General features: G+C 40.8%; 1 long non-coding RNA gene across 1 annotated transcript; it reads left to right on the top strand.

Moving 5' to 3' along the window:
- The first annotated feature begins 74,256 nt into the window (after positions 1-74,256).
- Positions 74,257-74,817, top strand: LOC131380868 (uncharacterized). Its single transcript, XR_009209112.1, has 2 exons — positions 74,257-74,378; positions 74,495-74,817. It is a non-coding gene; the product is annotated as an uncharacterized LOC131380868 (long non-coding RNA).
- The last annotated feature ends 69,362 nt before the right edge of the window (positions 74,818-144,179 follow it).

Here is a 144,179-nt window from a genome sequence, read left to right as displayed (position 1 = left end):
TTGGTGCCTGTGAGCAGGAAGCACCAGAAACGTGCAGGATGTGCTGCTTTTTCTCTCATGAAGATGGGCACTTGAGGATCCAATGCCCTTGTGCTTAATGACAGGAATCCCTCCTCATTGCTTAGTAGGCTAAAATATAAGGAAGCCTCCACTTTACGAAACACAGAGAACACCTTTTTAGATTGCCTATTTATTCTAGAACTACAAAATTTAATTCAAGAAAATATAGGTCCCATGAAAGACTTAAAAGTTCTATAAAACTAAAATCTAGTTTTTCCAGATAAATTGTACTTTAGGCAAAACCCTCCCAACGCTTCTAAAATAATACTAAAAGGGGCATCTGATTATACAAGAGCAATTTAAAAAATTAAATATTTATTTGAATAACAAGTTTAAGTTCAAGCTGCAATGTTGGCAATGCAGGTTTTTAACACAGATCACAAAAACCGTGCACAAAAAAGTACTGGCACAAAGGACAAAATAATGCTAAGAATTAGGCTAAATAGCTGCTGATTTTAACAAAAGGCCTGAAATCACTATACAAAATATAAAATGTGTTAAACACTACCATCCACAGAACAGTCTTTATTATTGATTATATTTAAAAATTATTTGCGTAATTATATATTGAATTGTAAATGAGTATTATACATGAACCTCCATTCGGAAGGCAATTCCTTGTAGCACTATAGAACATGTAATTACATTGCAAAAAGTATCCTTTTTTGCTATCGATAAAACAGTTAATGGTATTACTGTAAATATCAGGAAGGCTACAAAAAAAGAAATAAGATTTCTTTTTTGTCTTCAAAGTGTTTTCCATGCAGTGAAGCACTTGCTGTGTTAAACTGAATGCACTACTGGAGAATGTTCTGGGTCCGAGATGCTCTTGAGAGACAAGACTAGGCTTTTCAAATCAAACACTCAAAGGAATCATGCAACCCTCTTAGGACTGGGATACCGTCATGTGCCACTTACCAATGCTGTCTCTCCAGAAAACCATTCAAGACGCTTAAAAAAAAAATCAGACTTATGATAAATATACATAAAATGAAGACATCAACTGCTACTTGACACGACGACTGGTAATGTCTGTGCTATGTGAGAGCACCTTTAAAGAGAGCCTATGCGGCAAGAGCTAAGTGTCTAAAGATTCAAAATGAATCAACAGTATTGGATAACAATATAATTCTCAACTCAGAAGCTGCCTCAAGATTAGGTGCATCTTCAGTTAATGTAACAGGAAAAAAAGGCAATGGATTTTATTTTATTAATTGTATCCACTTACAAACCGACCTAAGGTCACCCCGATGTGTAGACACAATGAGATTTTTGTTGTTTATAGTCTTTAATTGAAGTGATAAGGGAAATAGATCTATTTAAAAACAATGGGCACATGCTATCCTGCCCATCATGTAAGGGTCGTCTACGATCGGGTAAATGTAATCTGTGGTTTGAACCAAGGAAAGCCCACCGTGCCTCAAAGGAATGACACAAGTATCCATTCCAATGCTAAGCCTTGGCATAACGGCTCCCAGAAACTGCTCATCTTCTTGGAAGTGGTTCTCCTGTAAAGATTCCAGCAATTTTTGCAGGACATCTTGGGGCCCTTTGCAGCCTGTGCCCTTCAGTTCAGTGAATCTGGTTAGCCGGAAGCTTTTGTCCAATTCGTAACTTTCCGGGTTAAAGGACTCCCGCGTAGACATGGTTCTTGGGCCCCGCTCTCCTCACAGCTCAGCCCCTCCCCTCCCTCTGCGGGTTGGCTGGGTTCTTTATGGATCCACCCGCTCGCTTTGCGCCCTCCGCCTCCTCCCGAAAACGGGCCGCGGGCCGCTCCCACAATGCACCGGGCGCGGCCGGGCTCCCTTAAACGTCGCCTGAATAAAAATGCCGCGCCCGGCGCGGCGGGGGGCCTGGGCGCCGCGGGGGCTCACCTGCCTCGGCGCGGCCCTGCGGGAGCCGGGCCGCCGCGCTCCACCCCTTCCCTGGTTCTTTTGAATTTTGGAAACTCTTTCAAATGGAAGATCTGCTGTAAGGAAAATGTAGCCTAGGCTACTATGCGTGTTTGTGTCTTAGTTTTCAATAGAAAGTTTAAAAACTAATAAAATTAAATAAAAATGCTTATAGAATAAGGATACAAAGAAAGAACATACTTTTGTACAGCTGTACAATATGGGTTTTAAGCTAAGTTTTATTAAAAAGAGTCTAAATGTTTTTAAAAAGTTTGTAAAGTAAATGATTGTGTAGTAAGTTATGGTTAACTTATCATTGAAGGCAAAATAAATAAACTTAATGTTGCCTAGGTGGACAGTGTTTGCAAAGTCTACAGTAGTATATTATAATGTCCTGGGCCTCACATTCACTCACCCCTCACTCACTGACACTCAGAACAACTTCCAGTCCTATAAGCTTCATTCATGGTTAGTGCCCCCCACATATGTATCGTTTTTTCTTTTATAACATATTATTACTGTACCTTTTCTATGTTTAGCTACACAAGTACTTACCATTATGTTGCAATCGCCCTCAGTATTCGGTACAATAACATGCTGCACAGACTTGTAGCCTAGGAGGGACAGACTATTCCATATAGCCTGGGTGTGTAGTGGGCTAGTCCGTCTAGGGTCTAGATTTGTGTAAGTATACTCTATAATGTCCACACAAAGATAAAATCTCCTAATGACAGATTTCTCACAATGCATCCCCATCATTAAACGATGCATCACTGTATACATATATAAATAAAATATTTCTTCATTTTCATATATTAATAATATATTTATATGATTATATATATTTTAATGTTTTCAGACATTGGACATTAAGCAGAGGAATTCTGTGATTCCCGTAAAAAGAGAGCCTGTGGTGAGTCTTACAATTGTTCCAGCTTTCTGCCCGGGTCGCTGGCCAGTGTGCAATGCAGAGAGGGTATTCCAAGTTTACAGTGCACGGTGGTTCCTGAGGCAGGGAGACAGAGATTGGTTTTGGGAGGCTGAACTATTTGAGCATCAGGTTATGGAGCTGGAGGAAGCAGCATCATAGGGGTCATGATCATCTGCTTTGGAATTTAAATTCTTGGATTGAAAACACAACCCTATGCGCTATTGCCTTAGTGACTCCAGGAAACATCCCCCACTTCTCATTGAACACTTCATACATGTTTAACAGTCAGGATTGGTACCCACCTTCTGTGGGTGAGTCCTAGATGGGCATGGCAGCAGCCCCTCAGCAGGTCATGACAGTACCGGTGGATCCACCCAGGCCTCACTTCAGAGCTTCCACTCTTCTTCTGCTCCCAAGGAAAAGCTGGTCTCAGAGGCCCTTAGAGTACATCTAGTCCATTCTCCTCATTTTTGTAGATGGTAAAACTGAGGTTCAGAGAATGGAAGTGAGTTGCTCAATCTTCCCAAGATAGTGGCAAAAAGAGAAAAAGATTGAAAGTCTCAGAATTCTTAGACCAGTGCCATTTCCATGCAAGCGGATGCGGTCCTAAACTGTACTTACTTTTAAGGCACTTTTTATACTGGTGAGCCAAAGTTGAATTATGTCTCCAACTCAGCATAAAGGCTTTAGAATAGCTACTTATTTTCAGCCTAACAAAGGCAAGATGCAGGGCCACCAAATACAGATGTGCAGGTCGCATACTGCACAACTGTAGAGGGCACATTTACATCATAATCCAGGTGAGTAACACTTCCCCAAGGTTTTTTTTTTTTTTTAAATGAGTCATACTCTGTATTGTACCCCAGAAAACTTAGACTAACTCAAGGATGCAAAAGTTTTTCTCGCGTTTTTTTCAAGAAGTTCAAGTTTTAGGTTTCACATTTATATTTGGGATCCATTTTGAGTTAATCTTTGCATATGGCATGAAATGTGGATCAAAGTTTATTTTTTGCATATGGCTATTACATTGTTCTAGTACTGTTTTTTTAAAAGAGTATTGTTTTTTAATTTAATTGCCATTGCAGCTTCGTCAAAAACTCCATATAAATGGCTTCCCATTTTAAATTATAGCCAGTGTCAAATATTCCAGAAAAAAATACACTAACTAAATAAAGCAAGAGCTATTATTGATTTTAACTTTACTCCAAAACCCATTACTGACAAAATACCCTTGATGCAGTTTGAAAATTCACCTTTTCCCATCTTTCATCTGCAAGAGTGGTTTCTAATAGCAAAGACTGCTAAAACTAAGGGGAAAAAAGACAAGTCTCAGACTGTGAAAAATAATTGAAAAATCACATATTTAATAAATGACTTGTATTCAGAATATATAAAGAACCCTCAAAACTTAAGAAAACAAACAACCCCCTTAAATATGAGCAAGTTATTTAAGAAAGCATTGTACTAAAGAAGACGTACAGAAGGTAAATTAAGCACATGGTTTAACATCATGAGATATTAAGAAAATGAGATATTAGGAAAATTAAACCCACAGTGAGATACCACTACACATCTATTAGAGTACCTAGAATGAAAATTGACCTTCCCAAGTGTTAGCCAGTATGTGCAGGCACTCCAGTTCTCAGACCCTGCTGGCGGGAATGTAAAATGGTATTTTACTCTGTAAAAACAGTTTGTCGGTTTCTTAAAATGCCAAACACAATGCAATCATAATGTTAAGGACATTGTTTTTATTTACAAGGATCTATGAAAAAATAAGAACAATGGACTGTCTTTACATACCCTCCATCAAAAGACCAAAGAAGAAAACAAAAGCCGAGACGTGGCTTCTGGCTGTGTCTTTACATGGTGGAAGGGACCAATGAGCTCCCTGGGGTCTCTTTTACCAGGGCACTAATTCCATTCACAAGGACTCTGCCTTCATGACCTAATCATCTCCTAAAATCCCCACTTTTTAATACTGTTGCATTGAGGGTTAGGTTTCAATATATGAATTTGGGGTGGGGGACACCAATATTCAGAACATGACGATATTTTACTGAGAAATAAAAAGAAGCTGAAGAAAGTGTTATCTCCCTTGGCTACATAATTCTGCTGAATTCTCTTTTGTAAGGGATAAGAGTGGTTAAGTGAGACAGAGAAAATATATACCATAAATCAGAATAATTGTATCACTTTTCTGTCTGCTTGGCTCAATTTTTTTCTGACAAACTTTAAAGATTAGGCTAGGATTGCTTTTGAGTTTGAAACTTTTTATAATTCATTCAGCCATCTCTAAGTGCAAGTAAAATATATAGTATTCTAAAAAAGAGGGATATAAATTTAAGTTTGAGTGAAAACACAGTGGGAGGTAAAGTGTTTAGGCCATTAAGACATAAATTATCATTAGCATGAAATAGGTGAGAGCTTGGTTCTAATAGAGCTGGTATTAAATCAGATTAAAGTTTCCTGGGTCTCATTATAAGTACCTAGGCATCCCCTTCTCAAATACCCTCAATATTCCATAAATTCCCATCCTTCCACCAATAAAAATGTGTGCGATGAGGAAGATTAGTTTTAAGGTATCCTACACAAATTATTTCTTTCCATTTTGATCGAGTCTCAACATAATACATAGAGTTAGTATAAATTTTCAGATTTGTTTATACAGAGTTATCTGCATGAGAAAGTCAAGTTTTAAATGACAGTGGTTCCTGGGAATAGATGTTCCAACTCGTAGTTAGCTTTCTGTATTAAATTATTTCATTATTGTTTGAAAAAGTAATTTTCTCATTCTTTTATACTACAAATCATATTTTTCCTTATTTTTTACACTTTTTGTTATCATTTTCTCTCCCCAAATATTAACCAAAATACATTTTGGTGTAACTACAGGATGCAGAGTAGATGACAGCATTACATGAGCAACTGATGTTGACTTCTCAACTTAAAAACCAGTGCTGAATTCTGTGACCACTTTTATCCCTGTAGGTGTACAGCAGTGGTAACATCAAAAGAGGCATCATGAAAGCCTCCTATGATACTGCAATGCTTCAGAGGGGTGCTGTTCAACAGAACCTTGTGCAACGATGTAAATGTTCTATACTCATGCTATCCAATATGGTAGCCAATAGTTACTTGTGACAACCAAACCACTGAAATGTGGCTGGTGCAACCAATTAACTAAATTTTTATTTTTAAAATTAATTTCAATTTAGATGGCCATATGGATATTGAAGCTAACACATGAAATAACACAGGTCTAGAGACATTTACATCTAACTTCCTGGTATGGAAGAGAAAAATAGTAATTCTTACCTTTACCAAGAAAGGTATAAGTAGCATACCTTCTGTCTTTCCTCTTAGTATAAAACTATTGGATGGAACATGCTATCTTTGGTGACTGTAGTTAATAAAGAAGACCATGTGTTAATTGATCATTGTGGCCCACAATATAACTTACTGTTTATAATCAAACTTTCTATGTCTATTATAGGTGTTGTTGGACATCAAGCTAGTATCTGGTCCATCTAACTATGTCTGGTTATCTGGTTACAGAACTACGGTTGACTGATTTGTTGGTTCCTTTGTCATTTGACTTACCATCTCCTTCCCCTAAAGTGGAGATATGTATGCAGGCCCCTTGAATTTGGGTTCAGTTTTCCTCCTTGCATTGCCCAACAGAATGAAGTGGTAGTATTGCTTTGCCCAGTCAAAGCCTAGGCTTTAGGAAGCCTTATGTGTTTTCACTTGCTTTTTGAGCTTCTGCCTGCTCTGTGAGAAGAACAAGGAAAGAATGGTCTAATGTCCCAGGAGGAGTATAAAAGACAAATGAAGCAGAGTGGTCCAGTCAAAGCCAACATAGATTAGTCAGCTTCCACCTTTCCAGACACTTGAGTAATAACGTTTTTTGCTGATTTTCTTAAGTAGTTTTTATTATAAAACAAACACGAGAAGGGGCAAGCAAAACACATAATAAAATAGTAAACCTAAATGTAATCTTCTCAACACTTACATAAAATCTGAATGATCTTAATTCACCAACCAAAAGATAGAGATCATAGGATGAATTCATGAAAGAACCAATTATACATGATCTATAAGAAACCACTTTACAATAATGACATAGATAGGCTAAAAGTAAAAGGCTAGCAAAAAATATACCTTGCAAGTACAGAGCAAAAGAAAGATGAGTTAATATCAGTAAGAGTAGGCTTTAGAACAAGGAAAATTATCAGGATTATAGAAGGGCAATACATTAGGATAAAATGGTCATTTCACCAAGGAGATATAACAGAAATAAATGTGTGCATCTATTAGCAGAGCTACAAAATACATGAAGAAAAGTGAATAGAATTGAAAGAGGAAATATGCAAGTCCACAACTACACTTGAAGACATCAGTACTCCTTTGTCAGTAATTTATGGAACAAGTGGGCTGAAAATTAACAAGGATATATAAAACCTATAAAACATTATAGATCACCTAGGCCTAATTGACATTTATGGAACCTTAACACCTGTTAAAGCTTGGTTAATTTAATTAATTTCTCTGAGCCTCATTTTCTTCTATAAAATCAGAAAATTTAGACAACCTACTGCAGGCTTTTATTGTAAAGGTTAGGGATAATGCCTACAATCTACCTGGGATATGATATTTATTATTCACCCATTCTTTCATTCAACTAGTAGTTGATTGCCATCTGAGTACCAGGCACAGAGACAGACATTAACAATACAACAGTACATACGGTAAAATTGTGCTTCAACAAGCAAGTAGTGAGAGCTGCACACATTATCCATATCATCACAAAAATGAAAAGCAATGAAAAATGCATTGCTCCAAGAGCCTGTAATAGGGAGATTTGGTGTGGTCAGGTCAAAGGGAACTGCCTGTGCAAAGGCTCAGTGGCTGGAAGGAGTTGGAGTTGGAGGACCTGAAAGCGGAAGTGTGTGGCTGGAGGTTTGTGGTGCACCAAGAGTGGTGGATCTGAGGCTGGGGCCGTAAGCAGGAGCTACTTGTGCTGTAGTTGTAGGATGGATTCAGGCACTTGGATTATATCTCAAGAGAAATAAGCAAAGGCCCTAAACAGACATTTCTTAAAAGAAGATGTAAAAATGACCAAAACATATATGAGAAGGTGCTCAACATCACTAATTATTAGGAAAACGCAAATCAAAACCGCAGTGAGATATGGCCTCACACCTGTTAGGATGGCTATTATCAAAAAGACAAAGGATAACAGATGTTGGCAAGGATGTGGAGAACAGGGAAGTCTTGCACACTGTTGGTGAAATGTAAAGTGGTACCACCATTATGGAAAACATTATGTAGTTTCCTCAAAAAAATTAAAATAGAACTATGCAATGATTCAGCAATCCCAATTCTGGGTATATATTCAAAGGATGGAAATCAATATGTTAAAGAGATATCTTCATTCTATGTTCATTTCAGTGTTATTCACAACTGCCTAGACAACCTAAATGTCTGTTGATAGACGACTGTTAAGAAAATCTTATATATACATACAGTATAACATTTTTCAGCCTTAGTACAGAAGGAAATCCTGACATTTGTGGCAGTATAGATGAATGTAGATGTTATGCTAAATGAATAAGCCAGACATAGACAAATACTAAGTGATTTCCCTTCTATGGAAATCTAAAATAGTCAAACCCATGGAAATAGAGTGTAAAATGGTGGTTGCCTAGAGCTGGAGAGTGGAGGAAATGGGAAAATATTGGTCAAGGATCACAGAGCTTCAGTCATGCAAGATAAATACATTCCAGACATAGAATACACAGTATGATGACTACAGTTAACAATTCTATCTTGTCTACATGAAATTTACTAAGAAGTTGGACCTTAAGTGTTCTCACCACACATAAAAATGCTACTTTTGTGAGGCGATGGGTGTATTAATTAGCTTAACTGTGATAATCATTTTACAGTATCTATGTATAACAAATGATCAAGTTGTACACCTTAAATATATACAACTTTTATGAAATTATCTCTCAGTAAAGCTGAAAAAGCAAAAGAACAATGGGAAGTCAGTGGAGGATTTCTTGTGTGGTGATGATATTTGCATTTTCCCCTGGCTGTTAGGTGGAGAGTAGCTGGGAGAAGGGAGATGGTCAGATCAGGGAGGCCATTTAGGAGATTTGGGCGATGTGCAGGTGAGAATTGATGATACTTGGAGTCAAAAATGGCTCATGCTCTCTTTCTTTTCTGCAGCTACTAACTAAGGTCATATCTTTCATGCATGTTGTCAATGGTGCTGGCGCTTAGGTCAGGAGGAAAGCTAAACTATGATTCTCTAAAATGAGCATCACAGGTGGCCCAGTGCTGTATTCTTCTTCTTCTTCTCTCTTTTTTTTTGGCAGAGTCTTGCTGTGTTGTTCAGGCTGGAATGCAGTGGCACCATCTCAGCTCACTGCAACCTCCACCTCCCGGGTTCAAGAGATTCTCGTGCCTCAGCCTCCCTAGTAGCTGGGATCACAGGCACCCACCACCACTCCTGGCTAATTTTTGTACTTTTAGTAGAGACAGGGTTTCGCCATGTTGGCCAGGATGGTCTCAAACTCCTGGCCTCGAATGATCCACTCATGTGGGCCACCATGCCCAGCCAGTGCTGTATTCTTAATGCTGCCTTTGAATCAGTTGCAAGATCGCAATGTACAATGTCTGCTAGTACCGGGGAGTGTCAGAAGCAAGCTTGCTCACTTGATTAGCTGTGGGTCCACTCATTCAGTAAAACACTTACTGAATTCCTGGCATCAGGAAGGCCAGTGGCTTACTTCAGAGCTGGTGAGAGCTTCTGGATTGGACCCTGGGTCATTGTATCTTTGAACGCGTTTTCTACATTCCAGTACTTTCTGTCTTGCAAACTGTGGAATTCAGTGAATCCCCAACTCTCCTCACCCTCAGCAGCAGATAATCAACATATAAAAAAACGTTTTAGAAACAGAGTTTCACCTTGTTGCCCAGGCTAGAGTGCAGTGGCGTGATCACAGCTCACTGGAGCCTGGAACTCCTGGGTTCAAGTGATCCTCCTGCTGCAGCAGTAATGTAGAGTTTGACCAGCATGACTCAGAAGAACAGCGTTTCTGGACTTTGAGAGTTGTGGATATTTTCAAGAATATAGCTCTCCGTTGGGTCTGGAAACCTATAGATGGTATAGGCATAAAACGCAGTGATTTTCCTTCTCTGGTGTTCTAGCCCTGCGCATTCTCTCATTTGGGCTTATCCGTTTAGTAAAGGAAGATGGCATTGGCATGACTAGACTTACTCCAGTAGTAATCTGAGAACTTCCGTCACGGTGCTCATCTTGGCTGGGGTCGTAGGAAAAACAGCCAAAATCTAAATCATATTTACATATGCTGCAAGAAGCTTTAGTTTGTCCTCTTGCAATCTTGAATTTTCTAATATTTGAAAAAAATTAAGTTGCACAAATAATGCTGATCTGATCACCCAATGTATGCCATCTAGTGACGGAAAAAAAAGAGGTGTTTCTCAATGTGACCTATCAGAACTGAATCTTAAATTCTGGTAGAATTTTTCCGAAGGTAGTGGATTTGAAAGTACCTTCAGACATATCTCCTCTTCGTCACTTTGGTGGCACAGATGAAGACCTTGGGGTCATCCTAGAATTCTCTCTCATTCCATATTCGCTCCATCAATAAATCCTGCCAGTGCTAATCCAATATCCAATTACCTCTTCCCCTCCACTGCTACTCCTGGTCCAAGTGCCCACAGTCTCTAACCTGGACCCCTGCCATATCCTCATCACTGGTTTATTTCTTCCTTTACCCCCAATAGTCTATGGACAATATACCAACCAGATTGATTCTATTAAATTCTCTAATGCCTCTCTTCTCACTCAGAGAAAGATCCAAAGTCCTATAAAAGTAAGGAGTCCTGTAAAACAAAGCCCTACAAAACTAAGAAACTAAGGAGACAGGACAACTAAATGCAATATGTGAATCTGAATTGGACCCTGTTCTAATATATCCATTTAGTTTGCTTTATTGCTTCCATGTATTTACTATGATCTAAAACTAGATGTTTGAACATACGTGTATTTTCTCCTTGTTCATCTTCCCTAAAATATGTAAATTTAATGAATGGTTCTCAAAGTCCTAAAAGGCTTATCTGTCCTTACCCTTCATTCCTCATTATCTCTGATTGCATCATTTACCAACACCCCACTTGGTGAAGCCAACTCCACCACAGACATCTGGACCTACTTGCTTTTTCTTATGTATTCTAGCCACATACCTCAGGGCCTTTGTACTTCCACTCCCGGTGCCTGGGATGCTCTTCCTCTGATATCTGCATGACTCCCTCCCTCACACTGACTCTGGAGTTGCCTCCTAGGTGAGGCCACACCATGCCCTATGCACCCCCCACCCCAACACTTCCTATTTTCCTTTCCAAGTTTTGCTTGTTTTCTGTTCCATTCATTCCAGCAATCCCACTACTGGGTATCTGCCCAAAGGAAAAGAAGTCATTATATGAAAAAGACACTTATGGCCGGGCGCGGTGGCTCACGCCTGTAATCCCAACACTTTGGGAGGCTGAGGTGGGCGGATCATCTGAAGTCAGAAGATCGAGACCATCCTGGCTAACACGGTGAAACCCCGTCTCTACTAAAAAAATAAAAAATAAAAATTAGCTGGGCGTGGTGGCAGGCACCTGTAGTCCCAGCTACTCGGGAGGCTGAGGCAGGAGAATGGCGTGAACCCAGGAGGTGGAGCTTGCAGTGAGCCAAGATTGTGCCACTGCATTCCAGCCTGGGCGACAGAGCAAGACTCCATCTCAAATAAATAAATAAATAATAAATAAAAAAGAAAAAGACACTTGCATGCACATGTTTATAGCAGCAAATTTACAATTGCAAAGATGTGGAACCAATCTAAGTGCCCAACAACCAACGAGTGGATAAAGAAAATGTGGTATGTCTACACCATGGAATACTAACTCAGCCATAAAACAGAAATAAAATAATGTCTTTTGCACCAACTTGGATGGAGCTGGAGGCCATTATTCTAAGTGAAGTAACTCAAGAATGGAAAACCAAACATCATACGTTCTCACTTATAAATGGGAGCTAAGCTATGAGGACACAAAGGCACGAGAATGATACAATGGACTTTGGGGACTCATGAGGGAAGGTTGGGAGGGAGGTGAGAAATAAAAGACTATGTATTGGGTACAACGTACACTCTCAGGTGACGGGTGCACTAAAATATCAGAAATTACCACTAAAACACTTACCTATGTGACCAAAAAACACCTGTACCCCAAAAACTATTGAAATAAGCAAAGCAATGTTTATTTATTTTTATTGTTTATTATTTATGCCCTGCTTCTGACTAGAATATAAGTTTGAAATAGTAGGTTTTATATTTTTTTCCCTGTTTTACTTACTTCTGTATTTACAGTGTCTATAACATTGGCTAACACATGCAGACACTCCAAAAATATTTGCTTTTTTGAAGGGAACAGGGGCATATCTATTTTATTTATTTATTTGAGATAGAGTCTCACTCTGCTGCCCAGGCTTGAGTGCCGTGGCACAGTATCGACTCACTGCAAACTATGCCTCCCAGGTTCAAGCAATTCTCCTGTCTCAGCCTCTGGAGTAGCTGAGATTACAGGCGCCTGCCATCACACCCAGCCAATTTTTGTATTTTCAGTAGAGTCAGGGTTTCGCCATGTTGGCCAGGCTGGCCTTGAACTCCTGACCTCAAGTGATCCGCATGCCTCTGCCTCCCAAAGTGCTGGGATTACAAGTGTGAGCCACCATGCCCAGCTCTATTATCTTTTAGCAAAAGACGACTTAACTCCGAATCATCTGCCCCAGTGCCTCCAGCCACTGAGGGTGATTCAGATGATTCTGAAACTGGGGGTGGAGGCACAGGGCCAGATGATTCTGGATTAAGTCCTCTTTTGAAGCTGGGCTGGTATGGTGATCTCTGTTTCCTGATGATGTCTTGTCATCATTAAGCATCATTAAGCAGCATGAAAGGCCTCAGTCGAAATGCCCAGACCCTTCACATGATGCCTGGAGCTGTGAAGTGGGAAGGAGTCCCTGCCCCTGTGTAATCTGAGATGAGCTCTGTTATGCAGAAGTGTGGGATGTGTTTAATGCCCCCAGTACTCAAAGCCTGTCGTGATGCACCTTGCTAAGAACATTGCAGGCTGTTCTACCTGGTCTTTGTAACAATTCTGTGATATGGTGAGTAAGAATATCCCTATCTGTTCTTAAAGATAATAAAACTGAGGTTGAATGAGGGTTAGTGTCTTATCTGAGGCCACACAGCACTTTCTGGCTCAATTGCATTAACCTGGAATGTAACTGTACATGTCAATACTCCTGTGATTACAAATGATAGAAAACCTGACTCTTAGTGGCTTATAAATAAAGATAATGATAGGTCACAGGCTAAAATGTCCAGGCACCCAAAGGAGGTGAAAATGTATGCCCGCAGCACAACCTGCACATGGATGTTGACAGCAGCTTTATTCATAATTGACAACACTTGGATGCAACCAAGATTCTCTTTGATGAATGAATGATAACTAAACTGCGATCTATCCAGACAATGAAATACTACTGAGTGCTAAAAATAAATGAGTTATAAAGTCATGAAAAAAAAACATGGAGGTTCCTTCAGTGCGTATTGCTAAGTGAAAGAAGCAAATCTGAAAAGGCTGCATACTGGATGATTCCAAATCTAGGACATTCTGCCAAAGGCAAAGCTATGGAGACAGGAAGAAAATCAGTGGTTGCCAGGGGTTAGTGAAACTATTCTGTATGGTCCACACGTCCTGGTACATTTGACAAAACCTGTAGGATGAACAACGTGAAAGAACCTGAATATAAACCATGGGCTTTGGGTGATAATGATGTGACTACGTGTGTTCATTGACTGCAGCAAGTGCACCACTATGGCATTGGCATGGGTTGTCAACAGTGGAGAGGCGGAGTGAAGTAGGGAGCATAAGTTGTATATGGGAAATCTCTGTATCTTCTCAATTTTGCCATGGACCTAAATCTGTCCTAAAAAATAAAGTCTATATTAAAACAAACAAATAAACAAAAACCAAGCATAACCAGATCCAGGGTCTTAAATGTTGACATCTAAGCCAACTCTTCCACCATCTCTTGACTCTGCCTCCTTCTGGGTTGGGTTTATTTTCAAGCAGACTCCAGTCATGGACCAACTCCTGGAAGTTCCAGGCTCTCAACTCTATAGCTTTAAATCCTAGAAGACAGAGGGGCTCTTCTACAATTCCTAAAAGATTCTTTTAACATCCTGCACATGAAGCTTTTCCACCATGGGGTGCCATGCCCATCTCTGCCTAGGTGGATGAAATGCTCTGGTCAGCTGAGTAGAAGCCATAGGCTCTCTTCTGTACCTGGAGAGGGGGGTCAGCTCCACCCGTACCATGTGGACTGAGAGCAGAGCTGTCATTAGAAGTATGTGGGAACCAACACATGCGCCCTGCAGTAACTGATGTGCCTAGTCCACCGTTTCACAATGCATATACTTCAAGTGTAGAGTAGATTCATTCCTAGTGCCTGGATCCAAGCTGAAAGCATTTGTCTCTGGGTGCTCAGGGACTGTTTGCTGAATATGAATGGGTCTAACCAGAGAGACCCTTGAGAGTTCTGTGGGAAGATTACAGGGGTGATATTTTATATGAATCTGGACAGATGCCTTGGAAGGAAAGTATCTCAATGATGCTGTCCATTGGAGGTTGTGCTTGCAATTAAAAATATGGTCTATGGTCTAAATGACTCATTTGCAATTTTTAAGCAATTTCTAAAATGTGATCTTGGAAAGAAAATAAAAGGCTTTGGTGGAAAGTCTGTTGCCAGGTTCTCTACCACATCATTCTGAATTCTCAAGAATCAGTGTATTTTAGTTAACCCCGTGGTAGGGAGACAGCCATTTCAACATGGCATAAGAAAGTGTCCTGGTCAGATGGCTGGGAAAATAATTAGGAGGACAATAAATATAAATTTCATTTAAATGAGGCTATTAAGAGCTGAGACTTGGCATTTCACTATTTAGCATTATTAGGTATACGTGTAACAAACCATTGCACTAAAAAAAATGAAGATAGACCATCTAGTGTAATTTAAAACATCCCATTTACTCTGTGTGTAGTTTGCAACTCTCCTCCCTTGCTAATAAGTCTGGTAAGCGTAATGGCCATTCTTGGCTGGTGGTGTTTAATCACATTTTGAATGTGGTTCTCAGCATGTATTAGAAATAAATGGCCTGACTTTTCAACAGAGAAATGACTGAGATTAGGCCATCTGCATGCAATGTCTTTTTATCCTGTGAGTAAAAAACCACCCTGGCTTATCTTGGGGTGGGGGAGCTCAGAGGGCACCAGTCAGGGTTCAGATGAGTTGAGATGGATTCTAGTTGGTAAGACTTAATTTCCTTAGGACAGACAGGAGTCCTGGGAGGTGGCTCATCATTGCTGAAGATCAAGGCTTGGAGGAGCTACTGGACTTGGAGGTGCAGTCCTGATGCCTGGAGTCCATTCTTGCTGAGAAGTCATTAGAGCACCACAGGCTTGTTGGCCAAGGTCCTGGAAAGGTGAATGCTACCATTTGCTTTAAGCTCCCCAAACTATATTGTTAATATATGGAGGCTTTCACATGTACCTCTTCCTTTTCTGGCTACTTTGGGTTAAGATTCCGTATAGTCTGTATGAGCAAAGGCAAATAAATCTATTAAGGCTTGAATTAGGTCATTTAGCTCCTGTATGTTTTATTTTTATTTGTCCACCCTCACGAGAACCAATGATAGAAAGAGAGTGAGATGGGAGCAGAATGGCTGGCTACCCAAAGAGATGGGAAGTCAAACTTACTTCATCCTGCAGTTCGGAAATGTCTTTATTTATTTAGAGATGGGGGTCTTGCTCTGTCTCCCAAGCTGGAGTGCAGTGGCACGATCATAGCTCATTTAGCTCACTGCAGCCTTGAACTCCTCGGCTCAAGCAATCCTCCCACCTCAGCTTCTCGAGTAGGAAAATGTCTTTAATGATAACTCTGTGACTCAATTGAACAGATGAACAGAATGGTCTAGGATGGAATTTAAGGCCAGGGTATTCTGGGTTGCCTTAGTGAGATTTATTAATTTTTTTCTTCCTTTTAGTTTGAACCCAGAAAACATAGATTAGTTTGGTGATACCTGAAGTATCACTCTGTCCAAAAGAGGACAATGGTACTTTTGAAATTTTAAAGCAAAGATGCAACAGTTTTCATCTACTCTTGAACGTTAGGAGTCTGAACACCTGAGGTTGGTTCCATCCGAGGGAAAGAAAGCAAATCACGTAGCGCTGTAAGTTACTGTGTATGGATGGAGGTTATGTCCGCTGTGTGTTAACCACCCTGCTTTTGAAGGGTGAGATAAATTGACTAGCTAATCACCTGCAGGTATGCAGAATCTCTAGTTTTCCGGCAGTGTCAGAAAAGCAAGCCTCAAACTGATTATGGTTCTAGCACAGAGGCAACGTCGAACAGTAGAAGTAACAAAGTTTTGAAGTCAGAATTACCTTGAATCCTGGTTCAGTTTCTTATGAATTGTGATAACTTGGGCGACTCACTTAACTTTTCCAAGCCTATTTCCTCGTGTCATTTGACAGTCATAAAGCTCCCTCAGAGGGTAATTTTGAGATGTAAATCAAAAAGGTATGTGGTCCAGGTACTTGAAAGATACTCAGGTGGATGCAATTTAAAGCACTAAGTCTCAGAACCGTGGTCAGAGTAGTAAACCACACCTGACTGGGAAAGCCCGCACTGCTCAGTTCTGTAGCTACTTAAGTACTTGAAGTGTATCTTGCTTTTAATATATGCTAATGGTCAATCAGATGGTGTTAAGTCTCCACAGCCAGGAAAGAACCAAAGTTGATACTGCTCTGTGGAAAACGCGGCCACAGTTTGGATTGGGAGATGTTTTACTAAAAGGACCTGTACCACTGATGGTGTGGATCTCCTGGATGCATGTTCATGGGGGCCACAGAGCAGCCCTTCGTCATCCCCACCTCCTGCTTGTCTCTCTCCATCTGTGTCTTTGTGTATGAATGTGCATGTGTATTGGTGTGATTGCATGTGTGCATGTGTGTGGAGAATGCTTGGACGTGAGAAGCTATTGCTACCTGAGGGTTTTGCTCTTGCAGTTCCCTTTTCGTTTTCTTTCTTTCTTTTTTTTTTTTTCTTCTCAGACAGAGTCTCACTGTGTTGCCCAGGCTGGAGTGCAGTGGCATGATCTCAGCTCACTGCAACCTCTGCATCCCAGGTTCAAGCAATTCTTATGCCTCAGCCTCCCAAATAGCTGGGATTACAGGTGTGCACCGGCACATCCCGCTAATTTTTGCATTTTTGTAGAGATGAGGTTTCACCATGTTGGCCAGGCTGGTCTTGAACCTCTGGCCTCGAGTGACCCACCCTCCTCGGCCTCCCAAAGTGCTGGGGTTACAGGCATGAGCCACCATGGCCAGCCTGTTTCCATTTTTTCAAACCCTGAGGTCACATCTCAAATTTTACACCCTCTGAGAAGCTCTCCTTTACACCCATATCTACAGCATCCTCTCATTTCACACTATCCCTCTTTTCCTTTATCTTAGCATTATCTCTGCAACATTCTAAACACACTAGTTTATGCTGAGGTGTCAAACAAGCTCACAACCTCAGTGATTATAAGCGGAGACTGTAAGCAGAAGCAGCCACCGGTTTGAGGGCCACTGGTCCTCGAGGGGTTTGTGCTGTAAAAAATAACCCATTCTACCAAAAAGACACATGCACTTGTGTGTTCATCACTACACTATTCATAATAGCAGAGATATGAAATCAACTCAGGTGCTCATCGATGGTAGATTGGATAAATAAAATGTGGTACATATATACCACAGAATACTACACAGCCATCAAAAAGAATAGGATCAGATCTTTTGCAGCAACATGGGTGGAGCTGGAGGCCATAATTCTAAGCAAATTAAGGAAGGAACAGAAAACCAAATACCACATGTTCTCAATTACAAGTGGGAGCTATATATATATATATATATTTTTTTTTTTTTTTGAGACAGTCTATTGCTTTGTTGCCCAGGCTGGAATGCAGTGGCACAATCTCAGCTCACTGCAACCTCGGCCTCCCAGGTTCAAGCAATTCTCATGCCTCAGCCTCCCAAACAGCTGGGATCACAGGTGTGCAACACCACAGCCGGCAATTTTTTTGTAATATTAGTAGAGACAGGGTTTCACTATGTTGGCTAGGCCGGTCTTGAACTCCTGGCCTCAAGCAACCTGCCTGCCTTTGCCTCCCAAAGGGTTGGGGTTACAGGCGTGAGCCACTGCTCCCGGCTGAGAGCTAAATATTGAGCACACATGGACATAAATATGAGAAGAACAGACACTGTGGACTACTAGAGGGTGGAGGGAGAGTGGTGGATTAAAAAAAAACTACCGTCCTCCAAACCTCGGCTTCACACAATATTCCCATGTCACTCTTGCCTGGCTCACTGCTGCGCACCCAGTGCTGAGAACGGAGCCTGGTATGCAGCAGTGGCTCGGGACTGAGCACTGGTGTGTGTCTGCCCAAGGTGCATGCATATGCGGACTGGCATGGCTCATTGTTTGTCTTTATTGTATTGTTTCCTCATACGTGTGGGGCCTGGACATTCTGAGAACCTCCTAACTTCAAAAGCTTTTGTTTCCTTAATGAGGTGGCACCTAATAGAACACATATCCTGATTCTGTATTCAAAGAGTGTGTTCTCCACATTATAATCACCCTCATTAGGGCAAACCAGTCAACCTGGATCAGAGAGAGGACGTGTATTTGCTCTGGGATTCAACGGGGTTTTCAGTCAGTGGCTCCAAGGGCTCTGACCTTGAATGTTCAGAGCTGCAGTAGAAATTGACTCTTTGTTGAAATATTGGACTGAGAGCAAAGCAGGCTGTGTTTGCTCCCAGGGCACTCCTGACCCTCCCCTGTGGCAGCAAGGGGCAGGAAGGTGGGAGCATGTTCATGATGGCAAAAGTCCATCTCCCCAGCTGCCATCAGACACCTCCTGGCCCCTCATTAGTGCAGTGTGGGCAGAGTCAGGCCAGCTCAGCCATCAGAAGGGACGTCACCTTTTGCTCCGGGGCCCACGAGTTGTTTTCATCCTCCAGACACCAGGTCTTGTCATTACCTGGAATCCTGATTATGCCTGGAAATGCACTAAAGATGCTGCTCTCCATCTGTACCAGCCCTGACGATGTGTCCGCAACACTGTATGAACTGGTTTCACCCCTCCTGGAACCCAGAGAAAGAACCCCTCAATTAATGAGCATGGAGGGCTTTCCTTACCTTGAGTTGCTCCTTATCTTCAGGTTTTTATTTTTCTTTTCTTTGGTCTCATAACTGAACCCATGAGCAAGTCTTAAGGGGCAAAAGAGAAACCTACCACTTTTTAATCATAATTTGCCATCACTTCCTACATGCATCTCGCTCATAATTACCCAGAGCAAATTAATCGTTTCTAATCACATTATTGCAGGTGGGAATGGGACACAATTGCACACATAACATTTCAGGATTGCTTCAATGGATATGATGCATGAAAGAGAAGTTAGAGAAGTTACATCTGTGTAATTATTTCTACTGTGTGGTTAGACCTAATTACTTTAGAATAATTATCCTAGACCAGTGGACTCAAACTGAGGGCATTTTGTCCCCAAGGGAACACGGGGAAATGTCTGAAAACATTTTTGGTTGTTGCACTGGGGCATTGCTGGTATGTTGTGAGTAGAGGCCGGAAAGCTGCTAAGCATCTTACAATGCATAAGACAGTTCCCCTTACAAAAAATAATCATCTGGTCTAAAATGTGACTGAGAAACCCTGTCCTAGAAGAAAGAGTTTGAGGCTTTTGTAATTAACAAAATGAACCAAGTAGGAGCTATAACCAAATAATTGTCATTGGCTGGAGACAGAGTGTTTCATTTCTTCTGAAGGAGAGCACCCCACTTACGGGTGTTTACACATTTCATGTTTATAAGAGCCAGGAAATCCTCTCTACTGAATTTCTGCCCAGTTGAAAAGTCTTAGAGGGACCCCAGAATTGCAAGAATTTGAATTTAATTTAGTCTGAAATGGCATTCAGTATGCCATTCCACTTGGAGCTAATCATAATTCCCTCAATAAATTCTCAAGCTTCCTGGGGCTGGAGGCAGTATTTAAATTAGTCTTTAGAGCCCAGTGTTTTTGCACTTAGAGGATGTTCAGGACATGTACTTTGAACTACAGTTTTTAAATATCTCACTTGTGTTTTTTCTTCTGAACATAAAGCATAAGTATGTATGTTTGTATATACGTTTCTAGGTGTGTGTGTGTGTGTACATTTTCTTTCAGATGGACATTTAATTTCTTTCTTTGCTCTAGTGGCATTTAAATAATCACTGATAATTACTAGTGCTTCTAAGGTGCTATACGCTCTAATTTTCCTGGACAAAGTCGGTGACCCTTGTCACTTGTGATACCCCATGAAAAAGGTCATCTTCACTCTTCTTTTCAGTGCTCAGTCAGTTGTAACAAGAACTGCTTTTGAAACATTACCATTTCATGGCCCACCTTGCTGGTGGACATTAATTCTAAGTCATTTTATCTTGGCTGTGATGCTTTTTTAAAATATAGTTATCTTAAATGGGTTGCTCCTGGTTTTGATATTAACAAATATTTATTGGGCATTAATTGCCTCAAAATGCTGTGAAGCGTTCCCCCAATAAATCAGATCCAACCTTTGTCTCCAAGAAGTTAAAGAATCTCAGTAGACTCTCAGATCTCATTGTAGACCAAACCTTACACACTAGAGTAAGTTGACTCAAGGATGACTGGGTTTTGCATCTTTCCCATATGTTGGTGCTCAGCACTCTGTGAGTGCTTAATAAATGCCCCAGGAGAAGACTTTTGCATCAAATGCATGATACCAATTAAATGCAGCAGCCAAACCTCATGCTTGGCCACTTGAGATTCCAATGTAGCCTGGCTTTGCTATTGTACAATTCTCCTGGACAAAGGAAATCTCTGTTTCTGTTAAGAGTGCAGTGGGATTGGTAAAGATAAACTTGGCTACAAAGATCCGAAATGCAAGTGGGAAATGTGGGACAGTGATTGATACACAAGTGGATCAAGACGTGGGCAGAAAAGTAGGCAGAAGAAGTTCATAGGAAAGAACTGGAAATTAGGGCTGCCAGGAAGCAGAAGGAATCACATGTGGAAATGACTTCGTGCTGTTGCTCACAGCCAAGCCATTCATTCATTCATTCTTCATTAATTCATTCATTCATCCATTTGTTTGTTTATTCGTTCATGGTATGTATGTGGAGTTCCTACTATGTGCCAATTACTCTTGGAGAAACAGCAGCAAACAAGCAAAATCCCTGACATCAAAAAAGTTTCCTCACAGTGGGGAGGCACAAAATAAAAATAAGTTAAATATTTAGTATGTTAGATGTTGCTAAGTTCTCTGGGAAAAAAATAAAGCAAAGAGAGAGGGTAAGGAGTGCCAGCCTGGATGAGTGGGTTTTAGGAGAAGCTGTCAATCAAAACCTCACTTTTGGTTTTGGAGGGGCCACATGAATGAAGACCTGAAGGAGAGGAGGCAGCATTGGGGGGTGGGTATCCACTATGGTTTGGATACAGTTTGTTTGTTGAAATTTGATTCTCAGTGTTGGAAGTAGAGCCTGGTGGGAAGTATTGGGATCCTGGGGACAGATCCCTCATGAATGGCTTGGTGTCATTCTTGCAGGAGTGAGTGTGTTCACACTTTTAGTTCTTTTTTTTTTTTATTGTACTTTAAGTTTTAGGGTACATGTGCACAATGTGCAGGTTTGTTACATATGTATCCATGTGCCATGTTGGTGTGCTGCACCCGTTAACTCGTCATTTAGCATTAGGTGTATCTCCCAATGCCATCCCTCCCCCCTCCCCTGACCCCACAACAGTCCCCGGAGTGTGATGTTCCCCTTCCTGTGTCCATGTGTTCTCATTGTTCAATTCCCACCTATGAGTGAGAACATGCGGTGTTTGGTTTTTTGTCCTTGCGATAGTTTACTGAGAATGATGATTTCCAGTTTCATCCATGTCCCTACAAAGGACATGAAATCATCGTTTTTTATGGCTGCATAGTATTCCATGGTGTATATGTGCCACATTTTCTTAATCCAGTCTATCATTGTTGGACATTTGGGTTGGTTCCAAGTCTTTGCTATTGTGAATAGTGCCGCAGTAAACATACGTGTGCATGTGTCTTTATAGCAGCATGATTTATAGTCCTTTTGGTATATACCCAGTAATGGGATGGCTGGGTCAAATGGTATTTCTAGTTCTAGATCCCTGAGGAATCACCACACTGACTTCCACAATGGTTGAACCAGTTTACAGTCCCCCCAACAGTGTAAAAGTGTTCCTATTTCTCCACATCCTCTCCAGCACCTGTTGTTTCCTGACTTTTTAATGATGGCCATTCTAACTTTTAGTGCTTGTAGGAGCTTGTTGAGAAATCCCTGGCACCTCCCTCTCTCTCTCTCTTGCTTCTCTCTCTTGCCATGTGATCTGCATACACTGGCTCCCCTTACTTTCCACCAGAAGTAGAAGCAGCCTGAGGCCCTCACAGAAGCAGATGCTGGCGCCATGCTTCTCATACAGCCTGCAAATCTGTGAGCCAAATAAACCTTTCTTCTTCATAAATGACCCAGCCTCAGGTATTCCTTTGCAGCAACACAAACAGACTAAGACAGTGTCATGAGGGAGGAGTGGTCCTGGCAGGGGCTGTGCCCATGCAAAGACGTGAAGCAAAATCCTGCTTGGTGCTGCAGGAGCAGCAAGAGGGGCAGAGCCGCTGGAGCAGAGCGAGCCAGGGAAGGTTAGCAGATGATTGTGAACAGACAGTGGGCAGTGCAGGCAAGGGTACTCAGATTGCCAAGACTTTATATATTCAATAAGGACTTTCAGTTTTTTTGTGAATAAGATGACTGCATCAAAGATTTTGAATGCAGAGTAACATTATAGGACTTATATTTTAACAGCATCACCAGACTGCTGCCTGGAGATAGGATGATGGGGTATGGTTAGGGCAAAAGCAGACACAGGGAGACCACGGTGGGAGATTTTGCAACAGCCTGGGTCAGAGATGAAGCTGACTCGCGCCAAGGTTGAAGATGTAGATGCGATGAAAAGTACTAAGCTTTAAAAGAAACAGGTTTATTAAGATGTAAGCCATATACCATGCAATTCACCCATTTAAAGCTTCTATGGCATCTGTGGCTATCAAAATCTCCTCCAACAAAATCAGGCTAACGAGGCACTAGGAAAGTGTCGTGTTAGGACCTAAAATAGCTGGTGGCCTTAATTACAGTCTGAAGAAGCTGGCCACGGTAGGTGCTGGTTTGTTCTAGTGTATCTCTTAGTTCACCTTGAAAATTAGCTCTGAAAGGAGTTGAAGAAACTAGTTACAGGATGATAAATGTTGTTTGGTTTTGATGTTTTTGCTTGTTTTGTGTTATTTTTTTCATCAACTGTTTTAGCTGTTTCCAAATCGCATAAACTACTGAAGGTTGTCCTCGGTCAGTAAATGTTAGCTAATTTCCCTGCTTCTTTCAGAAAGACTCCTGTTCTCAGAGGAAGATAATCCACATTCACACTTGGTTATAAGTATTTTATATGCACCTATTTCTTATAAATCAAGAACCAGAAAGATCAGTAGTTGAACGACCTTTTTGCCTTTACACAATGCTTTTTATTTGGAATAGTACGGTGTATACATTAATTCACTGAGGTAACACTGTTCTGAATCAACCCACTACTAGCATTCTTTAAAATATTTTGAAAAAGATTTGCAGATTACCCACCTACAGAATTAAATACAAAACAAATAAAATACTGGGTGGTTATTATATTAGTCAATGTCTTACCAGGACATCCAAACTCCTTTTGTATTTAGAAGACAGCAATGTAGTAAACGGGCTGTACAAGGGTGCTGTGACCACTCTAGGCATTGAGGCTCCCTGAGTTTCAGCAGCAAGAGGAGGCTGTTTCCACTTCTGGGATAAAAGGACAAAGGGAGGACGTAGCTTTTTCTTTCCTTCTACCTACTGTCCTCAGGACTTTTCTTCTGATCTCAGGCTTGCTGCCTTGGGCTGCAAGGTGGAGGTCACCAATTCAGGCACTGTGTTCTCACACAGGTATGCTCAGAAACGGGAGAAGAGTGCAGGGGTGATCTCTAGAGGATGTGTCTCATGCTGGAGTGGACTGCCCGGAAACTCCCCGGGGCCTTGCCCTGATTCCCATTGGCCAGACTGGGTCCATGCTCACCCTTTCCTGCCAGCCTCTCTCATCCCTTCCGATGTCCCAGCTGTCAGAGAGGCTGCTAAGTGAACACCTGGCATTTTCTACCTAACTGGGTATAGAAAGCCTTTTGTGAATGTACACTTTGATAAACTTCTATAACCTTCATCAGTAATCCTCAATGGAGTGATTCTGTCTCCACCTTCAGGGCACATTTAACAATGTCTGGAGACATCTTAGTTATCTTCAAATCCTCAGCTGAGGGCAGGGGTATTGCTACTGGCATCTAGTGAGTAGAAGACAGGCCATGTAAATATCCTACAATGCGTGGGACAACCGCCACCTCAGAGACTTATCTGACCCCAAATGTCAATAGCACCAAAGTGGAGAAATCCTGCTCCAAGGAATTTCAAGGCCAGTCTATGTTGTGGTCCTTGGTTCATTTGCAATTGGTGGTTTCAGTAAGCATTCATTCATGGCTTTAACCAGAACTTGTTGAAGACAATTGACTCAATGCTTTGATAAGAGGGAGAGTGTAACCTTTTGGATCATTTTGGGTATGTACTGACCAAAATCAGTCTGTGGACTTCCAATTTGCATTTGTGGCTTTCTGCATTGTATAACACTTTCCCTGTAGGGCTGAGTGTCCTGAGGGATCTTTTCCCTTCAGAGTGTCAAGACATGTCTATTGAGCAATGCACCTGTTCTCCAGGAAAGTGGTCTCCAGTGCCGCAGTGTTGGTCTCAGTGGCCGTGTCAGCTCCCGTCTAGCTAACACTACAATAACATTTCTTTCAGCTACTCCAGCTAAGCTCAGACCATTTTTCTAGCATAGAAGTCATGAATACAGACTCTGAAATCAAACATCAGATAGCAGCTCAATCACTAAGTGTGAAATGCATATGCAGAATGCTGTGTATCCTATAACATTAGTGAACAAGGCCTGCACTCATATATGCATTTCACAGCATCTATGCATTTGTCTATCTGCAGACAAATAGAGAGGGAAAGCGGAATAATAAAATCAATGACAACAATGAGATTTTTAAAACTAAACACTTCACAGGTATATTCCATTTCTTAACCCATGTTGAGAGAACACAGCTATTCACTTTATGGTTATTCCTTTCATCATATGCGAACTTACCTTTACCTGGATATCTGTAAGTACTTTCTAAATTGCTTTATCATGTGCCTATATTATCAAAAGAAAAAAATAACAAAACTGAAAACAAATCTCCAGATTCATTGAACTAGGTAGGATACATCTTTTGAAACCAAACCAAAAAGAATCCAAATACATATGACTTCCCTGAGACTATAGTGGCAGAAACATAATTTGAACCTGCCTCTCTGGCCCCAGAATCTGCTCTATTTCCAGTCCTCATCTCATTTCTCTGAGGTTCCTGGGTGCCATGTTGGTCTAGTGGCTTTCAGACCTCCTGGGTGAATGTCTTGCTTTTGACATTGGCCAGGGAATTGGCATCTTCATTGGTAAAAAGCCTTGGCCAGTCTATGACATTGAGTTTTATGGTGTTCATGGTTGTGGATTCTTATTGGAATCTCTTTTTCTAGGTTTTATTTTCAATTCAATTAAGGAAGAAAGGATGAAGGACAGAGAGAAACGGACAGTGCCCTTGCATCCTCAGAACCTAACAGTGTCATTGAACAGGATGAGCAAGATTTGCCCTGGCCAGTACCTTCCTGGGAAGTTCTAACAGGAAGGCAGGTAAGGGCAGGAAATGAAACATCACGGTTTTTTTTTAGTATGCTTGAGTCAGCTCCCTGTGTTTAATTAAATGTGGCTTCTGTATGAAGCACATGACTGTACATAAACCCAAACAGAAACGTCTGTAGGGGAAACAACAGCTTCTACTTAATACTTATCAGGCACAACGCCAGCAGTAGCTGCTGCAAGCTCAGCCATTTTGTCACTGGCTGTTTTCTTGTGCTGAAGGCAGATGAGGCAGGTTAGGCAGCAGATGCTCCTGCCTGGGGCTGCTTAGAACTGGATGGAAACATCTGGTCCAGTTGCCACTTTGGCCATTGTCTCTCTCTGAGCAGGAGAAGTTGAAAAGCAGATATACTTGAAAGTGGAAGGAGAAGCATGTAGCACAGCAGCTAAGTAAATTGCATCTGGAATCAGGACTACCTAGTTTCAAATCCCAGCCTTGCCACTAACAGACTGTGAGCACTGGGCAGGTCTCTGGATCTCCCCCAGCCTCAATATTCCCATCTGCTGATGGGTACAGCACTGCCTGTCTCAGAATGGTACAGCAGAGCACCTGGTGTTCAGGAAACACCATCGGTGAAAGAAGGAACAGCATCGTTGCCTTCAAGTTGGGCACTGAGACTACACAACCTGCCTCACCCATGTGATGTGTGCAGTTTTAGATTCTCGGGAAGATGTATCCTCCATGTGTTTTGTTTGGCCCACCCAACATATTCACAATTTCTAAATTTATTTTCAAGATTAAAATTTAGAAATTTTACTTAACATGGAAGCTTCTGATGTGACATAGTTGAAGACCTGGCTACTCTGGGCCCCTTGACCCCCTTGCTACAATTAGCTGAGAAGATGCTGCCTGCCTGAAACTCGGCATGTGCTCTCTAGTTACAATGACAATGATGCCAACTTTGAGACTTACCGAACATTTACTGTGGACAACATCTCATGGGCAGAGACAAAGAGAATCCCCATTTTACAGATGAGGCACAGAGAGGTTAAGTGACTTGCCTAAGGTCACACAGTTATTATCGACTCAGCTGGAAATGAAACCTGACATTCAGCTCCTGGTGTCCCTTCCACAATTCCTCTATGGCAGCTTCTCCCCAGCCAGACCTGATTCACTCATTAACCTGCCTGGCTCTCATTGGCATTAGAGTTTTTGCCACTGAGTCAGTTGTTCTCCCACTGCTATACTATCACAGATTTCTCAAAAAACTAAAAATAGAATTACCATTTGATCCAGCAATTTCACTACTGGGTATCCACCCAAAGGACAATAAATCAATTTATCAAAGTAATACCTCCATTCCCATATTTATAGCAGAACTATTCATAATAGCAAAGATATGGAATCAACCCAAGCGTTCCTCAATAGATCAATGGATAAAGAAAACATGGTGTATATACAAAATGGAACACTATTCAGACATAAAAAAGAATGCAACTATGTCATTTATGGCAACATGGATAGAACTTGAGGTCACTATCTTAAATGAAATAGGCCAGGTATATAAAGACAAATATCACATGTTCCCACTTATATGTGGAAGCTAAAAAGTGGGAAAACATGGAGGTAGAGAGTGGAAAGATGGATAACAGAGCCTGGAAAGGGTGAGTGGGAGGGGAGGAAGAAAGATGAAGAGAAGTGGGTTAAAGACTACAAATATATAGTAAGATGGAAGGAATAAATTCAATGTTTGATAGCACACTAGGGTGACTATTCTTAACAAAGTGTATCATGCTTGGGTGAGGACAACCCAAATACTTTAACCTAACTTGATCACTATGTATTATATACATGTTAGAAAATTTCTCACATTCCCCATACATTCATACAAATAAAAAACATATAACACAGATTGTATTTGGTTTTGGCAGCAACGTTGGAGCTTATTTCAACAAGCTCATCCTTCCAGAGATGCTCATTTGTGGAGGATCACATTTCCCTGGTCCTTTAAATTTCTTGTTCTCTCCCTGGTTCAAGGAGAATTTTTTTTTTTTTTGAGACAGAGTCTCGCTCTGTTGCCCAGGCTGGAGTGCAGTGGCGCGATCTCGGCTCACTGCAAGCTCCGCCTCCCAGGTTCACACCATTTTCCTGCCTCAGCCTCCCGAGTAGCTGGGACTACAGGTGCCTGCTACTGCGCCCGGCTAGTTTTTTGTATTTTTAGTAGAGACGGGGTTTCACCGTGTTAGCCAGGATGGCCTCGATCTCCTGACCTCGTGATCCGCCCGCCTTGGCCTCCCAAAGTTCAAGGAGAATATTTTTATAATCACCACCTAAACAGAGGTTGAACTGACCTGAGAGCCAATGGCTCCAGAGTTTCAGCTCTTTTTTTTCTTTTCTCTTTTTTTTTTCTTTTTTTTTTTTTTGAGACAGAGTCTCACTCTGTCGTCAGGCTGGAGTGCAGTGGCACGATCTTGGCTCACTGCAAGCTCCGCCTCCTGGGCTCAAGTGATTCTCCTGCCTCAGCCTCCCGAGTAGCTGAGACTACAGGTGCACACCACCATGCCCAGCTAATTTTTGTATTTGTAGTAGAGATGGGGTTTCACCATGTTGGCCAGGATGGTATTGATCTCTTGACCTCATGATCTGCCAGCCTCAGCCTCTCAAAGTGCTGGGATTACAGGCATGAGCCACCGTGCCTGGCCGAAGTTTCAGCTCTTTACTGGAAAATGTTTATCTTGGAGTGGTGGTGGCAGGTTGGGGGGCACGGCATGAATTCTGCTTAGAAGTCCTCGCTGGTTGTAGTGAAATGGCCAAAGGTTGGCCTTATCTCAGGCAGGACACACAGTCCATCCCTAGTGGTAGACCAGAAAATCGATTGCAATTGATTAACAATGAGTGAATCATTTCCATGGAAGTCATTTGTGTTTTCAACAGCAGCTCATCCTCATTTCACTGCCAATTGATTCAGTCTTCTGCTCCCAGTCAATGGCTAATGACATATTAATTCCAATATGAGCTGTGGTTCAAAAGGCACCACTTGTGATTGTGCAAAGAAAACTCTGATACAGTGAAATTCCAGCCAATTCACTTTGATGAACTGCACGGAAGAATTTGTTGTGGACTGGGCTGCATCCCTTAACTGGTGACTTAATTGCAAAGGGCTTAATTCCAACATTGAAGGGAGTTCTAAGGAGTGTCCCCTCTCTTGGCTGACAGCACTACTCCTTCATTTATCTCCATCTTGGCAAATGGTGCCACCATCCACAAAATTGCCCTGACCACAGATCTAAGACAAATGCTGATGCCTTTCTTCTACTCTACCACCATATCTAGTCTGTCTACAAGCCCTGGTGGCTCTAACCTGCACAATACAGGTAGAAGTCACCTATTTTTATCCGTCTCTGCTGCCTCCATCCCAACCCAAATCACGTGGACCTCTCCCTGGGTAAATTTCCTCAAACTCTTGCCCAGCCTCCTTCTCCCTTCTGAACTCTAGGTGGTTCAGTCTCCACACAGTGACCACAGTCATCTTTTTAAGTCATAAAACAGATGATGTGAGTCTTTCGCTTAAAATCCTCCTTTGACTGCCAATCGCAGTTAGTAGCGAATATAAATTTCTCATCATCAACTAAAGGTATCTTCTTGATTTGGCTCTGCCTGCCCTGTTCCCGCATTTCTCACTGATCTTCCTCTCCCTGTCCACACTCCATCCTCCTCCTTTACAGGAACAGCTTAATTCTGCTCCCACCTCAGGACCTCTGCACGTGCCCTTGCTTCTGCCAGCAACAGTCTGCCCCCAGAGGACTGGCTCCAGCTTGCCCATCATGGCAAGGTAACACAGGATTCTCTTTCTTTGGTAGACCTGCTGTTTCCTAGTCATTCTCTATGATATTAAACTCTTTTCTGTCATTTATTATACTCAGCCATCTTCAAAATGATTTTATTACATATTTATTTGCATATTATTATAATTTACATATTATTATTATTGTTTTTCTCTTTCTCCATTAGTGTATCCTCCATAGGGATGCAGATCTTGTATGGCTTTATAATTTTCTATTCACAGAATCTGGAAGAGTGCTTAGCATATGGTGGATATTCTGTTTGTTGGAATGTAACCATACTTTGTGTGCATCTTGTGCCTTTCTTGGCTCTCGAAAGTCTTACATTTGGTATGGTTTGTGACTAGCTGGGCTGCTGGGAAAAAGGGTGAATTGTGGCCTTGGTCTCCTAAAATTGCTGCTCTTCAAGGGGAAGTGGTGAAGCCATTGACTAAGGACCCACCTCTAGAGGCCCTTGCTTCTTGATAACGCTGTAACCATTGTGAGGGGATAGCAGGGTCTTTGTGATCTTGTGTAATTTGCCTCCTACATGGCAGACCCTGCAGTGGGCATTTGAGGAAATAAGTGAAAATAAGACATGATCCTTCTCCTGACAATCTCGTTTAGTTTGGGGATTAGGCAGGTAAAAAATGATGGTTCCAATCCAGGGTTAGAAATGCTATTCTGTAAGATGGTACCAAGCTCCAAGGGAGCACAGAGGAATGGCTAGTGACTCTGTAAGGGGAATCATGAAGGGCTCCTACAAAAGGGGCAATTGTATTGGGTCTTGAAGAACAAGTAGAAGTTTACTGGACAAAGAAGTTGAGATCTGATGTTTAAGACATGTTTAAACAGCGAAGCAATAAATCCCTGTGTGCATTTGGAATGCCACTCTGCTCACCGCTTAATTTTCAGGTGCACGTGTGGGAGGGTTTATGGAGATACCTATCAGAAGGAAAAACAAAAAAAATTGCGTCTCAGTTTCCCATTCAGATTTAGTTGCAATTCCTGGATTTCTAAGCAGATGTGATCTATGGAGGAATAACCCAGCTAACTGTCTGATTCCTTTCTTCATTTTTGCCCTCTCTGGCTTTCTCGTTTCTTGTTGCCTTTATTCTTTTCTATTATGTTTTGTTGTCTAACAAAGAGCATGTTAACTTTAACAAATTTTATCAGAACACTAAATTCATTTTAAATGATGTAGCAGACTGCCAGTTACCTATGCAATATTTGATTTCTCTTTCCTCTTTAATAACAGAATTTCATTAGGATCAATGGTGAGCTAAAAGTCCACATTTCTCATCTTCCTTTGCAGTTTAGTTCCCCAGGTGATTAAGCTGTGGACAGTGAGATATTAGTGGACGTAGTGTGTTGAGCTTCTGTAAAGACCACTAGAAGGGAGCTGCCTCAGCTTGGAAACAAGGGCTCTTTTTATTCCTCTGTCTTCTTTTTGCTGCTTTTAACTGAGAGGAGATAACTGGAGCTCTGGCATTCATCTTGGACCTCAAGGTATCTCTGATGGTGGAAGCCATATGACGGGATGGGAGAACAAAAAGATCCAAGGGCCCACGGAGAGGACACACTAGCTCTGGGTTGTTTCTTATCATCACATTTTCATTTCCTCATTTGTGTCATGAGTTTATTAACAGTTCTTAACTCTTTATGTCATTTGTAAGATAAAATGATATGATTTATGTAAAATGTTGAGCACAGTACATGTCACCAAATAAGGGTGTTATCCACAATTTTACTACTGTTGTGCATTACTTTACATTCTAGTAATCACCAGTAAACACTTTAGCTTGTTCAATTCCTACATTACCTCCCTGAAGTAAGGCACCCACGCAATTCTGCCTGTATTTTACTGATGACAATTCATGCAGCTCATAAAGGGTAGGACAGAAATCAGCTTTGAGATTAAACTGAAAATGTGCAATAACAACAACATTATCACACACATGATTCATTATTTTATGTAGATTTTTCTCTTTTCATCGTCCAGTCCCCTATGACATGGATGTTGTGCCTTCCGTTCTAGAGATGAGAAAACTGAGGCTCCCAGATACCAGGTATCTTGCCCAAAGTGGCAGAGAAAGAAATTGACAAGTATGCCTGATGCCTCTGCTGAGTGGTTGGTTGGGATTGAGGCAAAGGTCTCCAGGAACCGGTTCCTTTGTTCTTTCTGTAGGGTCATAGCTACCCCTGTTCCTGGGCTGTCTGTATAAATGAGACCCGTTAGTCATGTAGCAGGAACTACACCTATGGAATTGAATGCTTTAGTTTAGTATAGTCTTATACTCAAAAGCCCTGGAGTGAGGACTAATTGGAAATTTTTACTGGTGCAACTTTTAATAATGATGATGCTATTGTAATCTCACTGCCTCCCAATATTCACAGAACTAAGCATGGCCTAATTTTAAAAACATCTGTGCAAAGAATCTTTTTAAAGCCTGCTGTCTATATCACAGAAGCCACCAGGGTCTGTGTATGTGGAGCTCATCTGGCCTTAGTGCAGATGGAGCCAGGAGATTCTGGCTTGATGCTAATGACACCAGGTATGTCCTTTGAAGAATGCCTTTCTCTCCACGTTGCCCTGAATATGCAGACATCTCTATAGGCGATGCCTGACTCTAGGTGACATTAATTCTATCATTCTGCATATGAAATGGCAACTGGTTATATTTGCCTCAGATTTTTAATGCGCCCATTTATCTAAATTCTTCCCAGAGAGTTTTGTTTCTGTGCCGGCCTGTAATATTTTATCACAAGGTGTATTAGTTCATTCTCACACTGCTGTAAGGACATACCTGAGACTCAGTAATTTGTAAAGGAAACAGGTTTAATTGACTCACTGTTCAGCATCATTGGGGAGGCCTCAGGAAATTTACAATCATGATGGAAGGGGATGCAAACATGTCCTTCTTCACATGGTGGCAGAAAGGAGAAGTGCAGAGCGAAGGTGGAGAAGAGCTCCTCATAAAACCATCAGATCTCATGAGAACTCACTCACTGTCACGAGAACAAGATGTAGGTAACTGCCCCCATGATTCAATTACCTCCCATGACACCTGGGGATTATGGGAACTACAGTTCAAGACAAGATTTTGTTGGGGACACGGCCAAACCATATCACAAGGGCAGAGTTTAACAGGAGTGTTTTGATCTCAGGTAAAACAGGGTAGGAGCCTGGGTTCATAACGTCACTTTGCATTATTATAATGGTTTGTAATTTACCAAATGCTTTGTTACGCATATTCTTACTTGATTCTCTGTAAGGTGAGTAGAGAAGAAACAGTGATCTTTATAATTGAATGCTCAACAATATTTGGTGGAGCTGATTACTTGATTTTTCTTCAAACATTTTGTTCACTTCCTATCTGGTACACAATTCTCTCAGTCCTTTTTCTTTAACCTCTCTGCCTTAATGTTCTTCGGTAGACTTGTTCATTTTTTTTTCTCTTCCAGACCTCCAAACATTGGAGTATCCCAGAAATCAAATTTTATAAAACATATTTTCTCTATGCATCATTAGTTTTACACCAAGTGACCTGATTCAGTAGCATGTGTTTAAATGTCATTTATTTATCCCAGATTAATATCTTTAGCCATGATTGCCCTGAAATTCTGCTTTCATATGGACAACTATCTCCCCAAAATCTCCATTCAAGTGGCTAATAGGTCTCTTCAACTTGCAGTGTCCTAAATTGATTTGTTGATCTGTATTCCCCTGCAATTCTTGTCTTCTCAAAACCAGAAAAGGCCGCTTTCATCTGTCATGGGTTGATTGGTTGCCCCGAAAGATACATCCAAGCCGTGAGCTTCACTTCACTTGGGAAAAGGATCTTTACAAATGCAATTAAGTTAAGAATCTCGAGATGAGATCATCCTGGATCTTGGTTGGGCCCTAAATCCAGTAACAAGTGTCTGGATAAGAGAAAGGCAGTGAGATATTTAAGACACACAGAGACACAAGCGAGAAGGCCACGTGAAGACAGAAGCAGAGGTTGGAGCAAATCATCAACAAGGCAAGGAACGCCATAGGTTGCTGGCAACACCAGGAGCTGGGAGAGAGGGAACAGATTCTACCTGAGAGCCTCCAGTAGGACCCACCTTGCTGAAATCTTCATTTTGGACTTCTGGCCTCCAGTTTGTGGCACTTTGTTGTAGCAGCCCTAGGAAACTCATGCACCATCTTTCCACGTATTCAGACTCAAGTGGCAAATGTGGATTGTCTCTTCTCTTTCTTTCACTCCTACATTCAACCCATCAGAAAACTGCCAGCTCTAATTTCAAAGTGTCTCACTTTTCCAAACTTCCTCAACACTTCTGCTACTGCCACTCTTGTCTGCTATCATTCTTGCCTGGTTATTGTAATCACTTCTTTGCTGGTAAGATAATGTCCCACCTCTACCCAGGTCCCGCCAGTGCCTTCTTATCCTTCTCAGAGCAAGCACCCCAAATTCCTCCTATGGCCTACTAGGACCACCAGCCTGGGGTCCTGGCCTGCTCTCTGACCTCACCTCCCACCACTCTCTGTCTCCTTCGCTCACTGCACTGCAGCCACTCTGGCTTCCTTACTATCTCTCAGACATTCCATACACAGTCCTGCCCCAGGACTTTTGCACATACTATTCCTGTGGCTGACTCTCTCTTGTCCAGATAGTCATTTGGCTCCCAAGTTACATCAAGCAAATCTCTGCATAAATATCATTTTTATCAGAGCTTCTGTCCCCAAACACCCTGTGTGAAACATTAACCCCATCAATTACTGTCTCTTCTCTAGCTTTATGTTTCTTTATCATACCTATGTCTTGTCAATATATATTTGCATGTGGTGTCTTTTTCCAAGTTGAATGTAAGCTTCTTGGGTTACAAGGCATTTTTCCCTCTTGTATTTTTCACTGCTATACCCAGGACTTAGACCAGTGTCTGACATGGAATAGGTGATCTGTACATATCTGCTGAATGAATAGAGTCTCAATTTTACTGAAAAGTAAATTTGAGTTTCAGAAGGTTATGGGGCCTTAATCCATTAAGAACCCATACATTTTGGGGATACATGACCCTGGGTCTCCCAATTCTATACAAGTTCTTCAATGTCACTATTCAAGGTTTCACAGCATCGGGATGTCCAGGCGTTCATTACTGAGGAGAGGACATTTCCTCAAGGGTGCTTCTTTCCACATGATATTACAGGATATAAACAGATGGCCAATTAAAAAAATGTTTTGGGTCTAGTAAAGTCAGGAGACAACTAAAGTGATGAACTATATTAGCTTCTCATTGCTGCTGTAACAAATGGCTAAAACTCGGTGACTTTAAACAACAAAAACTATTATCTTACAGTTCTGGAGGTCAGATGTCTAAAATGGGCTTTATAGGGCTGAAATGAAGGTGTTGGCTGGGCTCTATTCCTTCTTAAGGCTCAAGGGCACGATTCATTCCTTTCCTTCAGCTTCTAGAAGGTGCTCACATTCCCTAGCTAGTGTCTCCCTGACATCTCCAAAGTAAGCCATGGCTGATTGAGTCTTACCCTGTGTCACTCTGTCTCTCTTATGAAACCCCCATAGTTACAGTGGGCACGTTCGAATAATCCCGGACAATCTTCCCATCTCAGGGTCTTTAAATGAATCACGTCTTTCAAGCCCTTATTACCATATAAGGGAGCATATTCACAGGTTCTGGGAATTAGGATGTGAACATCTTTTGGAGTGGGAGGACCATTATTCTGTTTATTACATGAACGTATACAGATTCCGTACTGATAGTTAGAGCTTTCAATATGCAAAATTCATGTGATAATCCATAAAGATGGGAAGGCTTGGTGGTCCCAGAGCCACAGTTCCTTTGCTCTGCTCCCCTTAAAATGCGGTCTTGTGTCCCATTACATTCAGAATAAAATCCAAGTTCCTCCTTGTAGTCTGCATGGCCTATCAGGATCAGGCCCCTGCCTTCCACTTCAATGTTGTGTTCAAACACTGTCCTTGTCCCTCACTAAGTGACAGAAGACCCTGGTGTTCTTTTGTGGTGAGCACCCCAGGCTCACTTCTGCCTGAGGCCATTGAAACCAGCTGGTCCTCTGAGATCCTCATCCCCAACAGACTTTCATGGTCAATGTGTCTTCTCATTCTGGTCTCACTCAGTTGTCATCTACCCAAAGGCTTTCTCCTGGAACTTCTCAGGTACACCCTATGCTGGGAGAGGTTGGGTTTCAGGAGTGAACTCAGTGGGGCTTGCAACCAGAGCTTCGGGCTCTTGGACAACAAGGCTGTTGAGCAGCACTGAGCTGCGTCTCTGCCACTCCAAGCACGTGGATAGGAGATAAATATTTTGAGATACCTCCAGACTTTGTGTCCATGTTTTCATTCTTTCATCCAGCAAATTGAGATCAACGTAGAGTTGTCTTTCTAAAAATTCTTCATACATATGTACTTATTAATTCTTTAGTTGGAGAATGAGACCTTCTATAGACCAGTCTCACAGGCCATAGATTGATAAAGAAAAACTATAACACAAGGTCTCTGGGGACACTCAGTGAGACGTGTGATTTCCTTTTCCTTTGTTTTGTTGCATTTCAAAATGGATATCACCCACCACAGGAGATATACTTTGGGGCTTTATGGGAGACTATCCGTGAAGGAGGCTTTTAGGTTATGAAGCAGTGAGACTCAGTGGGAAATGCTGGTATTGTGTTTTACAGGTGCCCATGGGATATGTGAGGCTGTCTTTGCTTGGGTTGCCCCCAAAAGCAGATCTTGAAGCAAAGATTTAGGTGCAGCCATAGCTTGAGGAAAGTGATTCCAGGAAGCATGATGAGGATGCAGAGAGTGGGAGGTGGAGGGTGGTGAGACAGGGATGGGCAGACGTCAGAGGCTCACCCTTTGTCTTGATGAGCGGGTTATCAATGCAGACTCCATCCCACAGGATGTGCTCTGAGAGTGGACACAGCTTGGCTCTGCATTGCCTCTGTAATGGTGAGAAAGCTGGGGTTCAAATCCACTCATTCTCATTTTTATTGGGTCAGCTGCAAGTTGAACTCTCCATAGTAGATGCTCAGACAGATTTTGAGGTGCAAAGTATTAAGGGACCAAGACCTGGGAAGGAGAGAAGTTGGAGTCAAACCTGGATGCAGAATCTACTTCAGCCAGCCCAGAAGTGAATTCCGGGGCAGGCATTGTTGATCTCAGTGGCCAGCGTCAGGCAAAAATGGGCCTTTGCACCCCATCTCACTCAGGCACCAGGTCCATTGCCCTGGGAAGGGTGTGATCTCAAGTGAGGGGGCTCTCTATAGCTGGGGAGGACTGCAGGGGAGACCCAGCGGGAGCCTGTCTGATGAGTGTCCCTCCTGTCCTCCAAGCTGGGATCTGGGTTACTCCCAGGATTTTACCTGAATACCTGTGAGGGTAATCCAGAATGGCAATCGCTGTCCCCTCATAATTTAATGTGAAAAACACTCCCACAGAGGAGAAAATACTTTTCTAAGACCACATGTCCTCTTAGGAGCAGACAGAACATCTGAGTCTTCAACCAGCATGATTTCTGGGAATGGCATCTTGCATCCGTCTTTGTCATCTTACAAATTGTTCTAGGAAGGCATCTGGAGTCCTGGTTCCATTTTTCTGTATTAAAAGATAAAGGGATGGCTTTCAGAAGAAAAACCAAATCTTCCCTAAGACAGCTTTCTCTAGAGGCTACTGCATCCCCCCTTGAAATAATGAGTTTCTATTTCTGACCCATGGTAATGAAATTGGCTTTGCTAAATCACCTGCGGGTGGTTTGAAGTGTCCACCTCTGAGGCTGCATGAAGTCCAGGTGGGGGAGCACTCTGCAGCATGGAGCTGCCTAGATTTTGGTGGAGTCTCTGGGTAGATGGAAGGGGGTTTTCTCAGGAGCTGTAGCCCTTCCCTGTGGACCAGTGCCTTGTAGTGCAGTTGAAAGCTTTCACCCATTTCCATTTTTTTTTAGATCTTCAGAAATATTTTAAAAATATGAAACTAACAAGAGAGTTACCAAAACTGTAGTATCATTTAAATATTTATATTTAATGAATTGACACTTTTAACGTACATATGAAACAACTGTTCTTGTTAAAAATGATTGTGGTTTTATTAAAATAAACAATTTTCCAAAAAGTGTTAGGCTAATATTTCACTCTTCTAAACAGGTATGCCTATACCACTTGTTTATGCCTGACTCCCTTTTGGCTCTTAATTAGTTTAGGTTGTTACTTCAGCAAACATGCAGCTTGCATCTGCTGATGAAACCGAAGTGCATCACTGTGTGGCCACCATGTTCTTGTTCAATTCTGACGGGCTATCTCTGTAGCTGCCTGTACACAACATGACTCAAAGATAAAATACACAAACTAATGGTGATGGGCTTTGTAAAGGTGAAACTTGGATTGGAAGCTTCCTGACTTGAACCACCATGCACATCTCCTCAGAAAAGCTCCAAATTACACCGAATGGTTCATTTCAGTAATGACCATAGTAATATTGGCAGTACCTGTGACTCTCCACTCAGGTCAGGAATAGTATCAACTCCTGATACTGAGTGGAGAGCCCACAAGTTAGGAAGAGGTCGAATGGCACAGGTGCTAAGGGCCCAGTCTCTGGAGTCAGGCTGCCCTGATCCCAAGCCTGGCTCCTATGTTCCCAGCTATGTCACTCTGGACAAGTCACCTTATCTTTCTGAGGGTCGCCTTCTCCATCCTAAAATAGGGCTAATAATAGAACCTACTTGTGATAGTCATTAGTGCTGCTTACAAATATTTCTACCCGTTGGGTAGAATCAATGTAACTGACAATGTAAGTGTGACCAGATGTCAACTGTATCACTTCTGGGCTGGAAAATGTTGTCCCCATGACAAGAAACTTCAGAGTGTTATTTCCACGTGAACATTTGCTTTCCATATAGAGGCTGCTCCATCAGCCTGGTTCTTGGTATATGGACCATGGATGTGATAGGCTTTAGCTAATGATGGACACATATGGGAGCAAGAAATAAACCTTTGTTATTTTAAGTCAAAACAACTTATGATATGCTAGGGATTTTTTGTTACAGCAGCGAATCTCATCTATCCTGTCTGGTTCACTGTCTCACAGGGTCATCGTCAGCATTCACTAAGTTGATGTGTGTAGTAAGTGTTGCACAGTGCCCAGCACAGGGCACCTCTTAAAAACACAACTGTGATTGTCATGCTTGGTCAGTCTGCTGGAACTCAGTCCTCACTTTGCATGGTGATCCTGGCCAGCCTGTCCATACATCTGATGATGCTGCCAGCATCACAATGCATGGGGAAGAGCTCAGAATGGAGGCAGGAGTTAAAGACCTGGTTCAGCCAAGATTGTGATCTAGCAAGAGCCCACTGACATCTCTAGTTATATTGCTCATAGCTGCAATAGGACGGGATTAAAGTAGGTGAGGTCTGAGGCCCAGGTGTGTCTAAACTGCAGTTTTCAGTTTAGACTGAAATTTGTTTAACAGAGTTGCTGCCTGGGCATTCACCTATAGGTCTGTCATCAGTTGTTTAAAACCCAGTCATAACTTGTCATGTTTGGCCTCATTAAACCTCCCCTTCCCCATGTGCTCTTTGCGATACAGCCAGCTTGTTCCTCATCTCACTGACCCCAAATCCACAAGTGCCACAGCTGCTGACCATGATAAAACCTACTTGTCAACACCAGAGTGATGTAAATAAGTTCCCTGCTTCCAGCATGTTTTCTTTAGATACCTAACCCATAACCCCCATGGGAAAGCCTAAGGGAGAATGTTCATGAACCTTAATAAAGGTGGAGTACTACAGGTCCTCTCTCTCTCCCCTCCTGCTGGTTGACGTCTCCTTCGCCTCCAGACCTCCCCTCAGCCTCCCATCAGCACCCGTAACCTCTCTGGGGTCTGTAAGTAATAAATTCATTCTCTTCCATGCATTTTGGCTTCATCTTTTCATTGTGTCCCTGACTGACACATTTGACTCTAACTCTCCTCCTGTCAGGACCCTCCTTAAAAAATGGCTATCTCAGCTCATGGCCCTTGTCAATAGAGAGAACTGAAGACCATCTTAGACAAAAATCATGACAATGAAAAGCACAACACAGACACTCCACGCTCCTTCACACAGAGCAGCTGCTCTGTCTTCATCAGCTGTACAGAGTGTGGCTCTGTGAAAGTTTTATTTGATGAAATGGGGAACCCTCCATGTCCAAATGGTGATAGGCAGCATTTGGGGCGTGATGGGGGCCAGGCAGAGGTGTGTTCACATCCTGCTTCTTCCACTTCCCAGCTCCAGAATCTTTGCAAAGTTATCCAAATCTTCTGAGCTTTAGTTTCTTCATTAAAATTCATTACATAAATTGTTGGAACAAACAGTTTTACATGTTTATGATGTGCCAAGCATTGTTCTAGGTCCAGGGGAGAAAGCAGTAAACCAAACAAACTTGGTCCCTGTTCTAGAGCTTCTAGTACAGTGCTGCAGTGTCTGAACCTTTCTTCATTCTGTGGATCATTTTGGCAGTCTGAAGAAGCCTGTAGAACCTTCTCACATTACTATTTATAGTGAAATAAAGTATGAAGTACTTTACATGCATAAAGTAAAATACATAACATCACAAAGGAGATAAATTATACTGCAATGTATGTATCACAATCTCTGAAACAGTAATAACATATCAATTTCCTTGTTAGTAACCAGATTGACATGGTTTGGCTGTGTCCCCACCCAAATCTCATCTTGTAGCTCCACAATTCCCACATTTCATGAGAGGGACCCGGTGGGAGGTAACTGAATCATGGGGACAGGTCTTTCCCATGCTGCTCTCATGATAGTGAATAAGTCTCACAAGATCTGATGGTTTTGTAAAGGGGCGTTTTCCTGCACACGCTCTCTCTTGCCTGCCTGTCTTGCATGAAAGATACCCCTTTCTCTTCTGCCATGATTGTAAGGCCTCCCCAGCCATGTGAAACTGTGAGTCAATTAAACCTCTTTCCTTTATAAATGACCCAGTCCCAGGTATGTCTTCATTAGCAGCATGGGAACAGACTAATACAAAGATCTAGTGATGGGTCAAATAGCTAGCATAATTTTAAAGTAGTGGTGAATATAAGAGACGTTTTAAAACATCAGCCATGACTTATGATATGAAAATATAATTTTACTATTAACAAAGTCACACATACTGCTAATATTACTATGGTCATTACTGAAATTAACCACTCAATGTAATTTAGAGCCTCTAAACTTTGGTTTGAATTCTATTTCTGCCATAGTTTTAGTTATCATCTTGGAAAAGACAACTCACTTCTAGGACGCCTGTGTCCTCCACAAGATGAACAGAGTAGGAGCTATGCAAGAAAGTGTTGTCTGAAAGAGACACAGTGTCTGGAAAGAACCTGTGTATTAAGTAGGATGTTTTTGCTTACAGGTAAAAACACCCACTCTGACAGAATGAGCCTTGGGTGTGTGCCAGTTCTTGAACCCATTTCAAGGGACAGAGGAATGTCAGATGCTGACTGGCTGCAGGCCTTGGTCCAGGCAGTACCTCTGGAACTGGGGGTGATGCCAGCTCAGATAAGAGAAATATAAATAAAAGTGGCTGGGGGAGAGTAATTGTCTCAGGATTGCAGGACAATGAACATAGCAGGTTTGGGATGAAGTGCTATGTAACCACAGTTCCATAATCAGGGCCTTGCTTCCTGAGTCAAGTTGCTCTGCCTGTTTTTACAGTGTTTTAAGATGCACCAAGATTCAACATTTTTAACATTAGTATTGGGAGTTATTTCCAATTTTTACCATTACATGCAAACAGAGATTAGTTTAATTCTGGATGTCAGTACTTCCTTGTGATCACACAGTCCCAGTCACTGGGTTGGTACCTCAGCCTCTTTGCTTCAGTCATGATTCACCTGCTTCCCAGTAGTGAATGCAAGTCCTGAATTTGAAGTATTAAGAAAGGGCATGCATTCTTTTTCCTTGTCCAGTAACAGGATCAGCTGAAATCAAATAACTAAAATTGTTCTCCTGGGATCTCTCTTTCAAGTGGAATTTGTAAGCAGTCATATCCATGAGCTACACACTTCACAGAAATCACCAAACTGCTTTGGGCACCCTGTTCCCACTTAACTATAATGCTTCTCATTTTCCTTCTCTAGATGAGGCCCCCACAACTGCCATCCATCACAACATCATAAGCTTTTAGGAAGTGATCACTTGAGCATAGAAATGAACAGTGTTGTTATAACATAAAGATATCTCAAGCTGTCAATTCCTGTAGACCCCTGGATCCCAGAGGGTGGCATTGTTTAAAGCAGGGCACACAATTGCCCATATTTAAGAAGAAATAGTTATTTCTTGGAAACCGCTAAATTGATGGTCCATTTTTTGTATGAAAGTAGATAAGCATTCTGTTTCAAAGTGGATTCTTTGAAAGCAATAGTGAAATCTTTAGGATTGCTTACAGTTTGTAGGTAACTGAATACGATGGTTCCCATTTGCAGAAAAAGAGTTGCCTACATTGGAAAATCTATCATTTTGCATTTAAGAAAACCAAAGCAAATAAACAAACAAAGAAAAACATATGGTTTCCTCTTATCAGGGGGAAATTTGTTGAAGGACTAAGAAAAGGATTTTTCTTGCTTTTAGTAAGTGACACAACATTTTGGTGTGTTTTTGTAAAGAGGTCAATGTTAGGGACTGGTCATTTTCAGTGTTGTTTTATGTATTCTTGAGAAATAAATCTACTCATCTAAGAATGGAATGTCCAGGACAATGGCCACTAGCTGCATGTGCCTATTTAAATAATTTCAAAATTCAGTTCATGGGTTGCACTGGCCTCATGTCCAGGGCTCAGCAGTCACAGTGGGCACTGCATTGATCAGCATAGAGTACAGAACACCTTCACTGCAGAAGGTCCCATTGCACAGTGCTGGCCAAGGCTTATGAAAAGAAATGATGGGGCTGGGTTTGACATGATACAGGAAAACAAAAACAGTTTTGCAGCAAGTGGTTTCATTAATATGTATTCGTGTCCTGAAATATTATGTGTAAATGTTGGAAAATCACATCACATCATGATTGGTTTGGATTATAATAACTTAGCAAAGCATCTTATTTGTACATTCAGCTGGCTTAATAGGTTCATATGGCTTTACTTTTCCATTTGAAGGATAAGATGGGGAATAATTTATCGAACAGAAAAACAATACTTGTCATAATTGGCATTCTAGTTTTTGTTTTTTTTTAATAAGGCATTGGAAGAATGCTCTCAGATTCTTTCTGACGTGAATTCTCTCCTGTTCCTCCTGACATCACCTGTTTCTTTTTGGTGAATCTAATGTGGAAGAAATAGATATATAATTTATATTATAGAATTATATTTAATTTATTATATAAATATGTTTTTCAAAAATCCTACTGCTTGCTATTTTCTTATTTAAAAAATAAAATTGATTTGGAAGGATGAAAGGGATGAGAGTTCTCCATGAATTTTCCCTAAAAAACATTGTTTTCTTTCCTCCTTTTTTTCTAAGGAAACTGTTGAACATTTTATAAATTTGTCTTAACTAGATGCACTCCTCCGAGATGCATCTTAGGTCTTGAGTTTTGGGTCACTGTGGCAGGTCTAGAATTTAAAAAGGGGCTTGCATGTTTTGCCATTCCCCAAGTCACCTGCACTTAATACAGCATCAGACCATGGAGTCTATGAGAGAAGACAGTTGTTGTGCTATTTTGTGTTTTGTTTTGTTTTGATGTGCCCTCTCTGTTTCAGGTCCTGTGCTGCACTTTGACATACAAAATTAGGCCTATTCTCTTCCTTGAAGTTCCCAGTACAGCCAAGAGGCAAAGATGGGGTGTGTGTGATGGACAGAGAGCGTAGCCCAAAACTCTATCCATTGGAAGCTGTGTGGCACCCACCAGCTTAGAGTTTCTACTGAACAACAGGGTTCATTTATGTTTAAGTAAAATCTTCATTTCAGGCTCAATTTTTAACAGTTTCATGCCTTTCCTCTGGAGTTTTCCTCCCTGTAGTGCCATGTAATCAAGCTTAGGTTTTAATTAAACAGGTGCTATTCGCTTGTTAGTCCTGTGGAAACCTGATGTTTCCCAAACTTTAATTTAGTTCACACTGGATAAGAACATTTCTTCAGACAAAAAAGAAATGTGATTAATGGGGTATAGTGGAGATGAGGCAGAAATGTACTGAAGTGTGGATGGATTCAGGTACAGGAGGAATAAACCCTTAAGTAATTGTAATCAGGCATTGGAGCTGGGGTGTATGCAGATCAAGCTGCATTGGTAGGAGCACAGGATGGAAAAGCACAGGGAATCCACATTAAAGTTCAAAATTGAAAGTTATCTGCCTACTTCTGTCTTCATGTCCTTCTGCTGTATGTCTGTCTTTCTATCTACCTTGGAGCCTCATTCTTTCTCTCTCTCCTCTCTCTCTCTCTCTCTCTCCTCTCTCTCTCTCTCTTAATCTGCAGTTGTCTACGTGTCTCTTTCTATGGTCTATTTCTACCTGTCTGCACTCTGTTTCTGCCTCTATTTAAACCTGCATGTTCTTTGCCTCCCTTTCTTTCTGTATTTCTCTCTGCCACATGTCATATTTCTCTCTGTCTCTAATCATGTTTGCTCTCTAATTGCCAATCTCTAGCCCTCTTCGTTTAAGGTTATCTTTCTTTACCTCTCTTAAATATCCTATTTCTTCTGTTTCTGTCTCTCTGTTATGCTTCTCTCTTTACTTAGGCTTGGTACACTCTTACGTGGTCTCTTGTTTTTCCATCTTACCATCAATCCTCTTTTTTTGTAGCTCTCTGTCTGTTTGCCTCTACATTTCTCATTGTTTTTCCTCCTCTTTCCCGAGAAGGGATCTCCTTAGCCTGTCCCTCTTGGCTCAAAATGAAGCAGTTACGTATGCCTCTAACAGACTGATAGGAACCTGTCTCTCAAACAGCGTCTTCTATTCAGCCTCAGAAAATAAATGCCATGGGTGCTGAGAACATCAATGCTTCACTCACCTATTCCTTGTCTTCATGGAAAGCTGAGTCTTTATAGTAGAATGATGTATAATCCTTTGGGTATATACCTAGTAATGGGATTCCTGGGTCAAATGGTATTTCTGGTTCTAGATCCTTGAGGAATCGTCACACTGTCTTCCACAAGAGTTGAACTAATTTACACTTCCACCAACAGTGTAAAAGCATTCCTATTTCTCCACATCCTCTCTAGCATCTGTTGTTTCCTGTCTTTTTAATGATCGCCATTCTAACTGGTGTGAGATGGTATCTCATTGTGGCTTTGAGGTGTGGTGTTTAATATGTTTGTTGGCCACATAAATGTCTTCTTTTGAGAAATATCTGTTCATATCCTTCACTCACTTTTTGATGGGGTTGTTTGTTTTTTCTTGTAAATTTGCTTAAGTTCCTTGTAGATTCTGGATATTAGCCTTTTGTCAGGTGGATAGATTGCAAAAATTTTCTCCCAATCTGTAGGTTGCTTGTTCACTCCGATGATAGTTTATTTTGCTGTGCAAAAGCTCTTTAGTTTAATTGGATCTCATTTATCAATTTTGGCTTTCGTTGCCATTGCTTTTGCTGTTTTAGTCATGAAGTCTTTGTCCATGCCTATGTCCTGAATGAAGATATTGCCTAGGTTTTCTTCTAGGGTTTTTATGGTTTTAGGTCTAACATTTAAGTCTTTAATCCATCTTGAATTAATTTTTGTATAAGGTGTAAGGAAGCAGTCCAGTTCCAGTTTTCTGCATATGGCTAGCCAGTTTTCCCAAGACCATTTATTAAATAGGGAATTCTTTCCCCATTGCTTGTTTTTGTCAGGTTTGTCAAAGATCAGATGGTTGTAGGCCTCTGTTCTGTTCCATTGGTCTATACATCTGTTTTGGTACCAGTACCATGCTAAAGAAAATGTGGCACATATATACCATGGAATACTATGCATCCATAAAAAAGTATGAGTTCATGTCCTTTGCAGTGACATGGATGAAGCTGCAAACCATCATTCTCAGCAAACTAACACAGGAACAGAAAACCAAATATTGCATGTTCTCATTCATAAGTGGGAGATGAACAATGAGAACACATGGACACAGGGAGGAGAACATCACACACCGGGGCCTGTCGGGGGTAGGGGACTAGGGAAGGGAGAGCATTAGGAGAAATACCTAATGTAGATGACGGGTTGATGGGTGCAGCAAACCACCATGGCACGTGTATACCTATGTAAAAAACCTGCACGTTCTGCACATGTATCCCAGAACTTAAAGTATAACAACAACAACAAATAGCTGAGGCTGGGCCATGAAAGGAGTTTGTTCAAATTCTTCATACTTTTCTGTTTATTTTAAAACAATATGAGCCCACACAGATACCAACAGAGCAAAAGCCACTCACAGTTCATTTTTCCAATTGCATCTTCATTGCCTCATTGAAAACAATTTCCCTTAAGGGGCTAAGGGCATTGACTAAGAGTGTGTGTTTCAGAGATGGACATCCATGGGTGTGATTCAACCTCTGGTACTGACTAGATGTGTGGCTTTCAGTGAGTAACTGCACACCTCAGTGACCTTTTCTAAAAAGTTGGTTTAATGATGGTAGTTCCTTCTCAGGGTGTCTGCTCTTGCCTCGGTATCCACTTGGACTGCTCTAGTCTTAACCTTCACCTGCTTGGCTCATGCATATTTCCTTTTGGTGAAGCCGACTTCCCTTAGGCTTTCCAAACCAGCTTTTTCTCCCATTTAAGTAGATCATAATTTTTAAAAGAATTCTTCATCACTGAACATTTGGAAAGAACTTTTCATTTTTGCAAAGCTGGCAGACTGGGGATTATTACTTCCATCTTTATGAATGGGAAATGAAGATTAGAGATATTATTGCTGGGTCTGAGTCACCAGGAAGTTGGTGGCAGAACTACGACTTGAACCTATGTCTCCTGATTCTCCTCACAGCCATTTGTCTTGCATCCTTAAGTTGCTGGTGTAATGATCAGTGTCTGTAGTTGAAAAAGCAAAGCATGTGTACGAGTGAAGGAATCATTGGTACTTCTGGGTTCCTGTGGAAGGCATGATGCCTTTAGATCACAAATCCCTCAGTGAGGTCAGATTGCAGAAGACATTGATTTATTTTTTATTAGAAGCCTTTGGTTGGGACTTTTCTGATTACAAATAAGAGAAACTTGCTGGAGCTAGCTGGAGCAGAGATAGGATTTATTATGATAACAGGGAAGGAGCCACTCCTCAGGAATGAGCTGGACCCAAAGCTCCAGGCTTATAAGAAGTTGCTTCCACCTTCCATCTCTGCTTCTGTCAACACCTCTGCTTCTTGCTTCCCTGCCTTCTCCAGTTCCCAGCTCATGTGGCAGAAAGTGGCTACCAATCGTTCCTGAGTTAACATCTCTTTCTTTCAAAGGAGAGGCAGACCAAGGCTGGAATTCATTATTTCTTCCAATTCCCCAAGGAAATGGCTCATTGGCCCAATGTGTGTCATCTTTGGACCAATCCACAGCAGCCAGGTGGGCAGGGTTATGTTGACATAATGGTTACCAGGCAACCTTTTGATGTTTCTGTGACAGTGGGGGTTAAGAAGAGGAAAATTCCCAACAGTTGCTTATGGCAGCATTGATTAATGGCTTTGCACTCATTCAACAAACATTATTTGAATGCTATGCCAGGCACCTGGCACTGTGCTAGACACTGGCTCAAAGAAGTGCATTCCCTTCCCTCGTGGAGCTTACAACCTTGTTGTTTTTCTTTGATCCAGTTCCCATTCTCTGCAGGGAAAACATTCATCCTTAATGTTAACTTGTCAGTTTCCAGCTTGCCAATGGAGAGGTTAAAGATGCACCTATTCTTCATTCTGTAGGGCTAGTGGTGAATATTATTTTTGATCAAGTAAATATGTTGATGATATTCATAAGGCCTATTTCCCTTGTCTTCCTTATTAGTGACTCCTAGTGTGCTGAGATAGTAGGAATTTACCATGGAGTTATCATTAAAACATGCTGCTCCAACATTTTCCCCACCTTTCCTCTAATAATAACTATTCCAAAAATGTAAAGACAACACGTTGAGCTTAGCTGGTGTCTTAGTCCATTTTGTGTTGCTACAAAGGAATAACTGAGGCTAGGTAAAGAGTTTTATTTGGCTCATAGTTCTGAAGGCTGTACAAGAAGCATGGAGCTGTCTTCTGTATCTGGTGAGGACTCAGGGAGCTTCCCCTCATAGCAGAAGGCAAAGGGAAGCTGACATCACATGGCGAGACAAAGGAAGGAAGAGAAGAGGGAGGTGCCAGTCTATTTTTAACAACCAGACCTTGCAGGAAGTAAGAATGAAGATACATTCACTTCCAGGAGAATGACACCAAGCTATTAATGACGGATCTGCCCCCATAACTCAAGTACCTCCCACTGGGCCCACCTCCAACACTAGGGATCAAATTTCAGTATGAGATTTGGAGGGAACAAATATTCAAACTATATTAGCTGATTTTTTAAATTTATTCTCACTAGGTACTACCATATTTAAAATGCCTTTCATGTCCAGAAACTGGTAGGTAGTGGAATTTGAAATTACATGCTGTCTTGAATTAACATGTTAACTTGCTATTTAATTTTCAGCAAATGCCACTCCCCATATATAGTTATTGTATTGGGCCTTAGTTTTCCCACCTCCAAGCAGAAATTACCGCTTCATTCGCTTCCCGAGAGATAGTATTTGGAACTAGTCCTCTCTTACAGTTCTTTCCAGCTTTGAGATTATGCAGAGAAGTCAATAGATATGTTAGTATTTAAAAATGGAAACTAATTTGAACAAAATGAAAAGAGGGAGTGCCATTGTGAAGTTAGAAAACAATGTCACAAGACCACTCTCACTTCTGACACCAATTGCAAATTCATAGATCCTCGAAACCTTTGTTTTGATAATTTGTTAGAGGGACTCACAATATTGAAATAAAGCTGTTATACTCATAATTACAGTATATACCAACAAAAAAAATACACTAAAATCAGCAAGTGTGAGAGGAAATAGAACCAAATTCAGGAAAGTTACAAACATGGAGCTTCCAGTGGTCCTCTCCTCATTAAGTCATAGCCAATGTTATTTTTTGGCAATGATGCATGGCAATACACACTGAAGTCAGCCAATCAGGGAAGCTCATTTGAGCCACAATGTCCAGAGTTTTGCTGGGGCTCACACACATAATCTTGCTAGACCATTCACATCGTTGGTCTCTGTCTTCAGGCCCTTCAGAGGTCAAGCTGATATTGTGTTACCCAAAGCCCCTAGCCTAAATTACTTGTTTTGAATTTTGTGTGGCCCAAGAATCCCAGACAAACAAAGATACTTCTATCAGGCAAGAAACTTCAAGGGCTTAGAGGTTACCTCCCAGGAGCCAAAACAGACCAGATCTCTCTTTGGACAAAGCTAAATTCTTTACTACACTGTCATTTACTCTTAGGGTTGCTAGAGGTAGAATCTAATGCCTCTTTTTATGTTCACAGAGGATGAGTTTGATGTCTTCACTGGTAAAATTTTAGCTGCTCATAATGTTGCTGAAGTTATAATACTAGATAGCTCCACAAAGATTCTGATTCTGAAAAAATATATCCTTTATTTTTTCAGTTCATTTTTTATGCTGCTCACTATCTACTTCTTACATAGCGGAACTTCCCGCTAATACTGAGGAGTGAGCTTCACTGCTACCACTTGCATATGTGCTCAATGTGTTTTGGAGGATCAAAGACACACTGTTTCCCACTGTTTGACCAACATGAAAACTGGATGGCAGTTGGTCTCTGTAAATAAACATAAATATGCTTTTAAAGCATAAAGCTCAAAGGTGATTCACAAGAGAGCTGAATGAAAGGCTCATCCACTGATGTATGAAGAGTGTTTGGCAGCCTCTGCTGCAAGTGAGTTATTTAAATGAAACTTTACCTTAGAGAAATACCTCTTTCCTGTGCCAAAGATGTATAGGAGCTGCCCTATGGATTTGGGGAGGTTATGAATGGAAGCTACAATAAGCAGCTGCAAATACTATGGAAAAGCTTATAGAATAGTCTTTGATGAAAATGTATATACATATATGAGGAAAGCACAAGTTTTGGCCAGATTTGACTTATTATTTCACTCTCCTTTTGAGACTCTATGTGAGAAAATCAATGCAGTGTCTTCACTGTGGCATTTCAAGAGGGAGGCTCTATGGTTGACATGTGGGAGTTTGTGGAATGCACGTGTTTGGATGAAGATGTCATTAAAATATGTGGGGGCTTTATCTTTAGATCTCTTAAGTGTTCAGTCTTTCTTTCTCATTCCTTCTGTATTGCCCAGGGTCTTATTCAGATTGAGCTTCCCATGCTCTGAAAGGCTGGAGGCCAGAATGGCCTTACTAAGGAGTGAAAGACTGATAGAGACTCTGGGATCAGCAGGACACACAGCAGGTCATGTTGCTTCCCTCTTTCTGGAATAGATATCCTGCTCACCATCTTAGCAGAAGTAACCCTCTCATGGGGCAGTATTTCCTAAAGTGCATTTACACATCACCTTCACAGTTTTTGGCAAATGAACTTAACATTTGTGTCTTTATATATTTAGCATTTTTCTTTAAATTAATTCACTTTTTAGACTTAAAAAGAAAAACTAAATTCAGCCACACTATCAAGTAAACAATTCATGAAACCATGAGTTTTGTGTGTTACCTTTCTTAATATACATTAAGATGTTAAAGTTAATTTTTTTCACAGACCTTTCAAATTTATCTAGGTACCAGCTAAAACAATCTTAAATATTGCCTGTATTATAAATTCCAAGTTAGAAACTTTCTGTGGAACATTATTCCTGTTTTTTGTTGGTTTTGACTTCTATTTTTCCTCTAATTCTATTCGACTGGGTCTACAAATCCACCAGGATCCAGTGCCTGGCTCTGCTGTGCTCTTTTCAGAAGACTGAAATACAGACCTACTGTTTATTCTTTTTTTAAAAAAATACAGTACAACTACGTTTTTGTAATAGAGCCCTTAAAACATCTGGAAGAAAACACTGGCTCTTCAGTTCCACCTGCCCTTTTCTAAGTTTCTGAGATCCACTACAGTCCAGTTTATTGTTTGTTTTAGGAAAAGGATAATAATAATGCTGAATTCTGCTACCGTACCTGCTCCACCTGTCCCTATACGGAGAATGAGCATAGATTTGTCTCAATCATAAAATCTTTAAGATGGATATAAAAGTCAGTAAGTATTTTCTAATGGTAGGAAAGGACTTGGAAGAATTATTTTCTTCTTCTTGAAGCCTACTCTTCAGGGTGAAGCTTTTGAAGGTGGCTGCACCTTAAACAATGGCAACTTTGATTTTTTAAAAATGATGTTTCTGAGAGGCCTAACTTTAAAAAAAAATCATCTTTAGCAAAACTCAAATTTCTTATGATGTATTTCCTGGGCTTGGAAAATACAATTTTACTAAAAACAAAAGATAAACTGGCATACAATCTGCATAAATATCAATGTGTGAAAGGACTCCCTGCATTTGGAATTACCAAATAAAATATAGGACTTCCAATGCCCAGTTAAATTTGAATTTCAGACAAACAGCAGTGGTTTTTTTTTACTCATAAATATTTTATGAGACATACTTACAATAAAAATCATTTGTTGCTTGTCTGAAATTCAAATATAGCTGGAAATCTTATATTTTTATTTTCTAAATGTGGCTGACCTATTTGTTACCTATGTATTTTATGGGCAGGTTTTAGTTGAATAAATTGAAATTCATTAAATATTAAGTGTTTTGAAATATCTGAACCAAATTTCAGAAGCTCATCTGCAAACAAACTAAAAATGGTGATGATGCATTTTTTTCCTGGCTGACCTTTATGATGGACATAATTTATCATTCTCTTATCATTATTACAGTGGGGAGACAAGCATTCCAGGGAGATGGTATCTGCATGCTTACACTATGATTGGCCTAAACAAATCACTCACTCTGAAGTTCCCTAAGCCTTCTGTTCCCCACTCAAGAGCCTGGTATGGAGTCCCCCACCTCTTCCCTTGAAGAACTCCACCTTAGGGAAGCAAATCCAAGCCCATGGAGGGCTGTGTATTAGTCTGTTTTCACACTACTGATATAGTCATACCCAAGACTGGATAATTTATAAAAGAAAGAGGTTTACTGGCCTCAGAGTTCCACCTGGCTGGGGAAGCCTCACAATCATGGTGGAGGGTGAAAGCCACATCTTACATGGCAGCAGGCAGGAAAGAATGAGAGCCAAGAGACAGGGGAAACCCCTTATAAAATCATCAGATCTCTTGAGACTTATTCACTACCATGAGAACAGTATGGAGGAACCACCCCCAGGATTCAATTGTCTCCTTCACGGTCCCTCCCACAACACATGGGAATTATGAAAGCTACAATTCGAGATGAGATTTGGGTGGGGACACAGCCAAACCATATCATTCCACCACTGGCCCCTCCCAAGTGTCATGTTTTCACATTTCAAAACCAATCGTGCCTTTCCAACAGTCCCCCAAAATCTTAACTCATTTCAGCATTAACTCAAATGTCCACAGTCCAAAGTCTCAACTGAGATGAGGCAAGTTCCTTCTGCCTATTAACCTGTAAAATCAAAAACTAGTTAGTTACTTCCTAGATACAATGGGGGTACAGGCATTGAGTAAATACATCTGTTCTATATGGGAGAAATTGGCCGAAACAAAGGGGCTAAAGGCCCCCATGCAAGTCCAAAATCCAGTGGAGCAGTCAAATCTTAAAGTTTCAGAATGATCTCCTTTGACTCTATGTCTCACATCGAGGTCATGCTGATGCAAGAGGTGGGTTCCCATGGCCTTGGGCAGCTCTGCCCCCATGGCTTTGCAGGATACAGCCCCCATTCTGGCAGCTTTCACAAGCCGGCATTGAGTGTCTGCAGCTTTTCCAGGCTCATGGTACAAGCTGTCAATGGAGCTACCATTCTGTAGTCTGGAGGGCAGTGGCCCTCTTCTCACAGCTCCACTAGGCAGTGCCCCAGTGGGGACTCTGTGTGGGAGCTTCAACCCCATATTTCCCTTCCTCAATGCCCTAGCAGAGGTTCTCTCCATGACAGCCCCACTTGTGCAGCAAACTTCTGGCTTGACATCCAGGCATTTCCATATATCCTCTGAAATATAGGTGGAGGTTCCCAAACATCAATTCTTGACTTCTGTGTACTTGCAGGCTCAATACCATGTGGAAGCTGCCAAGGCTTGGGGCTTGCATCCTCTGAAGCCATGGCCTGAGCCATACCTTCACCCCTTGGCTACGGTGGCTGGGACTCAGGGTGCCGAGTTGCTAGGCTGCACACAGCAGGGGGGTCCTGGGCCTGGCCCACTAAACCATTTTTTCCTCCTAGGCCTCAAGGCCTGTGATGGGACGGGCTGCTGCAAAGGTCTCTGACATACACTGGAGACATTTTCTCCATTGCCTTGTGATTAACATTTGGCTTCTCGTTACTCATGCAAATTTCTGCAGCCAGTTTGAATTTCTCCTCAGAAAATGGGTTTTTCTTTTCTGTCACATCATAAGGCTGCAAATTTTCCAAACTTTTATGTTTCCCTTTTAAAACTGAATGCTTTTAACAGCATTCAAGTCACCTCTTGAATATTTTGCTGCCTAGAAATTTCTTCCACCAGATACCCTAAATCATCTCTCTCAAGTTCAAGGTTCCACAAATATCTAGGGTGGAGGCAAAATGCTGCCAGTCTCTTTGCTAAAATGTAGCAAGAGTCACCTTTACTCCAGTTCCCACCAAGTTTCTCATCTCCATCTGAGACCACTTCAGCCTGGATTTCATTGTCCATATTATCATCATGGCTTTGTCAAAACCATTCAACAAGTCCCTTGAAAGTTCCAAACTTTCCCACATTTTCCTGTCTTCTTCTGAGCCCCCCCAAACTGTTCCAACCTTTGCCTGTTACCCAGTTCCAAAGTCGCTTCCACATTTTTGGATATCTTTACAGCAGTGCCCCACTCTATTGCTACCAATTTACTGTATTAGTCCATTTTCACGCTGTTGATAAAGACATACCTGAGACTGGGTAATTTGTAAAGAAAAAGAGTTTTAATGGACTCACAGTTTCACCTGGCTGGAGAGGCCTCCCCCACAATCATAGTGGAAGGTGAAAGGCACATCTTACATGGCAGCAGACAAGAGAGAATGAGAGGCAAGTGAAAGGGGAAACCCCTTATAAAATCATCAGATTGTGTGATTGTGTGAGACTTATTCACTACCGTGAGAACAATATGGGGGAAACCGACCCCCTGATTCATTTATCTCCCACCAGGTCTCTCCCATAACATGTAGGAATTATGGGAGCTACAGTTCAAGATGAGATTTGGGTGGGACCACAGCCAAACCATATCAGATTGGATCACATTATTGCATTATACTACCTTGTCTCTCCACAGAAACATACTGAAGCCATCCTGTGCCCAGCTCCATAGATAAATCGCTTAGGAAGATGGTAGTTACATGCTTCACAGTTACTCTTGTAACTGAATGAAGATGGAACCTTCCTCTTAACCAGCCGTGATCAGTGATTACACATGGAATCAGATGACCATGCTCACAGCTGCTCTAATACTTTTCTGGGAAAAGCCAGGTTCTGTAGGGGACTTGTGTAAAATGCAGGGATATAATTAATTAGCTGAAATACACTATCCAATTAATGATAAACTGTATGACTCTGAGATGAATGGTTCTCTGCACAGTTGTTCTCATCTTCTTAGCAACTTCTGCATTCATCCCAAAGACACTTCCAAAGGTGCACAGGACTCATGAGCACCCTGCAGACAGATGCCAGCCTACGAACACTTTATTTCCACCAAGGTCCCGAAAACTATGTGATCCACAGCGATGGATTTTCAAGGAACAGTCAAGACCCTTATGGAATATCTGCATAATATTTACACATTGGGGAAACTCTGTGTTGAGACCCTGACTTACCCAAAAGAGAAAGTGTAACCTGGAGGAAAATTTAAGTTATGGCAATCCAAACATACAATCTGCTAGCTTCTTTGTGTCCCCAAGTTGCCTACACTTTTGAGGGATGAAATGGGGAAGTAGTTAGGACACAGAATCTGGAGGGAGGAAAAAAGATTTTGATAGGCTGTAACTTTGGGCCTAATGTAACAAGATTAGAAGAAATAAATGTAAAGTTCTATATTTATATCTAAATGCATTTTCAAAAATAGCATACATCCCTATAAATAAATAAGCAAGCAAGAAAAATCACCTTTACAAGTGTATGACTTGGGAAATATAGCATAAAAGCAATGTCTATGAATAAAAGCCTTGGATGGTTTTATCAATATTAGACTCCATATATGTCAGTTGTTAAATGAGGCTTCCCAAAGTACTAATGTGATATTTAACAGCAACAAATAATACCTATTTTCTAGAAAAGAGGTCAAAATACTACTAGCAACTTGACTGAAAGCCATGTTGGCATATAATTTTGTTTGATTATATTTGATATTGGACATAGAATTTAAAACTTAAATTACATGCTGCATGTAAGATATAAAAAATAGGCAATTTCAAGCAGGAAACTGGATTTCTGTTGCTCTTGAAAAGCTTAAGCTAGGCTCACATTCCCACCTGGTTAACATCAGCCGGGACTGAGTGTCAACTAACTGTTGTATGGTGCCTGTGGTCTCCAGCTGACCTCAGTCCCCACCACTCCCTCCTGTGTCTGTGGTATTAAAGTCGAGGGACACAAGCCACTTCTCATCACACATAGCCTCTTGATTTTTAATATTAGAGTTCATAAAAAAAAGTGAAAAATGAATATATACTGGTCTCTACACAAAGTGGGCAACCAATGACAGGCCTCTCTTTGTCACTCTGTCCTAGAATTCCGTTGGCATTCTAGGCCATAATAGTAACACTGGGAAATTGACACATGTTCTGCCAGAGGGTAAGACTTCAGGGTGCTGAGGGACCTGGAAATTACATTACAGTATGAAAAGCTGAAGGAAGTGCAAGTGCTTAACCATGTGAGGAGAAAGAGAAAGGTCCCAGGGCTGACACAAAGTGGGAGGCATGATGGCTTTTTCTTAAGTATTGAAAGGGCTGCTGAATGGACTACAGAGATTTGTTCTTTTTTCCGGATCTCTAAAGTGGAAAGTGTGAGGAAACCAATCCTTGCTCATTATAAAGAAATAACTATTTCAGAATCAGTATCTTACAATGGCCAACTTTTTCAGTCTTTGGTTAAAATGTGGCTTCACTACTTTGTAGCTATTTGATCTTTGGCAAGTTGTTAGCTCTTAATGCCTTAATTTCCTCGTGTGTAATATGGAGATGATGATGGTCTAATGGGATTGTAGTGTATGCAGAGATTAGTTCTAAATCAGCGTTCATTAGGCAGACTTTTTCACTAATGAAAGTGACCCTTTGAAATTCCGTAAATTAAACTTAAATCACAAGGACTCGGGCTCTTCGAAACTCAACATTCGAGAATTAATTTTCTTTTTTCTCTTGCGTTTGGCTGTTGCTAAACTCTCCGAGTCCTTACATGTCAAAGTCTAGTTTAAAAGGGGTATCAAAGGCATCATAGATAGGTTTTATTTTTTTCTTATGATATTTTATTCTCAGCACATATAATTGAATTTTTATGTGTTAAATGTGCGTGTAATTCAATCTCATCAGGCAAGAATCAAGTAATACAGTATTTCTAAAAACGCAGCACAATGTTTAATCTGTCATATGTCTATGTAAGTATTCATATGTATATCTGTAAGTTTTGGTATCTGATTGGAAGCTTCATGGGTTCTAGGACTATGTTTTTATTAAACAGTGGGTTTCCCATTACTTAGCAGAGTGCCTAGGATGCTGTAAGTACACAGTGGACATAGTTGGAAGAAATAAGGAAGAAAAGGAGGGAAGGAAGGAAGGAGGGAAGGAAGGAAAGAGGGAAGGAGGGAAAGAGGAAAGGAAGAAAAGAGGGAAGGGGGAAGGAGGGAGGGAAGGAGGAAGGAAAGAAAGAGGTAAGGAAGGAAAGAGGGAAGGAAGGAGGGAGGGAAGGAAATAAGTTGGTCCAGTAATGGAATATGTGGTTGCCTAAATTGTTCCATAACTTTCTGGAGCATCTTCTGTGAATTCCTTTTCAATGCAGGAAATCAAAGAAAGAAGGATCTCTCTATAGTCAAATGGGTTTTTATTGGGTGGAGACTTGGAATTGCATACTTAGATCTACAGTGTTTGTGGGGTTTTTTTGTCCTCATGGAAAGCATTTTTCCCAAAAACATTCACTGACCACATATTGTGTTCAGTGTAGTGCTCACAGGGCTTAGGATGCTATAAAAATGGAATGCATATGGCTTCTGCCCTTAGTCATTTACTTAGTAGTTATAGATAAGGGAGCTAACTTTTATTATTGGCCAAATACGTTAGTAGCATTGACATATGTCTGCCTCACGTAAGACTTTAAGGTAGGTAAGGCTTTTACCTAAATTTTATACATGCAAAATCAGAGGCATTAGAGGGTAAGTAACGTCCTAAAGTTTACACAGCTGGTGGGTGGTGGAGCTCAGGTTTTCACCCAACCTGCTTGCTGTGAGGCTGCATTCATACCCCTGTGCATGATAGCTTCATCTTTCTTTGAGTTTGTGTCCAGCGTGGTGGGAGGAACATCTCATGAACACTAACAAAATGGCATTCGTATTGCTTCCCCACTGGAGGTGTCAGTTGGTTGATAATGAGCTTTTCTGATACTTATAATGCACTATTGTTTTCAACCACATCATCTGAAAGGCATGTTTTCTTCTCATTGTCAAATTTCTTTGAAGGTCATCACAGGAAGGATAAAAACATGGATTTCAAGAGTGGTCATATTTTCATGTCTCTTTTTCTGATAAATGATGGGCTTATGCATTTGTGGGTCAGTAATTATATTGTTTGTCAATAAATTGTGGCTTTCAGGACCTCAGAAGCCTGTTATGCATCATTAGCAAGTACTGAATTCCTTTCATTCTTGAAAAAGAAACATAAATGGATCTATAATGGTACAGAGAGCGTGCCCACCAACTTATGTATGTGATAATTAAATGCCCAGGCCTCTGGCTTCAGCTGGACTAGGCAATAATGAAATGCTAAAGGCTTAATAAACACATTTAATATGCTTAAGTCTTCCATGCCCTGGGAAAGCACTTTGTGGACCTGGCTTATGAGTGCTTAAGGCGACATGTGATGGATGAGCTGTCATACGGAAATTTAAAGTTGTCCTGCTGCTTGCTTAGAAATGTGTAGCAAACTGGCTCCTAAATAGGGCAAAAGTGGCTTTGAAATAGCATCTGCATACGCTGAGTTAGAACACAGCAACTAGAAAAAAGCTCACTGCCCAAGATTTCCCAAAGAGTGGGATTTATAGAAAGGGTAAGATGGCAGGTGGTGTTTTCTGAATGGGGTTCTCTAAAGAGGACATTCTGAGTGAACTTAAATGAGCTAAAGGCATCAATGAAGATTTAAGTAGAGAAGATGTAGACAGTTGTATAGGTAGCAATGGCCTGGCAGGCCTAGAACACAACCTATACTAGTTAAACATTTTTGGTTACAAATAATGAAAGCACAGATCAAATTTTAAGCCAAAAATGAAATTAGTTGAATCATGTACCTGAAGAGGGCTTTTAAGGTTTATTGCAAAGTTGCACTACAGCCTTCTCTAGGACCTATTTTCTCTGTTTCTCAATACTGACGCCCTCTGTGTAGTCTTTATTCCCGGTCAGCCTCCTTCTGTGTGGAGGGTTCCAACAGGTTCAGGGTTCATATTTTTCTAACTTCTAGTCTGGTGAGAAGCCAATGTTTGTTCCCTGTCAATGCATCAAGAATTACCTGACTAAACAGACTTGGGTGTAGTGCCCATTTCTGAATCGGTAAAAGTGTGGACATAACATGAAATATGTCCACTGGCCAGACCTGTGCCACGTATCCATATGTGGAGCTGAGAGTCCAACTTGAGCTACTCCATCCTCGGGAAAAACTGAGAAAAAGGATAGGCAAAGAATGGCGGCTATCCATTCACTTTCCCATGAGAATTCCCTAGACTTAATCAATCAGCAGATCCTGATAGAAAACTTTCTACCATGTTGGAGGAACCATGGCAAACCTCTGGAGGCATTTGGCAACTGTTTGAGGCAAACTTTCTGTGACCAAATGCCTACTGAGTGTCTAATTGTGCCAATTACCTACTGCTTTATACAAATCACCATACAACTTAGCAATGTTGAAAAATAAGAATTTATTAAAATAGAGTTTCTGAGGGTCAGGAATCTGGGAAAGGCTCAACTGTCTGACTCAGGCTCAGGGTATGTAATGATATTGCAGTGAAGATGTTCACAAAAGCTGCAGTCATCTCCAGTCTTGCCTGGGGCTACAAGATCCACTTCCAATGTGACTGGTTCCCACAGCTAAATTCATGCTGGATGTTATCATGAGGTCTCAGTTCCTCACCCCTTGGGTCTCTTCATAGGATCACTTAAAAGTTTTCATGACATGGCAGCTGGCTGCCTGCAATGTGAAGGATTTAAAAGAGAGAGGAAGAAGTCACAGTGATGTTTATCTCTGAATCCCAACAACACTATAACTTTTGACACATTTTATTTATGACAAGCTGGTCACTAAATATGGCCCACACTCACTGAGTACCCCTGACCAAAGATTTTATATGCTCCTCCCTGATGCAAAATATACTCACTTCCTCCCAGGATCTCCTGAAAACCTTGTTCTTTTAGATCATCAATTCAAATTCAGGATTTGGGGGTTGAAATCAAGTTCAGGTACAGATGAGATTTCTGATTCTAAAGAGGTCCATTTTCCATTAGGGAAGCATATTTACCCTAGAAAATGATATCCCTAGATATGGAGAAAAGAAAAGGTTTTAGAATTAGGTTGGCTTCAGTTCTTCAGTACAACCTCAGGTTTTGCCAGAAGATGTCAACCTGCAGAACCATGAGCTTCCACTAATATCAGAAGGTGAGGGGTGGCGGTGTGTGCAGAGATCACATGGCGAGAGAGGGGGGAAAGTGAGGGAGGTTCCAGGCTCCTTTTTAACAACCAGCTCTTATGGAAACTATTAGAGTGAGAACTCACTCACCCCCAAATCCCCACGGACATGGCATTAATCTATTCATGAAGGATCCACCCCCATGACCCAAACACATCCCACTAGACCATACCTCCAACATTGGGATCAAATTTCGACGTGAGGTTTGGGTAGACAAACATCCAAACCATAGCATCACCTTTGCACGTAATATCAATGATGCTTTATACTGATCGGGCACTTATTATGTGCTAATGTGCCAGGCACTGTTGTCAGTGATTCATATGTTTTAACTTGTTTAGTCCTCACAATGCCACCTTGAGTTAACTACTATTATGAATCCTATTTTATAGATGGGAAACTCTTTATGGGATATAGTTGGTATGCACAGAGAAGTTAAGTCATTTATCCTGTGATTAACACAAAGGGTAAGGAACAGAATCATGGTTTGAACTCTGGTACACATTCTTTTACCTACCACATAAATAGAACACTACAATTTTCCACTGAACACAGCTCCTGGTGAATAGTGAGGTTGTTTATTTCAGGGACTTTTTATTTCTTTAACTTTTCTGCTCTTGAATTGTCCACAAAATGACTTGTTTTAAGTAAGATCTGAGTTTAAAGATATTGTCAAAGATAAAAATGTGTCCTCTGTTTTTTTCTAAATATTTTCTAAAACTTGGCAAATAATTGAATATAAATCTACTTATATTAGGAATTAAGGGACATACAAAGGAATATCAGAAATGAAAACCTGCAATTCATTTTTAGCCAAAAAGAAATGCACCAATACAGGCAACGCCTCTGATTAAGTCATGTTGTTCCCTAAATATGCAGGGGATTTGATAATTTCATGGCTTTTCATTGATGTATATCACTCAGAGAATATGAATGCTCAGATGGTATTCCTGGCTCTAGGAACTGGAGGAAATATAAATCATAGTAAGCTAAGAACACCACAGGATTATAAAGCAAAGGAAACGTTCAGATTACACAGCACACTCGTTAAACAAAAGAAAGTCTCTCTTCTACTTCTATTGTCAAGTGGACAGACAGCTAGCAGAAAATGATCATTTCTATTCATATCCTTTATTCATTCTTTCCTAATTACATCTTCAAAACTGCTGTTTGGATTTAATTTGCAATTGAAATAGCACTACCACTTGTGGACAAAGCTACACTGATAAGAAAATAACACAGATTCCAACAGCCCTCTTAATTTTCATTTCTTTACCTCCCTGAAGGATTGTCTTAACTTCCTTGAAGACCGCCTCTCCCAAATAAATATGTTAAGTAGCGAAGTGTCTTTATCAAAGCCAACGTGGAGAAGGGTATTTCCCAGATTTTCTTCTAGGATTTTTATAGGTTGAGGTCTTACATTTAAATATTTAGTATATCCTGAGTTAATTTTTGTATATGGTGAAAGGTGGGGGTCCAGTTTTATTTTTCTGTGTATGCCTAGCCAATTATCCTAGCACTATTTATTGAATAAGGAGTTCTTTCCTCATTGCTTATTTCTGTTGACTAGGTTGAAGGTCAGATGGCTATAGGCATTCAACTTTATTTCTAGGCTATTTATTCTGTTCCATTGGCCTACATGTCTATTTTTGTACCTGTACCATGCTGTTTCAGTTATTTTAGCCTTATAGTATAGTCTGAAGTTGGGTGATTTGATGCTTATGGCTTTGTTATTTTTGTTTAGGATGCTTTTGCTATTCTGGGTTTTTCAGTTCCATGTGAATTTTAAAACAGTTTTTTCTAATTCTATGAAAAATGGCATTGGTATTTTGATAGAAATAGCATTGAATCTGTAAATTGCTTTGGGAAGTATGTCCATTTAAATGATGTTGATTTTTCCAATCCGTGATTATAAGATATTTTTCCATTTATTTGTGTCATGTCTGCTTTCTTTCAAGAGTATTTTGTAGTTCTTCTTGCAGAGATCTTTCACCTCCTTGGTTAGATAAATACCTAGGTACTCATTTTTGGGGGCTATTTTAAATGTGATTGTGTTCTTGATTTGGCTCTCATCTAGAACAGTATTGGTGTATAGAAATGCCACAGATTTTTGTATGTTGATTTTGTATCTTGAAATGTTATTGAATTTGCTTATCAGTTGTAGGAGCCTTTTGGGAGAGACTTTAGGGTTTTCTAGGTATAGAATCATATCATCAATGAAGAGAGATAGTTTTACTTCTTCTTTTCCTATTTGGATGAATTTTATTTATTTCTCTTACCTGATTGCTCTGGCTAGAACTTCCAGGACTGTGTTGAATGGGAGTGGTGAGAGTGGGCATCCTTGTCTCATTTCAGTTCCCAAGTGGAACTGTTTATATTTATGAAAATATAAACAAACTATATTTTTGTAGTTTGTTCGTATATATTTTATGGTTTATATTGTTTATATTTATATAAACTGTTATGTTTATAGTTTTTGTCTGTTCTCTATGATATTTGCTGTAGGTTTGTCATAGATGGTACTTATTATTTTGATGTATGTTCCTTTGATGCCTACTCTGTTAAGGGTTTTTATCATGATGAGGTGTTGGATTGTATTAAAGTCTTTTTCTGCATGTATTAACATGATCATTTGATTTTTGTGTTTTATTCTGTTTGTGCCACGATTCACATTTATTGATTTGTGTGTGTTGAACAAACCTTACATCCCAGGGGTAAAGCCTACTTTATTGTGGTGAATTAACTTTTTGATGTGTTCCTGGATTTGGTTTGCTGGCATTTTGTTGAAGATTTTTGCATCTACGTTCATCAGGGATATTAGCTTGAATTTTTCTTCTTTTTGTTGTTGTGTCTCTGCCAGAGTAAGTTAAGGAGGAGCCCCTTCTTGATTTTTTGGAATAGTTTAAGAATTTATGGCTAAGTAAATTGCATAAAGCTATTGCAAAAAAGAACAAAAACAAAAATTGCAACAAAACCAAAAGTTAACAAGTGGGACCTAATTCATCTAAAGAGCTTCTGCACAGCAAAAGAAATTATCAACAGAGTAAACAGACAACCTACAGAATGGGAGAAAATATTTGAAAACTATGCACTTGACAAAGGTCTGATATCCAGAATCTATAAGGAACTTAAACAAATTAACAAGCCGAAAACAAATAATCAAATTTTAAAAGTGGGCAACAGACATGAATAAACACTTCTCAAAAGAAGACATCCAAGTGGTCAAAAAATACATGAAAAAAACTGCTCATCATCGCTAATCATCAGAGAAAGGCAAATCAAATCCACAATGAAAGAACATCTCACAGCAGTCAGAATGGTGATTTTTAAAAAGTTAAATAACATATGTTTGCCAGGCTACAGAGAAAAGGGAATGCTTACACACCGTTGGTAAGAATGCAAATTACTTCAGCCACTGTAGAAAGCGGTGTCAAGATTTTTCAAAGAACCTAAAACAGAACTACCATTCAACCCAGCAGTCCCATTACTGGGTGTATACCAAAAAGACATATGCACTTGGATGTTTACTTCTGCACTATTTACAATAGCAAAGACCTGGAGTCAACTTACATGCCCATCAACAGTGGGTCTGATAAAGAAAATGTGGTAAGTGTGCACAATGGAACTCTAGGCAGCCATTAAAAAGAATAAAATCGTGTCCTTTGCAGCAACATGGAAGCTGCCTGAAGGCCATTATCCTAAATGAATTAATTCAGGAACAGACAACCAAATACTACATGATCTCACTTATAAGTGGGAGCTAAACATTGAGTACACATGGACATAAAGACGGGAACAATAGACACTGGGGACTATTAGAGGGGACAGGGAAAGAGGGACATGTGGGCTGAAAAACTACCTGTGGGATACTCTGCTCACTACCCGGATGATGGGATTATCCATATACCAAACCTCAGCAACATGTAATTTACACATGTAACAAACCTTCACATATACCTCCTAAATCTAAAATAAAAGTTGAAAAGAAAAAAAAAACAACAAAACAAAACTAAGTGTCTTTATGTTATTGATCACTTCTCAAGCCAAGTTTTCCAAATCTCACATGATTTTTATCACATTTTTTAAATTAAAGCATTGGTCCCAAAGTACTGTCCAATAAAGTCAACTTGTGATGCTCTGGCCTGCCAATAGCCGTTCTTATTAACCAAGGCTTTCAACCTTATAATTTCCCAATAAATATGTTACCAAGCACAGAATGACAAATAAATCAAATAGTGTCCATTACATTTAGAGTGCATCATTGAATGAATATGTGAGTTGCAGTCCTGATTTCTTTTGAATATAATTGTGCGAAAACATGCTAGTTATCCATTTTCCGAGCTTTCCCTTTGTCTGAAAACCAACTTGTTTGGCCTGTACATTTTTCATACTCATTATTGAAAGCCTGGTGAGGTTCTAATACTAATGCTAAGAAAATCTGCGGATTTGCTGGCCATGGTTCCCCAGTTATTTTGCCGTAGCTAATACTGGGGCTGAAACAACTGTTCTCTCCTATACTGGGTCTGTAGCAGAGAGTATTGACTGTGTAAACAAGATAGCGGAAGCAAGGCAGCAAATTTAAAACACTATTACAAGGTCTGACATAAGGTGAGCCATGAATAAATGTCAGTAGTTATCATGATTACACATTGTTTTTGTTTGGATGTATTTTATTTGTAAAGGATTGGCAGGAAAAAATAAAACCATAGATTATGGTGTCAGGAGATGATGGCTTGCCACTTTGATGCTTGATGTTATTGAACCACTTACCATCTCTGGCTTCAGTTTACTCTTCTGGTTCAAGTAACTCACACAAATAAATTCTCATGACCCCTAGGTACTTCAAGGAGGATTCCTCTCACAGTGTATAAATATATGCTATTATATAATTGCAAAGAGAGACCATTAAAATTTTCCGTCATCATCCTATGATCAGAGAGCACCCAACACTATTCTACCTTCTATAGCAAAGTATTAGGACCATATTATATACTCAGAAACATTCAATCCAAATGAACGTGTGTCTAATCTTTTATTAGAATTACTTGTTAGGCCAGGTGCAGTGGCTCATGCCTGTAATCCCAGCACTTTGGGAGGCCAAGGCAGGCGGATCACAAGGTAAGGAGTCGAAGACCAGCCTGGCCAACATGGTGAAACCCCGTCTCTACTAAAAATACAAAAATTAGCTGGGCACGGTGGTGGGCGCCTGTAGTCCCAGCTACTCGGGAGGCTGAGGCAGGAGAATTGCTTGAACCTGGGAGGCAGAAGTTGCCATGAGCCAAGAGTGCATCACTGCACTCCAGCCTGGGCAATACAGCGAGACTCTGTCTCAAAAAAAAAAAAAAAAATGAATTACTTGTTAGAAAGTTACCAACCTCCTCCCACCCTCCCCCCACTTTTTTTTTTCAGATTGTCCTTCACCTCTCTCAAATCATAACTGGAGGGAATGGAGACTTGGAGGGAATGGAGACTCAAATTTTTTTTAATAACTTGCAGGTGTTTGACAATCTCCTAGAATATCTTCTAGGTTGTTTATTTTATGTAAAGGTCATGGTAAGCCTCTATAGTAAATACTATCTCAATTTTATGGACAGAGAGATTAAGGCTTAAAGAGGTTTAGTGTCTAATGGAAACAAATGTTGAGTTTGAGTTTGCCTTACTCCGGGATATGTGTTCTGTCAGGTGTGCACTGCCAGCCATGATATTTCCTACAAAATTCATAAAAGACTTAATAGATCTCAAGATTCTTAACTGGAGTTGGGAATAAGGGTCCTTTGTAGTGTGTAGACGTTGGGAGACACAGTGATTTGACTGAACAACAGTTTTACAATGATGGCTGAGGAATTGCGGTACACATGCAAGTTGAAGGAGGAAGCACTAGGAGATTGTGGTTCTCTAAAAAAAACAGTGGAGAAGTGTAAACACTTACATGTTGGTCCACACCAACACATTAGAGCTATTCTTTTCATAGAGCAATTACATTTTGCCTGTTTTGCTGAAAATGAAGCACATGGACAAAAATCTAGATACAGGCCTTACTTGTTGAAGAAGACATCCCTTTAGGTTGATGCAACAGGAATCTACATGTATTCTGCATTGTTCACTAGTCCACTGAAAAATCGGTGATTTGCACCAATCTATATGACTTTAGTGACGAAGGCCTGTTAGACACACAGAGCCTGCAAATTACAGAAAGGCAAACATCTACTCTAATTGAATAATGTGCTATTTAAAGTTAAATCAATAGGCCTACATTTCTAGTCTGAATAAAACATGAAACCTTAATAGAGTTATATCAGAAAGTCAGGTCTAATGGGCCCTGTAGTTCCAAAATTTAACTATAAAGATGAAGCTGTAACGATTACAAGAATAAGAACAAAATAAAAGGAAGAAGGAAATGCATTTGACATTTGCTTCAGTATAGGCAATGTGCAAGTAAAAATCAATTTACTTCAAGTAAACCTTCCTCTTTTGTAATATAGATGCTGTGTGGTGTCAACATTTATTTCTTTCAATATTTATTCGCCTCAAGGAGAAGAGCAGAGTATTCAGCCTCAGGGTATGGCCTTCGCAATTAGACATAAAAGTGAATTAATCCAGTTTTCTCATAATAAGTGGCAAGGTCAGTCTAAGTCGGCTCTCAAAAGAAATGGGCAAAAAGGAATATATTCACTCTCAAAGCAAATTGCAAAAGATTGAGACCCATGGTGAGAGTGACAAGAAAAGGATCTATGTCAGGAGACGTCACTTCTGTTTTTGCTTTTTTTAATGAGTTTTATTTCTCCAGAGGAACTTCTCCATTAGGCAGGGATCAAAGCCAAGTGCAGACCTAGGTGTATATTTGTACAGCCTTGCAATAAAAGAAGAAAATAATTTTTCTTACCAGCATCAGTTCAAAACTTCCTAGGACAGAGAATTGGCTCAGTGTATTAGTCCATTCTCACCCTGCTAAGAAGAATTGACTGAGACTGGGTAATTTATAAAAGAAATAGGTTTAATTGACTCACAGTTCTGCATGGCTGGGGAGGCCTCAGGAAACTTACCATCATGGCAGAAAGGGAAGCAAACATGTCCTTCTTCACATGGTGGCAGGAGAGAGAAGAATGAGAGCTATAAGCAAAGGGGGAAGCCTCTTATAAAACTATCAGATCTTGTGAGAACTTACTCACTATCATGAGAATAGCATGGGGGAAACCACCCCCATGATTCAGTTACCTCCCACTGGGTCTCCTCCATGACACATGGGGATTATGGGAACTACAGTTCAAGATGAAATTTGGGTGGGGACACAGCCAAACCTTATCAGTCAGCCTCAGTTGCCAGCCGTGGCCTAATGGCTACAGAGGGCAAAGGGGGCTGTACTGAAGCTGTTGGCGTGTTCTGATGGGTCCTGTGACCACTCCTGTGTATAACCATCCCTGACTAGAAGTAAACAAGAGGATTGCCATGCAGTCACAAGAAAAAAAAAAAAAGATCAGTTCTGCAAAGCCTTTTGATTCAGGGAAGCAAGGTAAAGACTAAATTGTTTCCAAATGTATCCATTGAGTCTGGGATATCTTAAAAAACAGGCCTTTTTTTTTAAGTATACTTAGGCCTTCTTTCAGAATTTAGGTGTGAAAGAAAAGAAAACTTAGCACAGGTTGTTACTAAACTCTATTTTGGTGACTTGGGCAAGGGTTGAGCTTGTCGTTGATGTTTATGTAAGAGTGAATCAGCTAGTTAACAAACAACCAAAAAAAGATAGGAAATGGGTGAAGATGTGAGTTTGGAAGTATACATAGAAGCTAAATTGTGATGGTCACTTTAGCTAAGCCAAGGTGTTTGGACTGTATCCTATCATCACTAAAAAAACTACTGGAGGATTTTAATTAGGAGAGAATTTTAAGAGAATTCTTGAAAATAAATGAAATTTTTGGCAGGATGTGGATTAGCAAGGTGATAATTATTTTAGAAGGTGGTGAGATCAGCTTCTTAAAAAATTCCAATACTTGGGTGATTGTCTGTATATATGTATATATATACACGTATATACATATTTATATGAAAACCATAAAGCTATCATATACAACATACACTTTCATAATGAGTTCTCTAGAGTTTTGTTAAATAGAAAAGAGCAATGCCAATTTAAAGGAAATTCTTAAAAGAATTAAGATAAAAGGTGATATAAGAACATGGCAAAAACCTTTGCTACAATACACAAATGGCTAGGGTTTAGAAGTCACCAAAGTAATTTTATGAAATGATTTTAAAATGTGATAGCTTATATCAAAGGCGATATTTCCCTTTTGTCTTAATTATAACTATTATTGAGATAAAGGAGAGATCAAAGAGGCAAAGTGGTTGAGATTTTAGTGCAAGGCGGGAATCTTGGGGGTTAGGCGTGAAATCGAGTTCCGGACTGCAGTAGACTCTATGCAGTTGCGAGATGATGGCCTTTCCTGCGTAGTTTCCTTCGGCTCTTTTGGGAACAGCTAAGTGTGTTCTTGCTGTCTCAAGGGAGTGGCACTAGGATGACACACAGAATCTGTGTGCATAAAATCCAGGCCAGGTACCAGCCCCTGCTTCCAAGGAACATTCTGCCCCTGTGTACTCTTCTAGGCCTGGAAGACACCTAGTCTGCCTGCCTGCTGTGGCATGTAATGGGGCAAATGGCCTCTTGTGGCAGGGGACACTGGGCATAGGCGTCCACTTATTAAAAATGATTGCTATGATTTTGAGTTGTACTTCTCTGTGAGAAAGGGGAGAATCAATAATCAATGCCATTTGTAAAGGACAAAGGGAGGCTGTGATCTGGTTAAAATAAATCTGATGTGCACAGGGTGTTGGTGACTGGCACTTAGGGTATAAGTATTGTGTGTCGCCACCTCCATTAGAGCTATTGTCATGATGCTAAGAGGAAATGCTATATTCCTAGGGCTTCTATTTAATCATCCATAAAATAGATATCCTCAAATCAGTGTCATCTTCAACATGATTAATGGATCATTCCTGTGATGTGTCAAAAAGTCTTGCAAATGGACACATTGTGTGCTTTGAAGAAACAAATCACTGAAATCATTATTTCCTCAAACATGGCTAGTGTGACTCTGTAGGTTTATAAAATGGTTTCTGGTAGTAAAGGGGCAATTTTTAAAATTATATCAATACTTCTAAATTTATTTGAATGTTTACTAGAAAACAATATGACATGAAGACAATGCAAAATATACTATTGTTTGAATTATAGGTGTGTGGTCAGCTGTGTCCATGTGCACAGTATTTTACTAAGTGAACACTGCCTTCTGCCACAGTGGTTGCAAGGAAAGATCAGATCACATTAATCACCATTAGGGTTTCTCAGTTTCTAATAAAGCTGATATCCTGTGTTCCTTTTGGTGACACTAAAAAATTTAAGTAATTTTTGGAATGTGGACATGGCAGAAATTGTGAAAGTACCACACAACTAACTGAAGTTCGGTAAAATTTGACCTAAGAGATGCCATTGTTAAAATGTTTTTTATATTAGAAGATAATTGCTTTATTTATGCATGCATTTATTCAACTAACACTGAATTTGTTATTGGTTAGTTACTAGGCATACTCACATAATTAAGACATGATTTATGACCTTGAATGGCTCATGCTGTATTATGGGAGACATAATACAATTTCAAAAACTCTTCTGTTGATATGGGAATGAAGTATAATGGAAAATGTAGGAATTAAGAACAAAGATTCAAGACAGACATGCAGAGGAGGTGCTATTTGAGTAGGGGTTCACCCGGCAAACAAGAGCAAGGGCAGTATGTCAGGCAGTTGGACTCATATCAAAAGTTTGGAGAAATGTGGGAACGTGACGCGTGATTCATCTCTTATACATTTGTGCAGGGGAAGGGTCTTTTTGATAAGGTGCATTCTGGGGAAAAGAAGTGGCAGTGTGTGAGACTATAAATGTAAGTAGAGTCTTCAAATACTTTGAAATATGATTTGGAATTTGGACTTAATTTAGGAGCCCAGAATGGCAGAGACAAGATGTGCATGTTACCACCCACCTCATGTGCTCATGGAAGACATCACTAATCAATCCCAGCACTCCTTCCAGCTAGGGCCCATTTCTTCTGCAGACAGAACTCTGAGGCTGCCTCTTTGATTGATTGGAAATGATAACTGAGATGAAACCCATTTCTAACTTTTGGCAGAGCCTATGGAGCAAGAAAGAGCTTTTAATAAGGATTAGAACATGATGCAAAACAGGACAACAGCTGTATCCTAAAATTCTATGTATTTAAAACATTAAACAAATAAAAAGCGATACAGACCAACTTCAGTGCCTTTCCAGTGGAATCAAAGTCACATAATCAAGATTTTCTTTGTTTGTTTTAAACGTGTTTAATTAGTTACTAATATTGAAAAGTTAGGAGATTCAAAATTTGTTGTTTTTCTTAAACAATCTGAAAATTCAAATACTGTGTCAGTGTTCCCACCTGGTAACCCCCACTTCCATCTGATCAGTAGCTGTGGATTTGGCTGGAGGGGGTTCAGTCCCATTCACCACGGGTGATGGCATTCCCCATCGTTTACCGTGAAGCTGCTTCAGTGATTCATGCTACCTGCCTGGATGCTGGAGGTATTTTATTTTCACCTCCTGCTTATCTATCCTAACAAATATTCCTAGGTAGTGGTTCTGATAAAAATCATGAATAAAGGACATTTTTGTAAATTGAATGATGTTATATATGTATCAGACAAAACTATGGGATTTCTTGTCTCATGAAAATCCAGGTTTTCCCATATCAGAACTTTTCTGAATTAAGGAATTCTTAAGTTTTGTTATGGGAGGGTAACTTCTCAGTCTGTGCAGAACAAGACAATTTTTAGAGTCAGGGATTCTACTCAGTATTTCTCACAATAAAAGATGTTGAACATGGGATCTTATAATGAGGTTTTCAATTCCTTTCCACAAAAAGAGCCTTACGATTTCCAAAGCTGGTTCTGATCATGGGGGTGAGATACTAGAATTAAATTCTCTTCAATCAGAAATATGCGGGGAAGTGAATTCCTTGGGAGTGAACTTGGAGGTGAACAAGAGTTAGAAATGTCCTCAAATGAAGAAGTGTTGAGAGTATTACTGTGGGTCATAGGAAGGATAAAGTCCATGAAATGGAGAATGAACTCTGGAAAGGAGAGGAAGGTGATGGGTAGAGCTTCTGTGATACATTTTATTTCAGTGTTTTCATTAACACAAAACTTTTCTAACTTATAGGTGAGTATGTCCGCTACTGACAAAATCAAGATTTGAGTCCTGATGGCCATTCTAACTGGTGTGAGATGGTATCTCACTGTGGTTTTGATTTGCATTTCTCTGATGGCCAGTGATGATGAGCATTTCTTCATGTGTTTTTTGGCTGCATAAATGTCTTCTTTTGAGAAGTGTCTGTTCATGTCCTTTGCCCACTTTTTGATGGGGTTGTTTGTTTTTTTCTTGTAAATTTGTTGGAGTTCATTGTAGATTCTGGATATTAGCCCTTTGTCAGATGAGTAGGTTGCAAAAATTTTCTCCCATTCTGTAGGTTGCCTGTTCACTCTGATGGTAGTTTCTTTTGCTGTGCAGAAGCTCTTTAGTTTAATTAGATCCCATTTGTCAATTTTGGCTTTTGTTGCCATTGCTTTTGGTGTTTTAGACATGAAGTCCTTGCCCACGCCTATGTCCTGAATGGTATTGCCTAGGTTTTCTTGTAGGATTTTAATGGTTTTAGATCTAACATTTAAGTCTTTCATCCATCTTGAATTAATTTTTGTATAAGGTGTAAGGAAGGGATCCAGTTTCAGCTTTCTACACATGGCTAGCCAGTTTTCCCAGCACCATTTATTAAATAGGGAATCCTTTCCCCATTTCTTGTTTTTGTCAGGTTTGTCAAAGATCAGATAGTTGTAGATATGTGGCATCATTTTTGAGGGCTCTGTTCTGTTCCATTGATCTATGTTTCTGTTGTGGTACCAGTACCATGCTTTTTTGGTTACTGTAGCCTTGTAGTATAGTTTGAAGTCAGGTAGCATGATGCCTCCAGCTTTGTTCTTTTGGCTTAGGATTGACTTGGCGATGTGGGCTCTTTTTGGTTCCATATGAACTTTAAAGTAGTTTTTTCCAATTCTGTGAAGAAAGTCATTGGTAGCTTGATGGGGATGGCATTGAATCTATAAATCACCTTGGGCAGGAAACAACAGGTGCTGGAGAGGATGTGGAGAAATAGGAACACTTTTACACTGTTGGTGGGACTGTAAACTAGTTCAACCATTGTAGAAGTCAGTGTGGCGATTCCTCAGGGATCTAGAACTAGAAATACCATTTGACCCAGCCATCCCATTACTGGGTATATACCCAAAGGACTATAAATCATGCTGCTATAAAGACACATGCACACGTATGTTTATTGCGGCACTATTCACAATAGCAAAGAGTTGGAACCAACCCAAATGTCCAACAACGATAGACTGGATTAAGAAAATGTGGCACATATACACCATGGAATACTATGCAGCCATAAAAAATGATGAGTTCATGTCCTTTGTAGGGACATGGATGAAACTGGAAAACATCATTCTCAGTAAACTATCGCAAGGACAAAAAACCAAACACTGCATGTTCTCACTCATAGGTGGGAATTGAACAATGAGAACTCATGGACACAGGAAGGGGAACATCACACTTCAGGGACTGTTGTGGGGTGGGGGGAGGGAGGAGGGACAGCATTAGGAGATATACCTAATGCTAAATGACGAGTTAATGGGTGCAGGAAATCAACATGGCACATGGATACATATGTAACAAACCTGCACATTGTGCACATGTACCCTAAAACCTAAAGTATAATAAAAAAAATAAATAAATAAAGATTTGAGTCCTGGCATCCGGTCCAGCCTGTCATTGCCGCTGACTTCTCCCTGTGCGGGGTTCTAGGGAGGGGTAGCGGTCTCTCTAATGGGATGTCCACAGTCTCTCAACCGTACCTGAGGCAGTGGCATCTGGGCTTGGCATTGTGTCAACATCCAGCATTTTCACTGTAACAAGAAAATGGTCAACTATTCCATTTTCAGCTCTTATTGAAACTCCTGTTATCATTTTCTCTTTACAATCCTGGACACAGTAATGAGGTTTTAAATCCTTCCAACATGCTCTCAAAGGCAGTCACCAGCTCTGTTAGTGTGACCTTTTCAACACTGCATGATTTACGTGGCTGGCCATTTGTCTCTCCTTTTAAATAACAGCAAAGAGGGGGAGGAGGGAGTCAGAGGGGCATGTTACAGCGGATATGAAAGGCTCACGGATGCCTTTTAGCTCCCACCAACAGACTTGGTGTTGGAATGACTGGACTAGCTTTGATCTGGCTGTTAGTTGTTTCCTGAAAACCCATATAAATGTGAAAATGGAAAAACATACACACTCTTGCTCCTATATTGCCTTATTAACCTCAGCATTTTCTCATTATTTATCCCCTTTCTTTAAGAGGGGGTGTTGACTTCTTTCTCAGATAGCTTCTGAAAATATTTTTAGGAGACACTGAATCTCCAAGTAATTTTTTTTTTTGGGAGACAGGGTCTTGCTATGTTGCCCAGTCTGGAGTGCAGTGGTGTGATCTCTGCAAACTGCACCCTTTGCCTCCTGGGCTCAAGTAATCTCCCCACCCTAGCCTCCCAAGTAGCTGGGACTACAGGCATGCACCAGCACATCTGGCTAATTTTTGTTTTGTTTTGTTTTGTTTTAGAGACAGTTTCTCACGATGTTGCCCAGGCTGATCTTGAACTCCTGGGCTCAAATGATCCTCCCACCTCGGCCTCCCAAGTGTGCTACAATTACAGAAGTGAGCCACTGTGCCCAGCCTACCAAGCAGTTTTTAAACCACTTTATTAATTTATGATTGGACCTACAAAAAGCTGTACATATTCAGTGTATACAACAGGATGAGTTTGGAGATAAACTCATCACCATTGATGAAACCACCACCACAATCAAGACCATAAATCTCCCCATTTCCTCCAAAAGTGTCATCCTGCTCTCTTTATTGCATTTATTTTTGTTATAGCACACTTAAAAATTCTAGAGCCTATTGATTCAATGATTAATATTCTCAGGGGCTATGCAATACTCAACATAATGAACTTGCTTCTGATAGAACTATTTTGGTATTGGAGGAATTCTTTAATTTTAATTTTATTTTATCTTTTTTTTTTTAAACAAGGTCTTGCTCTGACACCCAGGCTGGAGTTCAGTGGTGTGATCACAGCTCACTGCAGCCTCCATCTCCTCAAACTCAATCAATCCTCCTGCTTTGGCCTTCTGATGTTTATCTTTCTTTAATAAAAATGGGATCCTTTTAAATCTCAGGAAGCTTCAGCCAATTTAGATGACCCACAGATTTTAGTACCTGCACCACTCCTGTAATTATATTAATTTACTGTCTTATCATATTCTCCAATTCTTCCAAATATCTCTATCATAAGCACTTGGAGGAGAAGAGCCTGATGCTTGCGGTTCTTCAGTGCCTGGGCAACTGTCCCGGTCCTAGTGAGACAGCTTTGCGTAGAGATCACGAAACTGGATGCCTGCAGGACCTAGGCAGGTAGGATATGTGGGTGGGAAGGATTGTTTTGTTTTGTTTTTGTATAGTAAAGTTATAGACATATTGTTTACTTTTATAAAGCGTTATGTTGACCCTATGTTTTTTCTTCTAAACAGATTCCTGTATGGTTCTCTTTCACGTCCCCACTTGAGGGAGGTGCGGACGGGAAGCAAGCATGAAGATAAACCACAGCTGACAGTCAGTTCAGTGGTGGAGCCAGACTTGGGCCAGTGGCCCTGATGTGTAAGACATTGTTACTCAGTTCCAGCCAGCTGCTGCCATGCGGGATTGCGAATTTACTGTTTCCACTTACTCTATCTTTTTAAAAAGAGACTAATATTCTCAATTTTTAAGTGAAAGCTGCCAATTAACAAAATTATTGACTTGTACTCTTTTGAATTTCCCAGAGTAAACAAAATAAAATTCCAGGCAAGAAAAATCCATGGACTCACCTATTAGCAACTTCCGGTGCAGATAAATGACTCAACCGAATATTAAATATCTCTACACTTCTGTGATTATGGAAGGATAGATCTGCATTTTGAACAGATTTCAGTTACTTTATTTTTTAGCTTAAAATGTATGAAGGGTTAATTCATTGGCATGTATTTCATATATTTGTCTAAGGTACAGAAGGCATATTGACGACTATATATTCAAGTATGTGTTTTAAGACATATATATGTACATTTACTTATATATGTGTATATATACCTATATTTTATTATGTATTCCGTTTTAACATAGAATTGGAGTTATATTTGGTTCTGAAGAATATATATTAATTGGATAGTTTAATTAGGTTTGGTGAGGATCTAAAATGGAAGGTGTATGATCTATTATTCAAGATAGATTCTATACTCCTTGCTGATTTACTTTTTCTCATTAACAGTTGTCATCGCCACATTTATTTAGCTGATTTGTTATTTGTCTTCCCCATTGGAACATAAGCACCACAAAGCAGGTTCTCTCTGCATCATTCACTCATGCCCCCAGTGCTCAGAACAGAATCTGTCATAATCTAGGAACTCATTAAATGATGGTTGAATAATCGAATGAAAGAGGCATTTTGTTTTTGGAGATCATTTTTTAGAAAGCCAAGGAAGGATAATTACTGCTCTCTTGCACTGATCACGTATCACCTTGGTCCGTTTAATTCATATGTCTGTAGTAACAAAGACAATTCCTGGTGTACTTATCCCAGCATGGGGATAAGGCAGGCAGGGCTGAATGCCAAGGGCCACACAGCCCAATCCCCTGTGTTGAGGTGGGCTGGACTCAGGCGTCTGCACCGTGCTTAGGATACAAAGCACTCACTTTTGGGATGCCCCAGCCTCAAGAGGGTCAAGACGAGGTTTCCTGGTGACAAGGAGAATGAGGTCTTCCAGGTCAGGATATGTATGACCACAAGTGGACTCATTGATGCCAGTTCATTTCACTTTGTATTTGACAGACATTACTGAGCATCTATGTTATTCCAGGACCTGTGAAAGTGTGTAATAGAAATAAAACATTTCCATTCACATCTTGTGATAAATTTTCTGATCAGTTACCTAGAGCCTAGTCTTTGGGGAGGAAGCAGGGGCAATAACTACTCTCAAAAATATGTTAGGAGAGTAGATAGTTAAACAAATAAAGGTAACATAGTGGGGAAAAAGCTATAATAGAGAGTATCACAGGCACACAAATGAGGAAGTGATCCTGCTATTTGAAAGTTGGACAAAACTTCACAGGAGAAAACATTGAATTGCTTCTTTTTTTAAAGTGGTCCATATTTATAATAACATGACCTAGAATCCCACCACGCAGAAATAACCACTTTTAACATCAGGAAGCAATATTTCTACACCTCCTTTGCATATATAGTATGTAGAACATATTACTTGCTTCTCTTTTTACTTGATGTTATGCACAAACATATTTCTGTGGCTTGATTTTTTATGATATCCCATTATTTGTAATTTATGCAATTGCTCTCATCATTTCTCAGTGAGCTACATATTTAGGTTGATTTTAGTTTTATTTTTTCCCCACTGAAAGCAATGCTATGATAAGTATCCCTCTTGCTAAATGTTGTATAAATCCATTTGTTTTGCTAGGCTACATTCTTTGTTTCTCAAGATGTTTTTCTTACACTCTTTTTGAAAGTGCAAAAATTTTAAGGATAAAACTTGATAAATTATCTCAATATTAACAGGCTTTCACACATATCTCTGAAATCAAGACTTAGAACATTACCAGCATGTCAGAGGTTACCCTGTGCCTCTCTCAATTGTACTGACTTTCTTCTTTAATGAAGGAAATCTTAAGCTTAATTTTTGGGTGTGAAGTTATGTTTAAAAGGAAGTTCATTTATTAGGCTTTTGAAACATACTGCCAAATTTTCCTCCAAAAAAGCTTTACCTGTCTATCCCATTTCTGTTCACTTTCTTAAACCTCTATTGTAAATATATGTATATAGTAAATACATATATGTATTGTGAATATATATTGTAAATACATCTGTATTGTGAATATATAGTAAATATATGTATACTTTTTATAAATATGTATCTATTATAAATATGTATATACAGCATTGTCATTTTGATAAATTGCATCTCAATGATGTCTACTGTGTACTCCTTTGACTACTAATGAGATGAAATGGTTTTCCATATGTTTTTTTATTATTATACTTCAAGTTCTAGGGTACATGTGCACAACATGCAGGTTTGTTCCATATGTATACATGTGCCGTGTTGGTTTGCTGCACCCATTAACTCATCATTTACATTAGGTATTTCTCCTAATGCTATTCCTCTCCCATCCCCCCCACCCCACAACAGGCCCCGGTGTGTGATGTTCCCTGCCCTATGTCCAAGGTTCTCATTGTTCAATTCCCACCTATGAGTGAGAACATGCGGTGTTTGGTTTTCTCTCCTTGCGATAGTTTGCTCAGAATGATGGTTTCCAGCTTCATCCATGTTGCTACAAAGGACATGAACTCATCCTTTTTTATGGCTGCATAGTATTCCATGGTGTATATGTGCCACATTTTCTTAATCCAGTCTATCATAGATGGACATTTGGGTTGGTTCCAAGTCTTTGCTATTGTGAATAGTGCCACATTAAACATATGTGTGCATATGTCTTTATAGTAGCATGATTTATAATCCTTTGGCCATATACCCAGTAAAGGGATCGCTGGGTGAAATGGTATTTCTAGTTCTAGATCCTTGAGGAATTGCCACACTGTCTTCCTCAATGGTTGAACTAATTTACACTCCCACCAACAGTGTAAAAGCATTCCTATTTCTCTACATCCTCTCCAGCACCTGTTGTTTCCTGACTTTTTAATGATCACCATTCTAATGGTGATGGTATCTCATTGTGGTTTTTATTTGCATTTCTCTGATGACCAGTGATGATGAGCATTTTTTCTCGTGTCTGTTGGCTGCATAAATGTCTTCTTTTGAAAAGTGTCTGTTCATATCCTTTGCCCACTTTTTGATGGGATTGCTTGTTTTTTTTCTTGTAAATTTGTTTAAGTTCTTTGTAGATTCTGGATATTAGCCCTTTGTCAGATGGGTAGATTGCAAAAATTTTCTCCTATTCTATAGGTTCTCTGTTCACTCTAATGATAGTTTCTTTTGCTGTGCAGAAGCTCTTTAGTTTAATTAGATCCCATTTGTCTATTTTGGCTCTTGTTGTCATTGCTTTTGGTGTTTTAATCATGAAGTCCTTGCCCATGCCTATGTCCTGAATGGTATTGCCTAGGTTTTCTTCTAGGGTTTTTATGGTTTTAGGTCTAACATGTAAGTCTTTAATCCATCGTTAATTAATTTTTGTATAAGGTGTAAGGAAGGGATCCAGTTTCAGCTTTCTACATATGGCTAGCCAGTTTTCCCAGCACCATTTATTAAATAGGGAATCCTTTCCGCATTTCTTGTTTTGTCAGATTTTTCAAAGATCAGATGGTTGTAGATGTGTGGTGTTATTTCTGAGGCCTCTGTTCTATTCCACTGGTCTGTATCTCTGTTTTGGTACCAGTACCTGCTGTTTTGGTTACTGTAGCCTTGTAGTATAATTTGAAGTCAGGTAGCGTGATGCCTCCAGCTTTGTTCTTTTTGCTTAGCATTGTCTTGGCAATGCAGACTCTTTTATGCTTCCATATGAACTTTAAAGTAGTGTTTTCCAATTCTGTGAAGAAAGTCATTGGTAGCTTGATGGGGATGGCATTGAATATATAAGTTACCTTGGGCAGTATGGCCATTTTCACAATATTGATTCTTCCTATCCATGAGCTTGGAATGTTCTTCCATTTGTTTGTGTCCTCTTTTATTTCGTTGAGCAGTGGTTTGTAGTTCTGCTTGAGGAGATCCTTCATATCCCTTGTAAGTTGGATTCCTAGGTATTTTATTCTCTTTTTAGCAATTGTGAATGGGAGTTCACTCATGATTTGAAACTCTGTTTGTCTGTTATTGGTGTAAAAGAATGCTTGTGATTTTTGCACATTGATTTTGTATCCTGAGACTTTGCTGAAGTTGCTTATCACCTTAAGGAGATTTTGGACTGAGACGATGGGGTTTTCTAAATATACAATCATGTCATTTGCAAACAGGGACAATTTGACTTCCTCTTTTCCTAACTGAATACCCTTTATTTCTTTCTGTTTCCTGATTGCCCTAGCCAGAACTTCCAACACTATGTTGAATAGGAGTGGTGAGAGAGGGCATCCCTGTTTTGTGCCAGTTTTCAAAAGGAATGCTTCCAGTTTTTGCCCATTCAGTATAATACTGGCTGTGGGTTTGTCATAGATAGCTCTTATTATTTTGAGATAACGTTCCATCAATATCTAGTTTATTGAGATTTTTTAGCATGAAGACCTGTTGAATTTTGTCGAAGGCCTTTTCTGCATCTATTGAGATAATCATGTGGTTTTTGTCTTTGGATCTATTTATGTGAGGCATTACATTTATTGATTTGCATATGTTGAACCAGCCTTGCATCCCAGGGATGAAGCCAACTTGATCTTGGTGGATAAGCTTTTTGATGTGCTGCTGGATTCGGTTTGCCAGTATTTTATTGAGGATTTTCACATCAATGTTCATAAGGGATATTGGTCTAAAATTCTCTTTTTTTGTTGTGTCTCTGCCAGGCTTTGGTATCAGGATGACGCTGGCCTCATAAAATGAGTTAGGGAGGATTCCCTCTTTTTCTATTGATTGGAATAGTTTCAGAAGGAATGGTACCATCTCCTCTTTGTACCTCTGGTAGAATTCGGCTGTGAATCCATCTGGTCCTGGACATTTTTTGGTTGGTAGGCTGTTAATTATTGCCTCAATTACAGAGCCTGTTATTGGTCTCTTCAGTGATTCAACTTCTTCCTGGTTTAGTCTTGGGACGGTGTATATGTCCGAGAATTTATCCATTTCTTGTAGATTTTCTAGTTTATTTGCCTAGAGCTGTTTATAGTATTCTGTGATGGTAGTTTGTATTTCTGGGGGGTCGGTGGTGATATTCCCTTTATCATTTTTTATTGCGTCTATTGGATTCTTCTGTCTTTTCTTCTTTATTAGTCCTGCTAGCAGTCTATCAATTTTGTTGATCTTTCCAAAATACCAGCTCCTGGATTCATTGATTTTTTGAAGGGTTTTTTTGTGTCTCTATTTCCTTCAGTTCTGCCCTGATCTTAGTCATTTCTTGCCTTCTGCTAGTTTTTGAATGTGTTTGCTCTTGCTTCTCTAGTTCTTTTAATTGTGATGTCAGGGTGTCGATTTTAGATCTTTCCTTCTTTCTCTTGTGGGCATTTAGTGCTATAAATTTCCTTCTACACACTACTTTAGATGTGTCCCAGAGATTCTGGTATGTTGTGTCTTTGTTCTCATTGGTTTCAAAGAACATCTTTATCTCTGCCTTCATTTTGTTATTTACCCAGTAGTCATTCAGGAGCAGGTTGTTCAGTTTCCATGTAGTTGTGCGGTTTTGAGTGAGTTTCTTAATCCCGAGTTCTAATTTGACTGCACTGTGGTCTGAGAGACAGTTTGTTGTGATTTCTATTCTTTTACATTTGCTGAGGAGTGTTTTACTTCCAACTATGTGGTCAATTTTGGAATAAGTGCGATGTGGTGCTAAGAAGAATGTATATTCTGTTGATTTGGGGTGGAGAGTTCTGTAGATGTCCATTAGGTCTGCTTGGTGCAGAGCTGAGGTCAAGTCCCGGATATCCTTGTTACCCTTCTGTCTGGTTGTTCTGTCTAATATTGACAGTGGGGTGTTAAAGTCTCCCATTATTATTGTGTGGAAGTCTAAGTCTCTTTATAGGTCTCTCAGGGATTGCTTTATGAATCTGGGTGATCCTGTGTTGGGTGCATATATATTTAGGATAGTTAGCTCTTCTTGTTGAATTGATCCCTTTACCATTATGTAATGGCCTTCTTTGTCTCTTTCGATCTTTGTTGGTTTAAAGTCTGTTTTATCAGAGACTAGGATTGCAACCCCTGCTCTTTTTTTTTTGCTTTCCATTTGCTTGGCAGATCTTCCTCCATCCCTTTATTTTGAGCCTATATGTGTCTCTGCACGTGAGATGGGTCTCCTGAATACAGTACACTGATGGGTCTTGACTCTTTATCCAATTTGCCAGTCTGTGTCTTTTAATTGGGGGTATTTAGCCCATTTACATTAAGGTTAATATTGTTATGTGTGAATTTGATCCTGTCATTATGATGTTAGCTGGTTATTTTGCCCGTTAGTTGATGCAGTTTCTTCCTAGCATCAATGGTCTTTACAATTTGGCATGTTTTTGCAGTGGCTGGTACTGGTTGTTCCTTTCCATGTTTAGTGCTTCCTTCAGGAGCTCTTGTAAGGCAGGCCTGGTGGTGACAAAATCTCTCAGCATCTGCTTGTCTGTAAAGGATTTTATTTCTCCTTCACTTATGAAGCATAGCTTGGCTGGATATGAAATTCTGGGTTGAAAATTCTTTTCTTTAAGAATGTTGAATATTGGCCCCCACTCTCTTCTGGCTTGTAGGGTTTCTGCCGAGAGATCCACTGTCAGTCTGATGGGCTTCCCTTTGTGGGTAACCAGACCTTTCTCTCTGGCTGCCCTTAGCATTTTTTCCTTCATTTCAGCCATGGTGAATCTGACAATTACGTGTCTTGGGGTTCTCTTCTCGAGGAGTATCTTTGTGGTGTTCTCTGTATTTCCTGAATTTGAATGTTGGCCTGCCTTGCTAGGTTGGGGAAGTTTTCCTCGATAATTCCTGAAGAGTGTTTTCTAGCTTGGTTCCATTCTCCCTGTCACTTTCAGGTACACCAGTCAAATGTAGATTTGGTCTTTTCTCATAGTCCCATATTTCTTGGAGGCTTCGTTTGTCTATTTTTACTCTTTTTCCTCTAAACTTCTCTTCTTGCTTCCTTTCATGAATTTGACCTTCAATCACTGATGCCCTTTATTCCACTTGATCGAATCAGCTACTGAAGCCTGTGCATGCATCACGTAGTTCTTGTGCCATGGTTTTCAGCTCCATCAGGTCATTTAAGGTCTTTTCTACACTGTTTATTCTAGTTAGCCATTCATCTAATATTTTTTCAAGGTTTTTAGCTTCCTTGCAATGGGTTCAAACATCCTCCTTTAGCTCAGAGAAGTTTTTTATTACTGACTTTCTGAAGCCTACTTCTGTCAACTTGTCAAAGTCCTTCTCCATCCTGCTTTGTTCCATTGCTGGTGAGGAGCTGTGGTCTTTGGAGGAGAAGGGGCGCTCTGGTTTTTAGAATTTTCAGCTTCTCTGCTCTGGTTTCTCCCCATCTTTGTGGTTTTATCTATCTTTGGTCTTTGATGATGGTGACCTACAGATAGGGTTTTGGTGTGGATGTCCTTTTTGTTGATGTTGATGCTATTCCTTTCTGTTTGTTAGTTTTCCTTCTAACAGTCAGGTCCCTCAGCTGCAGGTCTGTTGGAGTTTGCTGGATGTCCACTCCAGACCCTGGTTGCCTGGGTATCACCAGCAGAGGCTGCAGAACAGCAAATATTGCTGCCTGATCTTTCCTCTGGAACTTCGTCTCAGAGGGGCACCCGGCTGTATGAGGTGTCAGTCTGCCCCAGCTGGGAGATGTCTCCAAGTTAGGCTACACAGGGGTCAGGGACCCACTTGAGGAGGCAGTCTGTCCATTCTCAGAGCTCAAACACCATGCTGGGAGAACCACTGCTCTCTTCAGAGCTGTCAGACAGGGATGTTTAAGTCTGCAGAAGTTTCTGCTACCTTTTGTTCAGCTATGCCCTGCCCTCAGAGGTGGAGTCTACAGAAGCAGGCAGGCCTCACTGAGCTTTGGTGGGCTCCACCCAGTTCGAGCTTCCTGGCTGCTTTGTTTATCTACTCAAGCCTCAGCAATGGCAGACGCCCCTCCCCTAGCCAGGCTTGCCGCCTCGCAGTTCGATCTCAGACTCGCAGTGAGCAAGGCTGCATGGGAGTGGGACCTGCTGAGCCAGGCGTGGACTATAATCTGCTGTTGTGCTGTTTACTAAGACTGTGGGAAAAGCGCAGTATTTAGGTGGCAGTGTCCCGATTTTCCTGGTACAGTCTATCACAGCTTCCCTTGGTTAGGAAGGGAAATCCCCTGACCCCTTCTGCTTCCCGGGTGAGGTGAATCCTCCACCCCGCTTCGGCTCCCCTTCCGTGGGCTGCACCCACTTTCCAACCAGTCCCAATGAGTTGAACTAGGTACCTCAGTTGGAAATGCAGAAATCACCCGTCTTCTGCATCAATCACGCTGGGAGTCACAGACTGGAGCTGTTCCTATTCGGCCATCTTGGAACGGACTCCGGTTTTCCATGATTTAAAGTGCTTTACATTTCCCGTTTGTGAATGTCAAATGTCCAATCATATGTGTGTCTTTGTGTGTGCCTGTGTGTGTTTCTATCTCTATGCATATCTGTGTGTGTGTCTTTGTATGTCTGTATGTGTGTCTGTGTGGCCATATGTGTCTGTGTATGTCTCTGTGTGTCTCTGTGTATGTCTGTATGTGTGTCTTTGTGTGTGTCTGTGTATGTGTATGTGCCTGCATGTGTGTCTGTATGTGTCCCTGTGTATATATGTATATGTTTGTATGTTTATGTTTCTGTGTGTGTTCGTGTGTGTGTCTGTGTATGTCTGTATCTGTATATGTGTGTGTGTCTGTGTCTGTGTTTGTGTGTGTGTCTGTATGTGTGTATCTATGTGTTTGTCTGTGTATGTGTGTATCTGTATGTATCTCTGTATCTGTGTGTGTATGTGTGTCTGTGTGTGTGTGTGTGTCTGTGTATATTTGCAATGTGTATATTTCTGTGTATGTCCACGTGTGTGTCTATGTATGTGTGTCTGTATCTGTATATGTGTATGTCTGTGTATATCTGTATGTGTATGTCTTTGTGTCTATGTGTGTGTCTGTAATGTGTCTGTCTGTGTATGTGTGTCTATGGGTGTATCTGTGTCTATGTGTGTCTGTGTGTGTGTCTGTGTATGTCTGTATGTGTGTGCCTATGTGTGTGTCTGTATGTGTCTCTGTGTGTATTTGTGTGTCTGTGTATGCCTGTATGTGTGTGTCTGTGTATGTGTGTCTGTGTATGCCTGTGTGTGTGTGTCTGTGTGCGTGTGTGTGTTTTTCCTTCTATGTCCTTCTTGGGGCTTGCCTTCTTGGGCACATCTTTAATGACCTGGATATAATTTTTATGAGGACTTAGACGTTAGCTATCACTTTCCATTAACATCTTGCAATAAATTTTCTGATCAGCCGACTAGTGCCTAGACTGTGGGGAGGAAGCAGGGGAGACAACTTAGCTCCAAAAATTAACTAGGCCTGCCTGAAATTATTGTTCAGACAAGCCTCGGATTGTGGTTTTGCATAACAGAGTTCCAAATTTAATATCATTCTGACTTACAACTTCATCTGGTCTTCCAGTGATGACCTTGATTAATTGTGCTTAAAGATTTCTGAAGACATGTGTAATATTTTGAATTGAATATGACAGGGGTTTTAATATATTCAACCTCCTGCATTTCATTTTTGTGACTGAGGAGACAGGGTCAGGTTTTAGCATCCTATAAATTACCTCGTCTTTACTCTTGCTTTTTTTTTAAATAACAGCTTTATTGAGATATAATTCACATCCCATATATATATACTTCCCTAGTTTAAAGTATATGATTCAGTGGTTTTTAGTATATTCCCAGAGTTATGCAGCCACCTCCACAGTACATTTTAGAACATTTCCATCACCCCAAAAGCAACTCCTTCCCATTATCAGTCTCTCCCCATCTCTCTAATCTGCCCCCTCCCTCTCCTCGAGATCCTGGCAACCAATATTTTTTTTCTGTGTCTATGAATTTGTCTATTCTGGATATTTCATATAAATAGAATGATGTAATATGTAGTCTTTTGTGACTAGCTTCTTTAACTTAGCATTTTTTTAGGTTTATTCATGTTGTATTAGGTAACAGTACTTCATTTCTGTTTTTTTCCTGTTAATAATACTCCATGATAGGCGCATACCACATTTTGTTTATCCATTCATTAGTTGATGGACTTTTGAGTTGTCCCCAATTTGGGCTATTATGAGTAAAATGTTGTTATAAACATTCTTGCATAAGTCTTTGTATGGACATGGGTTTTTAATTTTCCTGAGTATGTACCTAGGAGTGGAAATGCTGCGTGATAGTTTTACTCCACATTTAACCTTTTGTGGAGCTGCCAGCTGTCTTCCAAAGTGGCCGAACCATTTTACTTTCTCACTATAAGTAGATGAGGTTTCCAATTTCTCCTCATCTTTGCCAGTATTAGTCATTTTATGTTTTATTGTATACAGCAAACCTAATGGGTGTAAAGTAGCATTTCATTTTCATGTATTGCATTTCCTTCGTGGCTAATAATTCCAGGCATCTTTTTCTGTGCGTATTGGCCAGTTGTATATCTTCCTTAGAGAACTGCCTATTCAGATCCTTTCCCCATTCACAAATTGGGTTACTTTTTATTATTGAATCGTACTTCCTTGGTCTTCTATTTCACTTGCGGATGAGCTACTGGTGTGAAGGCAGAACTTCTGGGCAGCGCACGTGCTCATCTTTTGCTTCCCCCATGACACAGAGAGGATTCTGTGTCCACATTGCACCTAAGAGTCAATGAAAGGACCGGGGCTGCCAGCCCCTGTGGAAACTTCTCCAGCTCACTCCAGTCCCCACTCAGCCTGCTTCCTGCATCAGCACTACTTGCCTGGCCCTGGAGGCATCAGAGTTTAGAATCCTTGATGGAGATGTGGGGGCACTTAGGGAGGTAGACATTGCAACTTCTTATGGGAAGAAAAGGTAAACAAGCCCATCTTGAATTTAATGGTCAGAGTTAGCACTTCTTATGTGCTACCCTCCTCTGATGAACATCACTAGAAGATTTTACTCTACAAGCTGTAGAGCCATGATCTGATTTCTTTTAAGTATAGGAAATTTCTCACACAGCTGTCTGTTACTTTCTGTTAATTTCGGCATAGAAATGCATTGTAGTATTGTAAATTTGGCCAACTCCTAAGTATCAGTATAAGCAGGTGAGATATATATGTTTTTTTGTAAATATGTTTTGCTGAATTATGTACCTGGATTTTATAGATGATCATTACAAAGATGACTCATTTTTCATAATGCGAACATTCCATGAAAACATCTTTAGCCTAACTTGCCTATACAAATTTCTAGAGAATTCTGTTAAGCAGTCAGGTGTTTACTTATGCTATTTAAATTATTAATGTAATTGAACATATATGTGGTTTAAGAAATCATATCCACAAAGTACATTAATTCTAAAATACAATTGATTGTTAACCATTTCACATTTCTTGAATAATTTTATTGCCCTCCTCACTGGCACCTTTAACATTAGCATCCACATCGCTAGAGGCACATTCGCAATCCCCTTATAATTTTTCTGAGCAAAACAACTTACTTCAGTTGAAGTAATTTGAGACATAGCATTGTTTTTAAAGGTTTCAGTGTGGCCACTGGAAATTCCCACACATAGGTTGCTGAAGTTTTGTCTTCCTCTAGGTGGATATTTACTACCACTACAACATAATGGCTATCCATGTTGCTTCTTAAAGCAATGTTTAATTGACTTTTTAAAATAACTTAAAAAATGACTTTTGCATTAACATTCAACACTTATAATTATGAAGCTACATCCCAAGTGGGGAAATACGAAGCCTGTGTTAATTATTTCTGCCTTTTTTCCTCAAACTGTGTATGGCTGTTGACCTCTGTAAATACCTGTATTAGTCTGTTCTCACACTGCTATGAAGAAATATCCATGACTGGGTAGTTTATTTTAAAAAAAAAGAGGTTTAATTGACTCACAGTTTTGCATTGCTGGGGAGGCCTCAGGAAACTTACAATCATGGCAGAGGGCAAAGGGGAAGCTGGCGCCTCCTTCACAGGGTAACAGGAAGGAGTAAGTGCCAGCAGAGGAAATGCCAGACGCTTACAAAACCATCAAATCTCATGACACTCACTCACTATCAGAGAACAGCACGAGGGAAACTGCCCCCATGATCCAATTACCTCCACCTGGTCCCGCCCTTGACACGTGGGAATTATGGGGATTAGAATTCAAGGTGAGATTTGGGTGGAGATACAACCAAACCATATCAATATCCAAAGTAGTGTTGGGTGAGAGTGTTTCACACATTTGTCTCCCCAAGCATTACTTGTTTTTTGTACAGATTAAAATAAATGAGAGGACGCTGTGTCATATGAGAGATTTCTTGAGGATTTGAATGTAAGAAAACTTTAGTTTCTGTTTCCTTAGGGACCTTTTAGGGGAAATCTTTTGCCTTCTATTCAACAATATCCAACAGTCTGTTGTCCAACATTTCAGATTGGGAAAGTTCTGTGATGCATTGCTGATTCAAATGCAGACGTTTCATCCATTTTTCTCCCTTCTGAATAACTCTACCTCTGCCCTGCCACTCTTTTGTGTGTGAAACGTGTGTCAATGGAAAAGACTTGAGGTCAGGATTTAGGAGGTCTGTCTTCCTGTCTAAGCTTCAAAAGCAATTCCCAACAAAGAAAACCTGCGTGTGCCAGGTTCTGTACTGATTTCCGTGAGTAGGTGGTCCAGGCCTTTAAGGAGCTTACAGCCAGGCAAGGGAGAAAGGCAATGAGTTGATAGTAACATTAAAAAAGAACTAGAGTGATGTGTAATAACAGAGGTCAGACATGCCTCATGTGGAAATCTCTGAGCAAAAAACATTTGGACTCAGATGAAAAGAATGAGTAGTTTAACAGTGTGAAAACTGTGGACAAGAGGAAAGGAAGATATTGTTCTAGGCAGAAGGAAATAAGAGCTAAAGGCTCTGAGGTGGGAAAATCATAGTACACTCATTGTTGGTGGTCAGTGGAGCACCATGAGGTTGGAGCATTGAACAACAGAAAAGAGTGGTGTGAGATGAACCTGCAGAGGTAAGTGGTGTAAACAATGAAAAAAGATAGTTCTTTCTTGATATGAATAACTATAGGAAACCATTGATGTGTCTAAACAAGGATAAAACAATATATTTTCATTTATAAAAGTGCTCTCTGGCTACAGTGCAGAATTGGGAGGGGAGGTGGTTAGAAGTCAGTTGGAATTGTCCAGGTGAGAGACGATGGAGGCTTGGATTAAGAAAGATACCAGTGGAGAGAGAAACTGGCATACTCAAGAGAGATGGAAGAGTAAAATCAAGAGAACTAGTGATAGATTGGATATGGAAGATGAGGAAGAAGGAGAGATTGAGATAGAAAGATTGGTTTCTGGCTTATACAATTGCTAGTTACTATATGTGAAAATGATGGATGGGTCATGAACTTGAAGTTGGACATGCTGAGTTGAGATACCTCTGATCTACTCATGTGAAGATGTCAAAGAACTCAATGGACATGAAGACTTAATCTTCAAGTATAAATTGGGGTAAACAAAAGAGCAATGTCCTGAGGTTTATATCTTGCAAAATGGGCTGTATGGTGGCTCCACTCACTGAGTCCTTCAAGCAGCCCAAGCCTGATCTTGCATCCCTAAAAGTAGTGTGTATCTCTGAACCAGTCACCTTGATGGCCTTAGTTGCTTCATCTAGAAAATAAAATTGTAGGTACCTTGAAGTTTTGTGATTCTGTGTTGGATTGATTGTTAATTTTATGTCTTCTGCACATGAAGAAATAGTCGCCCCACCTTCTCTTCCATACCTAGACATACAAGTGACAGTTTCCTGAAATTTTTTTTTTTTTTTTAGACAGAATCTCACCCTGTTGCCTAGGCTGGAGTGCAGTGGTACGATCATAGCTCACTGCAACCTCTGCCTTCTGGGTTTAAGCAATTCTTCTGGCCTTAACCTCGCAAGTAGCTGGAACGGCATCCACCAGCACACCCGGCTAGTTTTTGTATTTTTGGTAGAGATGGGGTTTCACCATGTTGGCCAGGCTGGTCTCAAACTCCTGACCTCAAGTGATCCACCCACCTCGGCCTCCCAAAGTGCTGGGATTACAGGCGTGAGCCATCATTTCTGGCCGAAATATTTTATTTGGTCATGAAGACGATGTGGTTTTAAAAAGAAGGGCTTACACTGGGTAAACATTAAACTGCTAACCTTTGTATCTTAAAGAGTTTTTCCGAGAGCTGAATCAAAAGATCATAATGAACATGGTAGACTCTCATTGCTATTTTGCAAAGTTTTGTTCCAAGGGCATAAATATAATTATACCCATGTTTCAGTGCAGCTCTGAGCACTTTGCCTACATGTCCTTTAATCGGACAACATGAGTGATGTGATTTTAACACATAAATTTTGGGAGACACAATTCAGTCCATAGCACTTATGGTCTCAGGGTCCCCAACAGACATTGAGAAACCAAAGATGGGAATGACTTTCAGAGAGACGGTTGTGAGTCTGATGCTCTTGAGGCCCAGATCTTAGTGGGAGGCAAACCTGGCCTTTAGGGACCGTGGCCCTGGGGAAGCAACATCCACAGTGGGTGCAAATGGGCTGGGCTTGGGGTTCAGATGGGGCTGACTCTGCTGCTTATTAATAGAAAGGGAAATTCAGAGGGTTGTGAAGATCACAGACTCAGAGCCAGAGGCTGCTCATTAATAAAACTTTCATGAGAGAAAATTACACAAGTTCTTTGAGCCTCAATTATTTCACTAAAAATGTGAATAATAATAGTATTTGCCTCACAGGATTGCTGTAAAGCAGGGGTCCTGAACCCTCCTGCCACAGGCCCATGGCCTGTTAGGAACCAGGCCACACAGCAGGAGGTGAACAGCAAGTGAGGGGGCGAAGCTTCATCTGTAGTTACAGCCACTCCCCATCGCTCAGATTACCACCTGAGCTCTGCATCCCATCAGATCAACTGTGGCATTAGATTCTCAGAAGTATGAACCCTATAGTGAACTGTGCATGTGAGGGATCTAAGATGCATGCTCCTTATGAGAATCTAATGCCTGATGATATTTCATTGTCTCCCATCACCCCCATATGGGCCATCTAGCTGTAGGAAAACAAACTCAGAGTTCCTCCTGATTCTTCATTATAGTAAGTTGTATAATTATTTCATTATCTATTACAATGTAATAATCATAGAAATAAAGTGCACAATAAATGTAATGCTCTTGATTCATCCTGAAACTATTGCCCCCCACCCCCTAACCCCATCCATGGAAAAATTATCTTCCAAGAAATTGGTCCCTGGTGCCAACAATATTGGAGACCGCTGCCACCAAGACTCAATGAAATGATGCATGAAAAGCATTGAGGTGCTTAACAGTTATTATTCACTCTCTACTTTCCTATTTTTCATAACCTGTGATATTCTTTCTTAGATACCCTACCTGTAAATATCAACCAGTATTTATATAGTATAAGATTAAAAGTGTGGGCTTTGAATTCAGACTGGATTCACCACTTACAGATGTGTGGCCTTGGACAAGTAACTTAAACTCTCTGTTCCTCACTTTCCTGATCTCCAAATTGGGGATGATAATTTCCCATAGTGTTGTTCTGAAGATTTAATTTTATAATGTGTACAACACACTTAGAACAATGCCTGGCACATGGTAGACATGTGATAGACATTAGGTTTACTGTGTGAGTTGGAGTAGTGTACTTTATTGTATTGGTTAAAATCATGTCGTAATAAATAGAACCCAGGGCACATAATGGCCCAAACACAATATCAATTAATTTTTTCGCACACACAATAGCTCGTGGCTGGTGGGCAAGTCTTTTCTATGATTCTGAGAACCAGCTGAGCCATCTCCCTGGAATCTCAGCACTGCCTGCACCTGGCTGGAGAAAAGGAGACGAGAGCACGGAGGGAGGGGAGAGGCAAAGCACTTTTTAAAAGCCTTGGCCTGAAAGTGGCATGTACCATTTTCTCTCTGGTGTAACTGCAAGAGTTGTTCTCAGGTCCAAGTCTAAATGAAGGGGGCTGAGTAAGACAAGCTCCACAGGGCAGCAGCTTCCCAGCCACTGCTAGGCACTGTGGAGGAGGCAAGGGCTGGCTTCTTATGGAGAGCTGGCTGCCTCCTCCACCATTCCCTTATTAGCACCTGTCATTCTAAGATGTGGTGGTCCATGTTTGAAAAATGGGCCCCCTTCTGTTGGGCCATCAGGATCTGACCAGTTCTCCAAGATCTCTTTGAGGTCCTATTGGCTGCTGGAAAGTACATGGTAACCCAACCTTCTGGTTATTGTTTAGGACACCCAATATTCCCCAAAACAGCCTCAGGTACGTGGCTTCCTCACCCTTTAATCTGTGCGTAGACCCCTGCAGTATCTTTAAGCAGTAATTATTTCCCCCACATAGAGATGACAAACCCAGAGCCGATCTGCACAGCCAAAAGAAAGTGCAGCTATTTCCCTTGTAACAAAGTGTTCCGGTATCACGGGGAAAAAAAAAATCCTTCAGTTCGGCAAAAAGAAAAAGTAAAACATAGATTATAGGCTGATACGTTTTCCTAGCGCTGGAATTATACAGCAACTTTGCCTCCGGAGAGGTACATTAATAACACATCTCAGAAAATATGTTACTTAAACTGAAGAGATATTTTCTTCTTGAAGGGAAACATTTAATGATGGTATTAGGTTAACACAATCCATTGGCAGTCACAATTTGGTTGGATTCTAGCAAGTTCAGGAAAGTAAATTATCTCTGCTCCCTGACACTGCAGTGTTTAAGAATGTGATCTGTGGCCTGAAGGAGGAATGGAAAAAGAAAATATGTCTTTGATTTTTTAAGGCTGAATTTAAATCGTTTGCCTCAAAATAAAAACACAGATTGAGAAATCTAATTATCCTATGCATCCCTACTCCATACCCTCCAATCTGAAAAATAAGCCATTGCTATTAATTTATATAGAGCCCCTTTGTTTTACAGTTCAAGTAAAAGCAAATAGGAATCTATGTATTCTTATATCCTTAGGCCCTATTTCTTATACAAAATGTAGCATCCTGTACACTGCCCTATACTTTGCTTGTTTCACTTAACAATGTATCCTAGAGATCTTCCCATATCTACATGGATAGTAACCTCACTTTCTCTAAGCTCATGGTACTTCAGTGTAGGGTATATCAGAGTTGGCTTTCAGGTTTTTTTTAATACCTTTGTGTTAATAAAATCTATTTGCCGCATTCACTCCTCCAAGTGGAATGTGGCCTGATATTTGTCCAATCATTCACCATTTTCAAAGTCCCTCTAACTTGGCGCTTACAACAGCTTTGTAAAGATAATGCTAATGCCCATTTTCACAGTTGTAGCTGAGGCCACACACTCACCAAGTGACACCAACACAACCACATTATTCCCCCCAGAGCCATCGCTGTGTCCTCCGCTCCTGGGGCCAGTGCGGGAGGACTTCCTACAGCCAGCACTCCTCTCTGGTGGCAGCTTCCTTCCCTCACCCTCTACTGGTGAAAAGTGATTTGAGATCTCCAACTCCCATGAAATTGATTTTGGTCTTTTGAGACTAGAGTTTGCAGAGTGAGTATGAAGTCATACTGTTCAAACGAATTATCAACTTAATAATAGTGAATTTGAAAAATAGTTGCAAGCCCTCTAAGCAAGCGGAGATTGGAAGAAGGAAGAAAGCCAAAATGGCTCAACTTTTAATTAAATACATCTGAAATTATATATACCTATGAAAATACTTATCTCCCCATACAAATCTGTCACCCAATAAGATCTGGGGCTGAGTCAAATTTACTCCCACACCCACTAACTCTCCATGCAAAACTTAAGACAAATACGCAATAGGTGTCTGAGTGGATTAATAAAATCCACATGGCTGGCTCAGCACGAGGAGGGGGAAGAGCCTGGCCCCTGGCCTTCGCTTGACAACATTCCCAAGAAGCTCAGATTTCCAGTGGAACCATGGCACATGCATGTTCTTTCTGGGTTGGCCCATGGCAATTCAGTAAGGGACAACTGATTTGTTTTTGTTTTTGCTCATCTGCGTCACTCTGCGTCGTCAGTGAATGCCCAGTACTTGCAAAAGAAAGTGGCTGTACTGTGTTAGAACATAATAGATAATGCCTCATGGTAGATCTTTAAGGAGGGAGAGTGGCCACTGAGTCCACGAATGAAACAGAAAGAGGGGAGCCAGACGTCCACTGAAGATTCCAATTCAAAGTTGAAGGAGCCAGTAGAAATGGTTCTCTTTCCAGTGTGCTGCCATGCAAAGACGTTCACAGCAATGAGTTAGTTAAATTATAAATAAAATTTATTTTTGAGAACATATTAGATACCAGACGCTGTTTTTCCTGGATTTACAGACATGAATAAAAGGGATGCAGTTCTCTGTCATTGGTGGAGTTGTCGGTATCCAAAAACACAAAAATGAGTAAGACATTCTTCCCATCTTAAACCAATTAATATCATATTTCTAAATATTCATGAATTTACTTTCGGAGGATATCACTGTTACTGATATCATCTATGTTGTTACATACTTAGTATGTTCTATTTTTCTTACTTTATTTTATTTTATATTTCATTTTATTTTTTGAGACAGAGTCTCGCTGTTGCCCAGTCTGGAGTGGAGTGGCGTGACCTCGGCTCACTGCAACCTCCATCTCCAGGGTGCGAGGGATTCTCATGTCTCAGCCTCCCAAATAGCTGGGACTACAGGCAAGTGCCACCATGTCCAGCTAATTTTGGCCAGGCTGGTCTCAAATTCCTGGCCTCAAGTGATCCATCCTCCTTGGCCTCCCAAAGTGCTGGGATTACAGGCATGAGCCACCATGTCCAGCCACATCTTTCTAATTTTAATCAATTTATTTAAATAAAATTTTTCTTCACTCCCATAAATAGACAAGTGCTCTTATTTTTTAATAAATTAAATGTAACAACTAAAGCAAAGAAACTCGTGGTATAAAATTTTCTCTGCACACTGTATGCGCTGATACAGTGTACAGATGCAGTGTGGGCTTTGGGCTTCTGAATCTGCTAAATAAGGGGGGTTAGCAAGGGTCAGCGAGGCATTAAAGAATCCTAGAACACAAGAGACGTTTTTGCCTCATCATCATGATCAGATGGACCGAAATAAAATAGAAAGTGAGTAACTTAACACTCCACGAGTCAACGCTACTCAGTTCTGGTCTATGTGTCACCTAATATCACCCCCAGGAATGTGGCCCTGGGGATGGGATGCTCACTGTGCTTAAGCAAGTTCGCATGTGAAAGTTTAGTGGTCTTGAGGTTTTTCAAGAGCCTTGTGGCCTGAGAGTCAGATGAAATTAGACCCAAAACTGCTATTCATGTGCCAGGTGGTTCATGTCATTTACCACTTTGAGTATGCATTTCATTATGCATAAATAAGATGATACTAACTTCCAGTATATCATATAATTAGCACAAACAAGAAAAAAATGTTGTTGGAGTGGGGTGACAGTAACAAAGGAAGGAAGCTGACCTGGTCCTGGATTCCACCTCTGCAGATCACTAGCAATGCAATCTTTGAGAAGTTATTCAACTTCTCGGTGTCTTGAATGCCTCTTCTGTACAAGCAGAATAACAATGATACCACTTTTTTAGGTCTTTGGCAAATATTATGTGAGTTAACTACATGCAGCTGACACATAGCAGATGGTGAATTAATGTTAGTTCTTATTATTATATAAAGCATAGAATGGCATGCATTTGGCATGAAGTAGAAATTTGCGCAATATGAAGCTGCTACCAACCCTTTCACTCAGACATGACTCTGTATCCACTGATCGTTATCGGATTATTCAGCCAGGAAGCAGAAAGAAGGAAGGATGGCTCTCCAAAGACTGAAGGGTGTAGATGGGGGAGGACAGGGTATGAACAGGTTAAAGTTATTTTATGGTTTCCTGTTGCATCAACTCTACTAGTTGGAATTTTTAGATGACAGGAGGAGATGGGCTTTGTGATCCTAGAGAGCATAAATGTCAGAGGACACTATTTCTGTAGAGCTAAAAAAAAAATGGCTCAATGGAATCAGACTGGAACAGCACTGAGCAATGATGAATGATTCTGGGGGATCTAAAATAGTAGACAAGGGGGTACTGTCCGGTCTTGCCTTGCAAGACCCTAGGAGTGAACTTTCGAGAGGGATGTCAGGGCCACTTAAAATGCTCCACCTAGAAGTCAAAGAGATCATTGAAAGTGATGGATTTGGAAGGAATAAATCCAGAGGAGACTCCAGAGAGGATGCAAACTGCCAACTGAATGTATTTTTCAGGACTGAAGCAACTGTGGAAATAAAGGAGCCAACTGGAATGAAATTAAACAAATACTACCCTAAGTAGAGTCACCCATTCCAGGATTGCTTTCCTCACTCTTCACTTTCTCTTGCTCACGCCTTCTTAGAACACAAAAATGGGTCCCATGGCCTCAGATAAAGAACAATTATTCCTACTTTTAATTTTGTATATAAGGGATTCCCCCTTAGCCCCCCTTCCAGCCATAGACAACAACAGAGACCTTCTCCCATAGTTCTTTGCAATTCATAGAAAGACCACTGGGATTTATTTTAATCTGGTTACATAGATGTGAGATTGGCAAAGGCAGGTCAATGTTTTCTTTTACAAGATATAAGAACAAAATAGTTTCAGACAGACTCCAGTCACATGGGTAGTTAGTGCTGGAAACAAAAATCCAAGCAGGTCTTCTGTCTTAGGATGTCATATCCCATTAACAGACCAGGATTTCTGAATTGCAACCATCTGAAAATACTTTTTCATTTCAATGGAAATTACATGACCTTGTTCTCTAGAGAGTCTAATTTAGTTGGTCTGAAGCAGAGCCCTAGAAATTATAGTTTTTTTAGAAAGCTCCCTGGGTAATAATAAGATTTGGAAATCACTGAATTGTCCATAATCTGTCCCGTAGCTGAGTTTCAGATGAAGAAAATATTTTTTCCATTCAATCTCAGAATGACATATAATAACATTCTCTTTCACAGCATTTAGAAAAGAAATGGGTATTTTTTGTGTGATTTTTTTTTACTGTGCTGTTGCTCTTGTTGTTTTATTCTTGTGCTCTAGGTCACAGAGTATTTTTATTTTCATTTCTGTTTCATAACATTCACCCACTCATTCATTCAACAGTCAACATTTTCAGCCTTTTCTAAGAGTGAAGCACTATGGTACACCTGGTAGGGATAAACCAATGAATAACTTGTGGTTCCTCCACTCAAAGGATAAGTGCAACATGTCTATAACTTCTATAAGAAAAAAAGGCATTAATAATGTTCTGACGAATGTTATAAAATGGTGATTTATTTTCCAATATGCTTTTAACCTTGGCGGTGAATTTGTTGAAGTCTCTGCCCATCCTTGCATTTGAAGCAGACTGCAAAGCTTTTATCTAAAAAAATTAGGCGTAACAGTCTGGAAAAATATGAGTTGGGGAAGATTGGAGATCCACAGGGAGACAGACCTAGTATATTATTCTGCTCTCATGCTGCTGATAAAGACATACCCAAAACTGGCTAATTTATGAAGAAAAGAAGTTTAATTGACTCACAGTTCCACATGGCTAGGGACGCTTCACAATCATGGCAGAAGATGAAGGAAGAGCAAAGGAATGCCTTACATGGCAGCAGGCAAAGAATGAGAGCCAAGCAAAAGGGATTTCCGTTATAAAACCATCAGATCTCCTGAGATTTATTCACTACCATGAGAACAGAATGTGGGAAACTGCCACCATGATTTAATTAACTCCCACTGGGTCCCTCCCACATGTGTGTATTATTAGTCTGTTTTCACACTGCTGATAAAGACTTACCTGAAACTGGACAATTTGCAAAAGAGGAGGTTTAACTGGACTTACAGTTCTGTGTGGCTGAGGAAGCCTCACAATCAAGGCAGAGAGCAAGGAGGAGTAAATCACATCTTATGTGGATGGCGGAAGGCAAAGAGAGGAGCTTGTGCAGGGAAACTCCCCTTTATAATACCATCAGATCACATGAGACTTATTCACTTCAGGAGAATGGCATGGGAAAGACCCACCCTTATGATTCAATTACCTCCCACCGGGTCTCTCTCACAACACGTGGGAATTCAAGATGAGATTTGGGTAGGGACACTGTCAAATCATATCAGTGTGGGAATTATGAGAGCTACAATTCAAGATGAGATTTGGGGGGGGACACAGCCAAACCATATCACCCAGCCTCAGAGGGGACACCCATGCAGAGCCACAGCATCACCTGTTGATGGAGCAAAAGATGATCTATCTGGAATATTTTTAAAGGAGCTACCTAAAAAGAAAGATGCAGCAAAGAGTCATAAACAAGTTATTTATTTATTTTTTTTTTAGAGACAGAGTCTTGCTTTGTCACCCAGGCTGAACTGCAGTGGCACAATCACGACTCACTGCATCCTTAAATTCCTAGGCTCAAACCATGCTTCTGCGTCAGCTTCCCAAGTATATAGTATATAGGACTACAGGTGTGCCCCACTATGCCCAGCTAAAGAAAATTTTGAAAAGCAACACATGTGATGAGAAAAGTGGCCAGTGTAGGAAATGCACATACACACCAAACCACGTGAGTGTGTGAATCTGTGTTGTTGGTGTTGGGGAAGAGGATGGAGTGGGCTGGAGACACAGGAGGTGGCATACAGGACACTGACCAATGGCAGGTGTGAGCTTCCCTCCATGCATCATTCTTGTGGAGTTGCAGGTGCTGTCAGGACTTGTCTACATGGGGCTCCTTGTGTGTTTTAAGGGAAAGGAGATGGATCCTCCCTGCCTGAGGTGGGAGCTAGGGGGTCTCAGGATGGAAATGCCTCCCAGAAGACAGGGCATCCTATGAAACACTGTCCTTCTATGAGATGGTCCATAACTCCCAAGGAAGACATACCCTTTCTCCAGAAAGGAGACAGAACAGGACTTATCTGGAAAATAATTCCTTCATTGTTTTCATTTCTATGGATGTTAAGAGAGAACTTTTTTGTGGTCAATTTTGGTGCTTGTTTTGCCTTTTGAGCAGCAGGAATAGAACCTTTTTTTTTTTTTTTAACTTAGAAGAGATGAACATTTTAACTTTTATGTTCAGGGGCACATGTGCAGGTTTGTTACATAGGTAAACTTGTGTCATGGAGGTTTGTTGTTTAGATTATTTCCCTACCCAGGTATTAAGCTTAGTACTCATTAGTTATTTTTTCTGATTCTCTCCCTCTGCCCACCCTCCACCTTCTGAAAGGCCCCAGTGTCTGTTGTTTCCCTCTGTGTGTCCATGTGTTCTCATCATTTAGCTCCCGCTTATAAGTGAGAACATGTAGTGTTTGGTTTTCTGTTCCTGTGTTAGTTTGCTAAGGATAATGGCCTCCAGCTCGATCTATGTCCCCGCAAAGGACATGATCTCATTCTTTTTTATGGCTGCGTAGTATTCCATGGTGTATATGTATCACATTTTCTTTATCTAGTCTACTATTGATGGGTATTTAGGTTGATCCCATGTCTTTGCTATTGCGAACAGTGTTGCAATGGATAGAATCTTGATGAGTGGACTCATAAATCCTTCTTAAAGACTTGACCGCACTTTGAGTGACTAAATACTCACTGGCCCCACGCTCTCACTCTGTTCACATATTCAGGGCTCCAGTGGAGTTCTTAGGAAAAAGGGTTAGGCAGGGGCTTGAGATAAATTCCAAGATTAAATATGTCCTCCCCTTCTCCTCTGTTATTAACAAATGATGCTGCACATCTTCCTTGAGAAAATATTGGGTGGATTTGAGTGAGAAGTTACAGTCCCACTTTGCAGAAGGTGAATGTTTTGCTCCAAAGAAGTGAGATGACCTGGCTTTAGACAGGGTTACATTGTTATAGAGGGTGGGGCACAAAATGTAAAGAAATGTCTTGAAATTCAAATTATGAAAAATAATTTGGCTACATCTCATCCATTCAATATGTTTTGGTAGCTTTGAAAAAAATATAGACAAAATGAAAAAGAGGCTGGGCGTGGTGGCTCACACCTGTAATCCCAGCACTTTGGGAGGCCAAGGCAGGTGGATCACGAAGTCAGGAGTTCGAGACCAGCCTGGCCAAGACTGTGAAACCCTGTCTCTACTAAAAACATAAAAATTAGCCAGATGTGGTGGCATGCACCTGTAGTCTCAGCTACTTGGGAGGCTGAGGCAGGAGAATCTCTTGAACCCAGGTGGCAGAGGTTGCAGGGAGCCGAGATCATGCCACTGCACTCCAGCCTGTGTGATAGAGTGAGACTCCATCTCAAAACAAAAACAAAAACAAAAACAAAAAAAGAGTTGCTATTTAACAATAGATTCCACAAATTGGGAGCTCTGACCCCACAGAGAAGCAGACCAGGGGAGGAAGGTTGCAGGGCCAGGTGCTGGAGGGAGGAGGTGTGGGTGGGATGGAGGATGCAGGGTGGCTGCCCAGCATCTGATATTGTGCCCATGTGTTTCCTTTCCCATGAGAACTAAACAGGTAAACATACCATCACCCCTTGCTGTGACCAGAGATTCTCTGCAGGGTATCCACTCAGAGAGGACCGGTGCTCAAAGCTGGACAGGTCAGATAAGGAGGCACTTTCTAAAATCTGTGGTTCCTAACCTTGCCATAACACAATTTACAGCAACCACAATTCACTTTTATGATAGTGTTTTCACAACGAGTGTATCAGAGAGTCTATAAAAGAGAGGTGCATTGTCAACATATTAGGAATAAAAGGAAAAAAAAATCCTCAAACATCATCAAAAGTGAGTGTTTTCCTTTCTTTAGTTTTGGAAATCATTATCTGCTCAAGAAATCAAGTGTATTGGAGCAAAGAATTTCCCAGCATGGGGCATAATGAGAGGAAGGACGGCTGCCTGGGGGAGCAATATCTGATTTTCTAGGCAGAAGAACCAGGACAAGGGGCAGAATATGCTCTTCTGTTGCGCAACTCCAGAGTGAATTAAGTGAAAAAGTGTTTATGTTGAATGACATCTTCTAACTCTTTATTTAGATGGCATCATCTGAGAAGATAGAGTTTGCTGCTAATGGCCACCCTGTTCATCTCCCAGCTTGGCAGCTGCTCAGATTATAAAAGGCAAAAGAGAATAGTCACGCTCCCACATAGGTCTGCCCATTCCTGCCAGCAATGGGCTGTCTCACTCTGTGGGGAAGGTCTGCTGCCCCTTTAATCCCAGCACTTTGGGAGGACAAGGCAGGTGGATCACCTGATGTCAAGAGTTCAAGACTAGCCTTGCCAACATGGTGAAACCCTGTCTCTACTAAAAATTACAAAAATTAGCTAGGCGTGGTGGTGCGTGCCTGTAATTCCAGCTACTTGGGAGGCTGAGGCAGGAGAATCACTTGAATCCAGGAGGCAGAGGTTGCAGTGAGCCAAGATTATGCCATTGCACTCCAGCCTGGGTGATGGAGTGAGACTGTCTCAAAAACAAACAAACAAACAAACAAAAAAAAGGTGAGCGGGGCGGGGGTGCATCATGTGTGGTCAGGAGCAGGAAATGAGGGCCGTTATGCAAAGGTTGAGGCTTTAGGAGAGCAGACCATGTGTGCTTCTTTCTGTTCGTTCTATATGTGTTAACTTATTAATCATTACAATCTTCTTCGGCAATAAATATTTTCTTAGCCAGCTTTACAGATGCGGATCTGGAGCATGATGTGTGAAATATTTTGCCCAATTTCTCATTCCTAAGCTATGAAGCCAGAATGGGAACTCAAGTAGCTTGGCATCGAATTGTTCTGTCTCTTGATAACAGACCTTACCAGGAAGAGCAGGTATTATTCCTGGGCTCCTGGTCCCCCATGAAATTTTGTCTTTCTTCCTAGTTCTTTTTCTAATGATTCTTTGCTCAGAGCTTTGCCTCTGGCTTTAGTTCTCCAAAAAGATTAAAAAAATATCATTTTATTTTACTTCAACCTTTTCTGAACTTGTCTATTATTCAAGATATTTACTGAGAAGCAACCAGGGTGCATGCAACCCCTCTTGGAAGGAGATGGGATCTCATGTTGAGACTTATTTTGTCTTTAAACTATGTGTGGAAATGCTCAGTTTCCCCGAGAGGAATAACAAGTTTAGGTAAACCCCTCAAATTCGTTAATTCTGTGATTGCAGTTGAAGAAAATCCAGCCAAGACATGCAGAAGGTAGGAAGGAATGAATGAATGAATAAATAAAGGAAGAAACACAGAGAGAGAGAGAAGAGAAAGAAATGTGTTGTGTATCCTAACTACACTAGAAACAGACAGGGCTGAGTGTGAGAAGAACTTTGTTCTTGGGCTCAAACAGCATTTAAAATCTTTCTTTCTTTTCCTCCTCTCCTTCCTCTCCCCTTCTGATCTGAATCAGTCTCTACACTGCAGTTGCAGACTGGCCTTTGCTAAGCCATAGGAAATACAACGTCTGATACAGGCTCACATGGGAAAGGTTTCACCTTTCAGAAAGGATAGAAGAGTCTTTGCCATCAGCCTCAGAAAGAAAAACCACAAAGAAGGACTCTGAATGGCTCAGCTTGGGTCATATGCCCATCCTCGTACCAATCACTGTGGTTTGGAGGATGGGCATCTGTAATGGCCCTGCCTTGTGTGCATTCGTGGTCAGGGTCCTGGATCTGTGTATTAGTTACTCATTGCTGCTAAAACAAAATGCCACAGACTAAAGGATTTAGACAGATGTATTCTTTTATATTTCTGGAAATCTGAAGCCCGAAGTGGGTGTTACTGGACTAAAATCCATGTGTTGACAGAGCTGCATTCTTTCTGAAGGCTTCAGGGAAGAATCAATTTCCCTAACTTTTTCATCTTCATCTTCTAAATGCCACCGGTATATCTTAACTCATGGTCCCTTCCTTCATCCTCAAAGCCAAAGTGAAGCATCTTCAAAGCTCTCATTTTCATCATCTACTTTCATCATCACATCTCTTTCTTTGACGTTCCTGCCTCTCACTCTTTACTCACGAGGACTCTTAGGATGATAATAAGTCCACCTTGATAATCTAGGACAATCTCCCCATCTCAAGAGCCTTCACATAGTCACCTCGGCAAAGTCCCCTTTGTTACGTATGACAACATATTCACAGGTTCTGGGGATTAGGCATGGACATCTTTGAGGGCTGTTATTCTGCCTTCCACCACCTGTTACTAGGGGACAAAGGGCTCCCACACCACTTCAGACATCAGATGCTCCAAAGCAATAGACTCAGATCATGGATTTGGTGCCTGAGCATAATGGAGTGAGTTCCTTTCTTGGAACAGGCAGGTTTTGTATTGGTATCATACGTAGGCCTATTGTATAGTTGGAGATTGATACAAGTGATATTTGCACAGGGAAGAATCAGCACCTGTGGCTTGGGGTTTTGTTTATGCTTCTTTAATCAGAAAAGCACTTGCTTGAGAAGGAGAGATCAAGAGTCCTTGTTGCAATGGCCGTACCTCAAGGCATCAACTGTTGCTGGGGAGATGTGGCCTCTAGTAGCCAGACCTGTGTTCAAAAGTTAGGTGTGCTACCTTTTCTTTGAAACTCTCTAGCAGCTTGCATATAGAAACACAATTTTAAGAAGCATATTCATAATGAAGCAGCCTAGTGATGTAGAATTTGAGATTTGGCCTAGAAAGCCTGTGTTCAAGTTACCACCAGGCCCAGGTGAACGTGAGGAAGACCTTTCATCTCTCTGAGCCCAGATTCACCCTCAGCAATCTCCTTGCTCTTTTCACCACCAGAGGTCCCCTTGGACCTTCTCATAGCCACTCCCTTTCCTGCCAGGCCTTCCTTCACCTCTCTCTTTGAAGCAGTGCCCATCCCCATAACCATTCAGCCCATCACCTTCTCCGCTTACTCACTTACTTGTTTATTTATGTCTCTCCCCAGGTAGGATGTTAGCTTCCTAGAGTGGGGCCTGTCTAGTTGATCTGTGTATCTCCAGAGCCTAGAACTGTTCCTGATTAACAGTAGGTGCATAGTGAATAGATTTTTAAGAATATAAATGAAAGGTTCAATTTTACAGATAAGACATATAAAGTCCAGAGATGTTAAATATAGATCCAAATCTAACAAATAGTACAATTTAAATTAAAGCCTGTCCAGTCTTTCCATTTCCTAGTTCTGTGTTCTTTCAATTATATTAGTGTTTTTCCAACTTTATCGATGATGGCCCAAAGAAAAATATACATTTCATCTATCATACACACACGTATATGCATAAAGTTAAAAAAGTCATATAGAAAATATTTTCCCTCACTATTATATGAAAACAAAATAGTTTTATTTTATATCAAATGTGATTTTATTACTATTGAACTCTTTTATCTTTTTTAATTTGAAAGTTGTGATCCACTAAATCATCGGAATGGGCCGGCCATTATGGTTCACACCTCTAATCCCAGCACTTTGGGAGACCAAGGCGGGCGGATCACCTGAGATCAGGAGTTCAAGATCAGCTCGGCCAACATGGCAAAACCCCATCTCTACCAAAAAATCCAAAAATTAGCTGTGCGTGATGGCATGTGCCTGTAATCCCAGCTACTTGGGAGACTGGGGCAGGGACAACTGCTTGAATCCGATGACGAGGTTGCACTGAGCAGAGATTGTGCCACTGCACTCCAGCCTGGGAGACAGAGTGAGAGTCTGTCTCAAAAAAATAAAAATAACAATAAATCAATTTAATGACCCACTAATGATCTGGCATCCATAGTTGGGAAATATTCCCTTGTTTTGTTTTTATGAAAGATGTGTGAAATGGACTGTAACAGAGATAATATCTAATTTTTTTCTTGTGCGGGCATTAACTAGTTAAGGACCTTATTCACACGGTCATATGTCTTTGGTTTGCAAACTGTTATTTTGTCTCTTAAACATCTCTTGAATTGGTTTCCTTCCTCTGCTACCTATTTGTGTAAATCAAGTTTTAATGAAACACGGCCATGTCCATTCACTCTGCAACAGCCAAGTTGGGCAATTGTGCCAGAAACTGCACAGACCATGAAGCCTATTGTATTTTCTATCAGGCCCTTTACAGACAAAGGGCCGCTGACTCTTAGTGTAGCGCCTCGTCCTGGATTGTCCAAATGGGTGCAGGCCCGCATCCCCAGAGCTCACACCGGGAACAGTGACTGTCCATCGGGGCTTCCTCAATCACATGCAGGTGTCCATGCCTGCTCACATGTCTAGAATTGGATAATTTGAAGGAAAAGTTGTATTTTGTCCAATGCTGTGGGTTTTATGCTCAGTATATCAGATCCTTGTGGTGTTGGGAGGAAATGTGAAAAGGTAATGCCTAGCAACAGCACCAGGATGTCGAAATCATTATCCATGTTCCCTCCCCTGGTCTATCCTGCCCTTGGGTGCTCCCATTCCGGTGACAGGCAGCACAGCTGGAATTGGCTCCTCCTCTCCCTGTGTGGTCTCACAATTCCAGGGTCCATGGGAACCCAATATGATGGAAGTTAGAGGTGTTCATTCAAATGTGACAGCTACTTAGCATTTTTTCTTAATTTGTATACATTAAGGAGTACAAATGCAGTGTTGTCACATGGATATATTGCATAGTGGTGATGTCTGGGATTTTAGGGTAATCATCACCTAAATAACGTACGTTGTCCCCATTAAGTAATTTCTCATCCCTCATCTCCCTCGCATCCTCCCTCCCTTCGAGTCTCCAGTGACAATTATTCCATATTCTATGTCTGTGCATACACATTATTTAGTGCACAGAGTACACAGCTCATCTCATTTGACTTTTTCAAGGCTCTTGGGGAAGATAAGGTAGGAGTTAGCATTTATTTTCTGAGTGGAGCGACCAAATGTGTGTAATTTGATGAGCCTGGCAGATCTGTATTCACCCCAAGGTGATGACCCCTTGCTGCCCTTGACACATAGACAGTGAAGTGGCCAGGCTGTGTGGTTAAGAACAGCAGATAATTCTGTCTCACTGCTGGTGTCACCCATGCACAAAATGCTGGCTGGAGGAAGGGCTGGCAAGTAGTTGTTTCAAGTATGGAAATTGGTTAATGCCCCAAAGCCAGTGCATTGAGTTGAGATTCTTTCTGTGAATCTCCGAAAGCTTTTACAAAAGCCATCAATCTCAGCCCAACAAGGAAAGAGAGAGAAGAGACCCTGGGTTTTGAAGAAGGGGAATTGAGGTGTTTCAGCAGGTCCTAAAACTATAGTCAAACCTCAGTCCAGAACGAATGGATTTTCATCTCATCAACATTGGTAGATGCAGCCCATTTAGCATGACATCATAAACTGGAGGAAGAAGAGCGCAGAGAGCTCATTAGCATGAGTTGTCTTGGAAAGCTTTGGGAACAAGTTCTGAATTAATTAAAATTTCATTTGAATAATGAGCACATGGTTATATTTATTTTATTCTCAAGCCTTTCTATAGTAACTGAGGAGGCTCCCCTCTGCAGAATGCCTGGTGGCAGTGGCCCTGCCATACATCATTTGGAGGAACTGAGAGGGTTATTTTTAACTCCCCATTATTGAAGAAAACACACATATCTGGAACATTGTGGGGGTGATGATCAGCTGTTCAGATGAGAAATGGTTTGTGGTAGGCCATGCATCATTTTCTAATTATTTTGACACTGCTTATTGCCGTAAACACCTTGGGCATCTAAAATCTGGCCCATTTAATCTCTAAATTGTATGCTCTCAGTCTGTCATGGAGTCTTTGTTTAATGCAATCTCTACTTTTATCAGGCAGTAAAACCAAGACAAATGGAATTCCGGTGGGTGCAGTAGGAGACCCAGCTGCGGGTGGAGGGTTATGACATGGAAAATGTCTAGGGGGCTTGATGGTAGCTGGGGGTTTGAGAAAAGATGGATAGTTTTGAAGTGAAAAACAATTATTTATTTGCTTACAGTTGCCTAAGGAAGCTCGGAATTTTTTTTTAATAGGACCGTTTATGAGGTTGACAAAAGAAAGCTTGTTGTGACTATTTTCCACATGAACTTCCAACAGATGGTGTAGCGTGATTACACCGGCCACACAGGATGGAAAGAAGTCAGCCAGATTCTTGCACCCCTTCGTTTTCACAAAGCTGTGGTTCTGTCTGCATCTGGCAGTCTTTTTTCATTGAAACCATCCACTTCATGAATTCCAGGCAGGAGCCTGAACAGTGAATAAAAGCGTAAGAGTGCCTGTTCACTTTTGTGAGATTGTGTCATGACAACACACACCAGCACTCACAGAGACTCACACAGGTAGCAGATGCCATCGGGAAATTACACCGGAAAAGTCAGTGCTGCCATGTTGAGGTCAATTTCATATTTAACTTACATAGGTGGTGCTCTACATTTTGCATTTTATTTTACTTTATTTTACTTTATTGTATTGTATTTTATTTTTCGTGGAGATAATGTTTTGCCATGTTACCCAGGCCACTCTTGAACTCCTGGGCTCAAGCAATCCTTCCAACTTGGCCTCCCAAAGTGCTGGGATTACAGGATTGGGTCACTGCACACCCAGCCCACGTTTCACATTTTAGTATCTCAGGTCCTTTGTGAATCATTTGACATTACCTCATTATAATAGAATATTCAACTAGAAGATTTTAAACAAGAAAGATTAATTCACATGACAAGAAGCTAAAGCTGGGAAAGTTCAGGTTTTGTTCAGCCATCTCCCAGGTCTCCAAGCACCTGGTTCTTTCTATCTTTCTACTGTACCCACTGCATGTTGGTTGATCCTTGGTCTAGTCTCCTCATGGTCACAGATGGCTGCTGGAGCGTCTCACAGCATATCATCACCCGCTTACTTCCTTTCAGAGGCAGAAAACTGGCAAGTTTTACTTTTTTTTTTTGTTTTTATTTTTTGGCAGGAAAAAGCTTTACATAAGCCTCAATTAGTGTCTTTCTTAGGTCTGCCTACGCAATATTGGGTCACCTGTCATCTCCAAAGGGCCTGGGAAAGTGAATCTTTATTCAATATCTATTTGGGATGGGAGCTTGGTCAATCAGGAGGAAAGAGAAGGGGACCTATGGACGGACACTCAAGAGGTGGCTCCAGAAAAAGGTTTTTAATTTTTGTTTCTCCAGAGAGGGGTCAATGATTAAGCTTCATCCATCATCATCTCTGGTATTAATTCATTTATTAGATTCCATTCCTTCTGGAAGGATCTTCAGGTCTGATGAAGCTGGGGAAGGGATTTGGGACCAGTAAAGCAATGAGGTGGGGTGGGGAGGGTTCCTGGCAGGGCTGGGCTGGAGCTGTCAGTCAAAAGGACAAGGTTGTGCAGAACTGCAGTGTGGAGGAGAACAGAGGCCTGAATGCAGCATGCTGACCTGCTGTGTTCAAACTGTTCAGAAACAACTTTTTTTGTTTTTTTGAGACGGAGTCTAGCTCTGTCACCTAGGCTGCCATGCAGTGGTGTGACCTCGGCTCACTGCAACCTCCACCTCCTGGGATCAAGCAATTATCCTGCCTCAGCCTCCTGAGTAGCTAGGACTACAGGCGCCCACCACCACGCCTAGTTAATTTTTTGTATTTTTAGTAGAGACGAGGTTTCACCATGTTGGCCAGGTTGGTATTGAACTCCTGACCTTATGTGATCCATCTGCCTCGGCCTGCCAAGTGCTGGGATTACAGGCATAAGCCACTGAGCCCGGGCCAGAAACAACTTTACAAAGTCATGGTTTAACAAAATTAGAAGCTCTCATATATGCAAATGAAAATTCCAAATTTTGGCCTCCTGTGAAAAATAGAAGACAGGAGATACTGGGTCTGTGTCACCTGAGGGGACATCTGTCATGGCCTCAGATGCAGGTGCACTACCATCCCCCTACCCCTTACACCTGTGTCATGGCCTGGGCTCCAGGTGCACTGCCATCGCCCTACGCCTCACACCTGCTCCCCAGGACTCCATCTTCCTGAAACATATGCCACTCCCACCTCTCTCCTGGGTTGGGTAAACCAAGAGACTCAAGAGACAGCTGCCATTTGGAAGAGGGGCACCTGGAGCAGGCCCATGGCTGAAGCCCAACCAGAAATGCTGTTCCCTGCAGCTCATGGGGAGCCTCCTGCAGAGCTCCAGGCTCTGGGGCCATGGAGTAAAATGGTGTTGCCCACACAATCCACAAGGGTGCCTGTTGTGTTGTGCTCTGTGAAAGGCCTCACCTGCAGCACTGATTCCTGGACGCTGTGAAGAGGGGGTCTTTGTGATCCCTGTTTTATAAACAAGGAGGCTGAGGCATGGGAAGTTGAGTCACTCTCCTTCATAACCAAAGGAGGACTCAGTCCCAGGCCTGTGTGACCTCAGCTTCTAAGTCCTGGCCAAGAAACCTGGTGCCAGAAACAGGAGCAAACACTGGCTTCAGCCTCTGGTGGACGTGGCCCGATGCTGGGTGGAGATCTCAGGGACCTGACTGGTCTTTTAAGGTGGAAAAGGGGGAACCAGTGGGTCTGGGAAGAGGGAGGATGGAGGATAAGGGACCATGGCAAGGTTGAGTCCAGTGTGATGCCTCCTATACAGAGAAACCCCATCTGTGGGAGGGTCATGGCTGCCCACCTCGTGGTGGTTCTGATGGCAAATGGGCAAATGTAGCGGCGATCTCAGGGCAAGTGCAGGCACAGTCAGTGCTCAGGAATGGCAGCCTATGAGCTGGCTACATTTCTCTTAAAATCACCAATTTTGTTGTTGCCCAGCATGCCATCAGCCTATAGAGTCAGGTGCCCCAGATATTAAATCCTTGCTAATTAAGAGGGTCAAGTTATAAGTTCATTCCCCAAACACTTGGTAAGCAAGTCTGAAGTAACAGCATAAGCAAGCGCAAGGAGCACAAATATCATAATCTCTTACAGGAAGATAAACACACAAAAAACATACTAGCAGGTCCCCATTAATACGGCCCCAAACGGCTAATGGAGATTCATTCTTATCTAGTTATTAAAAGGGTTGTTTTTCAATGTTGGTCAATCTTGTTTGAATTACCATGGCTGCTATACATGACAGTACAAATCATATTTTTTTACAAAATTTGATAATTCAAGCATTAATAAACATAGTCTTGTTTCCCTTAATTGATTAGCATTGAAGAGATATTTTGCTGAACTTTTGAGCCCTCCTTGGTGTTTTCTTTGTAAAAGACGCATGAGACGCCATAAAGAGGGAATCTGTAGCATAAATTGATGCTTGGTCACACTCCAACTTACCAGGCACTTGTCTACTCCCCCAAAAGAACTTATTCTCTCTTGTTAACATGAAATCTTAAGTTAGGTAAAAGGATAACAAAAAAATGTCTACCCTACAGTTAAGATTTGTGTGCCAGGCTGGGCGCAGTGGCTCACATTTGTAATCCCAGCACTTTGGGAGGCTGAGGCAGACGGATCACAAGGTCAGCAGTTTGAGACCAGCCTGACCAATATGGTGAAACCCCATCTCTACTAAAAATGCAAAAAATTAGCTGGGTGTGGTGATGCGTGCCTGTAATCCCAGCTACTTGGGAGGCTGAGGCAGGAGAATCACTTGAACCCGGGAGGAGGAGGTTGCAGTAAGCTGAGATCGTGCCACTGCACTCCAGCCTGGGCGACAGAGCAAGACTCCGTCTCAAAAAAAAAAGATTTGTGTTCCAGCCTATGTTGATGCAGGAACGAGCCATGTTTTGTCTTGGAGAATGGCTGTTGCACTTTTCATATTAAAGACAATATCAGATTCATGGTGTGCTACTGAGGAATTTTCCAGACAAAAACACTTCTCTGCTCCCTGGAATGGATTCAGTTTGCTTCTAATGGCGACAGGAGATACTACCTGGGTAGACCCTTGGTATTCAATCAAGGGTCTCTCTTATCTCTGTCAACCCAGGGGTCCTGATGGAATGGGCCTAAACTGCTGCCCTGACCACTCAGGGGCATGGGTCAGAGTTGGCCTGAAATACAGTGACCCCACCCCGCTTTGCCCGTGACTGGACCATGGTTGGGCATAAGCTGGAGTCCTGAACCCTTAGACAAAATTGAGGTCAGAGCAGGGTAAGAACGTTCAGATAAAGCCAGTCTTTCCAGGAAAAAGCCTTTCCTGGGGTGAGGGAGGAGTGACCCTACCCACCTTGCTTCATGTTTGGGAGGCCAATGTGTCAGAGTTTGATGTTTGAACTCGCCCATTTTATAGCCACTTGGAGAAAGCCCAGCAGAATTGCAGAGACAGAGTCAGATACCCTTGGCATCTTCCAGCTGCTGAAAAACCCTGGGGCTGCCTGCTGCAGGCTGCCCCTCATGTGGGGAATTAAACATGTGTTGTTAACGTTGTTATTGGTGGGGATTCTGCTAACTGTAGTGACACAAAATGCTACTGTGACACACACATATATGCACGTGTTTTGGGTTAGAATCTGAATCCTGCCTGTGGTTTTGGGCTTGAGGCCAGGCCTTTCTGGGTTGAAAATAGACAGCAAATGTTAGAAATGGCAAAGCTGTCTGTCCTTAAATGAAATTGTTTTCCTTTTTATAATGGGAAGGATTGAAAAATAACTAAAAATGAAATAAAATGTCTCAGTCCATTTTTATGCTGCTGATAAAGACTACCTGAGTCTGGGAAGAAAAAGAGGTTTAATTGGATTTACAGTTCTACATGGCTGCGGTGGCCTCAGAATCATGGCGAGAGGCAAAAGGCACCGTATCACTCTGTGATTCTGTGTTCTAACATTTTGTCTGGGACCATCTAAAATCACACTGCACATAAGCCATGGGGAAGATCCACATTGTGGCAAACACCGTTATAATACAGTGAACAGAATCGACATTTTTAATAATACTGAGCACATGGGAACTATTTAGGCCCAAACAGAGAGTTTTAGAGGGTATTGCTGCTACCTAGCATAAATTAGTTCAATGGGGTTTTAGTCACTATGACACACACACACACACACACACACAGAGGATTGCGGACTCCTCTGTCATTTTAGTACCAAATTTAAAGTCAAGGAATCAGTACATTGTTAATCATGACCTTGAATATCTCAGCTTATTTTCAGAAACAAAAGTAATTGTGGCAACAACCACCAGTTAGAATGCCAATGAGAAGTGCCAACATGGCATTTAAAGATTGATGAAATAATACATATCTTTTAACAAGCACATTTATTACGACTGGGGGTTTTCTTGTGGATTTTCATCAGACTAACAGGATGGTGTCACAGAGAAGAAAGTCCATGCAAAGAGCTTAGATTTCCATGCATTATTTTTCCTGAGAAATTAACCTAGATACAGTGTTCAGGTTTCTCATGTAGGTTCTAGGGAATTCTGGAAGCTCCTGTTGTTCTCACACTTTCTTTCTCACTTTTCCTAAAGATAAAATTGACTAATTTTCAGCATTTTATGCAATGCTCATGACTTTTGTCATATTTGCCATAATGCAGTATTTACCACAGTATAACATATAATGATATTTATGTTATTTACTTAAAATTATCTTTAAACATGGCTATTTAACTCTGATACATGTATTTTAAAAGGAAATGACAGCTGCACTACAAATGGAAAACTGCGATCACTTACTGTAAGTAGAAGACAATTATAGAATAAATGTAGCACAGGCAAAACATTTCGCTTAGATTCTCTGTCTGCTTACTGCTTTGAGGCTGAGTCCTGCTTCCTCTTGGTAAAAAGAAAGGTTAGTAAGTGTCAGATTGATGTTACAGACACAGAAGTAACAACAGCCTGAGCCTTCCTACTCAAGGTCATCAGAAAAGCACACTGTGTATCTGAAAGGAGCCACTTCATTACTGTGTTCTTACGTGTTATTTAAGTTTCAGTTACATCATACTGAAAACCATCTGGCTTGCCATGTGAAGCTTCAGAAGTACACATCCCCCACTTTGTTTCTGACATTACCAGATGCACATGGGGATGGGCAGCCCCAGCCCCAGGGAAGCTGTCATGAGTGATCGAAAACACTAATGTCATTTTATTCCCCTGGGCCAAAGCTTGGTCTAGGGATGGGTCATGGGTCCCAGTTCTAGCCACTGAGAGACAAAGAGAGACCCACTGGGATTTCTTGGAAGATTTTTTTTTCCATGATACAATCAAATGCAATGTACGAAGCCTCTTCTTTCACCACACTTAGAGCCACAGTGTAAAGAGCTGATGTCTGGTGCTGTGGCAGCCATCATGTTACCATGAGGTACCCATCTCATGGTAAACCACTGTGCAGAGGTTAGAGGACAAGAGGACGAAAAGAGCCTGGAGCCCTGGTACCGTATTTGAGTTTCTGGACCAATGTGGAGTTCACCTCCAGAAATCTAATTTTTTTTTTTTTTGAGGCAGTGTCTTACTCTGTCCCCCAGGCTGGAGTGCAGTGGCACAATCTCAGCTCACTGCAACCTCTGCCTCCTGGGCTCAAGCGATGCTTCCACCTCAGCCTCCTAAGTAGCTGGGACAACAGGTGTGTGCCACCATACCCAGATAATTTTTGTATTTTTAGTAGAGACAGGGTTTCACCATGTTGCCCAGGCTGGTCTTGAACTCTTGAGCTCAGGTGATCCACCCACTTCAGCCTCCCAAAGTGCTGGGATTACAGGCGTGAGCCACTGTGCCTGGCCACCTCCAGGTATCATAATAAATAAATGCCAATAATCCTTATGTCCCTACCCTTAAAGAACATGGACATGTTTGCTGAGTAGTTGGTCAGCTATTTGCAGCTAAACACATTTAGAGTAATACACTAGCTATTATTCATGATAATTACCAATGATTATCCTGTGGTATATACCACCAGTGTGCTTTTCTTCCCCTTAATCAATACGAATTCCAACTATCTTTCTAGAAACTGCTCAAGATTTAATTCCAGGGAGCAGAAGCCAGGAAAGAATTTTATGGTTAGAATTCTTAGGGAAGTGACTTTGATAAAATAAAAACTACACAGCACTAGAGAAGCACTAGAGAAGCAAGACCTCAGGAAGAAGCTCCCTAAGCTGCCACGAGCACACGTGGAGGCTCCTGGAGAGGACGGTGAAGCCACCCCCCGGGCAGAATGGTGTCCAGGGGTCGATGTCTTCTGCTTCTTTTTGCCTACCAAATCACTCCTGGGTTCCCCTTAAACCAAGCTCTGACCAGTAGGCTCAGAGGCAAATAGATCAGGGAAATGTACCTCCCAGCCTTAGAAGAAGATGGTGGCACTGAGGTGTCAAGAGGAAGTATAGCACCTATATATATGTACCAAGGGAAGAGAGGGGGAAATGTTCAAAATTACATTTCATTCATTCATCCTTACAAAAAATACTTAACAATCACCTGCTTTATAGCAGTCACTGTCTTGCACTGGGATATAACAAGGTACAAACTAGGTGCAATCTTTGTGATTATTAGCTTTATTGTAGCAGTTGCTGCTGTTACGTCTCACTGCTCTCATTGCAAATGTTGATGATGGCTTTTACATCTGTGAAAATAAGAAATATGACCTTTTGATAGTTGTTTGCTGTACGGAATCCTATTTTACTATGTTTGCATGCAAACTTCTATCTGACCTTAAGCTAATGGGAGCTTGTAAAGAGGTGGAATCGAATGTAAAGTTTGAAAAGACAAGAAAAGAGAAAAGGAAAGGGAAGGGATGGGGAGGGGAGGGAAAGAGAAGGGAGGGAGGGGAAGAGAGGGGAGGGGGAGGGAGGGGAGGGAAAGAGAGGGGAGGGGGTGGGAAGAGAGGGGAGGGGGTGGGAAGAGATGGGAGGGAGGGGAAGAGAGGGGAGGGAGGGGAAGACAGCGGAAGGGAGGGGAAGAGAGGGGAGGGAGGGGAAGAGAGGGGAGGGAAGGGAAAAGAGGGGAGGGGAGGGAGGGGAAGAGAGGGGAGGGAGGAGAAGAGAGGGGAGGGAGGAGAAGAGAGGGGAGGGAGGAGAAGAGAGGGCAGGGAGGAGAAGAGAGGGGAGGGAGGAGAAGAGAGGGGAGGGAGCGAAAGCGAGGGGAGGGAGGGGAAGAGAGGGGAGGAGGTGGGAAGAGAGGGGAAGGAAGGAAAGAGAGGGGAGAGAGGGGAAGAGAGGGGAGGGGGTGGGAAGAGAGGGGAGGGGAGGGGAAGGGAGGGGAGGGGAAGGTAGGGAAGGCGAGGGGAAGGGAGGGGAGGCGAGGGGAGGGGAGGGGTAGAGAGGGGAAGAGAGGAGAGGGAGGGGAGAAACAACCACCATATGTCTTTATTTCCTGTTAGCTCCATTTCTGGCCTTTGATCTTTTTCTCAGAAAGCAGGCTTCAGTAGCCTCAGTTTCTTCCCAGAACCTGGAATGCCTCACCAAGGTGACAAAAAGTGCAAGGTAGTTAGCTCTCCTTCAGTGCTTATGAGTTAAAGGTGGTAAAATCTGAAGACTGGTTATCAGATTTGAATTTTTCTTTTTATTTCAGAAGTCGGTTTTCACCGCCAACCAACGAGGTGACCCCCGCAAAGCAACCATGTTGAGACAGTCCATTTGCTGCGTTTTGATTACTTGCTAAGAACAAATACCTTTTCTGTTTGGGTTTTGCTTTTAGAAAAAAAATGTGGCAGATGGTGGTGTCTTTCCCCCTCATTGAAAGAAGGAAGGTAGTAACTCTACTGGTGCACTCCTCTGAGTTGTGCTAACAAAGAAGAATGCTGAAAGAAAAGGGAAATGAACACCGTTTTCAGGCAGCTTCTCCAAGTTTGTTTTGACAGTGTTATAGTTTTCCTTTAGCGACTGTTGCAGCAAATACCTGTATTTATGTTCAGATTAAACTGAGAGAGCAAAGACTGCTGGAGCCAGTAATTTCTGGGCTGCAAATGCAGGATAGCTCCAATGAATTTCAGATTCTTAAAGGTTTTTGCTGTAGTGAATTCATGACACAAAGCATTTGGAGGGAAACCTATTAGAGAAGAAACACATCTTAAATGAGAGTTACTGAGGATGGGAGGCTCTTGTCATTTATTGGATTAGTTATAGCACTTTACGCGAGCCTGTAATATTTGTTCTGCTGCTGTGGTGTGACTGGTAAAATGAAAAGGTGTGTCAAGGGAGTGCTTGAGCGACGTTCTTATTTCTTCCATCTTCTTATATTGCTGGGAGGATTCTACCACTGCAGGGCTAGAAATTAATATCACACTCATTTGATATGAAGAGCAAAAGCAAGGTTATGAGTCAGAGACATTTTGGTCCCAGAACAATAACTCTATTGATTGAGTCAAATTTGTTTAACTCCAACAGCAAGACCTTCCATCTGCGTGAAATAATCATGTCCGTTAATTGTAAACAGGAGCATCTTCGAACGCTGAGCTAGAGGCAGAGCAACTGGTAAACCAGATGTCCCAAATTTCTAGATTTGAACATTGTAATTGTTCTAGACTTGTGTGTGGATATTGGTAAAATGACGTGGTTAGCTATCTCACAGATTTTGTGAGATATGTCCAAACTTCCCAAGTTAATTTATTACTAAAGTTAGAATTTCATTTACTGTGAGATTGGAATGCCAGCCAGCTACTGAACCATATGTGTACCTAGGGGCCATTTTGAGACAATTTGCTGAATATTAAAAGTACAACCGATAATGTTTCTCTCCACATCCACAATAGCGCTTAGAGGAAGCATCTGGGATTGAGCCATCTCACATCTGTCTAATCACATTCATTCAAATGTGATGGACCCAACTGGCCTACGGACATGGCTGCATATCACCATGGGTGGAAATTAAATCAGAATTGGGCTCAGGAGGGAGATTAAGAGAAAATGCACATAGATAATTGGCTCAGATAACATTCTGTTTCTAGAAGTCACAAAGAGTGGAAATTGGAATATGTAAATTAAAGAAAAACAGGTAAGAATTCACATGAACCCCAACCACACACCCTGTGTGTGTTCTCATTCTCATTCTCTCTACTGTGCCTGTGAGCAGTTGGAGTTTGAGTTTTTCAGTCAGTAAGGTTTGCTGTTTATTCAAGGGCTGCTGCTAAAAAAAAATCAGGTCTAGTCAAGAATATAGAAAAGTGAAATTATGCATATTTTCCTGGGGAATATAATAGATGTTCTCATAGTCTTACAATGTAAAAAAAAATGAAGGTAAGACTCTAGCTCCCTTTCTTCTGTCTTTCTGGCCTCATTTTAGGCTAATATTTTCTTTTGCAACCATATACCAGATTATTACATATGGAAGCTGTGAAACTGAAAGTTCTGTAAAACCTTAAAGCCAGAGAACTTATGACTTCTCCATATAGGAAGAGAAATGGGAGAATATTAGGCTGTTTTTAATATTAGGCAGCTGGTATTTTTCAGTCCTTAAGATCAAGTCCACAATAGAAGAAGAGCATTCATCTGGTACAAGTTGATGATTGCGTAAGCCCAAGGAGTGATGTCAACACTGAGGTTCACCTGAGAACATGGACACAGCTGATGAGGGTTTAGGAGATGCTCATATGAGGTCTTCATATGTTCCCTGGATCCCAGCTCTGCCTTCCCACCAGAGAGGATGTAATTCAGCCGAGATGTCCCAGAGTCAGCTCTCTGCTCATATCTGTTCTGCACTGAAGCCAATCATCTGAGAAACCCAAGAAGTGTTTAATGTAGTTAGGAAAGTGAAGGATGGAGACCATAAATTCCTTTTCATGTAGCAGAGTATATATGTGATACTCATTCTGTGGTATTTGGGGCATAAGCGAGTTGATGAAGGAATGTGAGGGTACTCCAAATCTTGACTTTTGTCTCTATAAAAATGGCATAGGGACGAAACACACTTGGTTGTTATGACTGTACTCTTTTCAGATTTACTACTTGCCTTTCTACTGATTTTTCTGTGCCACAGGTCTTGACTCCTGTAGGCTAAATTTCTCAGCCCCTTCTGCTCACTGATATATGGGAAGGTTTGGCCAAAGGTGGGTGACTTGTGGGGAGAAGGATGAGGGAATTCAGGGGATTGCTGAGCCCATTCTCTACTTTAGACAGTGCTGCTGGCACTGGCTCTGTCTTCTCTGTTTCCATCTCCCATCAGACAGTTCTTCCTTCTATGGGCCTAGCCCTACCTAGACACTTTCCGGTTGGATTCTAGTTCTGGGGATGCTCCCTTCTCCAGGAATCTGAGCCCTTCCCATTGTCTTCAGCTCCTGGGCTCAGCTAGAACCATCTTTTCCTATTGTCCCTATGGTGCTAGGGTTTTCAGTGGTTATTAACGTCTATGTTGTATCATGTTGCCTGAATTTCAGCTCTCTGTAACCAGTTCCCCAAATAAAATTCCCCCCATTTACCTACCTTCTGTGAGTCTGTTTGCCTGACATGACTGTATTAAGTATACCCGGTGCATTAGTGAGCTTCGGATGATATCACAATGTGCCATAGACGGGGTGGCATAAAAAACAAACGAATGTATTTCTCATTGTTCTGGAGCTGGGAAGTCCAAGATAAAGGTGCTAGCCGATTCTGTTTCTGATAAGGGCTCTTCTCCTGGCTTGTGGATGGCCACATTGTCACTGTATTCACACATGGTGAAGAGAGATAGAGAGCAAGCTTTCTGCTGTTGCTTCTTATAAGGGCACTAATCTCCTCATCATGGCCCAAACCTCTTGACCTCATCCAAACCTAATTGCCTCCCAAGGGTCCCATCTCCAGATACCATCATGTTGCAGCATAGGATGGTCCACAAACACATGTGGGACTTAGTACCATCACTTGACTGAGCATGAGCTCGGGAGCTCCTGAGGGCTGTATGTCATCACCACCTCCCCAGACAGTGGTCCCCAGACTCCAGTGATTTAGGTAATCCCACCATATTTTTTTATCATGCCACTCAAGAGTTTATTCATAACTGTGAACTTCCTATCCTGTTGTTAATGTTTTATTCCTTAAGTGAACTCAATCTTTTTTCTTAAAAATAATTTCCATTTCAATTTTTAGATGTTTTTGAAGTAGAAGAACACAGACAAGTTGCACAGCTTACATTTTACAAATTCCACATACCCAGAACAAGAAACAGAATATTACCATGCACCCCCTCCCAGTCACCAATTCCCCTCCAAGAGTAACAGCTACACTGATTCTTTACTTACAATCAAATAGAAGAATGAGGAAATGCTATGAAGGGGTTCCTCATCAAAGAGGCTGTCCAAATAACTACTAATCACATGATACGTTCTCAACCTTCACAAGGAAATTCAATACAATATCTCTATATGCTCACCACAATGACTAACATGAAAAAGACAAATATGCAAAATGCTGGCAACCAAAGTTTCCTTATACTGCTGTACGCTTACCTGTAGTTGGTACATCACTTTAGTAAACTCTTTGGAAATATCTATCAATGCTTGCACATATGCATATCCTGTGACCCAGCAACTCCACTCCAAGGTACACATACAACCTAGAAGTACATGCAATTTACGATCTAGCATGCCCACAGTAGCTCTACATGTAAAGAAAAAAAAGCAGCATGAACAATAGAATAAATACAATGTAATATATTTACATAATGGAAAAATACATAATAATGAGATTTAAAGATATCCAACTATACATAATAATGGCAGTATATCATAAATATAATATTCAATGCAAAAAGCAGTCTTGAGAATATATGCTTTTGACGGCATATAAATAAATATATTTAAAAGGAAATTTTCTACTGCTACCAGAAATGGAAAATCAGAATCATTTAAAAAGCAAACCTCCCTCCAAATTATTAAATCCCCCCAATAATATTAAATCCTACTTATATTTGGCTGCCTATCAAATTTCCTGACCTAAGACCTCTTTGTTAAAAAGATTTTCTAGCATAAGAGAGGTTTAATGAATATACTAGCATTAAAATGAGTCTTTTTTCTTATAGTCACATGAGGTATTGAAAGAGAACTGGAAATGAAATTGCCTAATGAGTCATCAGACAACAACTAAAAATCTTGAACTGTGACAGCCACCAAAACTATGAATAGCTCACATCCCTCCAGTGGTGTGAGTCTGACATTTGATAGAATAAAGTGGGTATGGATGGCTAAGATTCATCATTATTAGTTCCGAACATAATAGTGATGTGGGTTCAAGGCTCTCTGGTTAATGAATTCATTCCGTTTGAAAAGGCAAATGAGACTTCTTCAAGTAGCAAAGAACAGGCAGTGGCTCCATGCTGTGTGCCTCTTCTCTCACTCCCCCTTCTCTTACTCGCTCATTCTCAGAAAAGCCAACTGCCGTGTTGCGAGCTGCCCTACAGAGTGGTTCATGGGACTCGAAACCGAAGGATGCCTCCAGGCTCCAGTCAGTGAGGAACTAAGCTCCTCAGTCCAACAGCCCATGAAAAATTGAATGCCCTGAAGCTACTGAATGCTTTGGCAACTGTGTCTCCCCCCGTAGAGCTTTCAGATAAACCTGGATCCACAGCCACACCCGCCTGACTGAACCTCATGAGGGCGCTATAGCCCGAAGCACACAAGTAAGTCACCTGCATCTGACTACTGACCTACAGAAACTGTGAGAAATGAATGCTTCTGTTTGAAACTGCTAAAACAAACGAAAACCCAACAAACCAACACAGCAAAAAATATTGCCTGAATAACTTTTAATGCAAGCAGCATGTATTTTATGTTACCTGTGAGGTTTCTTTTTCTTTTTTCTTTCTTTCCTTCTTTTTTTTGAGAAGAAGTCTCTCTGTCTCCAGGCTGGAGTGCAGCCGTGTGATCTCAGCTCACTGCAACCTCCACTTCAAATGATTCTCCTGCCTCAGCCTCCCAAGTAGCTAAGACTACAGGCATCCACCACCACGCACAGCTAATTTTTTGTATTTTTAGTAGAAACGGGATTTCACCAATTGGCCAGGGTAATCTCGATCTCCTGACCTAATGATCCACCTGCCTTGGCCTCCCAAAGTGCTGGGATTATAGGGGTAAGCCACCATGGCTGGCCTTCATTTTTAATTTATATATTTTTGTTTCCTAAGATGAGATCTCTCTGTAAAAAGAAAAATGATATCCAGGAACTTCCAAGATGGTAGCTTGCCCGTGGTTGAGAAGATAGTCTTATAGGCTTCAAGATCAATGTGCAGTCAAGGTGTGTCTCCAGAGTTATATCTTTTGTCTCTTTATGTACTGCTTTAACTTGGCAGTTTATCACTGAAAAAAAAAATGTGCTTTTCAATTACTCTTATTTCCTTTAAAAAGTAAAGTCAATGCTGTTGGTTGGAATCCCATTTTTTTTTTCTTTCATTGCCCAACGTATTTCTTCTTTTTCCTTTTTACCTTTTCCTATGGTTGAATTCTGAGAGTAATTTCTGGACAGTTTGGAAAATTGAATTGTAAGGTTGGTTTTTTTTAGAAAAAAAGAAAGAAATCCGTATTCTACATTCCCCTAATAGAAGTGTCCCACAACCGCTTCTTACGATTTATTGATGAGTTCAGGGTAAGTATTCCTTGAGAGTGTCCTTTTATTTGTTATATTAAGAGTTGATAAGACAGTGAGGAATTTAATAATTTTCAGCTTAAGTACTGGAGCTAAGAAAGAAGTAACAATTTTTAAATATAAAAATACAGTTAGGCACATATTTTCTTTTTTTCCTAGCATGATAATTGCATGCACTTCAGATATTAAATATCAACTGGTAGATGAATGGGCTTGACTCTACTAATTACAAAATAAGACATTCCATGGCCCATGGTCCAATCATGGTCAGTGGCTTGGAAAAAATGAGAGCTAAATTATAAATAAAGATGATAATAGCAAGACCTCCATGGAGAAGTCTCTAAACGGGTACCATCCATGGCTTCCTGTGATACAGCAGCAGATTCTGTGCCCCAACCTCTACCCTTCTTCCCTGAACCCCCATCTCCTCCTGCCCATGGAATGGGGTATCATCCTCCATGGGTGGGAGGAGATGCGGGTTGAGGGAAGAAGCCTGGGGGTGGGGCACAGAAGTTGATTCTCCCTACAGGACTCGTTGGGGTAATCATAAAATTTTATTCTTGTTCTCTTCCTCCTGTTTACACATCTCATCAATTTCTATTACTTGTTTGCAATAGAAAGGCCAATATCATATCAGGGATTCAGTTTCAACATATTAATTTTGGGTAGACACAAATATTCAGTCCACAACAGATACCGTTTTAGGGGAAACTTTTCTAGTTAGGTTACATAAACTCAATGTCCCCCACCAAAATTCCTATCCCTCATCTTGCTTAATATTTATATTTGTGTTCATACCATGGAAATATGTTACTTTATTGACTTTTCATGACCTTCTCTGTCTTCTTGAATATAGCTCTAAAATATGAGCTTCATGAACGCTCAGGAAGTTAGGGTTTTTCATTTGCTGCATGAAGTCAGGGTTTTTCATTTGCTTCACGAAGTCAGGGTTTTTCATTTGCTTTGCTCCCAGCTACAGCTGCATGTCTTGAACAGTGCCTCCCACAGAGAAGGGACTCAAACATTTAGTGGATGAATTTTACACAACACTGGGATTCAATCACTGCAGCTCACTGTCAACCTTAGAAGCCGACCCCTGTCCAGACTTTGCCCAAGTGGCATGTTTTTGGTGTGATGCGCTTTGTGGGAATCACTTGGTCCTCCCGAGAGATCCTTCTTCTCTCACAACAAAAGACCTTGGACATATCAGTCACCATTTGGCAACCTGATGCCACATCCAGCAACCTGAAAACTGACCATTTTACAACCAACTATTAATATTCCTGTCCACTTTATGGAGCTGTTAGAGGAAAATGCCTTCAGCAGCAAGATTTCTCAACCTTTGGAGCTCTAGAGTCACAGTTATTCAAGTGACAAGTTCATGACATTTTGCTTGGATGATATTACATTGATTTCTAGGAAGCAAGATGGTAATGATAAGACCTTCGTGAAATAAACATTCTGAGCATTGGAGGCAAAAGAGAAGATTGCATAGGTATAAAAAGGTTGGCATTCATGGGCCGTTAGAAAGGGCTGTTAAATAAAAACTTTGACTTCTGCCCAGATGGAGAGTGGAAAGGGCATCGTCAGGGTGAACACTGAAGATGAGGATGTGAAGAGGTCAATCTGATCTTGAGAACCTCGAGGAGTGAAAAGGGTGGAACACAACCCCCAGCTCTCATTTCACTTGGCTCCATAATCAGCAATAGATCCTCTCATGAGGACTTGGAGTCCCTGAGCAAACCTTCTCATAGGTTGGGTGAAGGAAGTGAAGTGATCAATTACATGGAAAATCAGACATACCTGATAGTGAAGCATTGTTTTAATGTCAAGCATGATCTAAGATCCCACTGAGGTCTTAGATCAATCATTAGCAGCTAATCAATCATTCTCTGCTTCTGGCCTAAACGATATACAGCTACTTATTCTTTCTTTGAGTTTTTCATTTCCACACTGTGCCTCAGTTTCCTCATTCATAGGATGTGACAATACCTATTTCACAAGTTGTGAATATATCAATAAAATCCTTAGAATAGGGTCTGGGACACAGTATGTGCTTAATGAGTCTATACTAGTACTATTGTATCATCTATTATTTAAGTGCTATTTTCTTTTCTCTTTTTTATTCTGATTTTTCACATCCATTCCAATATCTAGTGTTTTCTGACTTCTTAATAATGGCCATTTTGGCTGGGGCAAGGTAGTATCTCATTTTGGTTTCAATTTGCATTTCCCTGATGATTAGTGATGTTCATGTTCGTTGGCCATTTGTATAACCTCTTTTGAGAATTGTCTATTCATGTCATTTGCCCACTTCTTCATGGGATTATTTATTTTCTTCTTGCTTTTTTTTTTTTTTAGTTCCTTGTAGATTTTGGATATTAGCCCTTTGTCAGATACATAATTTGCCAATATTGTCTCACATTCTATAGGTTGTTTGCTCTGGTGATTATTTATTTGTTGTGCAGAATTTTTATAGTTTAGGTCACATTTATTTATTGTTTATTTTGTTGCATTCGCTTTTGGGGTCTTAGTTACAAATTTATTGCCTAGGTCAATATCCAGAAGAGTTTCTTCCTAGGTTTTATTCTAGAATTTCTATGGTTTCAAGTCTTAGATTTAAGTCTTTAATCCATCTAGAGTTGATTTTCCTATATAGCGAGAGATATGGCTCTAGTTTCATTCATCTACATATGGCTATCCAATTCTCCCAGCAGCATTTATTGAATAGGGTGTCCTTTCCCCAATTTATGCTTTTGTATGCCTTGTCAAAGATCAGTTAGTTGTAAGTATTTGGCCTTCTTGGGGGTTTTTCTGTTCTGTTCCATTGGTCTGTGTATCTACTTTTATATAAGGTTCTTCTTTTACTTGAAAGAGATTTCAGAGGAAAGTGGATTTTTTCCCATGTCTCTTATCCAAAATAGATGAAGAAAAGCTAGACTGAGAGGGCCAATTGTTTCCACAAAAGAAGTAGAACTTATAATTCTTTATGAAAATAAAGAGTATCCCTGAATCTTTTGCATGCCAATAACAGTGTTTCTTTAGAACGACCAGAATGTTCCACTCAGTTATATTCTTTGCCAGGTTCTTGTAAGCGCTCGAAGTGGAGATGCCTGGTCCACAGCTTCTGTGTCTAGAGACCGAGGAACCCCAGAGAGCCTCCAGTCCAGCCAGATTCCAGAGCTTTCCAGCTTCACCTGAACACAGGGTTCATGAAACAGACATTGGGATGGACACACATGTAGGTTGAGGTCAATGTTGGAGGTTTTCTTATTCTTTCTGCTCGTCTAAGCTTCGATGAACCACATAAATGTTTATTTGGGGATAACATGTTTTTAAGTAAGTTATTGGGATCTCATTTGGCAGATTAAGTTAAAAATGGTAGTGGATCACCTTCCCTAGGGTTTGGCAAAATTGGAGTTTATTCTATCTCTACTTTGCAGAATGTCCAGTGTCGGGGAACATGAGGAATTGTATTATTTGGGACTGATGATTGCATTTTATAGAATGTATCGATGGGTATGAAATAGGAAAATAAGAGTTGCAGAAAGATTAAACCTGTCTTGTGCTAATGAGAATCTTCTGTTTATTCCTTTCTTTGGCAATGTGCTGTTCCTCAATAGACAAGGTTTGTTTAAAAAGATACAGATAAAAGTAAAAGGAGGAAACATCAAACAAGGCTGCCATGACTTTGGGAGCAATTGTAAGATCCACGGCCATCTTTGTTTTAAAGGCTGTATTTAATCTGCCACAGGGTTCCACATACTGCTCCTGATTAACATGTTTGTGTTTCTACCTTGCAATTTGCTTTATCATGTCCTGTTCTTTTATCTTTCCACATCTGTGTGTGCAGTGTCTCCTACATGCCAAGCATGACACTAGATGCTGAGAACACAGTGGTGAATTCAGCATGGTCCCCATCCTTACAGAGAAGCACAGACCATCAGGGCTCAAAGAAAATGCAATGATTAATACTCTAATATCATCTCCTATGAGACAAGCAATTTTCTGAGTATTTTGTATATGTTAACTTGTTTAATCCTCAAAATAATTCTACAATAGGTACTGATATGATCTGCCCTTTATAGATGAGAAAAGGAAGTCACAGAAGGGATTAGTAACTCACCCAAAATCCTTCGGCTGGTAAGGCTTAGGAAGAGATCAGTGGTATGAAGACCAAAGCAGTGTGGGGCGATAGGGAACTGAGGATAAGAAGAGTTTTCTCACACAGAGTGGACTTTAAGTCAATGATATTGGAAGGTAGGTCTATAAAAAAATGAGAGAAAAATAAGCAAATCTGGCAATAGACTATTTGAGGCCATTACAGGAAGAGAAAGAGGCTAGAGGAGAGGAGGGTGGTGGACAGGAAAGGAGTGGCAGGGGGTGAGGCAGGAAGTGTGGCAGGGGGTGAGGCAGGAAGTGTGGCAGGTGCAGGTCAGTACGGTCCTAAACGCCCCCTTAGAATTTTGGTCTGAGTGTGAGAAAAGGCAATGGAGGTTTCTGAGCAGTGAGAAGGTGTGAGGCGATTCCCGCTTCCCAGGTCTCTCTGGCTACTTTGGGAAGCAGCTGCATGGAGAAAGAGGAGCAGGAGGAGGCTGTACTGTCCCCAGGATGGAGGTGAGGACAGGGCACCAGGGCAGTGTTAGAGAAGGTGAGGAGTTGTGGCTGGGTTCCGGGTGTGTTTCCAATGTGGGGAAGCAAAAAATATTTGGCGAGGAACATTCCTGCCAGGATTATGCAAAGAAGAATGCCCCTTAGGAATCTATGAAACACATTTCACTTATTTACGTGAGCTACCTGGCTAGTCATGTCCCCAGATTCTGCGCTGCACAATTAGATGACAGATGGAGCCATTTATTGGGAGGAGAATGTTTGTAGGAGGAAATAAATTTGGGGAAGGGAAAACTAAGTGCATGAAAACTGCCTAAGTGGTAGAGGCAAAGTTCAATTTTAACTTGATTCATTTTCAGAAGGACCAGGGAAATCTAAACAGCAGAACCTTTGTCCAAAAAAAAAAAGGATAATAATATCAATACTAGTTCACCCCTACATAGTGCTTAAATGTGCCAGGCGTATGTAGAAAGACTTCACATGCATTAGCTCCCTTCATTCTCACAGCTGACACCATCGTCCCCATTTAACAGATGGCAGAGGTGAGGCACTGGCTGAATGTGCTGTTTGAGATTAGTCACAGGGAGGAAGCGGAGGCATGATGTGCACCCAGGCAATGTGGTAAGACAACGTATTATTATTATTATTATTATTATTATTATTATTATTATTATTATTACTTATATGCCAACCTGTCAATTTTTCTCAAAGGCTTATTGACTTAAATTAGTTTAAACATCCAAAATGTTCATTTCTTGGCTAAACAAATCTTCTCATGTTAGACATGCCAAGGTATAGTTGATCTCAGATTATAGTGATTGATGAGGAATTCTGCATAAATCATCATTTTGAACTAATCCTACTTAATTGAATTTACAACACAATGTAGGTTGCTAACTCATTTGACGTGAGCGCAAGTAAGGTACTTTCCATTTTTCCTAGGAAGAAAGTATCCTGCTATCTAAAAATTTAAAAATCTGTGTAAGTTTTAACTATATAATATTACCCAAATATACATATATTTGGAAATTCTAAAGTCCCCCTGATTTCTCAATTTTGTCTTTAAACTTAATTGTTTTATCTCCAGAAACTCCAGAAGCTGACTCAGAGGTAACCACTGCTTTAGAACTTATTTAAAGGCAAAAGCTGATGAATTCAAACTCTTTTAAAATCCTCCCTTAGGCAAAGTTCTGAACTCTCACGACTCATTTTACTGACTTTTCCTTCAAACTTTAATTCAAATTTGGTGATATAGAGGAAGTGTTGTTTATTTTTTCAGAGACTTTGTGATCACTATTATGTAGGACAAGGTCTTGATTCTCGTTTTCTCCTGAAGAAAGGGGTCTGATACTTTTAAAAGAATCCATCGTTTGAATTGCATTCTCCACTGTCTCCAGTAGGAGGATGTATTTATATTAATTCCACAGGAATGATTCAGGGATTTGTCATAGCCCTGGCCTTAGTTAAATGATCAAAGGTAGAAACTCTAAAGAAAGCTGCTATTTCACTATTTAACGTTTTATTATCCATGTGTCCAAATCTCCAAGGCGTTATGGTAGATAATTTTGAACCATTTTTTCCCCATAAACAATAGGTTTTTTTTTCCTCATGCCTGTCTCTCTGGTCTATGGACTATGGAATACACAGAAATTTCTTTGAAATAATGGCATCTTGAGGACAATATTGGGAGGGAAGGTAGACCATGAGAAGAAGAAAGGACATTACAAGATATCCCAAAGTCACTAAAATGTACTTGCTGGAATCAGGGAAGTATTTTAGGTATCTTTACTTTGTACCTAATCCTGGGCCCGTTATAGGTTCTTAAAACAAAGGAAGAACGAAGAAAATCTCCCTTTAAATACTTCTTGACTTTTTTCCCTAGAGACTCATACAAACAGAGCTGCCTGTGCCAATGCTACTCTGGGATTTAAATGTACAAAGATACTTTAAAATATTTTCATGTTCAAAGAAAATAATGTCTGAGCTAGAAAAAAAGATTATGTCAGGCACTATCTTGGGTGCTCTACATATTTTATGCATTGAATCAACCCAATGGTCTTTAATTTTACCATTTTACAGATGATGACACTAAGGTTTAGAGAAGGTGAGTGAGTTACCCTGGGTCACATTAGTGGTGAGGTCAGGGTTTATACCCAAACCTTCTAAATCCAGAATTAGAGACCTTACTCATGAGGCTGTCTTAAAGCTGGCAATCTCACTGAATCAGTTCAGCGTGTTGCCACTTCCCTATCCACCCAGGCACAGAAGATCAGAGAGTAGAAGATTAGAGGCAAGCAGGGGTCATTGTTTTCTCGATTGTGAAGGGTCAGCCTTGAAAACATCATTAACAATTACACATGTGACATTTAAAAAAATATTTTCAACCTCTTAAGGATATTCTCTTTGGTTCCTAAAATGCAGTTAGAAATTAGTATCTGGATGGCCTCAAAGAGAACAATTGAAGTAGAAATTTCATCCACAGGAAAGATCAATAATGAAGACATAACAGCAAGCTTTCCTGGGGCCTAGAGGAAAGAAACACTCTGAGTTCACTTTTCTTGTATTCATGGGAAGAATGTATTTGAGATTCATACATATTTATATCAAGTAATGTATTAGAGTAAATGTCAGTTTTTCACTCTCTCTTTCTTTTTAACTTAACATGCAGAAAACTAAATGACCCATAAAGAAAAAGAAATGATTTTTTTCTACCATGAAAGTTTTAAAATGTGCAAACATCTTAAAACCTAATAGAGCAGGTTATAAAGTGAGTTTGGTGCATTTTCTTAACAGAGATTTTACAAGGTTTTATAAGGGTTTGGGTTGGTGTAGAGTGTTCAACATTTTATTACATTGCATTTAGAAACCTATTCATTGGGTGACTCATACTTCATAGCACTGTCATCTTCATAAATATTTGCTGTGTTGGGGTAAAGACTGAAAACTAATAGATTTCTAAACCTATAAAGTCTGTAATTGAGGGACAATCAGGATGATTCTTCCAAAGCTGTATTAGTCTATTCTCACACTGCTAATAAAGGCATACCCGAAAGTGAGCAACTTATAAAGGAAAGAGGTTTAATTGACTGACAGTTTAATATCACTGGAGAAGCCTCAGGAAACTTACAATCATGGTGAAAGAGGAAGCAAACATGTCTGTCCTTCTTCCCATGGCGGCCAGAGAGAGAAGTGCCAAGCAAAAGGAGAAAATCCCGTTATAAAACCATCAGATCTTGCGAGAACTCACTCACTATCAGGAGAACAGCATGAGGGGAACTGCCCCCATGATTCAGTTATCTTTGACTGGGTCCCTCCCATGACATATGGGGATTATGGGAACTACTGTTCAAGATGAGATTTGAGTCAAACCATGTCAAAAGCTACCTGTAATTTTTGTGATTAAAAATTTAATTCAAAGTTGAGGGCATAGCGCTTAGCTAAGGGACATTTAATCATTATTTGGGTCTGCCATTTTTTAGTTTAAATTAATGCTAGCTGCAGACACAGATACACCCTTAAATCTCTGTGGCTTAACCCAGACAGAGTCCAGTTAGTGGCAGGAATATGGGGAATTCTGCTCCACACAGTCACTGAGGTTCCAGGTTCCTTTCATTTTAGGCTCTGCTACCCCCTAGGGTCCTGCTTCCCCCTAGGGTCTTAACTGTCCTTGGCTGAGTTCTGTATATCTCACCAGGTGGTGGGGAGACAAACCAGGAAGAGGATTATGTGGGAAGATTTTATGAACTGTCTAAAAGTAACACACATGACTTCTGCCACATTCGTTAGACAGATCCTAGGTACATGAATTTGTCAAACTACAAAGGAGATTGGAACATGCAGTAGAGCTGTGTGCCCAGAAGAAAGTGGCACTGGGTTTTGGCAGCCAGGTATCAGTATATTCCAGTTTCCAGCTGTATATTTTGGTAGTATCCGCTGCTATGAATTGACATTCCTAACACAACATGCAGAAAAAAGATGTTCCCAGTTTCTCTGACACCAGGGTATGAACATATGAACTTGCTTCTACCATTCAGACACCTCAACATGAGGCATGACTGAGCAGCAGAGAGAAAAAGCACAGAGCATCTGTTTTGCAGTTATAGATGTCTGAAGTAACATATTTCTGGAGTCATGGGTAGTGCTGGGTGTTTCCCCTTTATGTCAGAGACATTGACAGTCTGTTAGCAAGCAGGTCTTAGGAAGGGGCTCTGGAGTGGGCGGTGTTCCCAGAAGCTCAGACTAAAATCAGTCTCTCCATTGACTCCAACAATGCTGTGAGCCTCTTCCTATCCCTTAATACTCCGAACCACAAAAATTTGAGACAGGTCTCAGTTAATTTAGCAAGTTTATTTTGCCAAGTTTGAGGATGCGAGCCCATGACACAGCCTCAGGAAGTCCTGACGACATGTGCCCAAGGTGGTCAGGGCAAAGCCTACTTTTACACATTTTAGGGAGACATGAGACATTGATCAATATATGTAAGAAGAACATTGGTTCGGTCTGGAAAGGCAGGAGGACTCAAAGCAAAGGCAGGAAGACAGGAAGCTAGGAGGGGGCTTCGAGGTCACAGATAGGTGAGAGAGAAACGAACCTTTGCATTCTTTTGAGTTTCTGATCAGCCTTTCCAAGGAGGCAGATATGCATCTATGTCAGTGAGCAGAGGGGTGACTTTGAATAGGAGGCATATTTGCCCTGAGCAGTTCCCAACTTGATGGGGTCCAAGATATTTTCCTTTCACAATACATTCTTGCTGCTTCAACAAAAGTGAATCTTGTTTTCTGCAACTAAGAATGTTGTTTTTATTTAATTCATCTCACTTATGAGGGAAAAAAAAGCAAAAAGACACATGTACTTCAGTGTATAAGTCCAACCCTATCAGACTTTGGACAGCAAAGGGATTTCTCTAGAACATTTTTATTAATTGATCTCCTAATATTAAAACATTGTGGGATTTCATCCAATATTTTGGCATTTTACTTTCCTTGAAAAATCAAACAACACGAAAAACAGTAAGGGTTGTGGAATTGTAGCTCCTGAGTCCTAATCCCGCAGGCCAAGGGTACAGCTGGAGTCACTACGCAACGAACACATCTCCATTCCATGACCTTCCGCTCCCTTATTAACCATAAAGAGAGCTCCGAGCACACCTGCCCAGGCACTGCTTTTCTGAATGGTCCCTCCCCACAGAACAAGGACATTGGGGGCAGACTATGAGCCTTGGAAGGTTCATCTTGATTTCTTCTGTTGAGAAATCTCATTTTGTGCAGTGCTTCTGTGTTCTGTGTGTCTCTGAAATCCCATATGGACTTGACCTCGTCAGAGAGCAAGTGAATGAGGAATCCATCCCCAAAGAGGACTTATTTCTCCTGGTTGGATTTTTCCTCTTGGTGCACATGGAAGCTCTCACTTCACTCTTTTTGTGTGATGATCAATGATGCCTCACACATGTTTGATCCACGGTCATTCATGGGGATGGGTGTCAGTGGATTCCTGAACTCTAGGAACCAAGCAAGTGTCCACCCCAAGTGACCGTGTTTGGTGGTGTGGGTGCATCTTTACATAATTACATGAATCCTCATCCTTCCTGGGGCTGGGTAAGACTCAGCATTGAGTATTTATTCTTAGTCATTTCCAGTGCACATCAGTTTTTAAAACTACCTCTTGGATACTTGAGGAGTGGCTTTATAATTGTTAAATTCCCTTAAATATATTTTTTGGCAATATCATGCCATTGAAAGGGCTTTACCATTTGAGACACAAGGTAATAAAGGTCTCACTAATGCACATATGCCTCACTCTCCTCTTTACAAGGGATTTGGCCCAGCACCAGAGGAAAGCAACTGGGCAAAATACACAGAAATAACAACTACCAGCAGACATACGCTCTCGTACTGTGCTTCTGTGAATGTGGAAAATAACTATTTTTCTGATGATGTGATTTCACACAAACCTTTCATTCTTGGAAGAGACTTTATAACTAAATAAGAGTTTGTAAATTATAAAGAATTCACTGAGGCTATTAAGGCTATTAAAGTTGATCGAAGAGAGGTAATAATTAGATCACAATCACTTATACTGGCTTTTCCCTTCCCAAGATTTTGAAACATTTTCATAGGCATTATCTCTTTACCTAGAATATTAACATCAGATCCCTTATTTTTAATAGTCGCCGAATAATTTTAATAACTCCAATTATTAGAAATAAATTATTTGTCTTAATTTGTTTCTAATAATAATTCCAGAATTATTATTTCTAATAATAACTCCAGAATCAACTTTCAGCTGAAAGAATTAATTTTATAAACTTAAATTTAAGTTTATAAATACTTAAAACATCAAATGATGTGGTAACATACTCATCATTACCTCATTGATGTTTTAAGTATTTATAAACAATTTCACTTCTCCTCCCAAAATTGTTCATAACCTCATCAAGATAAGCAGGAGAGTTATAATTTTCTTCATTGAAAGATAAAAGAAGCAACAACAACAAAAATTAAAAACAGAAATGATTAAAAGTAAAAAAGCCTATTTTATAGGCATTAAATTAGGAAATTAAAAAATTAAGATATGGTTCATATACAAAATTGACATGGTTAAGCATTATTCAAAGCACACTTTTTGGGGAAAAGTTTGATGGAGCTGTAAAGAATTCTGTGAAATACTGTGAGAAAGCTACAAGTTAATTTGTTTAGTCAATTTGTCCTCCTATAAGCATATATACCAATACTCCCATACTCTGATGAACCCATGTCAACACTTTCACAAACATGGTCTCTTAATGGTGAGATTATAGGGGATTTTTTTCTTCGTAATTTTGTTTTGTTTTCTAAGTTTTTTCTGTTGATTAGACTTTGTAATTAGAAAAGGCAAACTGTAAGATTGAAAACTATTGGAATAGATTAGATTATAATATTTTATTTCTTCCTTATAGTTGCTCCAAGTTATATAGTAACTACAATAAGGTAGCTGGGAAAAGCCTGGAGTTGTATGAATGTTTTGGAGAAAACATTGATAAATCACCTTTTCTCTCCTAATTCCTGATCATAGTTACTGCTCAGAGTTACCACGAAATAGCTCAATCCATGATGACCCATGCACCATAGCACTGTGCTCTTTCTGTCACTGCAATTGTCTAAATATTTATGTCCCTCCAAATTTCACATCTTGGAACCCCATGGAGATGGTATTAGTAAATGGAATTTTGGAGAAGAGATTAGGTCATGAGGATAGAGCCCTCATGAATGGGACTAGTGGCCTTATGAGAAGAAGCCAGAGGGTTGGCTCGCTGTCTTTCCACCATGTGAGGATACAACAAAAAGAAAGAAGTTCACAACCTGGTAGGGGGTCCTCACCAGAATGCAGCCATGTTGGCATCCTAATCTCAGAATTTCTTGATTTCTGCCTTAATTTAATTTTTTTACCCAAAAGTCATTCTGGAGCAGATTGTTTAATTTTCATTTAATTGTGTAGTTTTGAATGATCTTCTTGGTACTGATTTCTATTTTCATCGCACTGTGGTCTGAGAATATGGTTGGTATGATTTCAGTTCTTTTGAATCTGTTGAGAATTGCTTTAGGGCTGAGCGTGTGGTCAGTTGTAGAGCATGTGCCATGTGCAGATGAGAAGAATGTATATTCTATTTTTTTGGGTGGAGTCAGAACTGTGAGAAATAAATGGTTGTTGTTTAAGCCACGCAGTCTATGATAATTTGTTGTAGACTCCTGACCTGACTCAGGCAGTCATCATGCAAGTGTTCAAATCCCCATGATGCCCCAGGGCATGTTGTTTCCCAGCAGGCCATGCAGCAGGAAGTTGGTGCCCTCCCAGTGGGAAGGAGCCAACATCAATGTACTGCTTACTGCTGGGGACAGTTCTCCAAGTAGCAGCCTTCTTTTTATATCCACACCATTTAACAGCTTAACTGTGCATATGAGACTTCTGACTAACAGAGATGTCTCCCAAGGTGGAAGTGCTGTTCTCCCCCACAGAAAATTCTGCAGGGGTCAGTCCAGGACCTCGTCTACCTTTTGCTGGTAACAGAGACTAGTTTGGTGCTCATCAATCTCCTTTCCTCTTCCTGGAAACATAGAATAGTCTGCATTTCCCAGCCTCGCTCATGAGTTAGTGCCTTGTGACTGGTTCCGTACAATTAAATATGAGCAGAAATAGTTTATGTTACTTCTAGGCCTGGCCCTAATATGCCTTTGAGGTCATAGCCATTGACTCATTTTTTTTCCCCTCTTCTTTTAAAGAGACCTTGGAGGACACGTAGTATATCTGGCAGCTTCACAAAAACCTTTGAGACCTGAATCACCCTTTGGAGGAGAGCTGTCAAAAAGAGCTCAGTGTCTCATGTCTGTAATCCCAGCACTTTGGGAGGCTGAGGCGGGTAGATCACCTGAGGTCAGGAGGTAGAGACCTGCCTGGCCAACATGGTGAAGCCCCATCTCTACCAAAAATACAAAAATTAGCTGGGGATGGTGGCCGGGACCTATAATCCCAGCTACTTGGGAGGCTGAGGCAGGAGAATTGCTTGAACATAGGAGGTGGAGGTTGCAATGAGTTGAGACTGTGCCATTGCACTCCAGCCTGGGCGACAACAGCCAAACTCTATCTAAAAAAAAAAAAAAAGAGCTGCCTGACCTCCTTTAGATTGTTAAGACACTAAGAAGGGCATATTTATTGCAGCAGCCTGTGTTCATCACCCTGACTACACTTCTCTGCCCTCCTAGGGAAGGATCTTGTCTTCAGGTCCTCTGAATGCCCAGTCACGAGGCCGGAGCTCCTTGTAGAGTCATATTCATATTCTTCGCAGCTGAAAGGAAGAAGGATGCACCCTCCTGCTAAGTCAACTGTGTTGAAAAGAGCCTTCAACTATTAGTTGAGTGTCTTCCACACTGACAATCAGAAGAAATAGTCTTAGGGTTTCCAAATTGTTGAACCTTTAAAAGCGGTCCACATATTTCTCAAATTTGAAAACCATGACCTTCGTTCACCTAATTTTTTCCCTATCTGTATTGCTGAATATTAGTTGTTTCAAAAAGAAGGAATATCTAAATGTTTCAGATTTATCCTAAAGGAAGTCTTGTCTCAACGCAGATGCAGACTGCTTAATTCTGTTTTTCCCTCTATGGTCAGAAGGAAAAAAACATTATGGGGTCAGTGTGTTCTGAGTCGGTCATCTCTGTGAGGTCATCATATTTTTCAACCTGGATCTCACCTGAGGATCCCAAGGTTCTCTTGAAGCATTATATTTAATTCATTGTTAGTTATTTTAGAAAATATTTTCCTACAAGTATTTTCTTGGAACAGTTTTAGAAAGTCCATGTACCATATAATTTGCACTCCAACTAAAATTACTTTTCTTCATAATAGTTAGACTTTTGCAGGTGCTTGTTTGTTTGGTGAACAGCTGTGGAACAGACAAATGAAGCTTCTAGAAAATGTGTTTTGTTCCATGAGTAGCATTATTTGGGTTAGAACAAGATTTTTAATGAATATTGTCAAACTGTCAGTGTACTTATACCCTCCTTCTTTCTCAAGTTGTCATTCAGCTAAAACCTAAGTTTGACTTTCTTTCACTTGTTCTTTTATTTCTTCAAGCATTTCCTTTTTGCTGACTATGTGTCGGATAGTGATCTAAGAACCAGGGAGATCACGATAAATGATATGGTGTCTTAACTTTATGGAATAGATCAGTGAAATTTCTTTCTTTAGAATAAGACATAAAACCCAATATAGGCTTAGTACTCAAAAAGAGTTATCCTTATTAATTACAATAATTGCAATCACATTCAGTATCGGAGGTAGCCTTTGCCAGTGATTTTGTGGGAGGCATGGAGTTGAGCAGCCAACTTCTCCCCTCCTAGCTAATGTGGGTTATCAAGGCATTTCCTTGGTTAGAATAGAAATGAGGCTCCCTTAGCTGTCTCTTGGAAAGTCCAAATATAGGAGGGGGCTTTGAATGCATCTCTGAGGTTGACTAGATTCCAGCTGATGGAAATGGAAGCAAAGAGTGCTCCAGGCATAGGCAGGAGTGTTTGAAAAACCCTAGAGTGAAGAAATGGCACATCTTGTTTACTGAATGTTGATGAGTCTGGTTTTGATGAGGAACAGGGGAGAAGTGAGAGATGACACAGAAAATGTAGGCTACAGCCATACTGAATAAGGCTGGGATTTCAGACTGAGAGGTGGATGTGCAATTTTCTACTGGATAGAGAATATAGGGGTGATAAGGGGCACAGGTTTCCCTGACACTGGGCACTGAAATTTACTTGTGGTTGTTGCCTAGGAAACATGTATTTATCCTGTGTCTGTGCCCAGGAGTGTGTATGTGCAGGTGAAAATGTGTGTGTATGCATGCAAACTTGTGCATGTGCTTGTGTGATGTGTGTGTGACTTTGACGTCTAGATTGATATCACTTCCACTTCTGAAACCTACCTTCTGATTGAAGTCTCTGGTCTTAACAAGGGCATACACCCCTGTGATTCAGCTGTGCTGCCTGGTAATGGCTTTCTATTGAATGTACAGATTTAGTTCTCAAGGATCATCTGTTCTAAGACTCATGCTCTGATTATTGAAATAAATGCACTTTTCAGAATATAATTTTTCATTAATGGCTGTTGACTCCTAGAGCTGATCATTTTAAACTTCCCCAAACCAACCACAGTTTATCAGTCACCTGTAGCCCTCATTGGAAGACCAACGGCCCTTCTTATATTTTAGAGGTTAGTGTTACCACTCACATCAATTCACATCATGCAAGTTACAGTATATGGCAACCAAATAAATGACAAACAGAGAAATAATAAACATGAACTCCCTGCAAGTGATCCTTATATGGTCTCTATTCTTAATTTTTAGGATGGCTTTCATTTTAGGGAATTTTATTTTTTTCAGTAAATGCAATTCAATAAGCATATAATTTAAGGTGATCCAATATTTATAGCATTGTAAATATTTTCCTAGTTATACATTCACAAAGCAGAGTAAACATATTACATATGACATGCTCTGTGCTTAGTTTTGACAAATAAGATTAATTTAGTTGACCAGGTTGTTTCTGGCATTTTTGTGTCCTAGTTTCTGTGCCTGTCACCAGGATTTCACATGTGATCTCCTGGTGTTTTGTTGTACTAATTGGCTGGTTTGAAACCATCTTTCTCTGTAGAAGTCTTTTTTTTTTTTTTTTTTTTGAGACGGAGTCTCGCTCTGTCGCCCAGGCTGGAGTGCAGTGGCGCGATCTCGGCTCACTGCAAGCTCCGCCTCCTGGGTTCACGCCATTATCCTGCCTCAGCCTCCCTAGTAGCTGGGACTACGGGTGCCCGCCACCACGCTCGGCTAATTTTTTTGTGTGTATTTTTAGTAGAGATGGGGTTTCACTGTGGTCTCGATCTCCTGACCTGGTGATCCGCCCGCCTCGGCCTCCCAAAGTGCTGGGATTACAGGCGTGAGCCACCGCGCCCGGCCAGAAGTCCTTCCACATTATTCTGAGAATCCTTGAGGCTTATGCTGGCTTGAAACCATCTTACTCTGTAGAAGTCTTTCCCCAGTATTCTGAGAATCCTTTAGGTTTATGATCGTATTACCGTTTTGGCTCCTACTTCTAAGCTTACTCTCTCTTTTGGTGCGGGTACAACCCAGGTTTTAAACTCAGCCCCCTCTTTCAATTTCACATAAAGCTTTACTTACACAAAGATTCTGCAAGTTGCGCTGGGCACGGTGGCTCACGCTTGTAATCCCAGCACTTTGGGAGGCCGAGGCGGGCGAATCACGAGGTCAGGAGATCGAGACCACAGTGAAACCCCGTCTCTACTAAAAATACAAAAAAATTAGCCGGGCATGGTGGTGGGCGCCTGTAGTCCCAGCTACTCGGAGAGGCTGAGGCAGGAGAATGGCGTGAACCCGGGAGGCGGAGCTTGCAGTGAGCCGAGATCGTGCCACTGCACTCCAGCCTGGGCGACAGAGCAAGACTCCCTCTCAAAAAAGAAAAAAAGATTCTGCAAGTTATAGCAGACTCTGCTGAAGTTGGATGGGGAATGAAAAAGAGGGCAAACATTATGGAAATGCTGACAGTTGAAAAGTGAGCATGAGGCATCCCTGTTAATCAATTTGCATTTAAAACATCCTTTAGTCCCTTGGCCTTAGGGAAATGTTCTCAGACCACCTTGCCTCCAACTCTCTATGGGACTCCTGTTTTTGGTATGGCCACTAAGCCAGAATGTGCACGGCAAAAGGGGGTTTGGCAGAGAGGCCTACTAGGGGGTGAAATTTGTATCATGCTCTGCTTCCTAATGTCCTGGTCTGGATTGCCTCAGCCTGTAGTAGGATATGCTTTTCCTAAGGCACAAAAAGTGCCATGCAATAAACTAGAAAACCTAGAGGAGATGGATAAATTCCTGGAAATATACAACTCTCCTAAATTAAACCAGAAATAAATAGAAACTCTGAACAACCAATAGCAAGCAGCAAGATTGAAATGATAATTAATAAGCTACCAACAAAAAAAAGTCCAGGACCATAAGTGAATTATATCAGACATTCAAAGAAGAATTTGTACGAACCCTATTGACACTATTCCAAAAGATAGTGAAAGGGAGAATCCTCCCTAAATCATTCTATGAAACCAGTGTTACCATAATACCAAAACCAGGAAAGAACATGACAAAAAAAGAAAACTACAAGCCAATATCCCTAATGAACATAGATCCAAAAATCCTCAACAAAATACTAGCTAACCGAACCCAATAGCATAACAAAAAGATGATCTGCCATGATCAAATGGGTTTCATACTAGGGATGCAGAGATGGTTTAACATACACAAGTCAATAAATGTGACACACCACATAAACAGAATTAAAAACAAAAATCACATGACTATCTCAATAGATACAGAAAAAGCATCTGGCAAAATACAGCATCTCTTTATGATTAAAACCCTCAGCAAAACTGGCCTAGAAGGGACATACCTTAAGGTAATAAAAGCCATCTATGACAAACCCACAACCAACATTATAATGAACGGGAAAAAGCTGAAAGCATTCCCCTTGAGAACTGGAAGAAGACAAGGATGCCCACTCTCGCCACTTTTATTCAACATAGTACTGGAAGTCCTAGCCAGAGCAATCAGACAAGAGAAAGAAATAAAGTGCATCCAAATTGGTAAAGAGGAAGTCACACTCTCACTGCTGATGACATGATTGTACACCTAGAAAACCCTAAATACTCATCCAAAAAGCTCCTAGAACTGGTACATGAATTCAGCGAAGTTTCAGGATACAAAATTAATGTACACAAATCAGTATCTCTTCTATACACCAACAGTGACCAAGCTGAGAATCAAATCAAGAAGTCAACCCCTTTTACAATAGCAAAACAAACAAAACAAAACAAAAAAACTTAGGAACATACCTAATCAAGAAGGCGAAAGACCTCTACAAGGGAAACTATAAAACACTGCTGAAAGAAACCATAGACAATACAAATAAATGAAAACACATCCCATGCTCATGGATGTGTAGAATCAATATTGTGAAAATGACCATACTGCCAAACGCAATCTATAAATGCAATGAATTCTCATCTAAATATCACCATCATTCTTTGCAGAACTAGAAAAAACAATCCTAAAATTCATATGGAACCATAAAAGAGCCCACATAGCCAAAGCAAGATGAAGCAAAACAACAACAACAAACAAATCTGGAAGCATCACATTACCCAACTTCAAACTATACTGCAAGGCCATAGTCACCAAAACAGCATGGTACTCATATAAAAATAGGCATATAAACCAATGGACAGAATACAGAACCCAGAAATAAAGCCACATACTTGCAGCCAACTGATCTTCAACAAAGCAAACAAAAACATACAGTGAGGAAAGGACACCCTATTCAACAAATGTGCTGGGATAATTGGCAAGCCACATGTAGAAGAATGAAACTGATCCTCATCTTTCACCTTATACAAAAGTCAACTCAAGATGGATAAAAGATTTAAATCTAAGACCTGAAACTATAAAAATTCTAGAAGATAGCATTAGAAAAACCCTTCTAAACATTAGCTTATGCAAAGATTTCATGACCAAGAACCCAAAAGCAAATACAGCAAAAACAATGATAAATAGACGGAACTTAATTAAACTAAAAAGCTTCTAAACAGCAAATGAAATAAGCAGCAGAGCAAACAGACAATCCACAGAGTGGGAGAAAATCTTCACAGTCTATGCTTCTGACAGAGGACTAATATCCAGAATCTACAAGGAGCTCAAACAAATTAGCAAGGAAAAAAATCCCATTAAAAATTGGGCTAATGCTGCATAAATGTCTTCTTTTGAGAAGTGTCTGTTCATATCCTTTGCCCACTTGTTGATGGGGTTGTTTGTTTTTTTCTTGTAAATGTATTTGAGTTCATTGTAGATTCTGGATATTAGCCCTTTGTCAGATGAGTAGGTTGCAAAAATTTTCTCCCATTCTGTAGGTTGCATCATCACTGGCCATCAGAGAAATGCAAATCAGAATGACAATGAGATACCATCTCACACCAGTTAGAATGGCGATCATTAAAAAAGTCAGGAATCAACAGGTGCCGGAGAGGATGTGGAGAAATAGGAACAGTTTTACACTGTTGGTGGGACTGTAAACTAGTTCAACCATTGTGGAAGTCGGTGTGGCAATTCCTTAGGGATCTAGAACTAGAAATACCATTTGACCCAGCCATCCCATTACTGGGTATATGCCCAAAGGATTATAAATCATGCTGCTATAAAGACACATGCACACGTATGTTTACTGTGGCACCATTCACAATAGCAAAGACTTGGAACCAACCCAAATGTCCAACAATGATAGACTGGATTAAGAAAATGTGGCACATATACATCGTGGAATACTATGCAGCCATAAAAAATGATGAGTTCATGTCCTTTGTAGGGACATGGATGAAGCTGGAAACTATCATTCTCAGCAAACTAGCACAAGGACAAAAAACCAAACACCGCATGTTCTCACTCATAGGTGGGAACTGAATAATGAGAACACATGGACACAGGAAGGGGAACATCACACACCGGGGACTGTTGTGGGGTGAGGGGAGGGGGGAGGGATAGCATTAGGAGATATACCTAATGCTAAATGACAAGTTGGTGGGTGCAGCACACCAACATGGCACATGTATACATATGTAACAAACCTGCACGTTGTGCACATGTACCCTAAAACTTAAAGTATAATGATAATAATAATAATAAAATTGGGCTAAGGACATGAAGAGACAATTCTCAACAGGAGATAGACAAATGGCCAACAAACATATGAAAAAATGCTCACCACCACTAATACCAGGGAAATGCAAATCAAAACCACAATGTGATACCACCTTACTCCTGCAAGAACGGCCATGATCAAAAAATTTTTAAAAATTGATGTTGGCTTGGATGTATTGAAAAGGGACACGTTTACACTTCTGGTGGGAATGTAAACTAGTACAATCACTATGGAAAACAGTGTGGAGATTCCTTAAAGAACTAAAAGTACATCTACCATATGATCCAGCAATCCCACTACTGGGTATCTACCCAGAGGAAGTCATTATACAGAAAAGACACTTGCACATGCGTGTTTATAGGAGTACAATTCGCAATTCCAAAAATATGGAACCAGCCCAAATGTCCATCAATCAGCGAGTGGAAAAAGAAAATGTCACACACACACACACAAACACACACGCACACCACGGAATCCTACTCAGCCATAAAAAGGAATGAAATAATGACATTTGCAGCAACCTGGATGAAATGGGAGACCATTATTCTAAGCAAAGTAACTCGGGAATGGAAAGCCAAACATCATATATTCTCATAAGCTGGAGCTAAGCTATGAGGATGCAAAAGTATAAGAATGATACAATGGACTTTCCAAACTTGGGGGAAAGGGTGGGAGGGGGGTGATGGATAAAAGACTACACACTGGGTATAGTGTACACTGCTCGGGTGATGGGTGCACCAAAATCTCAGAAATCACCTCTGAAGAGCTTACTCATGTACCAAAAAAATTAATTAATTATTTAAAAAGTGCATGCAAGCTGGCCCTTCTCTGCCCATTGCATGCTCTATTCTTCCTTTAAATCTTAGAAGTAGTGCAAATTTCCTCATTTTCTCAGGAAGAGCAGCCACGCAATGCTTTTTGTTTTGCCTGTTTGCTCATTTGCTCTTCTGCTAATACCCATACTGGCAAGACATTCAGTCCAAATGCTTATCTAGGTACCTTCTGAAGCGAAGAGTTTCCTTCCTTGAAACACTTCTGCTGCTACCTGTTAAGGCGATAAGCCTTGGTTACCATGCTTTTCTTTGCTTATTTATTCTCTCTCTCCTTTGCTGCCTGGTTTAGGGCTGATTAATGTTTATTCTTTTTTTTCCCCCCTTTTCCCATCTGTAGTTTGGACGTTTGATTTTGTATTTCTATTCTTTAAGTAGCTGAATTTTGCTTTGTTATATTGTATTATTCCTGTAATTTCTGACTATAACTTTTTGATTGTCTTACCTGTGCTAGGGTGCACTGAATGCCTGCTGGAGGAGGGGCTTGTTCAGGGCCGCCTGCCACACACACATAAACACACAGACACTTTTAGTCAACATGTGGGTCTCCAATCTTCTGAGGTAGCTTTTCATTTCTTTTCCTCTATCTCCAGTTCCTTTGTGCTTCTTAATTGTCCCCACCCGAGCAAAGCCTGGAGGTCTGCCCAGGGTTCCCATCCCCCAGAGAGGTCTGAGGCCACATCTGCAAGGAACCGGAGCTTTCACACAGGTTCATAAAAGCTTCCAACTAGACACTTTCTTCACGACAACTGCAGCAATTCATGACTTTAAATATAGTGTGGAAAACATCAAAACAAACCCTTTGCATAGATATTCTTTTTCATTGCTTGCCTACAGCTGTCTCGCAGTGAGGCAGGAAATGATGCTACCTGCTTTGACTACTTTTACTTTTCATAATGCCTAGAAATAAGCCATTTTAAAGGGTTGTATGGACTAGAATGTTTTATCAAAAGCAATTTCCACTATGAATGATTTTTAATGTCTCAACTCCAAGATATTTTCGAGTTTCAGCACTGATATTTTAGTTTTGCATTGTTAATTTGTTTTATTGATATTAAACATTTATGTTGTATTGCTTGAAGTCGTTTGGAAGTTTATTTGAAATTGAAATTGTCAAGTAAAGTTAGGTAATGGGATTGCACCAGATTGCTGTGTGCAGCGATTTTATGATTTCACTTCTTCCCCTTTGAGTCAACTGTGTTCTGATGAATCTGGACCTATGGAGGACTGGAAAGGAGGGTTTGTTTGGACTGAGCTGGGCTTCTGGTTTCACCTCACCTCCAGCAGGAAGCACGGGGAGCCAGCCCCTAAGCACAGGCCAGCGGGAGCAGCTCCAACAGCACTTGCAGGCCTGGCCACGTGTCCCACGCGGTGAGGCAGGCACAGAGGACAGGTGCCTGCCTCACACTGAGAAGGCAAGAAAAAGCTAGAGATGGCTGAACAGAGGGCTGCACCATGGGGAAGAGGGGAGAGAATGTGTCCCTCTGTCACGGGCTGAAGTTGTGTGACTCTTGGAACCCTCTGTAGACCCCATTACAGATGTAAAAATACCTGCCTGGGGATGCTTAGAATGAAGTCCTGCCCAAGAGGGCAGCATGCCTGGATAAATAAGACACCAACTATTTTGCTGGTGGCAGAAGCTGAGGGGGCTCGAAGATCACAAAGGAAAGAAATTCATTTCTTTCTTTCACAAATAAATTGTGTTTCACCAAGAAAACACAATTTGTATGATTTATACAAATGGTAGATCACAATTTACCTGTTCCAAGAAAATTTGGATGGATGGCCAAGAAGGGGCAGAGCTTCATGACAGACAATCTAGGTAAGAATAATCCAGACCTAGTGTGGTGGCTCACGCCTGTGATTCTAGCACTTTGGGAGGCTGAGGTGGGCAGATCACCTGGGGTCAGGAGTTTGAGACCAGCCTGGCCAACATGGGGAAACCCTGTCTCTACTAAAAACACAAAAATTAGCTGGGTGTGGTGGCAGGATCCTGTAATCCCAGCTGAGGCTCCCGAGGCTGAGGCAGGAGAAAGGCTTGAACCCCGGGGATGGAGGTTGCAGTGAGCTGAGATCACACTATTGCACTCTAGCCTGGGTGAAAGAATGAAATTCCTTCTCAAAAAAAAAAAAAAAAAAAAAAAAAGAGAGAGAAAAAAGAAAAAAAAAAGAATGATCCAAACTAAGTTAGGTGGTGTCCTGCAGTAGACAGAATGGTCACTCCAGCACACATTCAAGAAAGAGTTAGGAATAAGCATCACCCTGCATTCAACCTTAAGAATCCCCTTCCCCAGGAAGGTTTCCGGGGGGTTCCCATCTTCCTCCTGTTTCCTGCAGTTTGAGTGTGAAATATTTTATTTATTAAAATTAACAATTGAATTTTAATATTTAGTATACTTCATTGAGCCCGAAATACCAACTATAAATTACAATATTATTTTTATGGACTACAAAGAATGAATACTGTCAATTCTCATTCAGATACCATTCAAACATAAGATGGTTTGCAATTTCTGTGATCTTAAGGTGTGACAAAACATGAATTTTAGAATGAATGAAATATGTTGTTACTTTGATTTTTATGTTTACCTGATTTCTCTCTCCAGTGCATCTATGAGTTACTTGAGAACATGGACCATGATTTATATTGCTGTAAACCTACAGAATAGGTGGTAAACTCATGGATAACGGATTATTTGAACTATAAGTCAGACCACTTGAAAGGAGTGTTTTAACATGTCATGAGGCACTCTCACCATTTTAATATGAAAATATAAATTTTTAAAAAGAAAACCTGAAAAACACGGCAAGGATAATTGCTTTAAAAACATCAAAGTTGGGCAATTACAAATGTACAGATTCAAATAACCCAATAAGGCTTGTTATATAAACAATTCCCTAACAATTTCGCATGGTATTAGTCATGGTTCTCTAGAGAAGCAGAACCAATAGGGTGTGTGTGTGTGTGTGTGTGTGTGTGTGTGTGTGTGTGTGTGTGTGTGTAATCTGCCCTCTGCAAGCTGGAGACCTAAGAAAGCTGGGGGTATAGTTTGAATCCCTGAGAGCCTGAAGCCGATTGCATAGATTGAAGTCTGAGTCTGGAGGTCTGGGAACCAGGAGCATAGAGGGCAGAAGATTAATGCCCCACCTTAAGCATCAGGCGAAGTTAATTCAATTTTCCTCTGCCTTTTTTCCAATGTAGGCCCTCCGTGTATTGGACCATGTCCACCTACCACGAGGAGGATGTCTACTTTACTTAGTTTACCAATTCACATTCTAGTTTCTTCTAGAAACCCCCTCACCAACACACGAAGAATAATGCTTAACCGATGCA

Source organism: Hylobates moloch, unplaced genomic scaffold (assembly GCF_009828535.3).
Source record: "Hylobates moloch isolate HMO894 unplaced genomic scaffold, HMol_V3 SCAFFOLD_12, whole genome shotgun sequence".
Taxonomy (NCBI): Eukaryota; Metazoa; Chordata; class Mammalia; order Primates; family Hylobatidae; genus Hylobates; species Hylobates moloch.
This window is presented reverse-complemented; position numbering and strand designations above follow the sequence as displayed.